The sequence below is a fragment of the Acipenser ruthenus genome, chromosome 9 (assembly GCF_902713425.1).
Source record: "Acipenser ruthenus chromosome 9, fAciRut3.2 maternal haplotype, whole genome shotgun sequence".
NCBI classification, from domain to species: Eukaryota; Metazoa; Chordata; class Actinopteri; order Acipenseriformes; family Acipenseridae; genus Acipenser; species Acipenser ruthenus.
In genome coordinates this window covers 41,578,125-41,700,013 of record NC_081197.1, presented here as the reverse complement: position 1 = coordinate 41,700,013, position 121,889 = coordinate 41,578,125, and the positions used below count along the sequence as shown (strand labels likewise).

General features: G+C 37.2%; 3 protein-coding genes across 5 annotated transcripts; 2 read left to right on the top strand and 1 right to left on the bottom strand.

Moving 5' to 3' along the window:
- Window positions 1–3,511: 3,511 nt before the first annotated feature.
- LOC117406382 (G-protein coupled receptor 183-like) lies at window positions 3,512–7,582 on the bottom strand. Its single transcript, XM_034010389.3, has 2 exons — window positions 7,497–7,582; window positions 3,512–5,664 (listed from the first exon to the last, which is right to left on the bottom strand). Exon 2 carries the CDS (start codon window positions 5,636–5,638, stop codon window positions 4,613–4,615), a length of 1,026 nt encoding a protein of 341 aa, XP_033866280.3. The 5' UTR covers window positions 5,639–5,664; window positions 7,497–7,582; the 3' UTR covers window positions 3,512–4,612.
- Window positions 7,583–20,271: 12,689 nt separating this feature from the next.
- LOC117405989 (transmembrane 9 superfamily member 2) lies at window positions 20,272–44,744 on the top strand. Its single transcript, XM_059029999.1, has 17 exons — window positions 20,272–20,658; window positions 23,070–23,137; window positions 24,218–24,311; window positions 24,434–24,561; window positions 27,188–27,317; window positions 29,784–29,908; window positions 30,510–30,624; window positions 31,875–31,954; window positions 32,048–32,156; window positions 32,999–33,131; window positions 34,358–34,477; window positions 35,667–35,724; window positions 36,728–36,887; window positions 38,030–38,181; window positions 41,578–41,689; window positions 42,025–42,196; window positions 44,033–44,744. The coding sequence occupies exons 1-17, from the start codon at window positions 20,500–20,502 to the stop codon at window positions 44,098–44,100; spliced, it is 1,983 nt and encodes a 660-aa protein (XP_058885982.1). The 5' UTR covers window positions 20,272–20,499; the 3' UTR covers window positions 44,101–44,744.
- Window positions 44,745–48,784: 4,040 nt separating this feature from the next.
- Window positions 48,785–118,328, top strand: clybl (citrate lyase beta like). Of its 3 annotated transcripts, none has more exons than XM_034923399.2 (8): window positions 48,785–48,916; window positions 81,777–81,984; window positions 105,531–105,719; window positions 112,297–112,398; window positions 113,327–113,420; window positions 113,919–114,086; window positions 117,066–117,190; window positions 118,148–118,328. In XM_034923399.2, the coding sequence occupies exons 1-8, from the start codon at window positions 48,897–48,899 to the stop codon at window positions 118,241–118,243; spliced, it is 1,002 nt and encodes a 333-aa protein (XP_034779290.2). In that variant the 5' UTR covers window positions 48,785–48,896; the 3' UTR covers window positions 118,244–118,328. The 3 variants fall into 3 exon arrangements, with proteins under 3 accessions (XP_034779290.2, XP_034779289.2, XP_058885981.1); XM_034923398.2 differs by lacking the exon at window positions 48,785–48,916 and adding an exon at window positions 49,522–49,631; XM_059029998.1 differs by lacking the exon at window positions 48,785–48,916 and adding an exon at window positions 62,734–62,798.
- Window positions 118,329–121,889: the final 3,561 nt, after the last annotated feature.

Genomic DNA, 121,889 nt, shown 5'->3' with positions numbered 1-121,889 from the left:
TATTGAGCGCCTTTCATACCAAGAGGTTCAAGGCGCTTCACACAGCAGTAATTACAAAAAAAATTGTAAAAAGAATAAGAATATAAGACAATGTAATATAAAAAGATAGGTAAAATAATATATATATATATATATATATATATATATATATATATATATATATATATATATATATATATATATATACACACACACACATAAATTCAGTAGGCTAAATTATAAAAAAGTCTTAAGCCTTGATTTAAAAATAGCCACTGTGGGTGAACTTCTAACATGGTTAGGCAGAGAATTCCACAGTTGCGGAGCCCGAACACAGAAAACAACCTCTCCTTTCCTTCTGAGCCTAACCCTTGGAACAGAGAGAAGGCCTGACTGAGGCTGACAGGGGGACAACAACTCAGACCAGTACACAGGTGCCAAACCATTCAGTGCTTTAAAGGTAAGCAAAAGGATTTTAAAATCAATTCTATATATTACTGGGAGCCAGTGCAAAGAAGCCAGAACTGGAGTTATAAGAGCTCTCTTTTTTGTATTGGTGAGGACCCTTGCAGCTGCATTTTGCACAAGCTGTAGTCGTGATACGGCTTGGCATCTAAGTCCAGCAAACAGAGCATTACAGTAGTCCAATCTCGAAGAAATTAAGGCATCGACTACTTTCTCTGCATCGGAAATAGACAGAAAAGATCTCATTTTGGCAATATTTCTGAGATGGTAGAAACAAACTTTTATAATCTTTTTGATGTGTGACTCAAAACTTAAAGTAGAGTAAAAAATAACACCCAAATTTCTCACTTCAGATTTCAAATTAGGAGTTAGGTAACCCAAGTTTATTTTTGACAGGTTAAGTTGTTGCTGAGCACCCACTATCAAAACCTTTATATACATTTTAATTCTGTCTCAATCCTAAAATTCTAGGGTGATGTAAAGCTTTTGGCCATAGCTGTGCATCAAATGAGTTCATTGTATTGAATAAGTTAATGCTTTTAGGTCAAGTCTACATTCCAGCACACAGGAACTGCATTTATTTAAAAAATGTAAAAACTCTAAACACATCTGTAGGGATGCTTCGGATTTATTTTAACATTTTAAGTAGCAAAACGTATGCAATTATTTTATTAATGGAATCAGAAACTTCAGATAATATTGGATACATACTGCATAGTATGTGATTATAACAATAAACTGACATCTCTGAAGTATTTCTTCTAGTTGTTTAAAATGTTACATTAAAAAAAAAGAACACACCACATTTTGACTTGTGATGAGTAGGCAGACGACAACAGCAATGTGGCATAGCTTTCCGTTATGCAATGGGATTTTATAAATATGTTACTGTGTACTTGCACATTCTTGTCATGCGATGCAAGCACAGTACTGATTGTGATTCGGAATGTGTGATGTGCTAGTCCCTCTTCATTCTCTATTTGTGAGAACTGAGACTGACAGCCATCACCGGCCAATTGCAACAGGTTCTGATTGATAGACTATGATCTGTGTACTTTTTTTGACATGGGACATTTACGTATATATATTTTTATACTGTGAAGATTTGTTGAAATAAGGTATGTTTAATGTGTTCATTATAGCACAGTCTAGCCTCATTCTCTTACTTACAGGATAAGAATAGTATTACCTTTATATTAAGATTGTTTGTTGGTTTTATGCACTTTTATCAGGTTGTATCGTGTTGTCACAGAAGCATGGTCCTGATTACAGCACAGCAAGGATCTGTCAAGCTGTTCTGTTTACAGCATGCACTGTTTGCTCCATTTCAGAAACTGGAAAAAATAAATGTTTACTATATCAGATTCACTGTTAGAGGTCTCAGTTTGGCAGAGCCAATATGGAAGTTGCAGTTTAAACTCAAAGCTCTACATCGGAGTAGTCTGTGATTTTGTACAGTGTCAAAAGCATCTCTCTATAAGTCCTCTTTTCCATAGCTAATGATAATAATAATGATTCATAAAACACTATCAAACATACAGTGCTCCTCCTTTATGATGCTGTAGCCAGGAGCCATAGTTAAGAGACTGTGCTGTTTGTGTTCGGCCTTATAACGAGAATACTAGTGTTAGTGTAATGGCATAATGGGGCAAATGGGAGCCATGACCGTACCGCCTTATAACCTGATCTGCAGTATAAAGAGATGCCTTATAAAGGGGAGCACTGTATTAGTTTGAAAATGTGCCATGTGTTGCTGTGTTAGAAAAAGCATTGAACATCAATTTTTAAAAAAAAAAGCCACACCATTTTGAACCAGACTATTATTGAATCTTCTACATGATCATGCTTAGCTTTCATGTTAAAGGACATGCTGTTTCTGAAACACTCTGGTATATCCCCGGATGGTCATAAAGGGCATAAACAGTTTATTGTAGATAAGATATCACTTCAGCTTTCCTTTGAACTCTATGTGAGAAGCCACAGTCTATATATTTCACAATTATTCATAATTACCTTAAACATTTCCAACTAATCACAATGAAAATTTGATTAGATTTTTTAAAATTTTGTTTGCTATCTGGGAAGCGCACGCAATTCTTGAAATGAAAACTCAAGCCATCATAACAATGTTGTAAAGTAAGGTTGGTTTATTTCTCAAAAATAATAATTTCAGTCCTCTTGATGTGAATTTCAATAAAAACAGTTTAATTCTGTGACAAAAAGGAAAAACCAATGAAACACAGTACGCATATACAGACTGAGCATACAGATCTTAAAGCAAAACAATACTGTACACATATACAGACTGTGCGTACAGATCTTAAAACAAAATAATACTGTAGGTTTACTCTTACAGGACTCTTTAGTGCCATCAAGTGAGTTTAGAGTCCCCTAGTACAGAAAATACAGTGTTTAAATAGAAGACAAAACCAGCCCCCCTCCTTAGCGTTGTCCAGCCCCTAGCCATATGGTATAAAAAAAGACAAAGGAATGTTGTAGGAGAGTGTGTAGATGTGGAGGAGAGAGAGAGAGAGAGAGAGAGAGAGAGAGAGAGAGAGAGAGAGAGAGAGAGAGAGAGAGAGAGAGACTAAGAAAGTAAGAAACAAAGAGAAAAGGAAGGAAAACACAGTGATAGCCATAGCTTTGGTGTTGTTTTTGGTTTCTAGGGTTTTGGTCAAACTTTTATTTTGTTTATTTGTGAATTATTATTAAATTGCAGTTTCTGAGTTTGAGTTTGCTATTCCTGACATTGACCAGCCTTGACCGCCTGCTACTTTACCACAGGACCCGGATACAAAATGAGGATTAGTACTTTCAGGCATTTCAACAGACAAGACGGACCAAATGCTGAAAATAATTGTCCATAGTTTTTTTTTTCAATGATTTATATTTTCGTAAAATGCTTTTACCCAGCTATAACTGAATTAAGCCCTTAGTCTCTTGGTATTAAAATGACTCAAACTATATAACACAACGATAATGTTGCGTTTCTTACTTTAAAATACTCAAATAGACAGAAACACCCAATGCTAAAAAAAAAAGGTTTATTTAAAACAAAACAATTACAAAGTGCCCTTTAGAAAAGGTTTCACATTTCATTAAAACAAGGACGGTACAATTTCAACACCTTACTTAATTGTATGAATATTTTATACAAAAGTATACTTTTGTATTAAAAAATACAACTGTAACGTGACTTATTACTATAAGACAAATTAAGGCAACATCATTTTACTGAAAAGTCAACCTCATTTTACTGTATTGTTATTAACTTTGCCATATTTCTAAATTGCACAGTGGTACAAGAACATTAATATCGAGATCAGTCACATAAATGCAATTATGTCTTTTTTTGTGTGATCTAAAAAAACAAAATGTAAACTACTAAATTCAGTCCAAATGACAAAATTCACTTTAAATTTGTATCTGAATCTTTAACATACAATTATTATTTACATTCGCTAATTCATGACTTATACACTAATGAACTGATAAGCTTAATAAATGTTCAAAAATCAGTTTCTCAAAAAACGTGAGCATGCATACAATACAGAAGCCAGAGTTACCAGCAGCCAGCAGTTTATAAGAGTGAATAGCCCACCCATCTTTCAAGATTTCTCTGATGTTATTATTCCTATGGAAAAGGTCAGATAACAAGATATATATAATCTCAGCAGCTCACAGAATGTAATTGCAGGCATGGAAGCATTAAATTGTGTTTTTATTTTACTTTTTGAAGAGCAAAAGATTTTAATCTCTTCAGTGAAACTTGTAGCCTATAGTTAATCTGTCTCGATCCTTAACATTAATTTAGTCACACCAGGTTCTTCCTTCATCCATTAATAAAATAGAAAAACTCCAAACAGCTTATTAAAGTACAGTAGGAAAAGTGATCTTAGAATTGTGCTTAGAAATCTAACTTTGTATCCATGTCTTATTTTAAATAGTAATTATTTTCAATTCCTCAGTTTGAAATTTAGATTTGATATAATATCCTGATGTCAGTTTTAAAAAAAAACTGTTAAAGGTTATTTTCATGGAAATTTGTCAAAATGTTCTTGAATAGTTCATCTTGAGTGCAGACATTGTTCAATCTGCAGAGTGATCCTGGGACTGGTAGGAGATAGATGACTTGCCAAAACCTGCATTAAGGCCAAAACATGCCAATTTAGCTAATGCTGCTGCTGTCAGAAGGTGTTTTTAATGAAAAAGTAGATGTGGAAATGTAGGTCTTGAACAAGCTCATGAGCTTTTGTTTGTAGCTATTCACAGCAAAAAAGTAGATAATTGGATCTAAGCAACAATTCATGTTCATGATGGACACTGTAACCTGAAGAGACATTTTGAAGGCTTTAAGTTCCTCACAGGTTGGCTGGTAATAAATCTTCCTGATCATGAACTGCATGATGTTTATGTGGTAGGGGCTGAAACACAGTACAAAGGTAATGAGGATGAGAAGTATGATGTTGGTGGCTCTTTTATTGCGGCCAGATCTGCTGGTTATTGGATTGTGTTTTGCAGAGTTGAACAGTTTCAGGTTGATTTTTGTGTAGCAGCACACAATGACCCCCAAAGGAATGCAGTAACTGATGGTGCAGGCGAGCAAAAGCAGGTAGGGCAGTTTTGGAGATGCTTCAAAGTTGAAGTATTCCATGCATGTTTCCTTGCCATCCACGGTTCTCACCATTTCCTTGAGGAGCAGAGGTGCTGTCTGACAAAACACCAAGAACCAAACAAGGCCACAGATTATCCTCACAACCTCAACTCTTCTAAGCTTTGTGAGATGATGGGGGTGGACCATCGCGAGATAGCGGTCAATGCTTATACAAGTCATTATTGCGATGCCTACATAGGTGTTTGTGTAAAATATGACAGTGGTAATCCTGCACATTAAATCACCAAAAGGCCAATCAAACTCCCTGATGTAGTAGGTTATTCTTCCAGGCAAGGCCAGAGCAAACAAGGTGTCTGAAACTGCTAGATTGATTAAGTAAAGGCTTGTCGAGTTGACCTTTTGCTGTTTTTGAAAGGTAATGTAAAGGACTAGTACATTTCCAAATATGCCAACAACAAACACAGCCAAGTAAAAAATTGGGAAAAGAAATTTGGCTGTGTTGCGGCAGATGTACACATCACAGTTGCTATCATTCGAGGTCCCATTATTCAAATCTTCATTTAGTTGCCTTGATTCCATGATTGCGTCTAAGACTTATGATGTCTCTATAAACAAAACAAAACTTGTTTAAATACATAAAACAAACATGTTGGAGCTGCTTTAATTCAAGTCTGTGTTTACAGTTAATGTTTATCTATGACCATAATCATAAATGGGTCTAGGTTATACATAGTACAACTTGGAGAGCCTGAAAACATTATAGCAACAAATATAGAGGTGCGTTATACATAGGGTTTGAAGTTTTAGGTTTTAACTGATAATAATCTAAAAAAAACACCCCCGAAGACCTAATTAAAAGATTTGTTTTTTATTTTTTTAAACCGATAAATGTGGGCTTTGGAAAAATGTTAAATAATGTCAGTCATTCACTATTATCTTTCTACATAAAGAAAACTGCTCTCAGAAGATATTGCAACTGACCACTCATCAATTTTGTGCGCTATGTAATCCGCGGAATTTGCTTAGCAACCACGAGCCCAAACAAACCAGCAAGATAGCGTTGCCAGTTAGTTTTTATGGCATTACAGTTTTATTGAGTGATGTACCGAAAAAAATATAAAACTGCTGTACAGTTATGCTTCTACTAATGTATATTAAAGTTTTTTCTTATGACAACAACTGCTTTATGTAAATGTAAATAACTTCTTATATGCTGAGCTTAATTATTACAGTATGCTATAGTCATACGATCGGGTGGGCAGAAAAAAAAAAAAAAACATGAAATGTAGTGTGATAGATATATGTTACCTCTCACAATTCTCGGATTCAAAATGCAATTCTGCATTGCCAGAAATCTCATGTGGACATCCTCACTTCAACACAGTAAGTTAATGTTTGTATAGGCCTATGTATTAGTGAAACGTACTGAAAATTGATGTGTTTAAGTGGTGTTTATTTATAATAACCGAAAATAAAAGATGTTGCCAAATAATAATAAAAACCAATACCACCCCCCCCCCAAACTGAACAAAAAAATAAAACCTGAAAAATTCAAGCTCTAATTACACAACACATAACAGCTTAAACTGCTTTTAATAAACATAATATACTGTTATAGATATGATAGTAGGCCATCACATTACTTTTTAAAGTATTAGACAGTTGATTTGGTAGTGTTTTATTTTAGTAGTATTTTGAAATTTGGATCTTTATCAATTGGTTGAGGTGGTCAAAACTACCCTGTCAATGTAACTGATTGTTAACATGTGTTAGGGACAGGTCCTTGGAAAAAAAAATAAGATACTCATGTCAGGACCAAATGAAGTCATACCACAATCATATTTAGTAATATGGTCATTCTAGAGATCACCTAATTGTACTCTAGACTTCTCCTCTGATTAAGCATGATGGTACGGATTCATTTCTGTACAATCCTCCAAATAGAAGGGCTTACACGTTCCCACTAAAACAACTATTAACTTGCATTTTGAGACACCACAGACCAAATCCATACAGTATCCTACAGTATTTATAGTATATAGTATAACTGATAATAATAAGATACAGTTTGCCTGAAATCCATCATAGGAAACAAAATAAGAAATGATATAAATAATATACATCATCCTCGTTTAGCTTCCATTGTCCACTTAATTATAATGAAAGTATCTCCTCTTATCACTCTCCTATAAGATAAGAAATCTTTCAAAACTCTACTTAATATAATGATTTTTATCTACTTCTATGCTGCCTTTCTATTCCAATAAACAATATATATAACCCGTCCAGGGTGTAGTCTCAACTTGCGCCCTGTGTATTCCGGGTTAAGCTCCGGCTCACCGTGACCCTGTAAAGGAGTAAGCGGTTAATGATAATGGATGGATGGATGGATGGATGGATATATGTATGTGAAAAAAAAGGTGATTTAAATACTCACAAACTCCTGCAAAGTATTAAGGCAGAAAGAAAAACTCCTTGGCAATGTAGGTCTGACTTCTCTCACCAAGTGACTTCACATCAAATGACTGCTGGCACTGTTGCTCTGCACATAGTGATGTATGTGTGTGGTTTGCTGAGTTTATCTAAAATCTAGCAAACACTCATCGTGCATGTTTCAGTACAATGCATTATATATATTTTGCAACTGTTTTAAGAACAACGGTAGAAAAATATAGACATTTTTAACATGGATCTATAATCCACATTTGAATAGTAAACTCGAAGAAAATGCTGTTGTACTGCGATTATTTTTACATACAATTACATTATTTTTTACACACAATTAATTTATTTTTACACATTATTTTTACATACAATTACCCATTTATACAGTTGGGTTTTTACTGGAGCAATCTAGGTAAAGTACCTTGCTCAAGGGTACAGCAGCAGTGTCCCCCACCTGGGATTGAACCCACGACCCTACTGTCAGAAGTCCAGAGCCCTAACCACTACTCCACACTGCTGCCCATGCAATATTTTATATTGATCACCCTAAAAATGCATAATCTCTGGAATGTAGAATCACTGCATATACAACATATTTTATTACAGTACAATAAAAGACGGTAAAATATGTTTTCAATTCAATTTGTGAATAAAATAAATTATTATTATTATTATTATTATTATTATTATTATTATTATTATTATTATTATTATTATTTTTTATTTTTTTTAATATTCATTTCAAAAACAATGTTTGTAAATTTGGGAACTACATTCACAGAAAATACCTTCAGCATCACTTCATAACTTGAATTTGATGTGTGCATAAATCATAGTCTAAATGATCTCTGATTGGAGATAACTGATTAAGAGTGCATTTTAGAACAATTTCGCACAGAACATTGCCTTCCAGTCCAGAAGGAGACTCCCTGGATTGAGGAGAAATCTCTGACAGATGTCAGAGATCAACCAAGACTGGGTGATGGGAGACATCGAACCCCCTAGCAACTGGAGGAGATGAAAAAACTTCAGGACACTTGGAAAAAGGGCTGTAACTTTGCCCTCATTATGCAGACGGAAAGTCTGCTTGTAGTATTCCAACAGTCTACTAAGGAAGAGTAAGTAGTTATTGTAAAAAGAAAAAAATACTCTTTACCTCTTTACCATAATTATCACAATTGATTAATTCATTGCTGGTGCTGTGGGGAGGGGAAGACACACAAAATTGTGTGTGTGTGTGTGTGTAAATATGGACTGGAGAGGAGGCACATAGTGGGAAACTATAGTTATCAACAAGGGACAGATAATGTAGCTATAGTTCTTCCCAAGGGGCCTATAGCTTCCCACTATGAGCCGAGGTCTGCATGCCATATTTGTTTTATGAATTAGTCAAGAAAGTAAGTGAGGCAAGGTTGTGTACCAAATATGATTTGGTATATTTTGTTTAAATATAGCTGTTACAGAACAAATAAATAAATATTGCAGCATAGAATTCTCGGAGGAGTCTGTTGAGTTTGTTAACGTCACAGTTATTTACATGTTCGAGTTGGATTTGTTTGAATCTTAGAAAGTCAGAAAACACTGAAAGTTATTATGACGATTTTAGCGTTTGCAGTATCTTTGTTTTGTAATATGATTTTGTCATTAATTTTCTGTAACGTCAGAAAATCGCTGTCCAACCAGATGTGGGTTTGTCCACCATTTTGCTTTGTTGCGTGTAAAGAGGATGGACGTTCATTGTGATGACTTCATTTGAGGGAGTTTGTAAAAAAGCTAGTGGCCAAAAGCAGCGTCACAGGGGCAATAGTTGGATCTATGTTTGGTCATATGATGAGGTTTTAACCAGTCACATGCTAAAATATAGATATGCTGCTTTGTTTTTGGTTTATACCAAAAAATTCCTGGGTTTTATATTAAGAAAATACAATACAGTATATTTGATATATGTGTTTATGTTAATAATTTAGTATGATATCTAGTTTCTGGTTTTGGGGTTTTATGTCTGACGAATGTACCTGCCTTTAAATATGTTTTTTGCCGACTCTATTATTTTTACTTAAAAGTGAAACGAGCCTATTAAAAAGACTTCTTTCTACTCCAGCGAATAACGTGCAGAATCAAATGAATTGCTCTGCATTTTAAGTAGTGATCTTATAATGCAAACACATAATTAATCATCGCAATTATTATTAATTATTTCATTTGATGAGTTTAGCAAGGGTGATGCCTTTGTTTTATGAAACAGGCGGTTTAGTGTTGTAGCCACAAATACCAAGCAACAAGGGTAAAGCTATCATTACTATGGTCTTATGAATGTATAGGTAGAAAAATATTTGAGCTTGTTTTGTCATTATCATTTTCCATGAATAAATTAAGAAACTGAGATGATTTAATGGCACTAATTACAACATTAAAGGAAGGCAGAGCGCTCAGAAATAAAAGCCGAAAACCAGTTTTATGCAATTAACCAGCAGATGCAATTATCAGTAACATATACAGTATAAAGCATTTAATGTATACATGATAACACCGTGTAACAATTTTTTTTTTTTTTTTGGTTCCTGGGTAGTATGTGTTATTTCCTAATTGCTTATGCCTCAAAAGTATAGAAAATGGACCCTTCCAAATGTCGGACTGGCAAGAATGCACCTGCTATCACGTATCCGGACCTTCCTTCATCCATCGCCCCGGTGCCACACTGCCATGAGCTCCCCGTACCCACTCCTCCGGAGAGAGAGCAGCCGTCTTTAGAAGAGAGCAGCAAGTCAGAGAGCGAGGAAGACGTTGTAGATCCAGATGACAATTTCAGAGGTGGAGCTGAGGAGAGAAACCCATACTACCCCAACCAAAAAGACCTCAACGACTTGATTAGAGATCTTGGTCTCACCAAGTCCAATGCCGAGCTTTTGACGTCTAGGCTCAAGCAATGGAACTTGTTGGATGAAAGTGTGCAAGTCGCAGATCAGAGGAAGCGTCACCAACCTTATTCCAGCTTCTTCACCCGTCAAGATGGGCTCTGCTTCTGCCACAATGTGACCAGTCTGTTCGAGGCAATCGGAATCGCCTGTAACCAGAATGAGTGGCGCCTCTTCACTGACAGCTCATCCAGGAGCTTCAAAGCCGTGCTGCTCCATGATGGTAACAAGTACCCGTCTCTTCCCCTGGCTCACTCGGGGCACCTCAAAGAGGATTACAACAGCATCAAGACCTTGCTGGACGCCTTGAAGTATGATGAGTACGGCTGGGAGGTCATAGGAGACTTCAAAATGGTGGCATTCCTGATGGGTCTCCAAGGCGGTTTTACCAAGTTTCCCTGCTATCTTTGCCTTTGGGACAGCAGGGACACCAAGGCGCACTACCACAGGCAGGACTGGCCACAGCGGACTGAGTTCTCTGTGGGGAGGAACAACGTCAAGTGGGAGCCACTGGTGGACCCCCGGAAGGTGCTGATGCCACCACTGCACATCAAATTGGGCCTTATGAAACAATTTGTCAGAGCTCTAGATAAGGAGTTGGCAGCCTTCAAGTACCTTCAAGACTTCTTCCCTAAGCTGTCTGAGGCAAAGGTCAAAGCCGGTGTCTTCGTCGGACCACAGATAAAGAAGATCCTGGAGTGCAATGAATTCCCCAAGAAGCTCACTAGTAAGGAGAAAGTGGCTTGGAACAGCTTTGTCGCAGTGGTTCGGGGCTTCCTGGGCAATCACAAGGCCGAAAACTATGTGGAGCTGGTTGAGACTCTGGTGAAGAACTACGGCACAATGGGCTGTAGGATGTCCCTCAAAGTCCATATCCTTGATGCTCATCTTGATAAATTCAAGGCGAACATGGGAGCGTACTCGGAGGAGCAAAGCAAGCGCTTCCACCAGGATATACTGGATTTTGAATGCCGCTACCAAGGACAGTATAACGAGAACATGATGGGAGACTACATTTGGGGGCTGATTCGTGAAAGTGATTTACAGTATAATCGTAAATCTTGAAAAACTACTCACTTCTAAATCTTTTGTAGTCATTTTTGTATTACTTTAGTATAAATACATGTTAATTGGATTCATATGTTGTTTTTTTCTGACTTTATGTGAACGAAAAGACACAAATTCGCCCGTTTTCTCATTGGAAATAGGTAAATTTCAAAATATCACTGTCCTGGTCACAAAAGCAAAGTTTGTGGGGAATAATAGCCATTTTCTATACTTGTGAGGCATAAGCAATTAGGAAATAACACTTACTACCCAGGAACAAAAATTGTGTTACATAGTGAATTGCATACAATTGTGAAGTACATTTATTTTGAAAATGTATGCTCCTTATTCTAGTTAAATGGAAATGTATAAAACTGTGAGGCACACAGGATAGGCAATTCACAGGAATCTACGGCATGTGCATTTTCATAAGAAATGTGCTTCACTTTAACAGGAATATGCCACTATCATGTATGCAATTAATTGGAATGCACTGTATTTATTAATTTATTGCATTTATATAGAGCTTTTTATACAAAAGTATTGCAAAGCACTGAACAGTACATAGCAGAAAAAAAGAACAAACCACAATACATGTGTATAGCATGTCACACATACCACTGCCACAATCAGACCATTTACATAACATTTAAATAACAGTATACACATAATACAAAAGCAGCAGTTTAAAGTTACATTAAAACCCACTAAGATAAGAAAGCCATTTTATAAAAGTATTCCAGAATTTAGGAGCTGTACAAGAAAAAGCCCCAGGAATAACCAGCAGTTTGGGAAGATACAGGGTCATATTGCCTTGATTTCATGATCCCATTACAAAAGGGTTTCCAAGCTCTCCATTGTAATTACATAGCTATTGTTTTTGTAAATCCAGAACATTAAACACTGAAACATAATATAAACAGTTGTGCTAAAAAAAGATTATACTTGTACTGTATTGCTTAACTTCACAACTAACCAGTGAAACTTCCTGTGAAATTATTGTTAAGGTGAAAAGATAACATGACAGACCAGTGTTTCTTCCAGCACGAGACAGACGCATTATAAATATGTGTGCTGGTGACAGAGAAAGAATGAATCTTGGTTATAAATTTCCCTCCCGACCTGTGAGGGCACTGTGTAAAGGGAACAGAGTGCCCTGGACTGGATGGCTTGACAATTAATTCCCAGGGTTAGGTGGAAGTCAGCCATCTAGATAGGGGGCGGAGCTCGTCATCGACCCAGAAGGGAAGCGATGTGACAACCACGGATTGGAGGAGAATCGGTTGCACTCGTTAACCAAGGGGGCGGGACTGACGATACATAAGGGTTAAGCTGAACCGGAAGGAGTACTGTGAATTACAGCAAGTGTTTTGTTTGTTTTGTCGTGTCTAAAAATCTACTTGTTTCTTATTATTAGATGGCGGAATCCGGAGCTGTCGCTTAAGGCCAGCATTAAACCCAGACAACACGGCACCATTGTACATGGATAAATTGTATTTCACCACGAGCTTTATAGCACTCACTCTGGACTTGTGAAAGTGTGTGTGTTCTACTGTGTTTATTATTTACAAACTGTGTCTTATTATTTTGAGACTGCAACCTTTTGTTTTGGAACAGTGCAATACACATTGCTGTGTATTGCCTGGGATTATTCTTTGTGGTCGCCAGACCAGGATTACAAAAATAAAACCTGTTTGGATCGTGAACTTTGTTGTCTGTCTTCTGTTTCATAATCACATCACCACTACACCTGCACACTGCAAACCACTTTGCCACAGTGCTATTTTAAACACTGACACACATTCAAATGTTGTTTATTCAGGTGTTTTGCAGTATTGCAGTCGTGGGTGTATTGGACCTGTGGCAAAGTGGTTAACTGTGTGGAGGTGAAGGTAATGCAGCAGTGATCAAGAAACAGACAGACAACGATCATCCAGGTGCAATGTTGTTTAATGGTTTGTAATCCAATTGCCTGATGGCATAACAACAGTAAATAATAAACAATGTTAACAGGCAATACAGATACAGCGGCGTGTGTTGCTCTGTTTAAATCCACTGTTGGTTCCCAAATAATAGACAGTCCCGTTCTTTTTCAACTAACACAGACACAAACACAGTCCACAGTGCATGCTCTAGTGCTCGTAGTGACAATACAGTTCTTCAGTGATTCAGTGATAAGTACAGTGATGTTGTCCGGGTTTAGTGCTGGCCTTTGGCGACAGCTCCGGATCGTGTTCAGCCGTCTAATAATAACAAACACTGATTGTTTAGACAGGACAGAACAAAACAAAATAAACACTCACGATAACAATTCCCACGTTCTCCTTCCAGTTCACCATTAACCAAACAAAGAACAGCTCACATCCCTACGTCCCCTTAAATACCGTCAACCATGAGTGCAACCACTCCTCCAATCCGCGGATGGCACATCGTTTCCCTTCCAGGTCGATGATTTAATGTACTGTAGTTCTGCTCCCTTTCTAGATGGCTGACTTCTTCCTAACCCTGGGAATGAACTGTCGGGCCATCAAGTCCAGGGTTCTCCCAGGGTGTTCCCTTTACACAGTGCTCTCGCTGGTCAGGAGGAAGATCTAACACCAAGAATCATTCGATCTCTGTCACAGACCCTATAGGGGTTATTCTCTATAGCTCAATCTACCTTGCTGGCCTGTACTATTTTGCTAGTAAAATCATGGGATGTTGTGACCGGACTCATCTGATTCTATACTATAACAGATGAAGTCAACAGAGTTATCACTGAACCATTCAGACTGATTGCAAACATCAAATAAAGATTTTTATTTTGATGCACTGCTTGCTGTTAAATACATTATTTCCTTGACTGTTTTCTTAAATCATAATGATGGAGGGGGAGACCACAGACAGTTTCCATTTTGCTTATCTTGTATTATGTTAATGATATTTGTTCTTTTTTCTGTCTTTGACATGATTCATTTTAAATAGATAACAATTGGGGTAGGCGTTGCCTTTTGTGTGGATCATTCCAGATAATATATTAAAATGAGATTTTTCCTATATCATTCAGAAAACAGTGTTCAGTGAATCACAGAGGCGGCTTTGTTAAACGATTTTCAGCAATGATATATATTATAAGAATTACTGTGTTATTCCACAAAGTAAACCCATGTGCATTTATATTATATCATTTCACATGCTCATGAACTTTAGACCTCACTTGAATGAGGAAGGCATGGGAAGTGTAGGAGTTTCCCAGGGAAGCTGTTTGTAGGAAGACAATCTGAGGTCTATGTTTGACTTTTCATTGTGATACTGTCATTTGTTTGGTGCAGCAGCTTGTTAGAATAAACGCTTAAGCTCTGAAGATTGATGGTTACTGTGAAATTATTAGTTCCTGTATGAAAAGCAGCAAAATGCAAGCATCACACAGTCAGTGATAAATGGTAATACAATTTGCACCTAATAAAACAAAGACAACTAGATGTTGCAAACTATCACAATTACCAGGTTCTTAGAATTCACTTCACAAAACGAATGTATTGCATGGAGTGTGGGTTATGTAGCACAGGTGATTTAAAATGTGTATTTGTATTTAGGCATGGGGATTGCACAATCACTTCCCGTACAGATTAAAAAAAAGATATGTTGGTGTGTGTGTGTGTGTGTGTGGAATAATGGGTGACAGGGAGGAAGTTATAATCCTCCCTGCAAAAACATGTGTGGATGTGGATGGAGCCGTGAATTGAATAAGTGATTGAATTATTAATTAAGGCTCCAGCCACAGGTGTATAAATAGGGTGATAACGGGTGATACGGGGTTGTGTGTTCAGAGGCGGAACGAGAGACGTGAGTCATGAGACAAGAGAGTCAATATTATTAGAAAGCAATTGCTATCCCTTCTGGTTTACACCGGCACAATACTTCTTTGGTTTCGTGTCTGTTTTGTATTTGTCTATTTATTTTGTCCAACGTGTCGTTTGTTTTCTGTTTTGTGAAAACTGTTTGTTTGTTTATTAAATCTGCGCACCAGAGCAATCCAACTCACCTCTCTATGTCCTGCATTTTCTGGCTGGTAGAGATCAAAGGTCACACTGCCTTGGGAATCTCAAGACAAGCTCAAGGCATGTAAAGCCAGGAAAAATAAGATTTAAAGAAAATATGGGAGCAAAGGAACCCCTGAATCACTCATTTAAATACAAAGGGAAATGTAAAAAAGCTACCACTGGAAGAAAGAGGGAATATGTAGGATTTAGATTTAGAAATAAAGTACTAAAAAACATAACCAATGTTTCGACTAAAAGTCTCAATGTCTTCAATGTAGGAGTATGTACAAACGGTAAAGTCATACTGTAACTGACAAGAACTTTTGCTTTCCCGTATCTGTTGCAATGAGAAATAGTAAGATCTTCATTTACTGTAGACCTTCCTAGGCCTTTTCTATGCTAAACCAAACAGGCACTGTTGATTATAATACCCCATTTTAATTGTTTCTGATCCTATGACAGTAACATCACACGAGCAAGATGGGCTGAATGGCCTCCTCTCGTTTGTAAACTTTCTTATGTTCTTATGTTCTTATTTAGAAGCATAGAATAGCAATAAAAAAAATAAGTCGTACTTAAAAATGGAAAGTGTTTCCTGTAATATAAAATCTGTGGTGTTATTTCCTGCATTAGTGCTGTTACACACCTTTAATATTTTGCAACCTGCAGGTTGACAAACTATTCAAAGGCTCCTTTCAGTTGTATTTCAAAATGTGTATACCATATATGTTGTAGAGATAGACTGTCATTTATAATTACTGGGCATTTGATATTTTTAACAAAAGTGTACTAGTCTCCAACAAGTATTTAGACAGATGAATGGCATTTGATTGTGAATGGCCAGTCTGTTTAACCCACAGTCACATCACTGAACAGATTTTTGTCTCCTTTTTAAATACTTGCAAAGGGTTTTAATGAGCAAACTGTGCCACAAGCGCAATGGTATCCCAAATATTATCAATTTACTACTAATACAGAACAACTGGGTGGGAAATAAAGTACCACTTAAATGTTGCACCTGTAACCACCATTGCAGAAATTCAATGTTTTTGTGGTAAAAATTCAGCAGCCATCACCGCATGATACATTTTAAATTAACAGTCATTAATACAACAACAACAACAACAATCTTGGACTTATATAACGCCTTTCAAAGCCGAAGCGGTCCTGAAGCAATTTACAAAAGAAACACCTCAAAAGAAAGACAGTTTATAAAAAGTAAACATGGGAGCATCAAAGCTGAAGGCCCTGTGATGGAGATAAACCAAGGTCAGAGGAGCAAAGAGACAAAGCAGGTGTGTATATGAGAACATACTTATATATGACTTCATAAATTACATTGTGTGGCAAAGTGGTGCGCAGTGCGCAGGTGCGGTGATGATGTGATTGTGAAACAGAAGACAGACAACAAAGTTCACGATCCAGACAGGTTTTTCCTTTTACAAGAACTCTAACTCCCAGAATCCATTGCAACTGTTCCTAACATTGGCTCCCTTTCTTTGTAACCAATCACTACTTTTCCTATAACTCAGAAGTTTGCAATGTTCATGTAGGATCCAAACTTTTTCTACACTAATTATGATGGAAATTGAACATTTCAACCATAAGATGTGTGCCTCACAACACTCACAATACTTTCACAGGATTTCTTCCGGTTCAGTTTAACCATAACAAAGGAACAGATCACCTTGCTACGTCCCCTTATATACAGTCAGTCCCGCCCCCTTGGTTAACGAGTGCAAACGTTTCTTCTCCAATCCGCGGTTGACACATCGCTTCCCTTCTGGGTCAATGATTTTGTGTACGGTAGCTCTGCCCCCTTTCTAGATGGCTGACTTCCACCTAACCCTGGGAATGAATTGTCAGGCCATCCAGTCCAGGGCATGCTGTTCCCTTTACACAGCGCCCTCACAGGTCGGGAAGGAGATTTATAATCAAGATTCATTCTTTCTCTGTCACACATGCACAAATTTCTCTGCCCAAATTTACCACCCTCAATTTGAGGAAAAAAGAAAACATCAAATAAATATGCATTCATAAAGATACAACCTCAATTACGCTGTTGTAACGTACAAAATTGACACGAAACAGTGTTGTTGTAGATTAACCATGGAGCTTGTTTATTGTGCTGTGTACTGATAATAGTTAAGACGTCGTCTCTGCCATACACATACACATCATAAAATTGAATTAAATTAAAATTAGCATAAAAATGATGGCATCATATATCTCATTAGAAACATATAAGATAACATTTAAAATTCAAGTTTATAAGTTAACCTCTTTCTCAGGTGTTTTTAAATGTATCTCAGTGGTAAAGATTACATCTTCAGCAGAGCATAAGGTATGAAATCAGATGTTGCTGTCACTCTTATATGTGGCAGTGTAATTTCCTGTTTGTTAAAAAAAGTTATATAATCCTTAACACTAAAGTTTAACAGTCAATTACTCACATTATCAGTCAATTACTGAGCTAAAAAAAATTGTAACTTATCACAGGCATGTAAAAAATCTGAATAATCAGTTTATGAGATAACTAAAGGTTAATGACTTAATTCTTGACAGATAAACTTTCAAAAGATTCCCCTCCTACTCCTTTCTAATAGAGAGCTGCACAGGCATTCTGACTTTATGCTGGTAAAGAAGACTTACATACTTATACAATGTATAAAGGTCTATCACAAGGCCTGACCATAGGACCAACCTACCACCAACCTAGAATGTATTAAAATTTATAATACAGTATAAGCAGAGAACTACTTATGATACAAGTAAAATATACTGAAGTTTGAACAAGTGTTATCTGTATTCTTACCAGCGAGTGCATATTTTTATTGTTCATCAACTCTTTAGCAGTCACAAATGTTCTGTCCCTTCAGTGAACAGTTTAATCATGTTTCCCTGTATTTATAACATGAATCATCTTATCCTGCACTAGAATAATATTTTAATTATGGCACCATACTGTATAGCAAAATATAAAAAACAAACTGGCAATTTTTTTAAATTACTATTTTTTATTATTTTATGCATTACTAACATTATAAAGCACACAGTTATGATAGTTTTTGTTTTTGGTACTTTTTAAAAACCGCTATATATTGCCAGTAATAATTTGTTGATATTATAAGGTATTTCATGTTGCAAAGTGCATATATGAAATTACAATCATCTATTGACATAAACCGTAACACCGGGGGTTCGTTTTCGCATCTGTCGTTCCACTGCACACATTCCCCAATGTTATTTACAGTTGTGCAGGTTTTAACTTAATGGAAAATTTGGCCCCAAACACAGGAGGTTTTGCGTTTCGACAGCTGCATCTAGTGGTGAATGTGTGAACTTCACTTCAGGTAATACCATAGTCATGATACATCAGAAAGTCAATTTAACTCTAACAAATTGTAAGAATATATTGCCAAATGCCTTATATAGATAAGATGCAGCTTTTGTATTACACAGAGCATGACGAATTGTATACCTTATTTAGTGAAACAAACTAGGTGGTGTAAATGCACTATGCTGTGCCATGGGGATTATTTGTTTTTGTTTAAAAAAACACGTTTATTTAGTTTCCATCACTTTTACTATCTTGCCTGCACTAAGGGAGAAAGTAGTTTTAGGCTTTTACTGTGCTCTGAAATATTAGGTATATTTAATGTTTAAACAGGTCTGCGAAATATCAGTGAAATCTTAATTATAACCTAAAATTATGTATTATGGTATTATGTATAACCAAATACCAGGTCCTCGGTATTTAGAAGATGGATTATTTCAGGGGATTTAGTTTATTTAGTTTTGTGCTAGGGAGAAGGTTCCTGGTGCGTAACCTCCCAGCGGGACTAGCGCATGGAGTTTGCTCGCTTTGTTTATAGTTGTTTTTTGACTGTTTTGTTTTGTATTTTTGTTATTATTATTTGTTTATTTAACAAACTTACAGAGACTAGGGTGTGGGAACTATGCATCAGCTGCAGAGTCACTTACAATTACGTCTCACCCGAAAGACGGAGCACAAGGAGGTTAAGTGACTTGCTCAGGGTCACACAATGAGTCAGTGGCTGAGGTGGGATTTGAACCGGGGACCTCCTGGTTACAAACCCTTTTTTAACCACTGAACCACACAGCCTTTTGTAATTATGTATGTGCTTCCACACTGGGATACCATTGCTGTTACCCTAGTGGCGGCCACCTATCACTGCACCTGCTGCGTGTAATTTAATAGAACTTGATGACTGAGTGGCGTTTCAATGGCAAACCCTGTGTCTCACTCATTTCCCAGCGGATACCCACACAGTAACATAACCTGATACACAGACCTTAGCATTCCTGGTATGTTTAACTTTTGAGTTTTTACTGTAAAATGTTTCAGGTTGGTTTTATAAGCAGACTACAAACTTCAAAAAACAAAACAACAACAAAAAAAATATTTTCAACCTAGGTAACATTTTATTAATGAAAACTTGCAGAAACAAAGACAGCTTTTTTTACACAACAACTCCTATTTTTGAAAATCAGTCGCAGAATTACTGTTCAAACTAAGAGCCTATGTCTAGAATCAAGAGACTGCTCAGAATGTATTTGTTTACCTATAATAGATATAATATATTTTATTGTGCGCTGAAATGTCTACAGTGAAATTCTTAATGATTTTTTTTGTTTGTTTTTATTTTCCCTATTACCCCAACTTGGTTTGAATTGTCGTCGTATATTATATATCAAAGAAAAAACACCTTAAAAATCAGTACTACATTCAATGTAACTCTAATTGCCGCTACTAACTACCCAGTATTCCGGAGGAAGCGCTCCTCCCCCTCCAGAGTCCCACAAACCCTTTCGGCACTGCCCAGCAGATGACGTGTCGGGATTGAGAAGTAGGATGCAGTAGGTAGCATATAAGCCGTCCAGCGTAATAACAGCGTTTATTTCTTAATAGTTACATTTTTAAAAATTTACATACATAGTGTTAGTCTAAATTTAACACAATTTGATTGAAAAACAACCCCACAAAAACATGTTTGTTTTTTGTGATGCCCGTTGCACCCTGAGGGTTTTTCTGCTGCTAACGAGCACCCTCCGCTCAGCTTCAACTTTCTATCTTCCGGGTTTAGCTCCTGTCAGTTTCTGCGAGAAAAATCAAGCTGGGAAAGACCAAGAAGTACAGGACTGCCGGGTAATTATCCTCGAATATGTTGGGGCCTACTCATAAAAATGTTGACCAAAGTGCTTTCATTATATATTGGTTTTTGTATCCTGATTATTGCAAGGCTCCGGGGCCCTGGCCCGGCTGTATTCATCATCCCAGTGTGAGTAACAAAGCATTGAAAGTCAAAACACCAGTATTACTATTAGTTTGTTTATCGTTCTTTTTTGTTCAAGTGTTAGGTGGTTCTGGTTATTCAATTTTAATATTAAAGGCCACTACCTATTGTGCAGAATTTTCCAGATGCGGCAGCTTGGCCAAATCCAAAACCTCATTCTCACTTGTGACGACTAACTAAACTGTTTACATTTTAAATCTGTTGGAACTACACTTGTATTACTGTAGTGTACTGTACCTTTCAACAGAAATATTCGGACCCACATAAAGAATACAGTAACGTACAGTATACGTGTAACCCTTATTCTGGGTCAAGATAGTGTTAATTGAATTGCCTTTTCAGGAATCCATGTCGGACATGCTTATCCAGTTACTACTTACTACTGCATATAACTCATGTGGATGGTTCTGGAGAACCAAAAGGTCACTAAACGTCACCAGTCATTTCTGGTTATAGTTTAACTCTGATAGATCACAATAAAATACAAGTGTGTTGACAGTGACACCTGTGAATTTAATCACACCCCGCTGCAGTTCAATGTTTGATTTCATGCTCCATTAATTTGGAGCACGGAGTTAAAAATTCGTTCATGTTTGGTAGATAACCTGAAAACATGGAAACGAGAGTTTTGGCTGACGGGAGAAGCCCTTAAATCTCCTGTACATCTCTACTGTGTTTTTTTTAATTTATTTTTTTACTTTGGGGAGTGCATTTTTACCCCCATTGTGCATACATCGTGTACCCATTGATGTAAAATTTGAGTAATGGGCCAGCTTTGAAAACAGTACAAGTTAACAAGACATGGTCTGTTTATTTTGTTTGCAGTTACATATGTTGTGGTTGATTCAAAGCTATAAGTGAGTTTGTATCAACATGTCTAGGTCACTGTACATAGAGATGTACAGGGGATTGAAGTACTTCTCCTGTCAGCCAGAACACTTGTGTCAATCCTTTACTGTAGTTCGAGCTACACGTTACATTAACATCAACAGGCCCCCTTTATTGCAATTATAACACGAACATTTAAGAAAAACAAAAAAAAAAAAAAACGGAAATATTACTGGTTAGCTAATTTGATATTTGCATTTGCATTAATGTTGTGGTCGTTTTGAACATCTTAATCCAGGTTCTCTTACAATATTAGTAAATTTATTACTAATAGTAATTCAATATATAGCTAATTTAAGCAGTGACCAAGCCAAGGATATGTGTTTTCATCCTTCTGGCTTAATTTGACCTTTTTTTGTCAGATGCATGCTTTAAACAAAGATTTAAAAAAACAAAAAGTGATAGTGAGAGGTGTAAAATCAGACAGGGATGTACTTAGTGGGGTACCAAGGGTCTGTACTTGGACCCGTACTGTTCATGATTTATATTAATGACCTCGACCAAGATACACATTGCAAGACTGTTATATTTGCAGATGATACCAAACCTAGTTAATTGGGCAAACGTGGCAAATAAATGCTTTGTTATGAAATGTAAAGTATTTATAGTGGCCGTAATAATCCAGGTTATAAGTATACAATTAACGGGATGGAAATAGGGGACGAGGACTTTGAAAAGGATCTTGGGGGTTATAGTGGAGTCATCATTAAAAGTATCTCGCCAATGCGATGAAGCAATTAAAAAGGCAAATATAACGTTAGGCTATATTGCAAAAAGTGTGGAATGCTAAGAATATACAATGCCCTAGTTAGACCCCACCTAGAATATTGTGTGCAGTTTTGGTCACCTCACTACAAAAAAAGGCTGATTGCACTCAAAGGTGCAGAGAAGGGAAACTAGGCTGATCCCAGGACTTAATGGCATGAGCTATGAAGACGGGTTTAAATAATTAAATCTTTTCAGCCTAGAAAAATTAAGGGATAGAGGGGACTTGATTTGAAGTCTATAAAATCATAAATAGTGTAAAGTTAACCCAAGACACTACCTTATTTTAGCATAAAGAGAACAAGAGGGCATACATGGAAACTGAGTAAATAGAAGTTTAGAAGAGACGGTAGGAAGCACTTTTTTACACAGTTATAAATGCACGGTATAGCCTACCAATTGCAGTTGAAGTAGTAGAATCTAAAACACTGGAAGCATTTAAAAAAATGATTAGATTTTGTGCTTTTATATTAGTCCCCACCCCCCACCCCGTAGGGGAAAATGGCATGCTAACAAGGGACAAGCCTTGATGGGCCAAATTGCCTTTTCTCATTCCCAAACTTTTCTTATCATCTTATGATATTAACATATTGTTTTTGTATCTTTTCAGTCTGAAATTGAGCTGTTTGTGAACAGACTGGATTCAGTGGAGTCTGTACTGCCCTATGAGTACACAGTGTAAGTACCTGTCCTTTTATGAAATATGGGAGGGATCAAATGCTTCAGGGTGCTTGGACACCTCTGTAGACAACAGTTTTATTCATGATTTTCCCTGGCAAGCACGTGTTGTCAGCACGGTTGTGATTGGTTAATCCACCGACGGTACCGTGTGGCAGCCAGAAAAAAAATCGCTCTGGATTTGATTTGAGCTGTACCGCTCAGCTGACCTGTCCAACACCATATGAAAGCAGTGGCAGCGATACAGGCAGCAAAATCCCTTGTGTGCTGCGCCACGCCACGCCTGTCTGTCCCGGGCTTAAGACTTCTTTTGTTTGACTTCGCTTTTAAATGCAATGTATATTTAACTTTGTTTTGGGGTGGCCTTGGTCATGAAATATGCTATATATGTAAGTGAACTGTTGTCATCTAAATTTAAAGCTCAGTGACATTTATTTATATATATTTATAATCTTTTGACCCTAATTGGGCCTAAATTGTTTAAACATTTTACTAGTATTTCTGAGTAGATTATTGGCTTATCCTGTATGTTTTACCTCTATACGTTATAACGGTACCTAATTACTTTTTTACGTTGCCTGGTTACCAGAAATTGGGAGCAATCAATAATGTGTAGAGTTTGAAATCTGCATTACCAAATTAAATTATAAAAGACCAGAAAAAAAGGTCTTCCACACAAGAGAATTGGTATTTTGGTACATATTGGCTGCCACAAGGGGTACCATATAAACAACTCTCCCTTGTTTTTAAGACAAGGGAAACTAGAATGCTAATGACAGGGTTACAAATAAAAATATACAAACATTTCCAGATAGCTTAGTTTATTAGAAGATACTAGTAAATACTTACATAAACAGAATAATGGTTATGATCGAAAAGGTTTTGGGAAATTGAAAGTGACGACCCAGCATGAAATGTGCGTGTAAAGTCACTTCTAAAAAAAAAAAGTGTCCTTTTTGTTTGTTGAAATAGGGGGGTGGGGGTGGAAGTGCTGAATTGAATGGAGTACAAAAATACATTGAATTCAACTGAGAATGGCTGGTGTATGACGTTAGTTTAATTTTGTTTTTGATTATCCAGGTTTGATTTCTGCGCGCAAAAGTCTGAGAAGCGTCCATCTGAAAATCTTGGGCAGGTTTTATTTGGGGAGAGAATTGAACCATCACCATATAAGGTTTGCATTATAAATTGTTTAAGTTTATAACAGCATGAAATAAGCACCATGCACATTTCTATTTGTGTTATGTTCAACATCTCTCTTTCTTCAATAGGTAACTTTTTTTTTTCCCCCTACAGTTTGAATTTAAAAAGGAAGAACAATGTAAACATGTTTGTACCAAAACATATGACACAAGAAAAACAGAAGAGAGGCAAAAATTAGAATTTTTAAAGAAGGGCATGCTTCTTAATTATCAGCATCATTGGTGAGTATTTTACTTTTTACTTTTAAACTAATACTTTTACATTTAAAAAAGTTAGGAGGTGGGGGGTCTTTTGAATGAATCTAAACTTTTAGTTACTTATTTTAAATCATGAAAAACAGTGGTGGTATTTACATGAAACTGTGTAATGACAATTTTACATCCTGTGAATATAAATGAAGCCTTGTTCTCAGGAACCACTTCATTATTTTTATTTTTCAAAATTTGGCTTGTCTAATGCAGGAAGTTTCTTATGACTGAGGGTGTTGTGTGTTGGTGACCGTGACATTGACCTCCTAACCTAATAGGACTGCCATATTGAGGTCATGTGACTTTATTATCTGGGGTATAGTGACAATGCTTTGAGTTATTGTCTTAATGTTTGTTACACAGTTGTTTTCTATGAGTTCCTCAATTAAAGTTCATTATGTTTAAACATTGAACCTTTTTGTAACAAAAAGGCTTCATGACAAGTCCTCTGTTAGAGCACTGTTACTTTTTTTTATGACTACAGCATTCACGTAGTTAAGATTACACATGTACAACATCTCTTTATATAGAAAAGACTTGAAATAAGTAATGAATTAATAACCTTACGCTCTGCACATCCTACTGTATACACACTACAGCTGACCTCTTGACCCTACTTACTTGACATATCTATGAAAATTGTTTAACCCTTTGCGGTCCATTTATTCAGAGCCTGTTAGGCGCGTCAGGTCCAATTTATTTTCACACGCTTTTTATTTTACACATGCTGTTTAAAAGTAATTTTTTATTCATAGTAAAACAGGTTTAAAAGGCACTGCATATCAACAGGACACTCGGTACTCCATCTCCAGCTCCGCCCCACCCCTTTTTCGCTGTATTTAACATATCTCTTCATAGTTGTGCATAATGATAAATCATCTGATCACTCGTTATATCACCAAACTCCTCAATAATGCTATCCAAGTCATTATTTTATTACTAGAACATCTCAAAAAGCTTGGCAAATGTCTGTGATATTCTTTGAACGCTGGATGCGGAAGCAGCTATGTTGTTTGTTTGTGTCCGTGTTATGTCTGTGGTGAAGGGACTATGTGTATTGCTCAGATCCGCCTCCCCCCTTTTTTTTTGGCTTCTACTGGTCTCACTCGGCCATTGACAGGTTTTCTCGGCTTCTTCCGGATAAAAAATGACTAGAGACCTGTGCTTGACGTCTTTTTGATGATGTCGGACAGGGTCCGACATCGGACCGGAAAGGAATAATTAAAGGTCCGACATAGGACCGCAAAGGGTTAACAAAGTGTTTAAAATCTAAACTATTGACATCCTCTAAAGGTTTAAAATCTAAACCTCTAGTCATATACAGTAAATGATAGACATGTTCAGATACTGCCTTTACAGTTGATACACAGCTGTGTTCTGCGTCCCATTACTGCTGTTGTCCAGTAAACATTAAACCTCTGACCATATCAATGATGCAAGGTTTTTTTCAAATACCCATTATATTTCATTTTAACACATTATTCCATCAGATGCAGTATGCCACAAAACACATACTTTATCTTTTTTTTAATGATACTAACACCTGTAATGGGTCTTTATATCCTAAACTACAATGTTAGTATTCATGTGATTAAATTGTTTGTGTAACAAGAATACAATACAAAAACAGTATCTGGCAATGTTTGACATAAGTGACATTGTGTAAGCAACATTTCAAGCTTTCTAACTTGTCTGCTCAAGAGGTTTATGGATCAACAGCCATTTAATTGTACCAATAATTTACCAATACATTATTTTGGTGACTATTCAGCAATTTGGGTATTCTTGTGTACAGTGATTTATTATTATTTGTTTATTTAGCAGACGCCTTTATCCAAGGCGACTTACAGAGACTAGGGTGCGTGAACTATGCATCAGCTGCAGAGTCACTTACAATTACGTCTCACCCGAAAGACGGAGCACAAGGAGGTTAAGTGACTTGCTTAGGGTCACACAATGAGTCTGTGGCTGAGGTGGGATTTGAACCGGGGACCTCCTGGTTACAAGCCCTTTTCTTTAACCACTGGACCACACAGCCTCCTTGATGAAGGCCTTATCCTTAAAGCATCAGCTCTAATGAAGTGAAATTCCTTCATGGTATATTTTTCAGATTGACATTGTCTGTCAAGATGAGATCTGAACTCTGCCTTGAGATAAAGCAGGTCTCCAGATCTCAATTTGTGCACAGCAGGGGGATGAGTGGTTGTTTTCCAGGGAAGCCGGAGCCAGCTGGCTTCCCACAGATTCCCACAACAAGTGCTGGCTGCTGGCCCTAGGAACTGGCTGGCTGTAAGCTTGCAGCTAATCTTGTGACAACCAAGGGTCACCTTATGAACTATACGTGAATCAGAAAAATATGTAGTTATTGCAAATGTGAGTATGATTCTTGATATTTAATATTAAACAGTTTTTGAAGTACAAAATAGGTCCAGATTATTATTATTCTTTTTTTTTTAATTTTTTTTATTTACATCTCTCCGTTGAGAATCAGTTGCCTCAGAATTTCTCCCAAACCAAACTACCTGCCAAGCAACATATCTGCACGTGGGTTGTCTCTCTCACCTTGGTAAAACTAATGTTAATTTCTCTGCTTTTGCAGGATTGTTGATAATATGCCAGTGACATGGTGCTATGATGTAGAAGATGGACAGAAGTTCTGCAATCCTGGTTTTCCTATTGGTTGTTACGTCACTGAGGATGGTCGTCCGAAAGATGCTTGTGTTGTCAATGTCAGTAATATTAAGATAATTTCAGACCCCTTTCTATTGCTACTTTCTATTATTGTTTTTAAAAGATGTGTCTTAATAACATGAGTTGATGTTTCCCCAGCTGGAAATGCATATCACCAGAAACATACAGAGGTGTGCCACACTTTATGTAGTTTTAAATATAGCTAGAGAACTGCTTATTCAGTGAAGATGAAACTTTGTTGGAACATTCTTTAGCAAAAGTTATTTATGGCTGGTTTTACATAACCTAACACTACCTTATCTACAGTAACATTAGATATTTCAAGATTAGTGCTAATCAGTCTTTGAAATCAGCTGTGACAGTATCAGAATCTGCCTAGATACCTGTCCCATCTCTCTAAGCATGTATGTCACCCTTACATTTTTACTTGTATCTAGAGAACCACTTCTCCAGTTGTGCTAAAACGCCTCTCTGTCCTTTCATCCATAGATAGATCATGTTTTTCCATATGGAGGATGTAGTTTATGGAGATCTGCTTTTTTATGATTCTGGTGGCTCCAATGTTTTATGGTGGGAGATGTATGTTACCAACATACTTGTTTCAACAGTATTTGTTCTCCTGAATATTAGTTTTTGTCATTTTAATAAACATCTATACAGCTATTACCAAAAGTTTGTATCACCTAGAATTTTAGGATTGAGACATTAAGTAAAAATAATAATAATAAAAAAACCCCCATATGAACATCATTTAGATCTTTTATTTAACATGTAATCAAAGAAACTACAACATGATAATGCAAAAGTCTACGGGCAGTCATAATTGTAGAAAAATAGTCTTCTGTATCGTATGAACGTTTTGGTTTTGACCCAACCGTATTCCAGATGCTGCAGAAGTAGTGAATCATCCCTGAGATGCTCTTCTTAGGGTCGGTATTATTGTCATTGCTTGCGCCCCGGCACCTCTTTCTTTACAAATTAAGCACTACGTGCATGTGTTAGGTCTTGTCAGTGTTTCAGATTGCATGAGAACAGTCTGTTGATTGACAGGTTTGAAACCTGCGCAATTTTATGCTGTGTGAAAGGGTATTTTACACACTCGTTAAAACGTTTCAGAGATGGCACAATAGCACTGTGTGAAAATGGTGTTGGACACGTTATTTAGGCTAATGCTCAAGTAGAGAGTAATAATAATAATTATTAATATTATTATTATTTTTATTTATTTATTTATTGGCAGATGCCCCTATCCAGATGACGTACAGTTGTTATAAAATATCACATTACAGAGCAATTATAAGATACAATTAAGTCAGTAGTAAATAGGAGCGAATTCAAATAAGAGAAAATAAAACAAATTATAGTAAATATTTGCTTATAAGAGTAAATTTCCTTTAAGAGCAAGTTCTGTTTTGGTAAGACTGATACTAGTGGTCTATTTTGGTGGACAGTAATGCATTACTTTTCAGTAGATATGTTGGTGTTAAGCTGAGAATGAATACAAACAAATAAGAATAAAGGCCCTATTCATAAAGCTGTATCCAATGAGAGTTCATTACAGAATGTTTTTCAAAGGTTTATTCTGATGAATTCAATAACATTTTATATTTATTAAACTGTTTCTAGAATCTACCCTAGGGTAGCTGATGAAGTTTCAGTACTGGAAATGTACTGGTCTGCTGTTTTGAGTAGAGTTATATTTTCTATATTACTTGAGTTGTCTGCAGTTGTAAAATTAGTTATCTTTATAACAGGTCTGCAGTGCTGAAATACATATGAACCCGTTTTATATCACCTCGCTTAATATCATACCCTGTTTATTATCAAGATTTTTCAAAAAACACTCTCCATGCACCGTAGTTCTTTTGAGAAATTACATCTCTTAATATCTCACAAACCCATTTATTGCCACGTTTTGTGCAGCCTGTCAAATGCTGTGTGGCTGGGCTTTAAGTAACCACAGGATGTAATTCATTTCTGACGCAACGAACAACCAATAATCATCTCTAAACTGACATCTTGTGCAGCCTGTCAAATGCTGCATGGGCGGTCTTAATGGGATACAGTTCAGTTACAAAACACCAACGTCTCCAAATTTCTTTAACAGCACACAAAAAACACCCAACACTTAATTGATAGCTCTCATTAGTCGACAATTCATGCCTTTTTTTAGATAATGACACAGACTGTTTCATTCCAGTTAATGATACAAAGCATTTGTCCTGTAGGAAACTATATCCATTTGTTTAAATGTAAAGAGCGACTGAATGTACAGTATTAAAACACTGCTCTTTAATTCACTGTTGGTTCTCTCTCTTTTTTTTTTTTTCTCTCTTGCACCCATAATGTGATGTCATAGGCAAACATGAAACCCGGTTTATATCATGACCCACTTTATATCACAAATTATGCTTACACAGCAATCATGATACAAAGCGGGTTCATCTGTAGTTAGAGATTTGTGAATAATTCAGAACTTGTGTTTTGTTTGTTTGTTTTTGCAGTCTGAATTTAATGACAAAGATACATTTTACATCTTCAACCATGTTGATATCACCATTTTTTACCACGTGGTAGAACACGAAGCAGCAGGTTCAAGACTGGTGGCTGCTAAAATGGAACCTAAAAGGTAATTAATGCTATTGCATGAAACTGGTATTAAATCTGGACATTTTGCTGGTATCTGTTAAATTAATCTGGCATCCAAGTTGAAAAAAATGAATTGTAATCCAACATGCACCTTTTAATTATTTAGAAAATATTACAGCTATTGAATTAAAAAGAAAGGACCAATTCATTGTATGATTAGTGTGGAAGAGTGATTTATGTTTATGCTTAATGTATATTAACTAGACTTTCAGCAGGCCTGTCTAATCTTACCATGTTTGCTTCAAAATAATTTGTGGCCAGGAGTAACAGGATGTAGATTTTAGTTCGACATCTGTTGTGCATGGACATGGCTTCCTATTTTTATAGTCCTCTAATCAGATGTATTCAGAGTTCAGCTGCAATGAAAGTGCATGACAAGAACATAAACTATCAGTATTTTAATTCAGATTCAAGAAGGAAGTTAAAACTTCTAAACTCTCTCTTTCTATCTCTCTCTCTCTCTCTAGATATATATCTAGATATATATCCTGAATAATGGGTGTTTATCTAATTTTCTTATTCAGTACAAAAATGAATAGGAATTGTCAGTATATTTCTAATCGTGTTTTCTTTTTTCATAGCTTTAAGCACACTCATATAGACAACCCTGATTGTTCAGGTGTTCCTATGGACTTAAGCAATAAATTTGCAGTTGGAGAAGTCAAAATTGCGTATACCTATTCTGTGTATTTTAAAGTAAGTAGAGTACATTTCTTGTCTTGTATAACATGTTTAAATATAACATTTCAAAACAGGGTGTCCTGTACTGTTTATTTGTGGTCACTGCCTAGAGGAGTTAGTCATGGTGATCCTATAGGAATTTTAGCTCGTTAAACATGAACCAAGAGACGCACGGAACTTTGGGGCAGTTAATTCATACTTACCAACACAGGTGGCAGGCAGTTTTCTAGTTAAAATAAATGTATAGCTAACAGGGATGTGCTTTTGGTAATTTTTTATGAATGTTTAAATGCTTTGCAATGTCAGCATTTAAACCATATCTACACACACACACACAGTTTTATATTACTTGCTGATACTGACAGCCCTGGTTAGTATTTTCTAAGCAAATAAACCCTAAATAAGCAAATAACGTTTAAACATCGCAAAGACTTAAAAAAAAAAAAAAAAACACACGTACACATCAAAGTATATATTATATGTTGTAATTAACGTTGCTAGTGAAGATATAACTATATTATTATTATGCCCTTATCCAGGGTGACTTACAATTGAGATGCTTGGTCTACCTGTTTGAAGTGTCTCTCAGAGGTCCTTTTACTTTAGTGCAGTAGTTCCAACTTACAAATAAAAATTGTACTAAATATAAACGGCCGTTCGGCCCAAAAGCTTACAGAGCAATTGCAAGTGAAAAAACCTTCCACCTATGGGAAGATCTAGGGGAATGGGGTCCACGAGTCTCTGGCAACTTTTTCTTCCTTTGAAAGTTTTGTATGAACAGCTGCAGCACGATTTTATTCAAGTTTACCAGCCTCGCTGTTATTGTTTTCATGGCACAGTATTGGGATAATCTTACATTGATTTAAAAACTGCTGCATTCACGATTCACATGCACTGTCCTCATAGGGGAGAATGTGATATTTGTCATGTGAACGGTTATATGTCTAGCATATTAAATGTTTTACCACTTCTTTGGAGTTTATACGTTTTAAACGTTTAAAATTCCCATCCCTAATAGCTAAATGTAAGTTTTATAAAGCAATATTTTAACTTGGGCAAATAGTTTTAGCTTTTTACCCATTTTCAGATTAATGAGATAAAACTTGCTTTTCAAATGCTTCACTTATTTTGTTCATACTTTTAGTATGTATAGTAGTAATAAGTATGAGTACTACCACAATCATATAATTATGCAATGAATACATTTTTTTCAAAGGATATTTATCTTATTTTGAATTAATTAAAACTATTTTGTGTTTCCTTAGGAAGATAAAAATATTCGTTGGGCATCAAGGTGGGATTACATTTTGGAGTCCATGCCTCACACCAACATTCAGTGGTTCAGGTAACAATTTGTGTGACTTAAAGAGAAATGTGTGTAGACTGTTGTAAAAAAATTGTTAACTTTCTGTTTACTGTTTATCCTACCTACAAACAGCATCATGAATTCCTTGGTGATAGTTCTGTTCCTTTCTGGTATGGTGGCCATGATCATGCTTAGGACTCTTCACAAGGATATCGCAAGATATAACCAGATGGACTCGATAGTAAGTGAAATTAAAAAATTAAAAATCCTGAACAAGATTCAGTATTTATATTGCTGTCTGTGTAAAAAAAAAAAAAAATATATATATATATATATATATATATATATATATATATATATATATATATATATATATATATATATATACTGTATATATATATATATATATATATACTGTATATAAAAAAAAAATTGGAAACAAAATCATTATTAAATTTGTGAAGGGTTCTTCTAAATAAAAATAGAAGGCATAAATGACACAGTATTTCACAAGACGTTTAATTGCAAATACACTGTTTTATCAGGATCTTGCTTTTTCACAATCCATACAAATTTGAAATGAATACAAAAGAAATCTATACATAACTTAGATACAAAATCAAGTCTACTTTTTCATTAAATTTATAGTTCACACAGAGGTGTAAATGTTTAATCTATTAAACACAGATTTACAGCCTAAATTAATATTTTACCATATAGCCTATATTCTAGGGAACTCTGTGATTATGGACCCGTTTGGCAGTTTTTTTTAAATTGTATTATTTTTATGTTCCATGTTTCTGGTGATACACGTTATTCAGATTACTGTCTAGTTTTTAAGGCCATTGTCATATCAGTATAATTAGAGCATTTAATTTTAGCTGTTTTATTTACATGGCACAGACTAATTATTTCAACAGCTCTCTGCCAAGCAAACGGACCGACAGTTAGCATTATTGGAGTTAGCCATTAAGCTGAAGGCTGACTGATATTTCAGGGCTGGTTGAGGTATTTGAAGTATATTAAAAGTAATTGGTTCCACAGCCACAGTGATATTTGGAAAATCTTTGTCCCATTTTCCAGGAGGATGCTCAAGAGGAATTTGGTTGGAAGCTTGTTCACGGGGATGTCTTCAGACCACCGAGGAAGGGAATGCTGCTGTCTGTTTTCCTCGGGTCCGGCACACAGATCTTCATTATGACATTTGTCACTCTGTGTACGTAACGTCCTCAGTCGTTTTGAGTCCTTGTTTTGTATTTTCCTAGGCTGAATGGTTGTTTAAAAATGAGTACTAGACAAATGTTTTAATATTGAAATACACTGAACATTAATTGTGTAGTGCAGGGTATCTGTTATTATAAAATATAATTTTGCATAGTTTGAGCTCAGCTTGGTTTTTCAGTCCTCTTACCAAACTGCACATGATGATCTCTTACACAATACACACTGGGCCCTATTTAGTAAATATTTGCGCAGGCGCTTCTGCTCGGCGATAGCGTACGAAAACGTGATTTAGAAATCGGGTCTCGTGTGGGCTAACGTAGTGGCATAAAATGTACCCTTAGTGCTACAGGCAAACTGTGATCTCCACATGTCTCCTTCCAGGTCAGCCTGAAGCAGTTGGCAGATGTCAGTGATTGTTTGTCTGAGGTAAAATTGCTGGATACATTGTGTGTCAGACTGGCTCATGACTTCTAAACATTTGGGGACGTCTCCTCCTCTCTCTCTCTCCTCTCTCTCTCTCTCTCTCTTTGTCTGGCCAAGTAGAACACACTCCATATTTCTTTTTATTTATCTTTTTCTCTCTTATCTCAGTCAGTTTGCCCACACGTGCGCCTGATTCTGGTGCGCTAACTGTCTGCAAAAGTGTTTTGCGATTGCCTTAGGGGTTTGCGAACGTTGCTAAATATCGCCCACTATGTAAACATATAAAATAGCACAGTGAATTGCAGTTTAAATAAAAAATACATATATATGTATATATGTATATATGTATGTGTGTGTGTATATATGTATATATGTATATGTGTGTGTATAATATATATATATATATATATATATATATATATATATATATATATATATATATATATATATATATATATAATGTGTGTACGTATGTATATGTATACGTGTATATATGTATGTGTGTATATGTAGAAATACTATACATATTTTATATTCTGATTTGAATATTCATAAAGCATAGGATTTTCTATGTGAATTCATGTATGTACATTGTATTTGAGCAGGTGCAGGAGAAATTATTTTAGGGTCTAGATATGTTTTAAACAGCTTGCTTCTCAAAACATGAGCAAAAACATTTTAGCAACTTTAGCTAGGTAATATGGTAAAGGATGTTGTGGTTTTTTTTTTTTTTTTTTTTTTAATGTGTTTTGTAATATTTACAAGGATGTTTGTATGTGTTTTTAAACCCTGCAGTTTTTGCATGCCTGGGATTCTTATCACCTGCTAACAGAGGAGCCCTGATGACATGCGCTATGGTTCTATGGGTTCTGCTGGGAACTCCAGCAGGTTATGTTGCTGCCAGATTCTACAAGTGTAAGTAGAGGTTATACATACTGACAAGGGCTCGGCTCATTAGTCAAATTATCATCAGCATCTGACAGCTGTACAGTAATGACTTCTGGTTCTGCTCTTAGCCACATTACTGTGTTGATTTAAGTAGTTAAACCAGGTTAAGACCACTTCTCTTAAATGCAACTTAAATAGTAATGCCTACTTAATTGTACTACATATTTAAAATGCAGTATAGCCAGTTAAGTATGTTATTAAATAATTGAAAATATCACTTCCATCTACTTGAGAAGTCACACTTTGAAACAGTTTCAGATGAGTCAATAGGTTCTTGCTCTGACTAGGTACCATAAATACTACTAAAGGGCTTGACATAAAACTGAAGTTCTCTGCCTTTATGAAGTACCTGCTCGCAATATTCTGATAACCAGAGATGACATGCACTCATACTAATGGTGTTTAAATAATAACACTTTTATGTGCTCTACTTATTAATGCTTAACGTCCTTAGATAACTTAATGGTTGCTGACGAGTAAGGGAAACCGCAATTTTTTTACAATATTCTTAAGAAATAATAAAAATAAAAAAAAATTCATAATTTCTATTTCGTACAAAAAAAATCATATTAAAGAAACTGTACAGCTCTGCTGTGTGTCTGCGTGTACTATTCGCCATGCACATAGTGCTGTGCAGTGATTGTCATGTGACGATATGCAATCTAGGTGGGAAATTAAAATACTTCACACTGTTAACAAAGGCTGAAAATGTGTCTGCAGCAGATCACATAGAGCAGTATCCAGCAGGAGTTTTACACAGTGATGGAGGTAAGCTCTTGTTCTGTCTATCCTGCAACATTACTGTAGATCACTACCAAAAGTCGTCTGTTGACAGGCATTTAGATTCACCGAAAAGAGAAAGGCGGAAATCCAGAGCAGTACTGCGACTGCTTTACTTGCAAAGGATCAAACGGTGACTTATTTTCCAAAAGTCCACTTATTACATTTTGACCTGACCAGACGTATGTTTTGCAATATTAACGGATACAAATTTGATAAATACATCTGGTCCAGTGTATTTAGACTGGACCTGTTTAAATTATTATTATTATTATTATTATTATTATTATTATTATTATTATTTATTTCTTAGCAGACGCCCTTATCCAGGGCGACTTACAATTTAACACAGTGTATCAACTTTCTTTTAAAACAGCCTTTGGTGGTGAAAAATGGAAAACAAATGTACTTCTAACAGCCTTCTTATGCCCTGGGTGAGTACATATTAAAACTAAAAGGACACTTGTCATTGAAATGTAGTGATATAAAGACACTCCCTATTACTTTAATTTCATATAAAAATGCACAGCTTTTAATTCCTATTGAATTTCAGCATAGTTTAAATGTGCTGTGTAAAGTATAAAACATGGTGATACTGACAGCCCTGGTTAGTATTTTCTAAGCAAATAAACCCTAAATAAGCAAATAACGTTTAAACATCGCAAAGACTTTAAAAACAAACAAACAAAAAAAAAAACACACATACACATCAAAGTATGTATTATATGTTGTAATTAAAGTTGCTAGTGAAGATATAACTTATTATTATTATTATTATTATTATTAGCAGATGCCCTTATCCAGGGTGACTTACAATTGTCACATTATTTTTACATACAATTACCCATTTGTACAGTTTGGGTTTTTACTGGAGCAATCTAGGTAAAGTACCTTGCTCAAGGGTACAGCAGCAGTGCCCCCCACCTGGGATTGAACCCACGACCCTCCGGTCAGGAGTCCAGAGCCCTAACAACTACTCCACACTGCTGCCCCTTTTTAGCTTTTAATGAATGTTTATACTCAAAAGGTGCTTTAGTGTTAATGTGCATTTGATGGTGCAGAATCAACAAATACATGGTTGCGCAACCTGTAATTTGTATAAACAATGCTAATAGATTTGTTTTTCACAAAATACATTTCTTTCTAATGTTCTCAATCTTCAAAATGAAAATCGTAGTCCTGTAGAAATTATAAGATAATAGGTTATTTTTCTAATAAATTATGCAAAAAAAATGCTATATTGGGAATCTGTGAGAATTCTTAACAAAATATTACCTTCATGAATTATTTAATTTTGGTTTAAACATTTATAAATCAAGAGCAAAGGATAGCATTTTAGGTGATTGATTCATAATTTGTAGTTCATTCGTTATTTCTTTGCTTGAATAAGTGTTCTGTGTGTTCATACTAAAACTGTTTTCTTTGTTTCATTTCTAGAATTGTTTTTGCTGATTTCTTTGTTATGAACCTCATTTTATGGGGAGAGGGTTCTTCTGCCGCAATTCCATTTGGCACTTTGGTTGCTATTTTGGCACTCTGGTTTTGCATATCCGTACCACTGACCTTCCTTGGTGCTTACTTTGGCTTTAAGAAGAATGTAAGTACCCTTATATTACTGTTTTAAAATAAATGCTGACACATTTGCTTATTCCATTTTAAGTAAGGCCCTGTGAAAATCGCAATTTCAAGGTCTGCGTGGAAATCGTGAAATTAGCCCAATACCGCTATTTTCACAATTCTTAAGAAATACAAATAATTTCATATTTTATTTGTATTTCACACCAAAAAAATCAAATTAACAAAACTGTACAGCTCTGCTATATGCCTGCGTGTAATATTCGCCATGCACACAGTGCTGTGCAGTGATTGTCGTGACACTATATGCAATCTAAGCGGGAAATTAAAATACTTCACACTGTTAACAAAGGCTGAAAATGTGTCTGCAGCAGATCACATAGAGCAGTATCCAGCAGGAGTTTTACACAGTGATGGAGGTAAGCTCTTGTTCTGTCTATCCTGTAACATTACTGTAGATCACTACCAAAAGTCGTCTGTTGACAGGCATTTAGATTCACCGAAAAGAGAAAGGCGGAAATCCAGAGCAGTACTGCGACTGCTTTACTTGCAAAGGATCAAACGGTGACTTATTTTCCAAAAGTCCACTTATTACATTTTGACCTGACCAGACGTTTGTTTGCACAAATATCCCTTTTGAAAAATTGGACAACCAAAAGTTACGGAAATTCTTCAGACAGAGTATCAAATGGTGGAGTGATTCCTTCATCAGCCCAGCTGAGACGTGAATACTTACCTAAAGTTGCTAAGTATCACAAGCAGGAGATTATGGAATTGGTAAAACATTCTGGTTGTTTGTCAGTGGTCACACTGACCAGTCGACAGATACACAAAATCAGTATGAGTTACACATTTTGTTTTGCAAGACCTAAATGGTGAACATGAACCTAACTTACTAGAACTGAAAGCTGTCCTTGCAGATACACTTTACCTACAGGCTATTAATTACAACACCATTTCACAAGCTATTGTAAAGTGCTTGAGTAACTTTGATGTTAATTTTCCGCGAAATACGATACTTTACCCGTGACAATGCGTGAATTTTAAAGAACATTTCCGCGATTTTCACAGGGCCTTAATTATAAGTAATACTTATTATATTTTTTGTGGTTTTAATGTTGGATTTGAATGTTACTCCTAATTTTTATTTTTATTTTTTTTAAGGCCATTGAGCATCCTGTTCGCACTAACCAGATACCTCGCCAAATTCCAGAGCAATCCTTCTACACTAAAGCGCTACCTGGAATCATCATGGGAGGAATTCTTCCTTTTGGATGCATCTTCATCCAGCTTTTCTTCATTCTCAACAGCATTTGGTCAGTTTACATGCATTATCACTCTCCTCTTCCATAGTTTAGTGCTTTTTTCATTCTTCTAAAACAATATTAATGCATAGACAGGGTTTGTATGCTAATCTGGAAAAATGCCAAACTGATTTCCAGGGCTTGAAAATGCTTGAAAAACCATGTCTCCGTGTGACAGGGTGCTTGTGTCACGTGTGGGTAGCCGCTGCTTAGGCAAGAGAAGGTGGAGTTGAAACGCTAGCATAGGTGTGCATGATTTATTAAACCACACAGAAAGTAAATAAACAAAGGAGTCATGTGACGTTACCAGCGATGGTAACGCACAGAGGGACACATACAGCAAGCTGTACAAAAGGCAAAATAACAGTACAAAAACTACAATTAAAAGGTGACACACAGGGGGAGCGCTAGCCTCATAAAACAAGACGTCCCGCTCCAGGAACCGGCTACACTACGTAACCCTCGCTATACATTACTTGGGATCACTATCCCCTAAACTAACCTACTTATGAGCCGGTATCCATATGACGACTCCTGCTTCTTCATAAGGCCTTGGCTGGGCACTGCCCTCACAAGCACCGCTTGCAGTTTCAGGGTTGCGTAGCTGTGGTACTTGCAGAGCGGACTCTCTCCTCCTGAGTATACTCAACTCCCCTCTGTAGCATGGTGTTGCAGTCGCCCACACTGATCCCCACCGGATGTTTTTATGCTGACGGACACTCAGTTGAGACCCGCCCACCTGCTGATTGAGGACCGCCACAGCAAATCACTCGCTGCCCTTCCCCTCAACCAAGCCTAGCAGGCAGCAAGTCTCAATTGAGCGCCTGTCTGTAAACAATCATTTTAAATCACACACATTAACTCCCACTTGTGCAGGTCAATCGCCCTGCCACACTCCATTATGAAAGTCTTGAAAGTCTGGAATGTCCTGATAACTCAAGCAATCCTATCCAGTCAGTGCACTGGTATATGTCACATGACTACAAAGGGTAAAATGGACACTACAACAGCCAAAATATACATTTATATTGAAGGCTATGATTGTTTAAACAAAGTTACAAACTGGAATTACAAGCTACTGTACTCTGCTCACCATGATTCACATTTTATTATCTTGTTAGCTTTATTAAATCGTTAACGTTCTTTCCCAACCCAGAAAAAAAAAAAATCAAATACAATAGTTATTATCACTGACTCTGATTTTTTTTTTTTTTTTTTTTTTTTTTAATGGCTTCTGTAGGCCCTATGGTGTGTGTGTATAAACATAGCATGTTAACATCGCTTTTTTCATTTCTTCAATGTGATTAATAAAATGTACCGGTAATTGTATTTTAAATGTATGGTGCTTGCTTGTAACTTACAGTACCGAGTGCAGCAACAGTCTCGGGTCCAAACCATCAGCCGAGTGTAGATGTACTATTTACATCCTCGCTATATGGCCTTCATTATACAATTAAATACTGATTTAAAAAAAAAACAAAAAAAAAAAACTCTTACCTGCTGCTGATGTTGGCTCGTACAGCTCAATGCAACCGGCACCACAAAGCACTTGTAATTCTACTTTTATTCACAATCTCATTGCTATTATTATTATTATTATTATTATTATTATTATTATTATTATTATTATTATTAGTAGTGGTAGTAGTGACATACTGTAATAAAGAAAATCAAAGAATAAAAACAGTACTAATATTAATAATTTAGCTAATGCCTTTATCCAAGTTGACTTCCTTAACTTACTCCAGCTGCTTATATTGTTCGTTTTGGATTGTCCTTTTACCATAGAGAGCAAAAGACTTAGTATTTGACTTGTATGTTTAATATACGACACTTGCACATTTTAATGTATAATGTGTGCACATTTGGTATTTCATTTTTGTTATTTTTCACCTCCCATACTGTTCAGCATTTAACAGAGGGTATAAAGAAGTTTGGATCAGAATCCAATATCATCCCTTACAAAAAAAGTAGTATACTACAAGTATACTTGTGCCAAAATGGTCTGGTTTTAGTATACCTTTGGTACCATTATCCTATCCTATTTTGAAACAAGTATACTTGCAGTATACAACGTTTTATATTCTCTTTGTAAATAATGCTACGTAGTTCTCAAATATTGGACATTTCTTAGATTGTATCTTCCTTCTCTTTTGCATACCTGGATTGTCTCTTGCTAGATATGCACCTCCAGATTCTGACAAGTACTTTTTGAAAACCAGGTGCAACTTCTGCTCTGGATCAAAAAGCTATAATGCTCTCCAGTTGCCCGCCTATGTGGATAACTATCAAAAAACTAGTAGAATCTAACTAAAACATAACGCACACTGTTTACGCCGCCCCGGTATTGGTTCTTAACACTACATTCCTCTGCATACTTCACATAGTAACAAGCCGTATACAGTAGGCTACTAACTGCCTTGGCGCAAGAAAAAGTAGATCACGTTCAAAGTCTGAAACACGCAATGGGTAACTTTTGATTTTTAGATTACGTTCAACGAAATATGTTTGAAAAATGTTTTTTTTTTTTTTTCTTCTACTGAAATGGTCAGTGTGATTGACTACTAAATACCTATTAACTATTGTATTACAAGTATATTTTTTGTTACGTGTAACATTTTACAAATGTACAAGTCTTACACAATTGTTACATTATACATTTTATTTACAGCTGCTAACTTAGCACTGTGTACAAATTATATACCGTGAAATATATTTGTTTGATACATTTTAATTTAGCATGTCCTTGGTAAACAACATTTTCCTAGTGTTACGCGACATCAGTTGTAATATAGTACTATTAGCAAAACATTATTTTATGTCATTGGTTGCAGTAGTTCTTATACGGTCTCATTTATTTACTGTGATCCAGTACCAGCTCGCACACCCTTTTCAGGAAGCCTGTATATTTCAGTTATTACAGTTTTAGTGGGATCTCCTGCTTTCATCTCAGCGACAGGGCCTGTGGTCCCATGTATGTTGCGCATTCACAGGAAATGCGCCAAATTTTAAAAACGAATCATAGATGCATTCCACGCACCCCTCTTCGTCATCCTCAGAAATATGTAAATAGTTGTGCGTTTACACTTTGAAAACTATGGTATATCTAATTCATATTGTTTTTCTTTATTATTATTATTTATTTCTTAGCAGACGCCCTTATCCAGGGCGACTTACAATTGTTACATTATTTTTACATACAATTACCCATTTATACAGTTGGGTTTTTACTGGAGCAATCTAGGTAAAGTACCTTGCTCAAGGGTACAACAGCAGTGTCCCCCACTGGGGATTGAACCCACAACCCTCCGGTCACACACTTTTCTGTTCTTGTGTAGCAGTCTACGTTATCAAGTTTTATACAGTGTACAGTTTAATCTTTTTTTTTTTTTTTAATCTGTGTTCCAGGTCCCATCAAATGTATTACATGTTTGGATTTTTATTCCTGGTCTTTATCATTCTTGTAATCACATGCTCTGAGGCCACAGTTCTGCTGTGTTACTTCCATCTTTGTGCAGAGGTAAGTTTAAAATCTATCTCGAATACAAGGCTGTACCAGTAATGCATTCATCAGTTGTAATATGCTTACAAGAATACTTTTCTTAAAAAGAGAAGGTTCATTTATGTTTTTTTTAAATTAATATAATATAGAAGATCAATTGTACCTCTTTGTAGTGTAATCCTAATAGAAAAAAAAAGTTAATTTTCAAAAATCTTTCAGCTTGTTGTTTTTTTTTTTAATCGATTCTTATTCTGGAGCAATATATGGAATGCATAGTATAGTATTTGTGCAAAAGTACTAGTTATCTATGTTACATTTGAATATACGTCTTACATTCACTTTTGTTCTTGCAGGACTATCACTGGCAGTGGCGTTCGTTCCTCACAAGTGGATTTACTGCTGTGTATTTCCTAGTATACGCAATACATTACTTCTTTTCTAAACTCCAAATTACAGGATTAGCCAGTACAATGTTATATCTTGGATATACATTGATAATGACTTTGATCTTCTTCCTTTTTACAGGTATGTGTGTTTTTTACTCCTCTTCCTAACATGCATGCATACATGTCACCTGTGATGGCATTCTAATCCCTGAAAACACAATTTCACAATCAAGTTCACTAGTTTTGCAATTACAGCCTTTTTCGCACACGATACATGGTCAGAACTGGGCACCACTGCCTCTTTAGGAAGTTCAGCAACATGATACAAGGACTGGGATGTACTTTTCATTTTAAGTAGGGTGTGTTTTGCTGCAGTAAGCCAAGATGAAAAGAATCAGTCTGGCTGTCAAAATCATGTGTGTTTTTTTTTATTTGTTTTGTATTTTTATATAACCTCCTTTTTAAAAGTAATTCTACAAAATTACAAATAACTATATATAAGGGATATATTTTCATTCCACACAGATGACCGTAATTAACCACAAATATGTTTTAGTATCTACTTGAACAGTACCTACACATTTAAATGTTTTATTTCTAGGTTGTCCAATATGTTATTCTTATTCATATCTTCCACAGCTACAGCTTGTTGTACATATTGTAGGATTCAGAGTGAGGTTGATTGGTTCACCTTGTTAGCGTTTTCTTTTTTTTTTTTTTAGTAATCCTGGGAGTATTAAAGATGACCTGTACAATTGGGTACCTTCACATCATTGTTAGCATTTTCACTACAGGACAAAAGTCAAGGGAGGGGTCAGAAACAAATGTATTGTGTACACACCAGATAATTAAATAGTGCTGCCTTATATGCATTATTATAATCTATTGCTGTGACCCAGGAATTAGATAACTTTTAGTTATATTAACTATTGAAAAGTGTTACACAGACACCAAATGACACAATTCCAGTATGTAATGGGGGGAGGGGGAGGGGGAGGGGGGCAATCACTGCTATTAATGCATTTTCCTACCAAGCTAAGATACCTGAGCGTCTCTATATACCAAGAAAACATCTGAATTTTCTGAGCTTAACCGAACAAGTGACCCTGTCGCATGCAATATATGTCTTGAGGCACGGATCCACTATTGCACAAAGGCAGTGATACACTGTATGTCAAAAAGAGGCCAGAAACGAAAAGTCCACAATTCCTGTATCAAAAAATACTTTGCCAGTGCTTCCTCATCTGTTAAAAACAGAGTGATTTTGAAAGTTTGCATCGGAGGGTTTTTGACGGTGCCCTGCTGCTATGTCAGAGCAGCACATGCTGTAGGCACTGGCATCCCTATTGCATTCCAGGTCATTGGTCAGACACAGCAGGGAGACTGCCGCAAGCTTCATGACAAATCTCTGATTCACAGCTGGGTCTGTAACAAGGTATCATGGTAAATGAGTCGGTAAAACATCACTGGTTTGAAGAGCGTGAAAAATTGTCATGATATCGTTTGTAATTCCTAATCTGAATTACTGGTTAGCTTGTCTCAGTATGAAGGTTTATTACATTATTGTGCACTTTTTAATGATATTCTAATGGACTGAAATGCTGCTAAAATAGGAAAGCTGTAATTAATTATTTTCGGCTTTAGGTGTTGTATCATTGATATATGATAATCCATGACATTGACTACAGTTAAACCATTGTGCTCTTCCATATTTTAGAGGTTTGGGCAGTAATAGACCCATGGATATTTTTTCATCTGTCTACTGTGCTCTATTTTTAATTTGTTTGCAAAGGTTTGAATAGAGATTAAGACTCTACTGTAATTATATATATATATATATATATATATTACAGTAGAGTCTTAATCCTCAATATTTAGCTAAATTTACAAGTGATCACAGACTCCACTCTCAAACATACCATGTGGTTTCTATTTCATTTTTATAATTGTTTTTTTTGTGTGTGTGTTTTCACAGGAACTATTGGTTTTGTTGCATGCTTCTGGTTTGTGACCAAAATATACAGTGTGGTGAAAGTGGACTAGATGACCACAAGAGACTTTTTCTGCAACTTGGGATCCTGTTTGCTGAAGAACATGGTGTACACTACAAAAAGTCTGAGGTTTCAATTTTAAAACAAACAGACAATACAAAATAACCTTTGGAAATCTCTCAAATGAGAATATAAATTTGGTTTGTGAATTAGTTTTACTTTAGAAATGTAGTAAACTCAGATCATCTTAATATTTCTTAAATTACTAACTGAGATGCAGTCAACAAGAAGATACATTTGTAAATATTGGTATTTACCTTTTGCTATTATGGAATTTATTTACAGTATTTCTGGGTTGCTGTTGCAATGCTTAGCTAACATCTATCAGTGAAACTTACTGTAAGGTAAACATTGTAAATAACATTTTCTAGCATTAATGGAAGGGGTATGATGTGTGTGAAGGAAACCTCAAATCTCAGGTTAGGGAGGTCTAAAATGTATACAACGTTTAATTGCATCTGTGTTTTTTGTTCTTGTATAGGTAATGGCTTTGTCTAAATTGTTAAGCATTTCATCTTTGTGTATATGGTTCCAATGATGTTTCTTTGTCTTTCCATTCTTTGTGCCTCTGGGTACAGGTATGTTGATTTGTAAATTTATTATAATAAACATTGCACAAATGATCAAAACTTTCAACTATAGTGTGTTTCAGATTTCTTTATTGTGGTGATTGGAATGTATTCAAATATTGTAGCCTGATTTTATTGAAGAAGTAAAGTGTAGTTCCAACAGTGGTCAGTAGAGTCTTCTACTAATCCTGCACAACAGTGATTTTATTTTATTTATTTTTTTTGGGGGGGGGGGGGGGGGTTACAGTTTACCAAGATGAAAATGTAACTTAACAGGACAAGGAAAGAACACAAAGCTGACCATTTAATAAATATACATTTTTGTGTTTATTTGTATGTAAAGAATCTGCACAGCTTAAAAAAAAAAAAGTTTTGAATGCCACCATTTCACAACAAATACAGTGGCATTTGTTTGATTGAATTAACGTGACTTGTAATGTGCCCATGTGCCATCACCTTTTCCTTTTACTGATGAGATTAATTTGGTTCAGATAAAAAAAAAAAAAAAAAAGTTGAATAGGGAGACAAGTGAGTCTTACTATAAATACTATGAGTTTCCTGTGTCAAATGAGTCTTACTATGAGTTTCATGTGTCAAATGAGTCTTACTATGAATACTATGAGTTTCATGTGTCAAATGAGTCTTACTATGAATACTATGAGTTTCATGTGTCAAATGAGTCTTACTATGAATACTATGAGTTTCATGTGTCAAATGAGTCTTACTATGAATACTATGAGTTTCCTGTGTCAAATGAGTCTTACTATGAATAGTATGAGTTTCATGTGTCAAATGAGTCTTACTATGAATAGTATGAGTTTCATGTGTCAAATGAGTCTTACTATGAATACTATGAGTTTCATGTGTCAAATGAGTCTTACTATGAATACTATGAGTTTCATGTGTCAAATGAGTCTTACTATGAGTTTCCTGTGTCAAATGAGTCTTACTATGAATAGTATGAGTTTCCTATGTCAAATGCATGTTCTTGTCCACACCAGTTTGGACCTATTCATTTCAGACACATTTACTACAATGCTATTTAACCTTTAACCCCCTCATAGCCCCTTATAACTACTCTAATAATGTAAAATGGAATAACAATTCGAAACTTTGTTTTGTGTGTCTCTTTATTTAATAACTTGTTTTAAATTAGCTTAATGATAGTTTCACACTTTTTTCATAAAATAAACAGTCTACTCCAGTTGAGCATTGAAGTGCTCATGCTGTGCTACTTTTACTCGTGTATTGCTGGCCATGGGGAAACTCCTATACCAACCAGTCTTGCATTACATTTGTCAAATTTGTCATCCATTTCTGTTAGTTTCAAAGCAGCACGTGGCTCTGACCACACTTTTGATTCAAATGATTTAAAAACCTGCACTAACCCCATACTTTAGTACTTAAGGAAGACCTTGAAGTTATATTCACAAGTTATCATAAAACAAACAGAACAGAAACAGTTACCAGATTAAAGTATTCAGTCTGCTGAACAAAATGATTGCTTTTATATTTGATCTGTATATATTTTTAAACTAATTTCAGAATACTGCAGGGTGCACAATCTTATGGAATAGGGGATTGTTCTGACGGGGACTGGTGCTAACGATGCTTTAAAATCTCCCTCCTCTTTATTGAGCTTGGAATCTTAGTTCTTCACTTGTTGTTTTTGTTTATTTTTTTCGTGTTAATTCAGAATATATGAAAAAATTTCAAATTCAAAACTACAGATAAATTTATTTGGTGGTGGCTACCTCTAATCAAGTTGAGTGCGTTTCTCACACTCTGTCATACACATATTATAAATTATTAAATCTAAATAAAATTAAATTTAAAAAAATGACCAAACCCTGATATTAACATTCTTTCTCTGTTTATGTAGAAACTGGTTCAAATGTTTAGAGTGTTTTGTCATTCTGAGTGCAAAATCTGCACTTGCAGAGAAATTATAAGTGTAGATGCAGCTAATAGGTTCCAGTGATGTTACAATGTAGGTCACGTGGCCCGATTGCATGTAGATTATGGGAGTTTGAACGAACACATTTCGTGGCTGATATAAGGATACATGCAAAGTGATTTGCGACTGCAAAACACCCATATTGTGGCCAAAATTTGTGTTTTTCATGTGCAAACCGTGACTAGCGGCCACTAAAAATGTGGCCTGGTTGACTGTCCTGGTAACACTGACAGCATTGACTTTCTCTACTATAGAAAACCATATAGCCGCTTCGATAGCATAATTGATGTTGGCTGAAGCTTTTCCAAATAACTTTATTTCATGCTGAGTGACATCAGCCGTAAAGACTCTCAGCTCCGCTGAAAACTTTTCTTTTCTGTGTGCCAAGAGGACATGTTTTTTGTTTGGTTTGATTTTCGTGCTCCACAAATCTCATACAGCGCTTACTGCTCTCTGTACCTCTAACTCACCTCTGGGCTGAAAGTGCGGCCGCTAAATACCCCGATGCACATGCGGCGCTCATTGTGATCCTCATTATCATGATTGCAGATCATTAATTGTGCATGTTGAGTAATTTGCATTGCTCTTAAGCTTACATAGGCCACAGTGCAAAATAATTGCCTGGCTGCTAGGCAATTTGGATTTTGCAGCCGCAATTGTTTGCACTACTCCTATCCTTACATTAGCCCCTAAGTGATTAGGTAACAGGAAGCAGCAATAAACCTAATAGGAGCATGAAATCCTGGACAAGTTCCACAGGGATGCAGAGTAAACATCCAGAGCACACACGCACACTGACTGGGGATGGTGCTGAACCACCTCAGCAACTAAGGTGACATTTCAAAACCCTGCTGGCTTAATCATAGCAAATAATGTTACTTACACTTATATTCATGACTAGTGTTGATGGTAGTAATATTAAATCACCAGTGATGTAAGACCAGATCTCCTGTAGTGCTTCATTCACCTATATAGCAGGCTCAAGTTTGTGCCTCAGCTGCCCTTAGCCCCCAGTTGTCAATTGCTGATGACCTCGGATGACTTGCCCTAGAGGACCTGGTTGGCAACACTATGAAGTGCATTATTAAAAGAAATAAAGATTTGTAAACCTAGCATCTCTTGGGCTGTCAAATTCTGTGGAAACCAGGTAAATGACTGCTAAATAATAATAATAATAATAATAATAATAATAATAATAATAATAATAATAATAATAAATACGTCCTGCATTGTACTTTTAAAGCTACAATACCATATAAATTAAACAAACTTGGTTAGCAAAAGTAATAGTTGGAAAAGTGTTAACGTTGATTAACTGGCCGCTTTATATAGAAAGAAGCTTAAATAGTATAGTATAATACATATAATACATATTTTTTAAATGCATTTGATATGTGTACATTGATACAAATCTACATAACAAAGGTGCTTTCAAAAGTTTAAAAAGGAAACATATTTTACAAAAAAGCAGTATTTAACTCCATCTTGGGGATCTGATAGGAATTTGTAATAATAATAATAATAATAATAATAATAATAATAATAATACTCCCAACAGATCTTTATGCAATTATACAGCGCAGTAGTATACAGTGTTATTATTCTCTCTCTCTCTCTCTCTCTCTCTCTCTCTCTCTCTCTCTCTCTCTCTCTCTCTCTCTCTCTCTCTCTCTCTCTCTCTCGATGAATTGAGAATATATAACCATGAATAACAGATGGGTCCAGAGGAGTGTTGATAATAACAGCAATACAATGAGAGAGAGAGAAAAAAAATCTGATTTAATACAAACTGTTAGAAAGTCCCCTTTACTATGAAATGGTAAAATACGTAACGTGGTTGTTGTAAATCTGTGTTGGGGTTTTAAAGACTGTAAATTAAATTCAACTCTTATATGTTACCTTTATTCACTTTGTTTACTAACTGTTGATGTCTGTGTTAAGGTGCTTTCCCATGAGTTAGGGAGCTTCTCTTCGGTTCTTGTTACATGACATAGATATATGTAATCCAGGCTAGATCGCTCAGGGTCTTTAAAAAAACGAACTGTCAGCACTAGTGATTTCCCAGGTTGGAAACAGGTGTCCTTTAGTTCTGCTGGCAATGCACAGTTGGTGCTGGCACGTACTAATATAAAGACGCTTTGGCAGATCTAGCCTACATTACATATCGTGCATATTGCTGCAGATTCGTGCAGGTCTGCGAGTCTACGACAGAGCAGATATAAAAACTAACAGGGATACAAACAACAAAGGAGTTCTGAAAAAATGTACTCTGGCAGTGGACGGTAATTACGGAAACAACTGGTTGACTATATTGACTTGAAACGATGTTCATTGCATGTTGTGTTGATGGAATACTGTTCCTTGTTATAATAATAGTGATTAATTTTTCTGTGTTCGAAAATGACCATTTAAACAGGAATGTTAATTTATAAGATACATGATTTTTAATTAGATCTACTGATAATTAAAAAAAAATGCTGGCGAGTGTTAGCAACCGTTTAATTTAGAAATAAAGAAGAAAACCCTGTGCGAAGACACTTTTACATGAGTTTAATTTTGAGTAGATTAAATATACTGACATATGGTGCAAATATCCATATTTAAACCCCTTTTTATGTTTGCATAACATACGAACAACACAACTCCAGAACGTGATAAACAAAATAGATGAAAGGCAGGGTTAAACTATGTGTTCAACGGCTATGCTTGACGCTGGAATACAGAGAGCCCAAAAGCGTTTGATGGCGCGGCGCATTTCAAAGCCAAAAGTGTCGCAGACAGACAACTCATCCGCAATGATCCAAAACGCACCCTGTGGCTTTAAGATCTTCTCCGGGCTTCACGTCCTACTTTACTTTCTGGCCCATCATCCAATTAGAATCTTTGACGCACCTTTCGGGAACGTCACATTGTCCAATAGCTGATCACAGATGAAAAGACACGTGAGAAGATGGCGCTAGTGTCCATGAGCAGAGTGTTGTGGAGACAAGCAGCGCTGTAAGTTTGAATTTCTTAGCTGTGTAATGTCTTACAACAGAATTGTTTAAATTGTTGGTCTCAGTAAATATATTCCTCTCCCTGCACACGTTCTCAGTGTAAACGCTTTAGTGGATAGACAAACTAGGTTGCACAAGTCTCCTCATTATAACTGTATTTGACATTGATTGGAATGTGGTTGTTTATAAACAGGTATGCGTTGTGCACAGGTCTTTAATTATAACAAGAAGGTTAACGTGTTAGTATTGTAAACAGCCTTTGTTCAATTCACGCAACATAGTTAATTTTAACTATTTAAGAGTACTGCTGGAAGGGAAAGTACGCTAGCAGTAGCCTCCTATTGAGACAGAATTTGCAGTCGGTATTAATGGCCCAGTGAACTCTGCAAGGAATTGTTTAACTCCATTTATTTTTCACTCTTTTACTTTTGACCAGTTTTCTGTTCCAATCAGTTTTTGAAGCAGGCCTATTTACACCAATGTCTGCAAAAGCCAGATCCATCAGCCCACCTCTGCATGTATTAGAATCTAAAGTTAGAGACAAAAGTTCTGTTCAATTAAATTTAACTAGGGACATTTAATAAGAGGTGAGTCTGCCAAATTACTTCACTCCCTCCTTCAGGCACCCTGTAACACCAGTAAGGGTGGTAGGCAGTGTTTTGATTGCCCTCGTGACAACATTATGTATCACAACATACACATACATAGCTGATTTGACTGTACAGGATTTATTGTTTCCTGTTATATGCATTATGAACCTTCCAGACAGTGGGTGTAATTCCAGCAAAAAATTAGATTACAGTACCTATTAGACAGATCCCAATTTCTTATTTAGAATAATCTAAAAGCAACTTAATATAGTTGCAAAGTAATAGCAACTTCAAATGAACTGGCAGCAGTAGGGCATTAAAATCCATTGATACATACAGGGCGATTAGAAAGTAAGTTTACCACATCAATGCACCATATCTCATGTGGTAAACATATTTTCTAATCACCCTGTAAATTGCAGCAATAATTCAGGAGAGAAAAAAAAAATCGATTGTGTTGTTGGAACAGACACATTTTAGCAAATCAACAGTTAATTATGTCGACCTGCTTGGTACAGTTCTCTTCCTCAATTTCCCCAGTACTGTACATTGTTAGTTTTGTACATCTGTACCTAATTTATTAGAGAAACTTAATGAGAAACTTCAAACAGTTTAAATGTCAATTACTAAGAAAGCAGGGTTTTAAAGTTCCAGTAATCTGTCCATATTGGTCATCGCAACATGGTCCCAGATGGATTTAATTCAAGCCATCTGATTTTCCAGAGGTGCAATTATGAAGGTCTTGCTAATCATCAGTGTGAAGTAACTGTCACGCCATGCTGGAGTCTATTTGGTGTGCAGCTGAGGTGGGTGAATGCTACATGTAGGTGTTTATCACTGTATTAAGGCCCAGGCATAATGCAAATATATTAAAACGCAACAAATGTTGCCAATTAGCTAGGTGAACATTCTGTACATTTTGAGTTAAATAAAATGGGGGGGAAAAATCCCTTATACATTAAGTTTTTAGATAAATGGGTTTCTATGACAAGCTTATCATTATCATACATATAAAAGTAATTTCTTTATGAAGATTAAAGGAAGGTAGAGCGAATGTGCTGCTTCAAGTTAAGCACAGTCATTGCCTTGAGAATGTTAAAAAAAACATATTGATCTTAGCTGTAGCCTTTGATTATATAAAGTATTGGAAAAATTGATATGAAAAAAAGAAGACAAGCTTGAACAGACTATGTGTGCTGGCTTTCAGTTATCCTTAACAAAAGCTTCAATTGTAAACGTAGAAATTCCTCTTTGTTAACTAACGCTAGAGCTTCCAGTTTGCAGCAGGCTGCATTATGTCAGAAACACCATCATGTCAGAGATACAACAGCATCCAAAAGGAAAAACTGACTGCTGTTATGAAGTCGACAAGTGATGAAAGTAGCCCTGAGGTTGCCAATTAGAAAGCCAAGGCCTGGAACTGATAAGTTAATGGGCAGTTTCCTATTTTCAGGCCTGCTAAAGCTTTACAGCACAGGTTATAAAAATCAGAAGTCTAATCTATTTTTATAACATTTCCAATTAAGAACAATCGCATAAGCTATTGCTGACATTTGCCAGTTAAGGTTAAACATGTAACAGTAGCATTTTAAATTAATCATAGACAAATTTCCTATAACTGGGGCCTATAGAAATTCACTACAGAATTTGCACGAACTGACTAACCTGCAGTTCAGTTATATACTACTGGCTAATTAAAGCATTACCTAATAAAGGGGGACAATTGTGGCCATTGATAGTTAGTGCAGGCTTCTAGCTTCTTGAATCCTAATATTTACCTCTTTACCTCTTTTTAATATAACTACCCCATCCCACTTCTTTACACTAAAGGCTTATTCCATAAAGTTTATTGGAAAAAATAATTTCAGGCAAATTCGGGTTCCGGTTGTTGGGTTCTGTTCATCAACGTGTCGGTTTTGAGTTTTCGTGTTGTTTTTTTTCTGTCCATTTTTTTTAAACAGAACCCAAAAAGTAGAAGTGTTACATATATTTTTTTCTTGTTCTAAAACTGAGGTTTGGTAAGCCTTTTCTTGTTAATGAATGAATTTGCTCGCTGTCTCTCTGTAAAAATAAACAAATGGTAATAATAATAATTTGAATGACGTTTTCTCAGAAGAAAAAAGAGGAGAGGGTATAGTTAGCTTCTATATCCATATAGCCTACAAACCAGCAACCTAGCCAAACTGTATTGCTTATCTGTGAAAATGTCTGTTTAGAACAACCTACGTTTAAAATATATATATTTTTTAAAATGGGACACAATTTTATAATTTATGAATAGGTCTAACTTATATTTTTCAAATGAGAAGTGTAGCCAAGTGTCAGAAAGTGGTATGCATACCAAAATGTGACCTGTGTAATGTCATAGCATGAGTGTAATAACATGCTTACCAGTTTTTAATGTGTCTTTGCATCCATTCCAATCCAGTGGTGTGCTGGTGCAAAGCTGCGCTTTGGTAGTTCAAACAATATTCCCACCTATACGTGTTTTATAACAGCTTTAAAATGTCTGAAATAATTTCAAATTTCTATTGTTGTTTTGATTTGGGCAACTATGTTTGACCTGCGTGGGATCTGTTTTCAGTTTGCAGAGGGGACTGGGTTTTCTTCCCTCAATCCTACTTGGAGGATAATTATATTTATCATATGATATTATCATGTTATTTAGCAGACGCTTTTATCCAAAGCGACTTACAGAGACTAGGGGGTGAACTGTGCATCAACAACTGCTGCTGCAGAGTCACTTACAGCAGGACCTCTACATCTCATCCGAAGGACGGATATCTGCAGTTCTAAATGGTAAATTCACCTTTATATAATTATCATTATGTATGATAGATTGATGTAATAAGTATTATAAACCAAAATTGTGTGTGTTTGATTGGTGTTTTTTTTATATCCCCAAAAGTAACCGATTTTGATAATAATAATAACTGGAAAAACACCCCTGGACCAAATAAAAAATAACCCTCCAAAAATTCTAGGCCTTCATTTGAAAACTGTATAATTCTTTGTTGTCAGAAAAGGTACTGGGTCTGGGATCTGGTGCAAATGACCCTTGATAAGCACCTGGTTGTTGTTTGCTGTGCTGGTTAGTGTAATCTTTGCTGCCATGATGTTGGGGGCAGATAGTATGTCTTTTTTTGCCTTGTTAATCAAGGTCTCCCTGATGATAGATCTCAAGAGTTGATAATGTTAATTGGATTAACTGTGATATGAAACCACTGGTTTTCAATTTCTTGTAGGTGTAAGTAGACATTTCAAATGTAAAGTGCTTGAAATGTCTGTGCACAGAACAACCCATTTTAATTAACTGCAGGAAATGCAGTCCACCTGTCATATTTGAAATATAAAATTATTTTTCAATGCAGAACATCATTTGGAAGCCAAACCACTTGAAATATTATGCAGGGACTAAAGCATATATGATCATAAATTATTTGAGTTGGGATGCTTTTTTTTTTTTAACTAAAAAGAAAGAAAAAAAAAATTAAGTCTTCTAGTTACATTCCTCTAATTCAAGCCAATGTTACAGCCAATTTTAACATTGCTTTCTATTCTACCTGTCTGTTGTAGATGCAAAAAAGACTTGCTAAGGAATAGCTTTTTATTTATTATTATTAATAAACCAATATGTAACTTGAAGAAAGTGTTTATATAAAACAAATGTGTAAATAAATTAGGATTTTACCTGATGTTGACCTTCCAAAGCTAGTCTTTCAGAATCTGTTACAGAGCATTAACTTAACACATGTTGCAGAGGTAAAACAAAGCTGTGGTAACAGGACTCGGTGCCAGCTGAGTAAACTAAGATGGCCGGGTGGTAGTCAGGGCTGTACTTGTCTAGGAAACCTTGAAGATACATAAGGCTAGCAGATGGAAATTCATGTTTCGAATCCCGTCAGAAGAAGAAATGATCCAAACAAGTACATCTACTACAGTGTTAAAACCTTTGATCAGCAGCACATCTTGGATAATGCTTGGCCTTTGAAAGATAGCACATGGACTTGCATCTGTATAAACATACCATGCAGGAATGTGTGAACAATAAAATAGGAGTCATCTGCAGAGTTGCTATGAAGCTGCTTCTCTTTTGTTCAAGCTGATGTATACCGATCTTTATTAAGCCATGGAAAATGGCAAGCAAATTGGAACAAAAAGTAAACCACAAATATTGTAGAAAAGCATTTGATTGAATGGTGGAGGTGTGTTTATGGTTTTGCTGGTTTTGTAATGCATCGGGAATTTAGAAAGCTTTTATTGAACATTAAAAACAAGACCGTGTAACTTGCAGTAAAGTTTTTAATAGTATTGATTTTAACAAAGGCGAGCTGTGAAACATTAGAAACTGTGGTACAGTTTATTATAGGAGAAGTAGCACAGGAATTGCAAGAATATATACATTTATAATAATGATATATTAAATGACTAGTGTGAACTAACCAAGAGGAAGTGTGGCAGCTAAAATAAGTGAGTTTATATTTAGGTCATATTACATTCAAAGAATATGTACAATTTATTGCATCGGAGAAGTATGCATTTGTTGTCGCATGTGAGCCTTCAGTATTCTGTAAAATGAGAGAATAAAGGTTACATGACAGTGACGCAAGGGGCACGTGTAGTAGCAAGCAGGGAGCAAGTGATAAACTGGCTTTTTTTTGGTTTGTTTTACTTAAATCTTTTCAGTTCTAAGTGTCTGAACTTGCTATATTTCATTTTTTTGTGTAAATAAACAAACTGCTAATCTGTATAACTGTTATTATTAATAATAATAATAATAATAATAATAATAATAATAATAATAATAATAATAATTATTACACAATAACATGTGGATTCTCTTAAGGAATGTCAGGATTGAATCGGGTGGAGGCGGATAGCATTTGAACTATAGGTATAAAGTACTTTACTTGCAGTTCAATGTAAAACCTCATGGTGTCAGTGTTAGCAGTGTTTTTATTTTGAGACAAGAGAATTGTTTATAAGGGGGTCCTGGCAAGACAACATGGACAACCGCAGTAACAAGAAATCCCAAGTACATTGTATTGCAGACACAATTAAAACATATTACACCAGCAGAGAACATGTACAATATAATAACACACGGCTACATGAGAATGTGTTTCAATTTAACCATATTAACTTCCTTGTTGTATTGCTTGCTAATATACATTTAATTACATTAACATTTCAAGTTTTACATAGTTACAATGTGTTTTACAAATAATGTGTGTTTTTAAGGCCACATTTTTCAATTTTAAATAGAGATACCTGTACAAATCATAACACTTGTAGAATACTTTATTTTGGGGTTATGAAATACTACTAGTACTGTATCAGTGTTTTAATTCAAGTTCTGCATACATGCATTTGGTAGAATTGTTGCTGTCCCCTGCAATATGCTGTCTAGCCATTCTTAACTAAGGCACAGCAGATGGCTGCACTGTACCAGTTTAATCAGACCCAGTGGAAGTACAACCAAACATTTACAGTAAAAAAAACAACAGAGCTGGTCTGTTTGAATTGCAGCGATTAGGATATAATTTAGTACCACTAACATAAACTTAATTTGTTAAGGTAATTGACTGAGTCTATTTCAGTGTAAGTTGTGATTAAATAAAGGACCAATGTAGATGTTTATTGAAAACAGCCACAGCTCCCTCAGTTACCTGAGGATGTTATGATTATTATTATTAAATAAGATCTATTTTATTATACCGCTTATATGACTAGAAATACTCCTTTGCATTTTGTCACACTGGTAGAGCAATGTGCTAACAGCCCTTTAATGAGGCTGATTTGTAACCTTTGACCTAGTCAGTGGAGGGGGGTGGATTAACCATTTGGGTTTTGCTAATTGGAAACAATGGAAAGGCTGTGAATTATATTAATAAGTGAACCGCGCTTCATATATCTTGTGTGTATTATAATGGTTCATGTAATTTCATACAAAATACTGTCAAGTAAAATACATGCATACTATATGTAGTGTATAAAGAGGAATTGTCTTTGCTATACTGGAATTAAAAAAAAAAAAAAAAAAAAGATTTAAGTACTCTGAAATAGGGTGCAGCTGCCACTATTTTATTAACTAAAACCAACACCAAGATTGCTAGTTCATATATTAAAAAGAGAATAACATTGCTAATTGGGTTATTTGTATTACATGTGATATAGAAATATAATAAAATGCTTAAAATCGGTCATAAAAATTAAATATTAAAAGAACATAGGCAATAACAGAATTTTAATAATCCCAACATATTTTCCCCCAGTGCTGAAGATGTAAATCTCTGTTGAAACCCCTGAGGTGCAGCCCAGCATACTGTATGGGACGGCTTCTTCTTTGTGCCTGTGAGGGTTACTGAAGGCCAGTGGTGTTACATTAGATTCATTAGGAATTGGAAATGAGGATACCACATCTTGCAGCAGTGTAATCAGTAGGGGGGCTTTCCTCATTGATGGTGCTACAGGAGCTGTTGCCTAAATCTCTGTGTATGAGGTGGGGACAGTTTATGCTAAACCGAGGTATAGCAGTCCGTGGCTGTTTTTTTGTGTTTTTTTTCTTATATAGTGTTCTTTACATTAGTATAATGTTGGTGTTTCAGCTGTTTGTGGAGTAAAGATGAAACTGTTGCAATACCATTTCATTGTTTTGACAACTAAATGTTTTTGAGATTCCAGTCCTACAGCATTTTCCTTGTTCCTTTAATGAAGTGCTGTAAGGGCCCCTCTACACATTCCTGCTTCTTGAGGTTGGTTCTCTCATAACTTTCTTTACTCTCTGTTCTCCAAATTGACGTTGCTACCACTGCTGGTTATGAGTCCCGGGCTTCTGACTGCCTTGTTCCTGTGAACAAATTTGAAGACGAATAGAACATAAAACTTGTACCGTTTTGTACAGTACTGCAAAACCTCCATCAATCATTAATTAAAGCTAACTGTTCATTTGAATAAACAGAACTCCTCTGAATGTGGTTGGCTATGTGGGCACTGCCTGTTTGTTTGATGGTTTATTTGTTTATTGTTTCCAGGTGGTTGCCCAAAACCTCACGTTTTTTTGTTAAACTTGCTGTTTTTTCCTGTTTCCTCTAATAATGTGTGAATTAATTCAAATAACAGTTGTAACCCAGATCATCCTACAAGCCCTGTGCTGCCATAGTAATAATAAAAAAAAAAAAAAAAAAAACACTTATTGCCACAATTTGTATTACCATCTGCACCATTAATTCTGTGTGTAAATCCTCTCTTATGTCGCAATATTTTGTGTTCTAACTTGTGCAGGACTTCTATGCTACCAAAACATTTTCTAAATAAAGTAGCAGCACATAAATGTAGTTTCCCCTGACAGCAGCTGTATTACACATAGCTGTTTCTTTATGGAAAGGAGAGACTATGGCAGCATAAGAAAACAGAAATACTTTCTATACAGCGTACCACGATTTATTTACACTATACCATCTACTGCCTGAAATAAAACCGCTGAGATCTAATATACAGCTGTCCTGTGCAAGCTTTTGAATATTATTTTATTATTTCAACTCACAAAATCAGGGGAAGTGGTGATGATCTACTTTACTATAGTTAATCAAAGTACAAACTTTAAAGGTAATTCATTTATTTATTTTTTTCTTTTTTGGTCCTAGTTAACCGGTATTCTGATACTGAATCATTAAAAATTAACAGTCAATACAGGATTAGGAGAAGTCAGGGGTTGTTAATATAAATGAAGGGTTGAATAGCTTAGTCATCGGATATGGTAAGAACAAGCCTCTAATCAAAGCTTTGCGCTATATTAAACCTTCCCCTTCTTAAGAGATCTTTTCTTTAGTGGCACTGAGTGAGTGATTACTTGGGCATTCCATGTCCCTTAATCTCATTTCTAATAGTGACTTAACCTGGGGCTGTAATGAGTGAATCATCACCTCATCTGTTTGGGGTCTGTTAGGCTTTAACTTAGACCAGAACTCTTTCAATGTTTTGCACAGACATAACATTCTTACTTTCCCATAAAACAAGACATGCATTTGCCAAAAGCAAGCAATAAAATACAAAATATAAAACCAACATATTTTTTTTTTTATATATATATAGGAATTGTCCCCAATGCAAATAATAAAAAAAGTCACATTGGATCTATTAGTTAAAACAGCTTAGATGAAATCATTCTTAATCATAGGTTCATTACTGCATATTTAAGGAGCAGTGAACATGTTCATGTCTAGCTGTAGGATGGTAAAGGGCTGAGCTGGATTTGATTTTAGGTTGTCTGTTTTGCTGCGCTGTGGTCTTCTTGTGAAGCTGCCTAGTCGTTTCTAGAATTTGGCTGTACTGAATCACATTTTTGGTTGTTGTTTATAGCAGCTCATCTTTGGAGTCAGCATGGGGTGAGGGAGTATCAGTGAAAAGGGCTGTCGGATTTTTTGCAATGGACATTTTTCTCTCTTTTTTTTTTTTTTTTTTTATAACCCTGCTGTTCTCATTATTGAGATTACCTTTTTGGAACTAAATCATATGAAGCAATCTCAATTTAGCAAGGTCTGATTTTTTTTTTTATACCATATTTTGAATTTACCATAAATATTCTAGTGGCTTTGGATCTTTAATTTCCAGACGTGGTCTCGGTTTAACAGCCCCTAACACCAAAATTGTTTGTAACAAGATCAATCTCACCTGGATAATCCTTTACAAATCTTTAAATGAAAGGGGCATTTGTTTAGTGCCCCCATACTGTGGCCAGTACCACTTCTTACAGCACCTGGCGTTCCCTGAAGGCATCCCACATGTACTGTCCAAAGCAAACCACAATTAGCTTGAGACCTAACAAGATCCCTCTACAAGATGGTATAGCTGTAGGTGTACTGTAGGATAATTGATTCCTTGGTTTCATGAGGATAAAATAAAACAAGAAGGTACTCTATAGAAATTACTCAAAATAAGTATTGACTAAAATATTTGAGCTAAAATAATCTATTTTTACACTTGAAACCTGTATGTAATCGTGTATACTTACTTACATTTCATAAATATTATGTATTATTTTATAATAGAACCCCTGAGATGTCATTTGTAAGGGGTGCATTGTTTGGATTCTGTTTACTGTGAATGATGTTGTATACTGCCCTGTTATTTTGATCTGTTTAGGACGATCTTGGAAACTTGGAAAATGCATTGTTTCTCTCATTTGCAAGCAGTCTTATGTCAAAGTGCGTGTGTGTCATTTAGAGATGCCTCATTTAATGCACTATAGTTTTTTTTAAACAGACACATTAAACTTCTAGAATTGTCCCTTTTTCTTTTTGAGTTAGATTTTTTAAATAGCTGTCACAGCATCTGCTTAAGGATTGGCTTCTTCCCAAAACAGGTTGAAAAACATTGGATCAGTTAACACAAAAAAAAGAACACCTTTCCGATGATATAAGCAAAACGGTGTAGATTTTTAATTTCCTAAAGCCTCTTGACATTTTTAATTGGGCATTCGGGTGTAATAAAGGAACTTCCGCCATGTGATGGATGAATTATTTTCCTATTGGGTTAAAGGCTGAGGTCCCAACATGTTTCCATTGTGCAGCAAAGCTAACAGCAGTACAGATGCTAATAATAACCTGTGTATTGAAAACATTCCAGGCATAATTTTTTAGATTTTAAATGAATTATCTTAATATTTGGGGAGTGTATTAAAAATAGTGTTTTAATAAAATAATTTCTGTTGACCTGAAATAGAAACATGGATATCTGTAATGACTAGTGGATCACCTGCTTTTTAGCCATGGATGGCTGCCTTTATGGTCAACATTACAATTTATTTTTAGCTTGTCTGTGTTAGACAGTGATTGGTGTGGCTGCATACTGTAGTAATAGCTGTAAACATGACACTTTATCCAGTTACAGATGTATTTTTTCATTATTTTATTCATTCCCTTTGCTAAAATAAGCCACAAGCAAAATATCTGAAGATCTGCAAAAACAAACCCAGAAATACACTGAGCTTATCTTTATCACGTCTGTTTTGCTTTTGATACATTTGCTTTCAAGTTTAGCCCTGAAATAACAATTACAAAAAAAAAAAAAAAGGAATCTTCAGAAAATCTGATTTTGTTGTTGTTCTAGAATGAGCTCACCTGCAGAACCATACCAAAAGAACATAAAAATATATTTAAAATAAATTATAACATATTACGGCATTGGTACAGATAGCATGATTCAAAATAAACATATTCAAATGCAGTTTAAAATGATGGTGTTCTCCTTTGGAAAAAAGAAGGCTAAATATAAATTGGATCTTGCAGTTTTAAATTCAGCCAGCTGTGCAATTCCTATCAGGTAAAAATAATAATATTACAAACTTATTACAAATAATACACTTTGTAGTTTTTTCAACATGTATAGTTTCCGTTCACAAAACAGGTAGGCAAATTATAGTAAATAAATCTAGCCCCATGTGTCATGGCTGCGTGTGTGCTTGTTTGCTTGTTTCCTGATGGCAGGCTTGAAGCTCAAGATTTAACTGTCTTTTTCTAAATTAGTTGTTTTTTATAATGTTTTTTTTTTCCCTCATTGATACCAGCGTGATAAATATTATGTCTTGTTTTCCAACACTGCTGGACTCTTAAATGAGAATGTTTAATTAATACAGGAAACATAGATGCTCTTCTGGGAAAATTAGGTTTAGATCAAACAGCCTGTATAAAGAATTTTCATCTAATCTAATTAACACCTATTAGCTGCTGTAGACGGATTGTGCACCGATTTAGCTTTCCCGGGACCACAAAGCGAATTATTTTAACACTTTTGTAAGTGTCCTTAATAGGGAAGTATTTAGCAAAATCAGTCCCAGCTGCTAAGTCTAATCATAAATTAATGGCTTGCGTATATATTTTTGCATTTTTTCATCAGGTCACTTCCCATGTTAAATTTGCTATTTCCTCATCTTCTTTCTATTGTTTTATTAGCCTCCTGGAAAGCCTTTCATTTAATATATGTAGGTAATACTGTGTACCTGCTTAGTCAAGGTTTCAGTGTGAAGCACACTAAACAGGTTTGATAGATGTATCAAAATCTCATGTGGTACGGCTTGCCTTTTTAAAAAGCTACTAGGTCAGTTGAATGTGAAACAGTGTTAATGGTGCCAAAGCATATGCTTGAAAAGTAACCTTTTTTCTGTGCTTTTTAGAGCTGATGTAAATTGGGTCTCTAATGTTTTCTAGGTTCCTGTGTTGATGTGCTACAGCCTGGGAGTCTAAACCTTTGGTATCCATCTGAGCCACCCTAAATGAAGCTGTCCGGAATCAGGATAGGTGTTTGTCATAGCAGGTCTACGAAGCCTGGATCTGTACTCTGGCATTCAAAACTTTTTAACAGCTGCATTATATACAGTACATTAAACACTGTTTGTGTGCTAGGTGTTTGTTTAGCTTTGTGATCCTTACCCATCTTGGAGAGTAACACCCTTGACTTCATCTGCCAGACTGAAAGCCAGTGGGTTAAAGTGAGATCAAACACAAGCAGCCAAGACTGAACACAGTTAAAAGAATGTGTTGAAATTGATAAACCGTCAGTGTTACTATTACACACTGTTTTCTTTTTGTAAACTTTCAGAAAATATAACATAAATGGGTAAGTTACCAGTACAAAAATAGAGCTACATTTGGCAGAATGTTAAAGCGTTTTTTAGCAGTAAGTTTTTAAGCAGGAACAAGCTGTGGACTACTATTAACTTCACCCTTGACAGCTGAGCAAGGTGTATGTGTGTGTGTGGGGGGGGGGTTAAACCACAAGTATTTTTTATTTCCTTCATGTTTCATTTGATATACTACAGTATGATGTTGCCCCAGTGTTGAAAGTAACAGTTTTTTTTTTTTTTTTTGCCTTTGGTAGTGCAAACCCAGATAGAAAATACCCTCAAGGCCAAAAAGACCATATGCACAATGTTGCAGGTTTTTATTATGCACCAGCAAAGCCACGCCACAGCAGGGTTTATCTAAACATGAAAATTAATTCAGAGTTAAATGCTTCTATTTATGGAGAGTGGAGAAATCAAGGAAAAGGGAAAGGAAAGAAAATCAAATGGACAGGAAGAACCTGGCTTTGAATCACAACTCTGCATTTGTCCAAATCTCTTCACTAACTAGAATACTATGCTTGGAATGGTTTGATGGAGGAAATACAAAAGTAATTATATATATAAAAAAAGCATGGTTTAATTTTGAAGTCTTTGCAGACATGTGTTCTGAGGAGTGTTTACTCCAAAGAAGACTAATATATTCTGTAAACAAACTGTCTTTCTTTATCCAGGGAAGTCAAGTGTTTGGATGTTGATAAAAATGCAAATGAAGGTAATATAGTATATGTTAATGTGTGGCAGTAATGCCTTATTGATTGTCTTCTCTCCTGGATGGGGTTGTTTTGCGCTTTGGATATTGGCTATTGAATTAGCATTGTGGTGACCTGTTAAAAATACAGTTCTTTACTTCTAGTGAACTTTACGATTGAAGTACTTGATCGTGACTTAGTCTCGGAGCATTGCAAATGGAATTGCCCCCTGATGATCTGGAATGCACCCAGCTGGCTTTTAAAAGGTGATAATTAGAAAATACAGGATACAGGGATAGTCAGAATGAGGACTTCTAGTTATATTTAACCACTGAATGCTTAATATTGAGATACTTACAAAAAAAGAAAAAAAAATAGAATTGTGTTTTCAGTTTTGGCACAATACTTACTCCTTCAAATGTTTACTTTTGACAAACCACTCCTTATTCAGTCATTAGCAGCGAGGCTTTTGGCACGTTCACTGTACCTCAATGTGATATATCCCATAATTACAGCTGCTTAGATTTTCTTTTGTCTGATTCTTGCCTAAATGAACACGCAGACATGTCTTGCTGTACTGCAACTTGCATATTTTAATTAAGCTCCTGTTGCAGATAGAGAAAAAAGCATTCCAGCTGACATTAAGTATATATAATGTGTCTTCCAGGGCATGCATTACTACTTGTACTTATTTATAGAATTTATAGAATTAATGTTAAGAAAAGAATGCTTGGGTCCCCAGTGAAGGCACAGTAGTGTGGAGGGAGACGGGAGACATGAAATTAGGAGCTCATTGGTTCAAATCCCAGTTGTGTTGAGTAGCCAATCTTGGCTGGGCACCCTTGCATTCTCCTTTGTGTGCTTTCTACCCCCTCAGGATATGGAGGAAAATCTGGGCTTGTCTTGCCTGAGTAATATATGGTATTGCAGTAACAGTGTACCCAAAAACATTCGTTAAATTAAACTTTTACATTAAAAATGAAATAACTTGACAAAGATGTCAGTTGTTCAGTATATACATTAAATTGCTGTATTTAGTGTTTATTTATTTTTATTTTTTTTAATTTAGTCATCACCAATGTTTTTTTTTTTTCACCCCAGTTTTCTTCCCAATTTGGAATGCCCAATTGTTATTTGTATCCCGGTTCACCGCTGCAACCCACTGGCGACTCTGGAAACGGAGGCTGGAACACGCGTCCTGCGAAATGTGTTCTTGCCAATCCGTCATTTTTCACACTGCAGATCCACAGCGAGGCCACCAGACCTATAGTTCCGGAAGACAACACAGATCTGATGGCTCCACTGCAGAACTGCAGGCGCCCTATTGGCGCGCGGTGAACCGTGGATTCCCCTGCTGACCTAAGCCCTCCCTACCTGGGCGGCGCTTGGCCAAGGAAACCGGTCGCCGCCCCCAAGGAACCCCCGGTCACGGTCGGCAGTGACATAGCCTGGATTCGAACCTGCGATCTCCAGGCTATAGGGCACATTCTGCACTCCACGCGGAGCACCTTTACTGGATGCGCCACTCGGGAGCCCCGTATTTAGTGTTTTAATTTAATTTATGCAGATTTTATTAATAAATAATACTACAAAAAAACATTTGAATCTATTTAAATTAGCTTTTTTATTAATCTTTACTTGATTTAAAGTCCCAATAACATGTAAACCATTCATCAGGTGTTGGAAATGACTGAATTCAAGGTATGTCTCACCAGTCAAAGCTTTCCATATTCTAGGCTGCCTTCATTTGGCATTACTTATGAGCCGGATTGAGTGATTTGGCTCCGGGTCTCTAGAATGCTCCTGCAGAAACCTTGAGGAGTGTTCATCGTGTTTCTGTCATTAGTTATGATAATTTAGCCCTTTCCTGTTTTTTTTAGTTTTTTTTTCTCCTTATACAAATTATTTGCAGTACAGTAAGGAAAACGCTGTTGTGATTTCAATCCAGTAATGTGCTGTTAGTCTCCCATGTAACTTTGAATCTTCTTATCACATTACAGTATGTACAGCTCAATTTATCTTCTCTCAACTTCACATCATTGTAAAAATTATACAAGCACAAAATAATCCTGAAATCTAGCATTTCACAAATCAACAAGCAGTGACTTATTACAAAAATATAATTATTTTGCTACTGTAAATATAAAATATTACTTCTTTATTACTGAAACATATATAGTCCTTTTAATTATTTTTTTTTCAAAAAGTTATACTGATATGGGCTTGAAATAGTAACCACAGGATAATAAGGGATAACTACTAAATAGTAAATACTGGATAAAATAAAAAATTAAAAAATATGTGTATATGTATATATATATGTGTGTGTGTATATATGCAATATATTAGTTGTTCTGTCTACCTACTTGAAGCCAGACATACATATGTTTCCATCAATCATAGGTAGGATAACCCTTAATATTTAATTACTGTATGCACACATTTGCTTATGATAAAATGTACTGTATAATGATGACAGATAGGTTGTTTTATTGTTTTGCCCTTTCTCTGGCAGGTTCCATTTTCCATGTTCTGGAAGGGGGCAAGCCTTAATCAGTTTAGGAAGGGGAACTAAATATATAACCTGTGGCTGATGATGTGTTGTTGATACGCCAGAAGCTGACAGTCTGACCCCCACTCAACACACACACTTTAGTAACAGCCTGGTCTCTGAAACTGGCTTTGGGTCTCTGCCTTTTTCTTCCTTCCTGTCCTTTACATCCTGCAGGAGGGGTTCCCCTTTGCTTTTCCTGACTGGAGGGGAGTGGAGGCTTCAGCCTGCCACCTAGCAACTCGCTGACGGGTCTCTTGGGTGCCTTGTTCCCTTTATTCCCACTCTTGTTAGCCAGATAAGCAGGCCTTGCCTGGCAAGCCTACATCAGCCACTTCCTACCCTGCTGCTGCTGCCGCTGCCACAGGGCTGTTGAGGCCTCAGGATTGATGCTTCGTTATTTTTTTCCTCTCCCCCCCCCCCCCCCCCCAAGTTTTTGCTTTATGCCTTCCTTCCTAAAGTTATTCTCAAAATGGCGGTGGGGGGATGCATAAATAAGACCGTGCTTGTGAAAGGCCGGCACTGTCAGTATGTGCCGTTGGTACTTCAGGTGTGGGACTCCCTGGTCCACTTGTATTCAGGCTATAAGCAAGGGCTTTAACTTGCCAGATAGCAACCCATAATGAGGGCTTTTGAAAGCTGACAGAGTGTGGTAGTGTTTGTTTGTTTTGTTTTTTTTATTTATATATTTATTGCTTCAGTATCATAGTGAAGGAGGACAGGGTTGTACTTTGAACTACTTACAGAAACATTCTTTCATATGATTCTTTGACCCCTCACAGAAGCAAACATACCAGTTTTAATGTCGATTTTAAAAGATGCTATGAAGCCGGTATTCTCCAGGTGCTTCTGTTGAGAAATGCAGCCACCTGGTAATTTAGTAAATTTATTAGCCAGGGGCTATAAAACAAACATGGTTGATTTATTTATTTACTCCAACATACAGGATTCGATTTTTAGTTAGTAAGGGAAGGGCTTTGATTTGTTTTAGGAATGTTAAGGAGCCACAGCTCTTTCCTAATTGATAAAAAAAAAAGCCCAAGTAACTAATCCTAGCAGAGGAATGCAATTTTAGGAGATGCAGCACTACTGCACTTATTAAAACCACCAATAATTTATTCCTGTACTGCAAAACTCATAGTGTCCTTGTAAAACACTGTTAAAGTATGCTCTGGCTTTTACAAAGGCAAGTGATGTATTGAAAAGCCTTAAGCTAAGCCCCTATTAATATGATGTATGTAGCTTAGAGCTGGGTAATAAATGTGTCTGCCCTTTCTGGAACCAGGTTGTAAATTCAGTACATATTGAAATAGTTACTAAGCATGTTTGTCTAACATCAACATAATTGTAGTAGCAGTAGCACTAGTAAAAATAATAAATAATCAACTAGGACCTTTATATTGCCACATTTATAACTTTGTTTACCAAATCAGGCAATCTGAGCAGTTATGAGTAAAGGGTCTGTTAAAGTCTCTATGTAAGCCCCAGTATTTTATTGACGAGGGTTTCCTAAATGGGGAGCGCGCAGATTGAAATATAAAGAATACAATGGAAATCGAGATCAGTACAGCATCCAAAGACCTGAAGGTACAGCTTGGGATGCTTGCACTGATACCATACCAGGTACTGTAGCAAAGATAGCTGAGGTCCAACTTCAGATTCAAATCACTTCAGATCAGCTGTGATGAAAACCAGGTTCTGAACAGATTGTAACTAGAGACGATTGTCTTTAGATGCCCCAGCAAACACTTCCATCAGTCTTCTCTGAAATGTAATTTATTATTAAAAACATATATAGATTTGTAGATGTGACAATGCAGCGTAGGGTTACACTCACCTCAACATGGAAGGCTAATGGTGTTTTAAATTGAAATGGTAGTACTTAGTAGTATTGTTGTTGTCATTGTTGATCCTTCCATCGTTTTCTCCGGAGGTGGGCGGGAATAGTTCCTGTACTGTCAGTACCCACCCATGCCTGGGCAGGAGGAAGCACCCTGGAGTGTACGGACTAAACCTGCCTAAGCCAGTATTAATTAAGGGATCTCATCTCTAAAGAGACTTCAGGGCGCAGAGGACTCCGGGGCTCACTCTGAGACGCTCTCATTTATAGCATGGTACATACTGTCTTCCACTTTGGCTTTTGTTATAATGGGCAGAATAAAAGGCCCTTGAGTGAAATTGTATTTTGGGATGGAGGTATAAAGGAAAGGCCATTCTTGACCATTTTAAAGGGGCCTTTTTAAAAAAATAAAAAAAATTCAGCACTTTGTTTAAACCATTATACCACTTGCCTTTATGCATTTCATTAAATAAGACTTGTTCATTTTGGCTATGGTTGGAACCTACACTGATTTAGATTCATCCTTTTTCTCAGGAAGAGATGCACTTGAAAAGAGAGTTTTCAAGTTATTTTGCAGCTGTTATAGCACAGGAAGAAGACAGGTCCCATTATATTGTTTCCCTAAAGAGAAGCCTCTTTAGGGAAACAAGGTGAAATATCAATCTGATTTGAAAGGCAGATTCATAAATGATAGGATTTCAAGCATTTTTCTTTTTTTTTAATATATATTTTATTATGTGATGTAGTACTATATATTAGGGGGCTGTGTTCTGTTTTGGTCATGTGGGAGTATCTATCATCTTTAATGGGACATTTATCCTGTCAGTAATGAAAGCTAAGTACTGTTGTTTCCTTCATGGACTTCCAGGTTCAGAGAGCATTAAACGGCCTCTCGTATTTGGCAGCAGTGTTTCTTCCTCGAGTTAAATTCAGTGTAAATGACAGGGCTCCTTCTTTGAGACCTGAAGCCCTTAACATTAATGAATGTGACTTATTAAAGGCCGTTGTACTGATCTGTCCAAAGGGTAAAGCTAGGTTCTCAGTGCACCAATGAACCCATTGTAAAAATAGCTATGATTAAAGTGAACAGAATGTATCCCTCCCTCCCAGTACTTGTGTTCCCTAAAGCCCATGTAACACTTGCTCAACTGGTAAGGGCTATTTTTAAGACATTACCTCTACGATCTTAGTGGTTGCTGAATGTTTGACTTTTGACGCTTTCTATATTTAACCCACTTTACTGTAGTGTTGCCAGTCCTGCAGCATCTGAGTAGCTGCTGAAGTAGAGTTCCTTGAACTACAGGGAAGCTGCTGTTTCCACACATGCTCCCCAAAAAGACACATAAAGATACATAAATAGGAGCTGTAAGAATATAGAGACTTAACAATAAGGTTGTTATGAAACAACCGGTATTTATAATGGTCATTTTTCAAAGCCATGAGTCAGGGACTGCTCTCAATTATGGCCTTTTTGTTTTTTAGTGCTCTGAAATGTAGTTTATCATGGGGGGCCTTGGGGCAGCTATTAGTACATCTGAAAACAAACCCAACTGCCCTACTGCCAGCTTCTTGTGAACTGTCTATCATTCAGGGGTCCTTAGAAAACCTGGATTAAGCACATTATGTACTGCACAAGGAATAGACACCAGGAAAGCAGGCATTGGAGTGGAGAGAACAAGGCTATATAGCCTAAACCGTGTAGACAGTTTGGGAGTATATAGGTAGAGGATCAAGATTTGTCAAGGCAACGACTAAGTATGAGGCTAAAGATTTAAGAATATCTTAACGTGATATTGCACCGTAAGCCTGGATCTGTTTTGCCATTTCAGTAACTTTTACCCTGTTTAGTTCTAAAAAATTGGATCACAGATCCAGATCACACTGGACACACTAGACTTTCCATACAACGTTGTTAAGCTATATAATCTAGTTACATTTTTTAAATGAGGGACGGACTCAGTGGTAAACAGTTTTATAGTAGAATAAATCATCGTCCACACCAGAGGCCAGGTGGAGGGAATTGAAGCTCTGTCCTCTGTTTTGGTTTCGCCATTAGTCCACAGTGAGTGTGAAACTGTGCTTACCATTGCATTAAGCCCTGGCCCCGCCTGGGATTTGAACTCTAGCTGCTGATGAGGCAGGTGGGTCACTTCCCATGGTGGTACGACATGTGCAGGCCAGAGCTTCAGAAAGACCAATCCTTCCAGGGGGAATGGAGGGCTGGCGAGTTGAATTTGATACTCCGGGCATTAACAGACATGGGAAGAACAGGTTCTGTAAAGAAATCAAACCACTTTTGTTTATTTTTAAACTGTGACTAGAACAGAGGGCATTTTGTTTCAGTTGTCTTTCTTGGTCACTTTAGGTGGTCCTGTAGTGGGGTAGTCATTTGAATATTTATTCATACCCTGGGTAGTTGAGATACTGTACTGTGTAAATAGTTAATTGCTGCTTATATATATCGACTTTGGCTGCATATTCATGGATAAACAATTGAGAACAGTGCAAGATTTGGAGAACTCACATTTCTTATACATATGTCGGTACAAGCTAGGTGCAACACTGATATTTCACTCTTATTTTTGCATTGCATCCATAATTGCAATCTACAGTTGTGTAGAAAAGAGAAGCCTTGGGATTTAAAAGTGACCTGCTATTTCTATAAATAATAAATGTTTAAACTGATTTAAGCTAAGTATTTTGCTTGAATTAGAGTAAATGTCCAAATGGGAATTGTGGTTTGAGCTGCCTATAGTACTATGCATCACCACTAGAGGACACACTCAACTAACCAGCAAAAAAAAAAAAAAAAAAAAAAATCTGCTGGGGGGAAAAAAAGTATTAATACAAAAAAAAAGTTTTACAAATATAAAAATAAATTTACGACAGTTCAATCTGTGCCTACAATATATCCACTGTTTCAGTTTGTAGGTTGTTCAGACCGCTTCATCTGGTTGTTAGATCTTTAGACTGGGAGCCAGACAGTGGTTTGGTTTTTAATCTTTTTTGATTGTACATAAACCTTTTATCATTTCTTGTGCCTGTACTACAAATCTGTCTTTTTTTAAATATATATAAATCAGTTGTTTCTTTTATTTTTTTTTAATTTAATGGTTAAATTATCAAAGCCTAATGGAAATTTTCTTTAAAAATAATTAAACCAGTGATGAAATTTCTCAAACCAGCTTTCCACTGTGCGCTCTAACCAGTATCTTCCTCTAACCAGTAGAATCAGAACTTCTGTTGGCTGAACCTGGTTGTGTTAACTGAAATAGTTTACCTATACAGCAAAGCAAATTCTCTCAATATGTTCGGCATAGGTTGAGACTGCCCCCTTGCTTTGTTGACCCTAGATGGTCTTCAACGGACTGCTACCTGTGGTGCTGGGAGACTGTAAATCATTTGCTGTCAATACCGTGCAAAAATGGCAGGACCCACACACAGGATAATAGATACCTAATGCATACCTAAGAAGCTATAAGGAATTTCCTGTCATTCATGTACTGCAAGGCTGTCCCTTTCCCTTTGGAGAGTCTCCTAGCTTAACTTAATTAAATCTCTGTGTCAAAATCTCCTGGAAGGGATCAACAGTGGCTGACCTTTATATGTCCCTTGAGCAGCAATTGTTGCATGTGAACATTAGCACGTAGTAGGTGTGTAATACATTATGATCAGCCAGTACTGTCTGACATTCTGGTAAGGTTTTATTCTGTGGGGTTTTTTTTTGTTTGTTTTTCTTTGTTTTTGTGATCTGGCTTTTTTCTTTGATGTTTGAAATTACTTGCTCACCCTTGTGTTGTGTTAGATTCCTTGTTTAGGAACACAATAAAATAGGTGCATTTTAATTGGGTTCCTCATCAGCCCCCAGAATTGTAAAGATGACTCAGTATTTATCCAGGAAAGCTGTGTTAGTAGTTGTGTTGCTCAGCAAATGCAGTGATTGAGAATGCGTGAGTCAGATGTCTACAGAACAACAAGGAAACAAATAATCACAATTCTGTCTTCTAGGGTTCTTTTATATCATTCTGCTTCAAAGAATCAGACTTGTTGTTTATACTTTGATAAATGAATCATTTATAATGCAATTGCTCGTTCATTCCAGTCTGATTTAAAACAATTATATGGGGTTTACCCCCCCCCAAAAAAATAAATAAATAAATAAATAAATAAATAAAATAAAAATAATTACAAGCCAACTGTTTTAAAATGTTATTTATTTTTTCACTTGAAGAACATTAAACAATGTTGCTGCACAGACATCCTGGGTCTGGTGATCAGTGGTGCTTATGATATTTTAGTTTTGAGTTCTATACAAACCTATAGCACTTTGAAATTGGAGGGAGGTTTGTTACTACTTTATTTAGAACATGCTGGTTTCACCGATTAGCACTACTCTTGGAATAGCTAGAGTTGCTTTAGGAAAGGTGATCCATGAATAAAGCTAACTTGACAATTTCAGGATATTAGGAATAGTCATTAAATTCAGATTTGACTTTTCTTCCAGGTGAACGCCTGGAGAATTATGTAATTATGTTGCTTTAAGACCCTGTTCACACTTGCGTTTTGAGGCGGCTCAGGGCCGACTTTTCTCATATGTGAACGCTCCAAAAAAGAAAAGGCAGCCCATGGCCGGCTCTGATTTAGGCCACCGTTTTGATGTGGCCCAGGGCCTGCAATCCAGGACCAGGGCCGGCCTTTACATATATATGAACGCAAAGCAGACATAGGACTGGCCTTTTGTATCACATGGCCAATGTGGTTATAGTTCAGTGGACACTCTCATGCTCCCACGTGCACGAAAGGTAAATAGAAAGCTGAATGCTGTGCTGGGCAAGACGGCAGTGGAGCAATATCGAATGGTAATTATTTCTACATCGTACAACTTTAATTATAAAAATATTAAAGTAAAAAAAGAAATCTAGAGCATTAACGTTCAGGTTGTTTCTGTCACATTATATGAGCTGCAGTGCATTCATAATTATGCTTAATTTGTCACAATTACATTTTCTTTTATTATTTAGCAGACGCCTTTATCCAAGGCGACTTACAGAGACTAGGGTGTGTGAACTGTGCATCAGCTGCAGAGTCACTTACAAATACGTCTCACCCGAAAGACGGAGCACAAGGAGGTTAAGTGACTTGCTCAGGTTCACACAATGAGTCAGTGGCTGAGGTGGGATTTGAACCGGGTAGACCCTACCTCCTGGTTACCAGCCCTTTTCTTTAACCTCTGGACCACACAGCCTCCCTATGAATTTTCTTCCTGTTATTTAGTAACTAAGTGATAAATATAAAAACTGCAGGATTGTCAATCTCAATAATGATCAATAATGGTGCTGGCGACTTGGCATATTCAGCCACCATTGTTTATTTTGCATGCAATGATATACATAGCTACAGAAGTGTGCGTCTTTACATTAAAATGCAGATCATTTATTTTAGCTGCTTGCTTTCACACGCACACAAAATACTGTTCTCGTCAATACATATTAAGATTGTTAATGCACGATGGGGCTTCCGAGTGGCGCATCCAGTAAAAGGCGCTCCTCGTGGAGTGCAGGATGCGCTCTATAGTCTGGACGTCGTGAGTTCGAGTCCTACACCATGTGACGGTGAGACCCTCACTGTAATATTTAAATGCCTGTTCTTGTGATTATTGTTGTTAATGTTATTCTACTGGTGCTAGAGCAGTGGTTTATTATGTATCGTGCATGTTGTTGAGCAAAGATGGGGTTGCAGACCTAAGTATGGGGTGTGAAGGGGTCTAATATACTGTAGGCCTATATCTCACCATGATATCAGAACTTAGAGAATCATATCACAGTACAGTATGTTTCTTCCCAATTCTGAAATGTCCATATGTTAAAAACTATTGGTCAGATAAAAAAAAAAAACGGGAGTCATTTTCTATCACTCTGCCAATCACACCACATGTCAAAACCCAGAGATTACTTTTTGAAAGTCTCTTATTTTAGCACAGAAGTGTAAATACAACTGTGCATATTTATTGGCCATCTGTCTCTGGCAGTGTTTAGTGTTGCAAACTGTTAGCCTAAATAATTGCAGTGTAAATACAGTTTTGTTGGCCGAAATAATTGCAGTGTAAATGCAGTTTTGTTGCTCAGCAGTTGTTGTTTTTGGTTTCTTTTTTTTCTCTATAAAAGCTTCCCATGGAGAAGATATTTTCTTAGCATTTTTATCCCTCTTTCACTTTGTTGTCTTGGTATGGGCAAGCAAATATGGTTTAATTAAGATTTTATAAATAATTAATGCTAAGTATCATTAAACGCTTGACTCCATATCGTGAGCATGATGACAAGGAGGAAGGCATTATCCGTGGTAAAAGCTGGGCACAGTCTTGTACTCTGTGAAGTGCCTCATTAGCACTCAGCTAGTATTTGTTTTCAGTTGGTTAACCTAGCCTTAAACGCAGTAACTTCTGCATAGTGGGCCGGAAGGCCTTTATGAAAGTAAAGTAAGCTTGAAGTGTAGGCCGCCAAATACAGCCTTTCAGAGAATTGCCTTAACAAAATCAGGAGAACGCAACACCTCTGTGGCTTGATTTAGAGCACCGAAGATAATGAAGCTATTTAAGCCTCTTATTTGCTGTTTTACAACTTGTTTTATGAAGGTGAATTGACAAGCAGCTCCCATAATAGTTCCTGTCAGTTTAACGGACAGCATTACCAAGAGAAAAGGACCAAAGAAATGCAGAGCGCAGGAGACTCGGCAGTTCCTTTATTTGAATTGCTTGTCTTTGATGACGTTATAGCTGCAGGCTATCATTTTACATTTTATGTTAGCTACCTTTGTCAGGGAGTCATTATTGATGCTGAACTCTGTTTTAATTACCACTTCTCAGCTAATCAATTACAGCATTTATCCATTAATCAGGCATACTGGCAGGTTTAATAATAGCCCTTTCGTTTAATCTGAGCTGCTGGTGAGGTTTAAAACAAGTGTTGAACATTCAGCAGATTATTGCGTTACAGTATTCTTCACTGTCGGTTTGTGCCTGGAGAGGGTAGTCAGTAATCTGCAAAACTCTTGGCTGCAGACTTGCAGAAAGCGTTATGATCCAAACCTGTTAAATGTCGACAAACAAAAAATGCTCCTGGGAATATATTTTTTTTTCAACACTTATGGAAAGAGCCTGATAAGTACACTTGTCAGCATTTTGAAGTCCCCATCTCTCAGTGGGTCTCTGCTGACTGAATTAAAATTCAGTTTTCCTTTGAGGTGGCATGATATTACTGTAAATTAATTATTCAGAGTGATTTAAAATTAGGAGCACACACAGCTTCCTGTACTTCATGAAATACATTTTCAGTAGAAGCAAAGTATGAGAAATGGGGGGTGAGCTTTTAGTGTAATAATGCCTAGCAGTTAAGACAATTATTTCTGTTAAATTATTCACAATAAACAAACATTTGAAGTGGTGTTAAAAGTCAATAAATAAAGCAGGATATAATGGATGTTGATAGATCTATCTGTAAATCAAGTATGGTATTGAAGACTGACACTGTATAATTAAAACTGTGACTATCTTAAGTATAAAGCCTGTAACAGAATAGAAATGTATCACAGGGGAGTGTTAATGTTGGTTGGCTGAGAAACGGAGGCAGTATAAATCTGCTGAACTAATCTGTGCTCGAGGTCCAGAACTTTGAAGCACGGGGGGGTGGCGGGGGCGGGGGGTTGCACAGTCCTCAGATGAGGCGATTTTACCAGATCTGTTTTCAGTGATCTGTTTACAACAGCAGAGCTGACAAGTAATTGTTTCTTGTCAGGTTTGGAGAAGAAGAGAGACACTTTTTCTGTAGATTTTTCAATTCTTCAGCATGTCACTTGGCTGTGTGTGCTATTGTCTGAGGCCCTTTTCTCTTTGCCTTTCTGCCGCATCGAGTTGTGTCATTCCCTCATGATCAGCACTTTTGTTGCCTTTGTTTTTTGCTGCACCTCAGAAGTCCATCTTTTCTTTTATCTCTTTCCCATTCATGCATAAGGGAACAGTTGTGCTCTGTTGTGGGGATGTTCCACTGGATTTCAAACAGTGGGGTTTCTTTTTATTCTCTTCAAAGTGGTACAATAGGCCTCGAAGGGAATGAATGTCTCTTGCAGAATGCACACTCTTAATATGCCCCGTTATTTTGTTTTCTTGAAGTCAATAAAAATGCTAAGTTAAAAGCTAACCCCCTGCCCTTCCCACACCCAACACTTGTTTCACCTTTTTGAAGATGTTTTTGTCTTAAGAAAAAATAAAAGAAATAACAATCAATTGTCCTGATCTTCTCTGAAATCTTCCCTAAACAGCATCCCAGAAGTTTGATCTTCTGTAGAGCATGTGATACAGCAATTAAAATATAAATTGTGATGTGGTGCTTGTCAACAATATTATTATTATTATTATTAGTATTATTTATTTCTTAGCAGATGCCCTTATCCAGGGCGACTTACAATCGTAAGCAAATACATTTCAAGTGTTACAATACAAGTAATACAATAAGAGCAAGAAATACAATAACTTTTGTTCAAGCAATAACAATACATTGCTAAGAACCTACTGTATTAAAGAAGACTTTTTTCCAGCTTTATTCATGTGTCTCAGCTGATCTGCTTAGAGCAGAGTTTTTTTTTTTTTTTTTTTTTTTAAAACAGGGTAGGCCTAAAAACCATTGAATCTGATTGTAAACCAAAGTGATACTGTGTTATAGGCTGAAGGTATAAAGGCCCAGTCAGTAACTCCTAGCTATTTTGTAAAATGTAAATGTGTTGTTAAAATGCCTTGACGTAAAAAGAATGATAGCTTACAGGTAGATGTATCGGGGACTGACGATAGCTAGTGTTGCTTTGAGCCCATTTTGTAGATTAAGCTGCAAAATCCTCATTAATGAGGGAGAGTGTAGGAAAGTGGAACAACTAGTGCTTGTGTAGTTCTCAAGATGGGTTGAGGGTCACTTGCCACTGATTTATCCTGTTTAGGCAAGGATTGGATCAGTCAGTGAAGCTGTTGAGCAAAAGCAGTTTGATTAGTTCCCTCGCCCCTCCTTTGTGTGCTGGATCATTTCAGTAATTTTTTGGGTCCACGCTTGAGTATTCAGACCCAGGGCTTAAAAGGAACTGGTACTTCATGCTGAGAATTAGCTTTCATTGGGATTGTTTTTCTCTCTTTGTTTAGCCGGGGGGAGTACCAGACAAAAAGTTAATTATTGATGACTTTTGACTGTGTCTTCAGTTTTAAGGATTTCTTGATTTCTTGCTTTACTTATTTATTTGATGTGCTTTGTATTTTTTATTGTTAAATTTATTGTTTTGTATTTTTTTTTTCAATTGGTAGACTATTGCACTGGTAAAGTAAGAGAAACTACAGACATGTTAACTTTACCAGAAGGATCACTTTAAAAAAAAAAAAAAAATCATATACAACCACAGGTTCATTTAGAAAAGTGAGAGAAATAAATATATATTTTTTAATATTTCAGATTATTAATTGTCCTTTTTATTAGATTTGATTTGGCTTTGTGGTTCTTGGACCTTTATACTAGATTAAAACTAGATATTTTTGCCCCATGGCATTATGATGCCAATAACTGTAAACACTGCATTCAGTCACATGACAGACAGGACTGTCTCTGAAAGGTTGTTGGAAACAAAGGAGGTGGAGATCATTTTTAGTCTCTTCCAACTGGGACCACTAAATGTACAGCCTTAGCATAATTTGAAACAGTTGCATCGAACTGCTTAAGATATTAACAATGTTAAATCCAGTAACAGAATGTACTACTGCGATTGTTTTACAGCAGTTAGTAATATATATGTGCTGCCCTATATTATTATAAACCGTTGTGTAGGCATACTGTATAAATGTTATGTGCTAGGTGATTGTTAAACTATAAAAACATAATTGGTTCATGGCAGGAAAATCTTTAACAGATGTTCAGAAGTTTCATGGCTCTGAGGTACTCAATGTATTAATTCTACATATCTGAAATATTGCCATAGATGGCAAGAGGTGTACATTGAGAGCAACGTTTTTAATTACTATGGTTCCATTCAATTCAGAGGGTGTGGCAGAGTGGGCTGTAAATCTGAGCTAGAACTTGGGCTATCCTGGGTGACACTGTACAGCAATAGTAATATCAATAGTAATAACAATAGTCATAACCATATTAATAATAATAAAAATAAAAATAATAGTAATAATAATAATAATAATACATGAATACTTCTTTAATCTTAACTTTTTTGTTTTCCACCAGTGAACCAAGATTCTGCATACTTTTAAATTAGTCCCTTGGCATTGTATTATGTAGCTAGAAAAAAAAATAAATCAAAAAAACTAGTACCAGTTTTTTGGTTTCATTTGCTGTCAGCTGCTGATTAAAAACTCCCATGATGACAATTTGACTTTCCAGCAATTTGTTGCGGCAGAAAATGAAAACCCTTCCCTGACTGGGCGGCTACAGTTCATGCAGTACATGCTATACATGTACAATGCTGTGGTGTGCGTGTCCTGGGGTGTGCCTGCCTCTGGGGGCATGAGCTTTGAAAACGTTCTCTTTTAGTCCTCTCGCCCCTTTTGCCACAAAGGCTTCATTTGGCGACCACCTACCTGTGCTTATATATTTATATATATATATATATAAATAAAAAATTAAACAGGATGCATTTTATCAGCATCTAATAAATGATATTAACCCATGCTCAAAATTCAGTTCCGTCTTTGGAGAAGTTTCTACATGCAGACTGATACAAGGGAATGCTTTAGAGCTGTACAATACAAAAGTTACTGTGTCTTTTTAAACACTTTTTGCTGCTGTTCTAGCTTGTTTGCAATAAGACATTACTTTATTTTCCCATTGTGTGCAGACAGTATACAGTATTCTGTGTTATGATGTGTAGGTCTAGAAAGGTTTTTCTTTATCTCCTTGTGGACTGCATAGGTACCCAGACCCCATTCAAACTACTCAGGGGCCGCCTCAGGGCTGTCGCATATTTAGGTCTGCAACAATGTTCACATTTGTGGTTTAAGGCGCCTTTGTGTATTCACATATGTATCTTATTAATATACTGTTTTCAATGCAGCACAGTAGCAATTTTATCGTATACATTACAAAAAAGAAAAAACATATATTATTGACTATTTTGACTTAGTTATGGTGTGTAACAGGGTGATGGTCCAAGCTCAACCCCACCCACAATCAAATTATTTTCTCAAGAACAGTGAAGTATTTAGAATGTGGGAAACAGCAATTTGCTAGGGTTCACAGGTATAAATATTTATTTTCATAATGGATACTTCACTAATATTGCAAATGACTAACAGGTTGTACATAAAAGGACTGACATTCACAAGACTGACACCTAATACTACTAAAGACACAGCATTAAATAATAAATTAATTAATTATTCAATAACCGGTTACACCTAGAATCATTTTATACAAAAATACAAACTATTATTTAACATTCATTGCATTTACAATAAACAGTCATATAATTTACATTACATGCGTTTTTTCTCAGTTATACGTATTCTATGCAAGTTACAAGCTTACCGGTGCCATTAACCAATAAAACAAACAAACTTTTTTTTTTTTTTTTTTACTTCAAATCTTACAAATAGTTCCCTGTTGTAAGTAAGTAAGTAAGTATTAGTTCAACTCAGAGTGTCTTCGTTATCCGGATGGCTATTGTAAAATAGAGCTGCAGCGTTCTCCAGCCAGATTGTCGTGAGACGCTGGTGTTGAGCACAGAAAAGAATCCAAAGTTTGCTGTTGTTTACGTTTCCTTTTGTTCGATTTATGTTTTGCGCTTCCCATATGTTCTAGAATCACTTGTCTATGAGTGTAATCTACAGCCTTGCTGCATGAAGTACAAAACCGCACGTTACCATCGGCATGAAATTCATCCTTGCCAAACTCATTGATCTGATCTTTAGGGGTGTTATTGTTTTCAGCATCTTTGAACAGCTTTATACTGAATGAAGTCTCATTCAGCACTGAACTTGAATACCGGAAGCAGTTTTATTAGACAGGATATGTTTACATAAATGTAAAGCAAAGTTGCCTTTGTTAATGTTTATATATGGTACGTGTATTGCTTTGGTTATTATCAAACAAACAAAAAAAGCCTTGCATGTTTTTTGCCTGTCCCCAAATGTAAAACAAAAAAATCTCTGACATCATAGAAAAGCCGTGTTTTTCTGTGTTATCATACAAAATCAATTTGGTAATGTTATACGAAAAGGCGGCCCTAAGTCTGCTTTGCGTTCATATATATATGTAAAGGTCCTGGATTGAAGGACACATTGAAACGTGGCTTAAAAAAAGGCGGCTCTGAAGCAGCCCTGGGCCACCTTAAATCGCAAATCTGAATGGGGACCAAGTAAAATCTATCGGAAGTCTGCAGACTGTAAAACCCTGAAAGGGCTGTAATGAATGTGTGTTAGGCACATTTCAGAACTGGGAGCGCCTTCTTTTGTGTTACAGTATCTCATTGCCTTCAAATGCAACTGTGGGAGGCAAACCATCCCTTAGTGTCCGATAGCTACCAGGCTACTGGGTTTTGAACGCCCCTCTGTGTTACCCTGTTTCATTCAATGAAGAGGACTGCAATACCCATGTTGATATGAGAAACCTTTTCTCTATATTTTTTCTGTAATTAATTAAATGTTATTAATATATATACTTTAATTGCTCTCTTCTGCTCATCCACTTGCTGTGAACTACTTTGTAAACCCCCCTCTTACATCATAATTTGTTTGCCTTTCAAGTGGCTACTTAAAATGTCTTTTTAACATCCACCCTGCAGCAGCTTTCATTGAATGTAGAATCTCTTTTTGCGAGCCTCTTTTTTGTCTTTCCAGTTTTGCTGTTTGCTTTTTTTTTTGTTTCCCCATCAATATGGGTGCTGTAGGTTTTTGTCCCTCAAGTGGCTGCAGGTACCTCCTCCTTTTTCTGTTTCACAATCCACACCAAGGTTTTTGCATATTCCTCCCCCTTCCCCTTGTGAGATATTGTTACTGACCAAATTTAAACACTCCAGCGTTTAGAATCCCCACAGAGCCACTTTATGTACTTGGACCTGCAAAGTGCCCTAAGCAATAACTACCTGAATTGCTTTTAATTACACAATGTAGGTGCATCATCTTAGTTCAGATTCTGCTTGATTGATACTGGAAGGCAATTGTAAGCGTGGATGACAGGATTAAGTGGCTACTGAAGTGACTGTAGCTTCTTGTGAGAACAAAGGCAGGCAGGAAGGAGAATACTTTACCCCCTCTATTAGTGAGCAGTTCTATCTTTTTTTCTTTTTTCTTTCACAGCTCACAGCGTACATAAATACAATCAACAAACATTATCCCTTAGTTAAATTGAAATGCACATGCAGGCGAGAACTGTACTTGACTGTAATTAGACATATTTGATCCCAGCTATTTTGGCCATTCATTAGCGCTAATTGTTTGAGAGCCCGGCCTACAGAACAAATAATTAAAATGTGAGTACCATAACTGTGGTTATGAGCATGTGTGATAAAATGCATGCTCAGCAGCTGTACCAATAAAAGTGTTTGGAAGACTGCTTTCATTAGGCAAATGCTTAGTGTGAACAAGAGTTTTTGGCTCTGTTGTGAGCTGTTTGTACAAGCTTGGCTGGTGTTTACAACAAACGGCTTCCATCGTCCCGTGTTAATTAGAGAAAAGTATTATGCAGATTTGTTGTGTTGCTCAAACTTTAATTGTTTTCTGAATTATCTTTCCCCCCATTCCTTTCTCATACTTGTGCCTACCTCCTTAATAGATTTATTCAGCTGGGGGTGCTAAGCCTTTCAAAATTGGGATGAGTAGTGAACAATTGTTTCTGATCTGTCCGTGATAAACCATTGAAAAGTGCTGGTCAACATTGCACATCTAGCTGAATGAGAAGCTGAAAGGAAAACAAACTTTGTAAGTGAGAGTTGTGTGGGAGTTTCTGTCATTGCTGTTACAAAGTTTGTTTTAGTACTTGTCAGTGTTTTGTAATACATCTTGTTTGAATGATTTCAAAGCAGGGTTCCTGCAATAGATTTTACTTTGCTTGACTTGACATGTGTGCCGGTGTGCTGTATATGTGTGGGTGTGTGTGCTTTAGAAATATTGCATTTACTAAAGCTTAATGATCAGTCCAGGTTGTTCCACATTCCACGTATTTCTTAAATTCATAGTTTAATAACTCTGCAATCTCCTCATATCTGTTTTTATTAATGTAAAAAATTGTGTTTTAAACCACATTTACTTTGCCAAGTGATCTAAAAAAAAAAAAAAAAAAATTAAAATGTGTGAATACTTTTAAATATGATACTTTAGCTTAAGAAGAGTACCTACACATGTAAGAACGTGTGAAGTAAAAGTACCAGCACTTCTCATAAAACCAATGTTTAACTTTAAAGTTACAAATATTAGACTTTTGTCCATATTTACTTTAAAAGACAACACAAGCGAACTGTAAACACATGCAATGTGGATCTTTCCTTTGTAAATTCAGTTCAGCTGTTCGCTTTCAGGTCATGCTTAATCTGCATGAGAAGTGATGTAGATTTGTTAAAACTTATGTAAACTTTGCACTCCTATGACAAAGCAGAACAAATGTGGGTTTATTAGAGTTTCAATAAAATGGAAATGTTTTTCAACAGCATTTGGAAAACAGGAAATTGCTTATAATCCAAAATTTCCAGCATACATTCCTTATTAGGTTATTATCTCTTTAACCAGGTAGAAAATGTCGGGAGTAAAGCAAACACAATAACATGTTTTTATTTATTTTCAGTATGTGTATTTTTATACAGAGCTTGTGTTTGTTCATGTTGTTCCAGAGGCCGTGTTTCATGGTCAGTGTGGGTGCACGGACAGGAGCTGGATGGCCAACACCGTTTCCAGCACACTCTTCCCTCCAAGTACATACCGAGGCGGGCTGTCCTGTACGTACCTGGAAATGATGAAAGAAAACTGCGCAAGCTGGCCTCTTTAAATGTGGACTGCGCGGTGCTCGACTGTGAAGACGGAGTGGCACTGAGCAAAAAGGTAGTGCCTGCTGTTGGTTTGTACATTGTGTAGTTTGTTCACCAGGGGGTAGGGTAGGCCGGGACATCTTTCACCTGTGTTTGCCAGAACATTCCTTGGCTAATGGGCTACGGACATTTCAATATTCTCTTCTGCAACCCAGTAGACAGTCCATCTAAATCCTGAGAGTGCATCTGAAAGAATGTACTGAGTAGTATGTGTCTTATTGGGTTCAGCTGTGCAGAAAGCATATCATATTTAATAAATCTGTGGACAAAGGGGTGCTGCATAAGTTGCACAAAGAAGAATTGGTCTAATTTCTTTCTGAAAAATGAAAAATAAGGTAATTTTTCTGCTGTATAGCCTGAATCAAGACCGTTTACAGTACAGCTGTGAAAGGTCAGGCTCATTTAAAATCATTTTTTACTTACTTTCTGTTTATTACAATGAAGGGCCTGTGTTTCTATATTCCGCTAACTCCATACTTGCTACTCAACCATTCTCTGCCAGTTATGTCCCTGTTGTAAACACAATAAACATGAAACGGATATAAATGGATATATTTTACTATTCCTTAGAATGCACACTATCTGCACATAAAAAAAAACAAAAAAATCAGTAGTAATAGTATTCAGTTAAATAAGGATGCAAATATTATGGAAAATTAAGTCAGTTTTAAAACTTTAACTAACCTACCAGGAAATATCAAACTAGCCTAAATGCAGTTCAGTTCCCTTGCTTTTCATGTTTTGTTTATTATTGGTTGCAAAGTAACGTTCACATATTGAAATGCAGTTTTTATGTAATGTAATCTAATTATCTGCTGGGAACTTCAGAATACAGTTGCTTTAAAAAAAAGAATTCACAATGACACAAAATCAGAAATACTAATTTTAAAATCAGTCACATTTATTAAAAGGGTAGGCACTGTTGCTGCCATGTGTCAGGATTGACGTTATTGAAATGCTGCTGTATTTGAATAACATTAAATAAACAAACAAACAACAGAACCTTTCTTCTGCTTGGAAAATGAAAGGCCGAATCAGCTGCTGTCACTGCTCCTTCCCTGAATCGCTTCATGTCACAGCACTGCCTCACCCTGTGGATTGATGAGCCTGGAGATTCATTGGAGAAGGCTAGTGGCATTCTTAAAAACAAAACACAAATGTCAGTCATTCTGTTGTTTGGAGGCAGGTATCATATTTAAAAGCCAGAAAAGACTGATGTGACAGGATGCGTGAGTGCTGTTAAACTGCTTACTGAAGCTCTAGGCCATGGTGGCGTGACAAGTCAAGCAGAATGCCATTAATACAGAGATCATGTGTTTTTCTTTTTTTCTTTATTTTTAAATGTAATAAAATGAAGACTAGCACACACCAACAAGAGTTAGCTAAAGCACAGTTCTAATCCGTTTTCTCTTTTCCTTTCCTTTTTTTTATTTTCGTATAATATGCCCTATAGTCTCCTACTTAGTTGTCGCATTCCTCCTTGAAGCTTTGCGTTTTCAGTCTGTCTCATCCTTTCCAGTAGAAGAATAGATGCTGGACTAATCCCTGGAAGTTTGGAACTAATGAACTAACTGCTGAGCTGCCGCCACGGAGCTTGGTCCCAAACTATACTGTACTTCACACTCGATTTATTCTCCAGATGGCAGGACTGCGCAGTCCCGCCGCGAGGGACCACCTCTTCCACTGGAGTGTGAAAGTGGACGGATGTTGTTTTCTTTGCCGATTTGATAATTCAGAGCTAGGAACTTGCGAGGGCGATTAGTTATTAGCTTTAGTGGATGCCAATTGTAGGGACTGCACACAAATCATTTCCCCAACCCCCCCCCTCATCTTTTTTTGGCCTTTTAATTCCGTTGTGTGCACGCCTCTGTGATGGGTGATTTTAGCCTTGCTTCTGTGTCATCAGAGCGCCTCTCTCCTCCAGGTGGTAGTAGTGGCTGGTAGCTGAAATCATAATGTGCCTTTGCTTTCACGTCGGCTCACAGCTGTACGTGTATGGGAACACAATAACAAGTTTATTAGCAACTGGCCTCACAGTGCACCTTGATGGCCTCAGGAAGCAGTTGAAATTGAATCTTCCCCTCCCCACCCCCACCCCCCCAACACCCCATGCAGCACAGGCCTGGTGATTCATTTCAAGGAGATGTACTACACTACTCTTTTTGAGGAGTGATGCAGTGTAAATAAATTCTCATCCTGGTGTTTCCTTTGATACTGGTCAGAGGATACTCTCCTCGAGTCTTCTTTATATGTACTCCATGATATTTATGGAATCCACTGTGCAATAATTAAACAGTATACCTTGCTTTTTAGGAAATATATTTCTCACAGTACAATAAGGAGTTTATGACCAGACAGTACTGTGAATAATGTATGTATTTATTTGTTTTAAACATATCCTATAGTCATATAAAAACCCACACCTAATCACTGTAATCAATAAATACATTATTTTCAATTTACTCAACATATTCTAGACAGAAAACTCAAAATAAGCAGCAATCTATGTCAGGAGGTGACAAAACATAATGTAACATTTATGGACGGACAGCTTGGGAGAGACTATACAAGGCCCCATTTGCTGGTATCCTAGTGCCTCAATAATATTCCTTTTTAGGGGAGTAAGGAAACAGTGTTAGTGCTTTTTGGGCTATACAATATCTTTGTTTTCACGTATGTCCTGGTGGTGGCAGCAGATGTATGCAACAGAGGATAAAATAAATACATAAAATGAACCCTCAAATCAAAGTGATCCCACTGAATAAACACAGGGAAAACTGTTCAGAAAACAGTTTGTAAGCATTTGTAAATGGGGGAAGAAATCCATTAGGTATTTCTATTAATACATTCATGGGTAATATATATGTCTCTCGCTTAAAAATACGTATTTTGTGTCATTAACAATTTGCTTCCATTGCCATAGTGATTCCTTATACATTATTTGTAGTCTAATGATGTAATTTCTTGTTTAACAAGGCGAGCGATACCACTTTTTTAGATACTCTGTTTAGAAACTGCGGGGGGAGAATGAGATTGAGCACTTTCACATCTTCACGTAAATGAACTGTAGCACTGATTTGAAGGGTTGCTATGTCAGTATTGGGACTGCTGCTGCCTCTTTGTCCCTGGGTTAGTTCAATAGAAATCATCTGCATAATAGGAAGTACATTAATTAATAACAACATTGCTGCATTTTGTTAACATGCAGAACAAATCTAAACCTTTACGTTTTTTTTTTTTGTATACAGAGCAGTGTATAATTCATATTCACTTCCAGTTTGTATTAATTTAAGTAAGATCATTTCAGTACAGTGAAAAGTCTTTGGGTAAGCGTTAGTGTATAAGACAGACTGAAGAGCAAATGTTCTTTCTGAGATTAGTCAAATATATTGCAGCACCGCTCCTGTCCCCGGGAATCTCGTTGTAACACCCCGTAGTTCCAGTCTATAGAGTGAAGAGGTTGAAAAGCAGTCTGTAGGGAAAAACAGCATCTGTATCATTAGATACAACAGAGCCTTTGAAGTTGCCTGCATTTGTTTTTTGATAAAATTATTTTTTTGTTGTTGTTATTGAACCGAGCCTCTTATTATGTTTTCTTCTTGTTTTATTTTAATTTTAAAAAGCAAATCAGAGTTTTTTAATGCTGGAGCTGCCGGTACATTTATTTGTGAAGTCGCTATGATCCCACCAACCCATTGGACCACTCATAGGAAAAGTGTGTGATTTGAAATTCTTTCATTGTCTGAGGGTTTTACATGCCTTTAGGTGACAATGGGCTAGATTCTCAAAACAATTTACTTAGCATGATATTTTCACAAACTCACCAAATAAAGTTACCGAACAAGAACAAAAAAACTTCAGATATGTGATGCTGGGGCTTGTGGGTAGCCTTGAGTTGTTTCTTATTTGTTTTAGAATAATAAATGGTGTTTTTTTCCTCCATCAGACAAAAATAATGCTAATGACGATTTGGAATAAATGGCTTGGAGTATGTAGCCCAATATGAGGACTGAGCTCACCTATTCACAAATGTGCAGAAACATTAAAGACTTAAATTCTAGATGGCTGTGGTCAAATCTTAGCATCACATGCATTGTCACATTAGAAAATGTCATATGAAGGGAAGAGGTTTGTGACTTTTTTCAGCAGAGAACTGTGTTAAAATAGCAGAGATTATCCTAAATTTTATACAAAAAAAAGGCATGGTCTCTGTGAAACTGCTCAGTTTAATGTTAGGGAAGGGAACAAAAACGAAGATGACTAGCACTTGTTTTATTTTTAAGCCTTTGTATTACAAACAATGACAAATCTTGAACCTGAAAGGCCTGCTGTTTTCTGCTCCTGTGCTCTTCAAGTAGGTAACTATGAACATGACAGCTATGTTCCTGCCATGCTCAAGAAACCCTCTCTTGTTACTTGTATGAAATGGGGCCGATCCTTTCCGGTCTGCAGTGTCCTCTCATTCTGCATCAGCTCTTCTGGGTCAAGCTCCCCTGTGCTTGCTGCATGCCACATCTCTCCTGGCCAACTATCTCTTCTCCCTATAGACATAGCTTTGTATTCCCCAACCATATCCCTACCCGTAGTTTCCGGATCTTTACATTTTGTGTGGCTATAGGTATCGGCCTAAATGGTGATGACAATATTCTTACCCACCTATTCTGGGATCAAGAAGGTCAAATACTTAGCAGTGCCTTTATCTTACTGATATATTTGCAATGTTCCTTGGTGGTTTTGGTGTATTTAAGTAACTCTAAATGTTCTGTTCTGCTTGCACATGCCTGGTATAGAAGGAAGGTCTGTCATCACAGCTATCTGAAAAGAACCTGAAAACAAAAGTGGTTTGTAGTGCACAGGTGTTGAGGTCATGCAGTGGTTAGAAACAATAGTCCAACAACAGTTCAATGGTGAAAATGAAGCTTTAATTGCTTCAAATAATAATAGTGACTGTACACAACGATGTGTAAAGTCAGTAAAACCACAGGGTTCAGTCCCAAAATAATAATACACACGCTTTCAAGCACCTACGCGTCCACCAGTCCAACAGTGAGTGCTCTGGGCGCAAGTGGTGTTGTAAATACGTAAACAGTGAATACAATGGTTCAGTGATAGTCAGAGTTTGATGCTGGCTTAATAGCGACAGCTTCCAGATTTTAGCTGTCTACAATGACAAATAACAACAGTTAATCAGACAGACGAGACTAAACACTAAACACTCACGGTTTCGCCTTACTCCTCCAGGTCGTATCGTAACCATAACAGAGGAACAGATCGCTTGGCCACATCCCCCAATATACCTTCAGTCCCGCCCCCTTCGGATCATGTCTCCTCCAATCCGTGACTGACACATCGCCTACCGTATTAGGGCGATGACTTCTGGCATTGTGGCTCCATCCCCTTCCTGGATAGCCCACTTCCAACTGACACTGGAATGAACCATCAAACCATCCATCCCGGGGCACACTGTTCCTGTTACACAGCGCCCTCGCAGGTCGGGAGGGAGATTGCTGACTCGGATTCATTCGCTGTCTGTCACACACATAACAAATATTTCTTCTGACTAATATTTTCCTTTAATGATTTATTTTAACTAAACAAAAGATATATGTTGGGTGTTTTTTAAATTATTTTTTATTGGTAAAACTTTTTATAGGACAAGAGCCTTCTTCAGTGTACTGAAACGTTTCACTATTTGACTTATAATTCTGACTGAGCATTTTCTAGTATGTGTATCTGGGCACAAACCTTGTGGACCCTGAACATCTTAACCAAAGTGCAAAAGGTTTAGTCCAGTAAACAGTGCTACATTCCATTTCCTTCTCTCATCCACAGAAGTACATCACCTAACATAACATGACTTGTTACATATGCATTTTATATTTCTGGACATAAAGGATACATAGAGACAGTTAAATTGGAGGCAGTCATTCTTGATGCGTGCTTGAAAATGTTTTTGTGGGCTAATTTTGAACTTGTTTACTTGCCAAACTAAGCATTCCTACTGTAGAAATGAGGCAGTGGTAGCAGAAGGAAGGGTTCTCTGAAATTATTATTATTATTGATTTCTTAGCAGACGCCCTTATCCAGGGCGACTTACAATTACAAGATGTCACATTATTTTTTACATACAATTACCCATTTATACAGTTGGGTTTTTACTGGAGCAATCTAGGTAAAGTGCCTTGCTCAAGGGTACAGCAGCAGTGTCCCCCACCTGGGATTGAACCCACGACCCTCTGGTCAAGAGTCCAGAGCCCTAACCACTACTCCACACTGCTGCCCATACTTTCAAGGCAGGCCAACGTCACAAAACGCTGGGCCCAAGAGCAAAGAAAGCAAGTTCTTCTAGGCTCATTATCAAATGACAGGCACTTCTTTTTTTGCACCTAGGGGGTTCTGGTTGATGCTCGTGGTAGAGAACAGCACAGATTGTGTAATGGTCATGGAATGTTTTCACAGGGAGGCTGCTGGAGCCCTGCTGAAAAATTACAAGGATCATAAAAAAGGAAGACGTGTACAATAACACAAAGGAATACTCACAAACATGCCATTCTTTCCGTCTGCAGATAATATTTCAGACAAGTTGGGTTTTATGAAACACTTGAGAGTTTAATTGAGTAAACCGCAGTAGGCATTTAAATATAGCCATCCTTTACTTCTTCCATAAAAGCCAAGAATAAAGATAACAGGACTTGTAAAGCATTCCATACATAATCACCATACCATGTATATTTGACTGTGTGTGCATGTGCGTATGTATGTGTAAGAGCGTGTTTTTTAAAAAGGCACTTGCCAGCCAAGTTGTCTCTACACTACTGACGTGGGCACAGTAGTCGACACCTATTTGTGTTACTGCATTAATTTGACGCTTGCTGTAGCCAACATTCCTCTCAAGGAGGATTCCATTGCAGTAGTAACATTTAAATATATACAGTAATCCGTCCAATATCGGACTGCAGTGGGACCAGAGTAAGGGCGGATATGTAAAAAGGCAGAGAAATGAATCCTGTTTTAAATACCATTATACACAGCTGTAACAATTACTATATTCACACAATTATTGTTTTGAGATTCAGCTTTTATTAGGGCACTCCCCTAAATCCCTTGTTTAGAAAGATACAGGGTATTAATGCTTGTGACAGGGTAGCCGTCTGCCGTGTGGGTGCGTGCATTCGCTGCTGAGTGACAGGCAGGAGATCAAGATGGAGGCTGAAGTTGATATGCCCTGCAGGCAAACATGATTTATTTACATATCAACATACTGAACAGCTCATGTGACACTACCAGCAATGGCAGCGCACGAGCACACGGAGCACAAAAACTTTGGTAGGATCTACGATATCTGAACTAATCTTCTCCGTTCAATAATAAACTAACGTTGCTGAAGAGGTTGATCATGGCGGATAAACGGTTAGGCTGGATATGTGACGGGCGGATATGCGACGTATTACTGTGTTACAGTCACCCAGGCTTTTAAGCAAATTACAGCAAAAAGAAAATTAATTTGGTTGACTGCCTAAAAATTCTACAAATTCCCCGTTTTCTCTATATACAGTATCTAGTCTATATCTAAACAGTTACAATGCTGTAAAATGCTGTCGTCTTTACACAATGCAGCTTGTGTGCTAGACAAGCAAACTAACCACTCCTGCCAGTACTTCACTACTAACTGCAGCTGATTTTAAACACAGCCGGTTGCAAAATTAGGTCGTACCAGAAAAACAGATGAGTCATACGTTACATCTGCAAATAAAAAACAAAAACTTATTAGGAACTGCCACGGCAAGCCAGAAGATACCACAAAATGTATTTGAAAAGCACATATGCAGTATACTCATCACTTTCTCAATAAGTTAACAGAGTGATAACCAGGTAAATGACCCTTTATACTAGTAAACTGGGATCACAAGTACAACTCTGGTATTCAGTGCCTGTGTACCAGTGACCTTTTTCTATACTCATCACATGACTTCACAGTTTTAAAGAATTAAAAAAAAAAATTGGGTTCATGAAGTGCATTTTTTTGTTTGTTTTTAGTAGCATTAATACCCTGTGCAACTAAACCTGCTAGATAATTGTGTTGTGTTTAGTGGCCCCTGCAAACATCATTCAGAATATTTAATTTAAGCAATAAAAAAACATTATTGCAGGTTTGTGGATAGCAAGAGGGATTGTGGGGCGAAACTTTGAATTGTTTTGCTGTCCTCCAATTGCAGGTAATGTACAGACACAGGTGTTCATTTATTCATTTGAAATTAATATCTGTTATCTTTGCTGCTACTGGAACCTGTTTGCAGCAACTATGCTTATGATATTTGCAGAGTGACAGTGACAAAACATTGGAGACATTTAAACTACAACATCCTGAATAAACAGATCAAATAAGCGAATATCAGCTTTTCTTCTGTTTTTTTCTGTTTAGATCTTATGACTTGTTTATAAGTGTCCGGTGGCTAATCACATTGAGAGTGCGTACACCCTCAACATGATTAGATGAAGCCCCCAAACACTTATTAACATGCATTAGTATGTGTTAATATTCATGTCATGAAGGTAATTTTGGATGTAAGACAATTTGATATAGGACACTAATTCCACTGAGGGAACTTTATACTACTTCATAAGATCCCAGAGATGGAATTAAAGTCTTTAATGGTTCCTTTCATTTGTTAAATGTGTAATGTATTCTGTTTTATCTTTTAAAATGGTTTTATTTCTGGGGAAGGCCTGCTGCTTTATTTGAAAACCATTGAATCATGTGTGTCATCCCAGCAGTCATCTTGACTGAGAGACCAAAAGGCCAATCAGAAGAGTTTCTTTTAATTTCAGCATCCTGCTGTGGGTATCGCTTGGATCAGAAATCAATAGTTTAGACTTTATGCACTTGCAATCCAGTTAGCTTGTAGTGTTTGCTAAACAGAGAGCTTTAGGTATGTTTTTACGTTGATTTTGCACTTGATTAAGTTTTTAACAGAACAACCTGAAAAAATGTTGACATTTTCAAACAAAACGCATTCAATACCCCACCTTTTTCAAAAGTAATAAAAGTAATGTATAGTTTGCTTCTTGTGGATGGTAAAATACAAATGAAAGGAAAAGGGAAAAACTATAATAATTTAATTTATATGTATATACCAGTAGCTATGTGGCGAAATATCTACAGTATAATCCTTATACTGATATTGAAGTATTGTTGTTGTGGTCACGATGGCATCTCTTTGTAAGGCTTTAATTATGACTGGGCTCTAGAAAACAAGTTCATGCAGCATTGCTGTCGCCACAGTGTGCTGTACATGAAGCTTTATATTGTGCCGCTTGTGGCAATTGCAGGAAGAGCATCAGTTTGTCTGCAGAAAGCATGCAGTCTGCTGGTTCTCACTGTTATTTTTTTACTGCCCCTTGCGAAGTCCCTCAAAACCGGTACTGTAGAGGTGTGTACAATGCAATGTCATATAGTAATGATCACCATGCGTTTCTGAATTCTGTCTCCTACTAAGCGGCATGTGTTAACCTTTCAAGAAAGTGTGATTCCCTGGCTGAAGGTGATTTTATTCAGCTTTCATTAACCTTTCGGCTTCCTTATTATTCTCCTGTAACTGTGGCGAGCCATCATTCGATTCTAAACTTGCACTAATTATCAGCAGTCCAGACCCCTGTAAATCGGTTGTGCCGCAGAGCTGTCTCAGACTGGTTTTAGAGGCCTGTTTGTGATCTGACCTGACAACTGTAAGCTACTGTTTCCTCACGCTGTTTAACTCTGACCACATTTCTAAACCTTCACGTTTCTTCTCAGGTAGTGTTTACATCCATCTGTTTTGAATCTGCTGTTGTGTGCTGCTGTCTCCCTGATAGGCATTTGACTGAATGTTTACTTTGATTTTTTCAAACTTACTGCCTTCCTGTTACAATACTTTAATTTGTACGTTGGCTGGATTTGTGTTCAGTATGCTAGTGCAGGCTTACATTACCGGCACAAAAGGCATTTGCTTGGATAGCCCTTTATTATTTAAGTGCATCTTTGTGCAGTAAGTTCTGGACTTGAGAGAGGAAGGTCCCACCTCAGTCACTGTCTGATAGTGTAATCCTAGGCACCAGTCATGTCTCTTTCTTGTGCCTAAGTGCAGTATTGTACAGCTATAAAACAAAATGCTTCTTAACAGAAACGTGATGTTACTTTGGGCTGTTCTTTGTAGCTTATCTTATTACTGCAAGAACCTAGTACATAACTTAATCACTGCATCGAACATCCCATATTAGGGAATGACATTTAAATAAAAGTTTAAATATACAATGTAGCTGTGTGTGTGTATGTATATATGTATGTATGTGTGTGTGTAAAATCAAAAGGTAATGTAGGTACAAACATATATATACATAGAGAGAGAGAGAGTCCACTTTCAACTGGAAGTATGCACTCGCTCAATCATGCCTGCAATGCAACCAGATAGGCGCTCCTACATAAGCAGCGTGCTGGTCATGGGGAAGGCAAAATTACTGTACCAACAATTCAGAAAGGTGAGGCAGATTTCAAAGCAAGTATGAGCAATTTTAGGAGTAGTGGTTAGGGCTCTGGACTCTTGAACGGAGGGTCGTGGGTTCAATTCCAGGTGGGAGACACTGCTGCTGTACCCTTGAGCAAGGTACTTTACCTAAATTGCTCCAGTAAAAACACAACTGTATAAATGGGTAATTGTATGAAAAAAATAAACAAATAATTTGTAAAAAATAATGTAATTGTATGTAAAAATAATGTGATATCTTGTAACAATTGTAAGTCGCCCTGGATAAGGGCGTCTGCTGTGAAATAAATAATAATAATAATTGCGTTTAAAAACAAGCACAATGTTAACCCTGGTTCCCTTTCAAGTCGAAAATAACCATCAAGGTATGGGACATTGCCGTCAAGCAGTAGGGATTGGCTGAGCTTTATGTCAAAACTGCCGATAGGCCTCCGCGCAAGCTGCCGTGTAAGCCCGCCCCCCTGGGAGCTTACTATACGCAACGCGCAGAGAGTCATTTCCTCTTTTGCCTTCAGCCTCAGTAGCGGTATGACTTAGCGCTGTTAACTGATTGTACTCAATAAGCTTAGGATTGAGAAGCTGGTTCATCCCCTTCTCCGAGTTTATTTCAGTTATACTCTTCGGAGTAATTATTATTATTATTATTGTTTTTACATTATATATTTCCTTCACGCTTTGCTTCGGCATCGCGTTTCTTCGTGGTCTCCCCGTCTTTCCTCTGTTTATTAGTATTATTGTTTTTTTGGGGTTTTGTACTATATTGTGTGTATATATATATTGTTTATATATATTGTATTATTTGTTTAGGACGCGTGTTGCGTTGGCCTTAGGCCACGCGCATATCTGCAGCCTCGGTCTCGCTTAGGCTAGACCGTGTGTGTGTGTGTAGTCTGCTCTGCAGTCTTCCTTCCCCACCGCGGCGCGTTCTACCCACCACGTGGTAAGTGTATACTACAGTCCCCTCTCTTACACATTTATATATTCTGTATATTGCTGCAGCGTCCAAACACACACAAAAAAAAAAAAAATTCCCATTCATTATACAGAGGAAGATAACCACTAACGTGCAAAATCCCCAGCACCATCAGGTAAGTATTGCACAGCATCAGACACTGTACCAGCACTTAGCGTCTCCGCTTTGCAGGTCAACTGACGAGAAGGCGTCTGTGCTAGCGTTCCACGCTCGGTACTTGCACTTCGGCGCTTTTGGTGTCAGCGCTTCTGCGTTTGGTGCAGCGCTTCGGCGCTTTGTGCAGCGCTTCTGCGCTTGGTGCTTAGTGCTTCTGCACTTGGGGCACAGTGCTCGACGCTCAGTGCACGTTCCATCGACGCTCGGTGCTCGACGCTTCGGTGCTTGACGCTTCGGTGCTCGGCGCTCTGTGCTTGACGCTTCGGTGCTCGACACTTCAGCGCTTCGACGCTCGGTGCTCGACGCACGCACCCTCGGTGCTCGACGCCTGGTGCTCGACGCTCGACGCGTTGGTGCTTGACGCATCGACGCTCTACGCACGCACTTCGGTGCTCGACGCACGCACCTCGGCGCTTGACGCGGCGGCGCTCGACGCACGCACTTCAGGTGCTCGACGCTCGGTGCTCGACGCACGCACTTCGGTACTCAACGCTTCGGCACTCACCATGCATGGGGCGAGCGAAGCTGGGTTACCGTCCTTCCCACCAGTGGGCGCTGCGTTCGCCGCGTTGGTAAAGGCGCCAACATTATCGGGGCTGGCTAAGGACCCCTCCTGCCCTAACAGGCAGTGTAGGATTACGGAGGCCCACCTAATAAAGGGGTACGCCGCGGCTACAGAGGCAGTTAGGCTGCCTAACGTGGCCAGCCTCCTGACGGTCTACCAGGCGGTGCTTTTCCGTGATCTGCCTGAGTGCCCATCTGTTGCCCTTAGGACCGAGCTGGGTGCAATTGCGCAGCTATTGGTTAAGCTGGCTCAATTGAATGCGCGAGCACAGGGCAGGAGCATTGCTTCTCTTGTGGTGGCAAGAAGGCAGCTCTGGCTCTCGCAGGCGAGGGTACAGGAGCCTGATAAGGCCTCATTGCTAGATGCTCCGATATCACCGGGGCACACGTTTGGCCCAGCGGTTGAGGAGATGCTGCAACGCTCCGTCAAGGCGCGTGAGGCGTCACAGCAGTTGGCAAAAATGTGGCCAAGCAAACCCTTCCAGTCCTCAGCTCTGAATGTGGAAATACAGGCATTGCTCAAGAAGCATGCCATTCAACTAGTAGACCCTGCTCCGACCGACCAGGGGTTCTACTCCAAGTACTTCCTAGTGCCAAAAAAGGACAGCGGGTTCCGCCCTATTTTAGATCTGCGAGTACTGAACAAATACCTACGGGTGTTGTCGTTCAAGATGCTTACGCACAGGCACATTGTCCAGTCTGTCCGGCAGGGCGACTGGTTTACCATCGTAGACCTGACAGATGCGTACTTTCACGTTCCCATCTGTCCGGGTCACAGGAAGTATCTACGATTCGCATTTCAGAGCAGGGTCTACAAGTTTTGTGTCCTGCCATTCGGCCTGTCTCTAGCTCCTCGAACCTTTTCGAAGTGTATGGATGCCATTTTAGCTCCCTTGCGGGCTCAAGGCATCCGACTGCTGAACTATCTGGACGACTGGCTCGTCTGCGCGCAGTCAAAGGAGCAGTTGGCACAGCACACAGTGATGGTTACAGACCATCTTCAGCGGCTAGGTCTGAAGGTCAATTCAGAAAAGAGCCGCCTCGTGCCGAGCGAACAGACCGAATTCTTGGGTCGCATCTGGACTGTCCATGGAAGCGACCCTGTCGACACGAAGAGTAGCCAACCCTATTCAGGTTGAGAGAAACAGTCAGCATGGAGCTGTGTCAGCGCATGCTGGGGCTGATGACTGCCGCCTCGCAAGCCCTTCCTTTGGGCTTACTACACCAGAGCTCTGCAGGCCTGGTTCAATGCCTTCACATTGCATCCGCGGAGAGACAAACACCGCAGGTTGAGGGTATCCCGAACCTGCTGGGAAGCACTGCGCTGGTGGAAAGTTCCGTCGAACATCAGCCAGGGCGTACGCTTGGGTCCCATCTTCCGAAGGGAGGTTATTACGACCGACGCTTCCAACCAGGGTTGGGGAGCAGTCTGGAACGGGTCGGGGACTCGTGGAGTGTGGTCAGGACCCTGGAGGTCGGCCTACATCAATGCTCTGGAACTCAGAGCGGTGGACCTCGCCCTTCGGCACTTCTTGCCAGTGCTTCTAGGCAAGCACATGTTAGTGCGGTCAGACAACACCACGGTAGTGGCGTATATCAACCGCCAGGGCGGCTTGCGGTCCCCCGGTCTTCACCAGATGGTAACACGGCTGTTGCTTTGGGCACAACCGCATTTAGCCTCTCTGCGTGCGGTTCACCTACCGGGCAGAGTCAATTACGCAGCGGATCTCCTGTCCAGAGGAGGTCCTCTTGCAGGCGAATGGCGTCTTCACCCTCGGGTGGTAGAGCGCATTTGGGAATGGTTCGGCACAGCGCAAGTCGATCTCTTCGCTTCGCGAGAGACCACGCACTGTCCCCTATGGTTCTCGGTGAAGGACCTCGACAGCCCCCTAGGAGTCGATGCACTGGCTCACGAATGGCCGCCAGGGCTCCTGTATGCATTTCCACCGATTCCGATGCTCCCCGCCTTCTTGGAGAAGGTCAGGGTAGAGCAAGCGACAGTGATTCTGATTGCTCCTCGGTGGCCTTGGAGAATATGGTTCCCGAGTCTGGTGCAGTTGTTGCACGGTCGCCCGAGGGAGCTCCCTCTGCGAGCGGACCTGTTGTCCCAAGCCCAAGGAGGGCTGTGGCACCCAAACCCCAAACTCATGTAGTTATGGGCTTGGCCCCTGAGCAGGAGCGCCTGTCAGCCTTAGGGCTTTCGATGGCGGTTATATCGACCATTCAGAGTGCGAGAGCGCCCTCTACTAGGTCGCAGTATGCGTATAAGTGGCAATTGTTTCAAAGTTGGTGTCTGGCTGAGGGCCATGACCTGGTCTCCTGCCCTATGGCAGTGATATTACAGTTTCTGCAGAAGCTGCTAGATGAGGGGAAATCTCCCTCTACACTTAGTGTATTTAGCCGCCATTTCGGCGTGCCATGTACGCATTGACGGGTTATCACCTGGTTGCCATTTTCTGGCATCTCAGTTCCTGAAAGGCGCAAGACGCTTGCGGCCTCCAAGGATGACCAGTTTACCGTCATGGAGCCTTGATGTGGTGCTAGAAGCCCTTACCAAGGCACAGTTCGAGCCTCTCCACGGTATCAACAAAATGCGTGGGCGAGTTACATGCACTTTCGGTGCATTCATCATGTACTCGTTTCGCAGGAGACGGTTCTAAGGTCTCCAAGCGTCCAAATCCGGCCTTTTTACCCAAGGTCATATCCCCGTTTCATATGAACCAACCAGTCGAGTTGATGGTGTTCCATCCTCCTCCTTTTTCTTCCCCAGAGGAAGAGCGGTTACACATGCTCTGCCCTGTGCGGGCATTGAGGTGTTATATTGACCGCACAAGGACTGTGCGGCAAACAGAACAGCTGTTCATATGCCATGGTTCTAAGACTTTGGGTCAGCCGTTGTCTAAGCAACGCCTTTCCCATTGGATAGTGGATGCTATTAAGTTAGCATATGATTCTATGGGCCTTCCGCCACCAGGGCAGTTGAAGGCACATTCCACTAGGGGTATGGCAACATCCTGGGCCCTCTTTAGAGGGGTGCCGGTGTCTGACATTTGCGCTGCAGCCAGTTGAGTTACACCGCATACTTTTACGAGGTTCTACCGGTTGAATGTACTGGAATCCTCCGTCATTTGGAGCATCTGTGTTACACTCTATGACGCCTCAGGTTGCGGACGTATAGTGGTTGACAATATGGTGTGACTATTCCACCTTAGGACAGGTGTCATTGCGAGCATAGACGCAGTTGCGTTATGACGTAAGTCTGTCATACTGCCGAGAATCCTCCCTCGCGACGGCTTGGGTACACTGTTCCCATACCTTGATGGTTATTTTCGACTTGAAAGGGAACGATAGGTTGTGGATGCAACCCCAGTTCCCTGAAAGAGAAAATAACCATCAAGCCGCGAGGTCGCTCTGGAAGCCTTCACGGCCTGAAGGGCAAAAGAGGAAGTGACTCTCCGCGCGTTGCGTATAGTAAGCTCCCAGGGGGGCGGGCTTACACGGCAGCTTGCGCGGAGGCCTATCGGCAGCTTTGACATAAAGCTCAGCCAATCCCTACTGCCTGACGGCAATGTCCCATACCTTGATGGTTATTTTCTCTTTCAGGGAACCGGGGTTGCATCCGCAACCTATCGTTTTCCTGGATGTTTAAATCTGTGTTTTTGCTACAGTTACGATTTCAATTTAGCCTTTTTCCATTTATAGTACCGTTTTAAAGACTTTATTATTATTTGTTTAGCAGACAACAATAAGAGTAACAATAAGAGTATTGCATTACTGTGCTGTATCCTTGTATTATTCTTCAGGTTCAGGTTGAGGGTACACATATATAACATATATATTAGTGTGTGTTGAGTTAAAGAACTTTGTATATTTCTAAAATTAACTCTTTCAATAGATCTGTATATTTCTTGAGAGCTGTTGGGGACTGTGCAGCACACATTTTCCAGATGTCTGCATGTTCACGTTTCTGTAGCCTGCTTGGTAGTTGGATAGTTTACAGCATGTAGCCTGCCTGTATTTCTGTAAAAGTTTTTTTTTACGGGATCCTAAGTAATACCTTGACTTGAACCTGTTGAGATCTTGATGGTGTGCTGTCATATTTGTAGATATCGTTCGCAAATTCTTGATCTGGCTTTACGAACATATCATACTGTATACACATACTGTACATCAACAAGTAATAAAATGTACTGCATCCCCATATTGTCCTTAATACTTGTTGGATGGGAGTTTAAATGTCCACCAGACATGTTTTTATTTTAAATAAATTGGCTTTGCCTGAGGGTCATCTGATTTTTGAAGATACATACTTTTTTTTTTTTTTTTTTTTTTTTACAAAGAATTAGGTAAAAGGTTTGTAAAGCTAATTAAACCTTTACACTCCCACTCTATAACACATTTGTTGAGGGCGCAGGAGACCTGTGTTTTTGCATGTGATAGTGAGAAGTGTGCTGTAATGAAGGATCTTTTTAAGGGGTTTCATGCAGTTTTGCTTCTTTATTAGAGGTGACTTATTTCAAAGACATTCACATTAATCAAAGAAAGAGGCTTTAGATTTCCCTTCATTTTTGGACAATGTAAAATCTATGAAGAATCTGTAAATACTGCTTCACTTCAGTAACTTACACCGATAATGCTTCTGCTTGCTACAAAACAAGGATCAGAACAGGATATGCAGGAATTAATTTACTGTGCTTGTAGGGTGAACCTTGTGTTTAAGCAAACAGGTAAGCATCAGTTGCCATACATCTTCTGGATTGGCATTACATTATCAGACTTGTGCAATGCTGTGGTATGTTGTCGCCTTGGACAGAAGTTGTTCCCTCTTTTATTTCATCTGGAGAATCCCTTATAAAAGTTTCACATAGTAAAAGTACAGCAAAGTGTAATGAAGCCTAGTGAAAGCATGCCAAAGCATAGGTAATCACTGTAAAGAGGTATGGCAATGCAAAAGAACAAAAAAAATAATGAAAGCATAACATTTCAGGTTAAAGCACGTGCAGGTTGAAAGTGTGCATGTGTTTGAAAAGGTTTCTGCAAATTATACCAGAAAATATTGTGTACAAAATAGCATTATATTGAAGGTGCAGCAGAAATGTTTGTCTAATTGTAATTTCCTAATGGCATATCACATTCCTATAATATAAAAATATAAGTCTGCAAGGACACTCAATATTTATTTCCTATGGGACAACAAACAAATAAATGTGATTCATTTTAACCTGGGTTTATTTTACACCTGAGGTTTTTGTAAGTACAAGAGCCTTTGCTGGTAATTGCAGGTGATTATTTTGTGATGTGAAATTGATATCCCTTATGAAATATAAAACAAAACAAAAAGTGCATTTAGAAAATATTTGTGTTTATTTAAGTAAACATACATATATTTTTGGACAGAATGATGTATAAACAACGCACCATGTGAAAATAGAAGATGTTTGAAATGAGCTCTTAATTGGCCAGGAACATTGTTATTTGAACTAAACTTCAAATATAAGTGTTGTCTGACTTGACTTTGGTCTATGCAGAAACTTTTCAAGGAAGCCTCTGCTCCAATACGGGTTCTTTTGGCCATGTTTTGCGAGTCCTCCCATTCGTCAATCTTAACACTCCCATTTGACTCTGTGAATCCTTCCAGGGTTTTCCTCATGGGTGATTTATTAAACCACTTATTAACATTACTACATAGACTAAACATTAGGTTTATACATGCAAGTATGAAAAGTGAGTCCATTTTTAAATTTGCTGCAGTTTATTGTAGGTCATTAAAAACACCCATGAAAACCTGAACAAAAAAAGAAATGTTCTGTAATGCTGCTTGTTGTTTATGAATCGCCCTGCTTAATAAAACTCTTCCAAACCAGTCGTATCATTACAGCACACTGTAGCATTGCTTCTCCATCCCTATTTTCACTGTGCTGTAATGAAAAGGCATGTGCCTTCAACTGGAATATTTAACTTGCATTAAATGAAGGAGAATTTTAAATACAACATAATAATTAAGCAGTAGTGCCCGTCGATGCACTACCACGTTGTAGTTGACCTCGTAATGGAGTTGTGTCCCGTGCCGAAGGCGAAGTTACTTACATTAGAAAACGATTGTGTCATCAGCCAATCAGCTTCCAGCTATAGTGGGCATTAATACACAGTAGATGCCCGCTGGTACGTCCCTGCATTACCGGTGAATCAAACTTAAAATCAATCTGCGCAAGTGCCTGCTTTTTCATTTTGACTTTCTGTATTGCACGCCTTCGGCTCGGGACGCATAGCTCCAGTCACGGTCAGCTACCACACGGTAGCGCCTTCATCGACGGGCACTATCGCTTAAGTGGAACATCCAGGCCTCTTCTCTTACTGTCTCAGTAGATCATTTTCAGTTCCAGTTCAAAACATAAAAAGCAGTGTACGCTTTCTATCTACTAAAGGTACTTCTTATTGTTTGTGTATTTAGCAGACACCTTTATCCAAGGTGACATACAGTGTCTTAACCACTGCTATCTTTTAAACAAAATGCATAGTAACTTGATTCAGAGGGGGATTTATGCAGCAATATGGTGTTGCCTTCAAGTAGGAAATGTAACCATTACTGTATGGGTATTTACCTCCTAAAGACCCAAAACTTGAGTATTGTATACCAAAGCTGTTCTCCGAGCCAGTGACACAGTCATGGCCCGCCCCCGAGGGCACAAAAAGGCTGCACTCACAGAACTCGGCGCCATTTTTCCTGACCTGAGAGCCTTGTTCAGATAAGTACATTGTTGCTTCCATCTGTGATATTTACAGTCAGCACTTGGATATCTGTTACCCAGGTACACGTCAGTTGCATTTACCGCCCTTGTATTGAGAATAAAGTCAAGCACTTACCCGTCACACGCGATTTTCAACTCCGTCACCGGTTTTCTGGTACAAAGCCCATCTCTTCAGTGTTACAATGTACTTGTTTAACTGTTTGTTTTCTTTTTTTTTATTTTCTGGCATGGCAAATCAGTCTGTCTTTATTATTGTGCAGCTGCACAGCATTTCCTCCAAAAACAAAGAGAACAAGAAAAGCTACGGTAATGTAAAAGTTAATCATTAAACAGTTTGACACTGTGATGTATTTTTTTAAAATCCGTGATCTTTAGTTGCTTTTGCGCATTTTCATTTGCAAGTGAACTGTGACATTAAGGCCTTATCGAGCACTATATTCTGCAATTTTGAATATTGACTTTGAATACTGTTTTAATTCTGGAAACTGGTGTTATTTTTTATTTTTAAATCTAAAGCTAAATTGCCTTTTAAGTTTTACGCAGTTCTGTGCATGGGTAACATTTTGATTTCATTTTGCTGTTGGATCGTTTAGTGGGGAATTCTACATAATGCTACAGTAAGTACAGGATTTAAAAGTATGTACTGTATTACAGTCCACGTGTCGTCTATTTTGGCAAGTGATATTTTCAAAATCATATCATTCTGAATTAAAATAATACTACTGTTGAAAATATAGTACTGTACCAACAGAACCAACTACAGTACATCTAAATGGAAGCCTACTTATTTTAGTGAGTCCTTTCAGCTATGTATTTTCTGACATTATATCTTTGTGTTCCTTTTTTTGTGTTTTGTTTTACAGTTGTGTTATTCCCCCAACTTGTGCGCTAACAAATTTCAATGAAAAAATCAATGAAAGACCCCTCTGGATGAAAAAACAAAACTATCAGGAGGACTGTCTTTAAATAGTAAAACATTCGACACGGATTGCTGTAAATATCCTGCCTTGACCTTGCTTAATCTGAATGATCTACTATCATCATGATCCATCTCTTGTTTTATGTCAGATATAAGAAAAAAATAAGAAAAAGAAAACGCCAACAGTGCCAAAGAAAAAAGAAATACACGCTACAATATATTTCTCCCTGTACAGTTCCTCAAACCCAAGTCATATTTTTTATTTCCTTACGAAATGTGTGTGTGCAGGGCAGGGGGTTGTTTGGGTGGTAGAGGGCAGGTTACAATGTGCTCACCTACATACACATCAAATCAGGTGAAATAATCAGATATGCATCACACTCGTTTAACCGTCACTGAAGTCAAAATTTTATAGCATCGGATATGCGAGTGCTGACTGTATTGTGTTTTTACACAAATTATATGTGATCGTAAACTGATCGTTCTAATAGTTTTTACTAATTACACATATTGTGTAATTAGCCAGCTGCTCAAGTTGCTTATTCCCAGGGATCCAGCAACATAAGTCGGCTGACTTTGTGCCCTCTCCCCAGGCTGCATAGCTCAGGATATTATTTCTCGTTTTTGCGTTTTTAGCATAATTGTTATATTACAGTGTTTGTTGGAAATGTTTTTTCTTTTTTTTTTTTTTTTTTTTTTTTTTTGCAGATACTACGTGCAGGCCTGTCTGCAACGTGGTGCTCAGCACACATGCAGCAAGAGCAGCTGTTGGGCTCAGCATCACTGCGCAGGACCAAGATACACCTACTCACAGCGGTGCCAGCGTCGTTCCCGGCCCGTACCCGTAGTGACCCAGTGCTAGTCACCAGACCAGTACTGACCTGGTTCTGGCCCGATACCATACAGTATCGACCCTGTGCTATTTACTGCAGTTCAAGCATGGTGCCCCTCCTTTTTGGGGCGTGACTACATCAGTCACGGACCCACAGGACCGCAGTGGTGTCTCTGCTGCAAAAACAGGCTATTTGCATTATAGACTCCCTCCAGTTGGTTCTACTCCAGGTACTTACTAGTGCCCAAGCGGGATGAAGGCCTCAGAACGATCCTCTACCTCAGAAAGGTCAAACCTGTATCTGAGCCAAAGGAGGTTCAAAATGTTGACGATGCAACAGCTGTTGCAGTCAATTAGGCCAGGCAACTGGTTGACCATGCTGGACCTCAAAGACGCCTGTTTCCACATCCCCATAAAATCAGCGCAGAGGAAGTACTTGCGGTTCACCTTTCAGGGAACAGCGTACAAGTTCTGTGTCTTGCCATTTGGCCTCTCCCTAGCTCCCCGTGCCTTCTCAAAGTGCATGGAAGCTATCCTTGCCCCATTGAGACTCAAAGGTATCAGAGTGCTCAATTATCTGGACGACTGGCTCATTTGTGCCCAGTCTCCAGCACAGGCCCACATGGAACTGGTCATCGGCCACCTTCAATTGGGCCTTACGATGAATCATGCAAAGAGCCAGCTCACGCCTTCCCAGACAGCCTCCTGTCTAGGAGTGCTTGAACGCCGGTGCCATGCTGGCCACTGTCTGTTGGAACCTCCCTTAGCAGGGTCTCCACATCAATGTTTTGGAACTGAAAGGTAGTTTACCTGGCTTTGCAAAATTTGCAGGAGGTTCAAGGGAGACATGTGCTTGTCCGTATAGACGACACAACAGTGGTGGCTTACATCAACCACCAGGACAGCCTCAGTTTGCACAGTCTCCATCATGCAAGCTTTTGCTTTGGCCACACGAGAACCTCCTCTTACTGCGGGCAATATATCTGCCCGGGGTGACAAACTGGGCGGCGGACCTCCTGTCATGGATAGTCCCCAGCAGCTCAGTAAAATGACTAAGCACCCTGACATGGTGAGTCTCATTTGGGAGATGTTTGGGAGAGCAGAGGTAGATCTCTTTGCCTCCTAGGAATCAACCCACTGTCCCCTCTGGTTCTCCATAAGAGGAGGCGGGGATCCGCTGGCAATAGATGCTTTGGCACACCAGTGGCCAAGGCAACTGTTATACGCCTTCCCACTGCTCCTGCTGTGTCTGCTATGGGGCGAAGTCCCATGGTCAAGCCCTGTCTAAGCAGCGGATGTCCAAATGGATAGCAGACACGGTCAGGACTGCCTATGAGCTGGCCAACTTGCCCCCTTCAGAAAAGCTCACTGCCCATTCCACCAGGGGCATGGCAACTTTGTGGGCTTTATTCCAGGGTGCAACTGTCAAGGACATATGCAATGCGGCAATGTAGGCTACTCCACATACCTTTGCTAGGTTCTACAGGCTGAATGTCGCGGATCCTCAAAACCCTGGTTTTAGAACTAGTGTTAGCTAACACAGGCATAGAGCTGAGCTTCTCTCTCAATTTTTCACCCTTGCTACTTGTTACTGGGGTTCCGTATGGTAAAGCACAGGGCAGCCTTTTGGCTTAGCCTTGTAGCATTCCAGTCATTCTGCAATCTTGCCCTTGCGATGGCTTTGGTACACTCACCCATATGGTAATGGTTACATTTCGTACTTTATTATTTTATTATTTATTTCTTAGCAGATGCCCTTACTCAGGGCGACTTACAGTTGTATACAAAAAATACATATCAAGAATTACAGTACAATTAAGAGCAAGATACAAAATACAATGACTTCAGTCCTAATAAAACAAAACACAGTACGATTTGATATCGGGGCAGTTCAAGAGCAGATTGAAAGGGAACATTCAGTTATTATAATAACCCTGGTTCCCTGAAATAGAAATGTAACCATTAACCTTCAGTGTAGCTGTGTCTGTGATTGCAGCAGGCTTGAAGGAAATATTATGCTGAGGTCTGTGAGCGTAGTCTTTTTGTGCCCTCGGGAGCAGGCCATGACTGCATCACTGGCTCGTAGAGCAGCTTTGGTATACAATACCCATATGGTAATAGTTACATTTCTATCTCAGGGAACCAGGGTTATGATAATACCCTAACGTTTTGAAGGTAAACTACATATTCTCTAACGACACGGTACAAGTAATGGACTAATGAAAAGCAGCAGATAATAATTACTGGACATGTGAATGGAAATTTCAGTACAATCATGATTGTGTTTAAAACAAAAGGTTTACACTTTAAGGTTCTGTTGATAAGCATATATAAACGTGTCATTTAAATGTGTTTAGATTAATAACAAGGTAAAACACTTTATTACAGTATATTCTTTTAATAACACTAGCAGAAAGCTCCATGCAGTTTAATAGTGTTATAATGCAATATGGTTTCTTTAAAACCTTTGTTACGTGATTTATAACTCTATATTGCTATAGCATGTTGTTTTATTTTTTTATATCCATGGTTTATAACATCCTATACAACACGTATATATGAATCCATTATTCATAATTGTGATAGATCCTTAAGATTTAAGATATTAACATTAAATATTGTAAAGTCCCATTATTAAAAATACTAATATATTCAATGAAGAAGTTTTTTAGTGTTTAAGAATACGTAGTTTTGCTGTTGAGGAAGCATGTACTGTCACTAAGTCAACACTAGTATCTGTGAAAACACTATTACAGTGTACAAAAAGTTCTGATTATTTATGTCTTTTATAAAATACAATATGGATCCAATTTGCAATTTTTTTTATTTATTACATTTTTTTAAAGGCAGAAGCAAGAACCACAATTCCGAAAATGCTGCAGGCGCTGAATCTGGGCCGCACAGAAAAATGTGTTCGGGTCAACTCTGTGTCCAGCGGTCTTGCAGAACTGGACCTGGAGGCAGTGCTGCAGTCAGAGGTATTGCCTCCAGCTCTGATGCTACCCAAGGTTGAGAACACTGAAGAGGTCAAATGGGTGAGTAGTGTTAAATTTAGCATGATGCTTGATTTTATTGAAATTCGTGTTAGCTGCAACAAGAGTAACGGGGTGCTTAACCATTTTACTGCCTGCAACCTGAGAACTGATTTCAGAATTGCTATCTAAATGGAATCCAAGAATAGGAGAGAGGTGTAATGGTTGCCCCACTGCAGGAGAGAATTAAGGAGAGAGTAATATGCACATTCGAGTTTGTTTACTGGTGTGTATCACGTATACCGTTTTCACACTGGCATTTCAGAGCGGTGTTGAGTTCACACTGAAGCAGGACTCACAATCTGTATTGTTCACACTTACCTTAATGTGAGTGCGACTGACTGCACATTCATTTCAATGTTGTCCCACATTAAACAAACTAAGCCGCGTTAAATAAACTTCCTTTTTTGATTGCACATTGCCATACATGAAAAGATGTGCTTTACACATGCACAGATCAAAGAACTGAACTGCAGAGTCAACTCCAGCTTTTGTGTGTACACGGAAGAAAAACTAAACTGCATCAAATCTGGGAGCAAAACTGCATTAACTGCTCCCGGATTGATGTAACACAATTTTTGTTCCTGGGTAGTAAGTGTTATTTCCTAATTGCTTATGCCTCAAACATACAGAAAATGGCTATTATTCCCCACAAACTTTGCTTTTGTGACCAGGACAGTGATATTTTGAAATTTACCTATTTCCAATGAGAAAACGGGCGAATTTGTGTCTTTTCGTTCACATAAAGTCAGAAAAAAACAACATATGAATCCAAATTAACATGTATTTATACTAAAGTAATACAAAAATGACTACAAAAGATTTAGAAGTGAGTAGTTTTTCGAGATTTACGATTATACTGTAAATCACTTTCACGAATCAGCCCCCAAATGTAGTCTCCCATCATGTTCTCGTTATACTGTCCTTGGTAGCGGCGTTCAAAGTCCAGTATATCCTGGTGGAAGCGCTCGCCTTGCTCCTTCGAGTACGCTCCCATGTTCTCCTTGAATTGATCAAGATGAGCATCAAGGATATGGACTTTGAGGGACATCCTACAGCCCATTGTGCCGTAGTTCTTCACCAGAGTCTCAACCAGCTCCACATAGTTTTCGGCTTTGTGATTGCCCAGGAAGCCCCGAACCACTGCGACAAAGCTGTTCCAAGCCACTTTCTCCTTACTAGTGAGCTTCTTGGGGAATTCATTGCACTCCAGGATCTTCTTTATCTGTGGTCCGACGAAGACACCAGCTTTGACCTTTGCCTCAGACAGCTTAGGTAAGAAGTCTTGAAGGTACTTGAAGGCTGCCGACTCCTTATCTAGAGCTCTGACAAATTGTTTCATAAGGCCCAATTTGATGTGCAGTGGTGGAATCAGCACCTTCCGGGGGTCCACCAGTGGCTCCCACTTGACGTTGTTCCTCCCCACAGAGAACTCGGTCCGCTGTGGCCAGTCCCGCCTGTGGTAGTGCGCCTTGGTGTCCCTGCTGTCCCAAAGGCAAAGATAGCAGGGAAACTTGGTAAAACCGCCTTGGAGACCCATCAGGAATGCCACCATTTTGAAGTCTCCTATGACCTTAATGCCATCTCAGAAAAATACAGATATGTATCCACTTAGGCAGCTGGAACTAAACTGAACTGGTGGGCTTAAGGCCCCTGTATTTATACTACTATTTATATTACTGGAAAGTTCTAGAAAGTTCTAGAAGTTACTCCAAGTTTACTCAGCACTGAATCTATCTGGAATGTTCTGGAAAATAGGTGAATTTCAAAATATCACTGTCGTGGTCACAAAAGCAAAGTTTGTGGGGAATAATAGCCATTTTCTATACTTTTGAGGCGTAAGCAATTAGGAAATAACACTTACTACCCAGGAACCAAAAAAAAAAAAAAAAATGTTACACGGTGTTACCAGATTCAACTCCTGGATTACTTTTGCTCCACTGTGAAAACAGCAGAAAATGTAGCATGGAATTCCCATTAAATGCTAATTGTAACAAACCTCATTGATTTAGCTGAAAAGTATACAAATGTTCATCATTTTGAAAGTATTTGCTCTTTATGTTTTTGCTGAAAGGCATCAATATATTTAAGGCCCTTTACTTTAGTTTAATCCACAGATATTTGTCAGTGCACGTAAAAAAAAGAAAAGAAACTCCAGAAATTGGTGCAAATAATAATTTTTCAAGTTTTCAAGGTAAATATTTGGAGCCAGAAGGAAAGACTGCATGCTTGAGCGGATAATTGTTATAGTAAAAATATTTTAAAATGTGAAAATAATGGTATTTCACTATTTAACTGTATGGTACTAAAGTACACAATGTCAATCATCAATATACTTTATGTATTAAATGTTTTATTAAGTAAATTTATTGGAAGAAATGGGGGAAAAAAATTCAGAGAGAGAGCGAGAGCGAGAGCGCTAGTGGTCAGTGTTCATGACAAGCTGCACTTCAAGGAGAATTGTAATTTCAATAAGTGTGGTTTCAATAAAAGTTTAAGTTCAGTAAAAGGTAAATGAATGTATTCAGTGTTCACCCTTCATAGTGAACTAAAGATGAATATTAAAATGTAAGTAAGGGCATGCCTCTTAACTTTAAAGGCTGGAAGAAGTTTTGATGCTTGTGGCTACTTGAGGCAACCAGCAGGAAGTTTTCAACTACTGTTCTTAATTAGCGCAAATATTATTTTCCTGGACAGTACTCAATTTCGTCTCTCTTTAATTGCAGACAGGTGTGTTTTTGTTTCAAGACAACTTTTTTTTTCTTTTTTAAAAAGACAGTAAAATCCTAAAATGAAAACCGGGGATATGCCTAATCACAAACTGGCCCTTGTTAGGCTGACCTTTTTAATTAAGCAAACACTTTATGCATGTATATCTCAATGTGTGTTTATGTACCTAATTGATCATATTTGACACTGAGATTCAACAAAAACTACATAGTATATAGCATTATTTTCTGGAATAGAAGTATGCTGTGCTGGATATATAGTAATATCACAACAAATAGTACGATGCCACTACTAGACATAAGCTTAAGCTTACATATCAGATCACTGGGAATAACAAATGAATAATATAAAATAAATAGTCAAACACCTTTAATATCATATCAAAGACACGGAGCAAAAATTATAAAAAAATAAATGGAGTTGACTTTATCAGGAGCACCAAATACTGGCAAAATGAGCTAAAATTAAAACACAAAATTAATACAAGTTTTTATTTTATATTTTGTGTGTGAACCATCAGAAGAAAAACATGGAAATGTATTTTCTCCATTCCAACGCTTAAAGTGCAGTTCATGTTAGAAGTGAGGAATATTGTTTTATGCCACTGTACACAGTGTTCTTAAACATGAATTTCATACATCCAGCCAGTGAACATTTTACATGGAGTGACATGAGTTACACATGTTAGAATTCATACCCTCAGCAGGGCATGTCAGATTGTGAACAGGGAAGAAATTATGTTGCACTTACCTAACACAGGCACTGGCTTCGGCAGTTTGCAATTTAAAGCCGTAAAGCAACTGGAGCCCCATTCCTGCTGATACCACCCCCCACCTTCCAAGAAAAAATAATTATAGGGAAAATATACACAGTGTAGATTAATCCCCTTTTTGTTTCAAATGCAGCATGTTTTATTTTTCCTTGGGCACTTTTAATGAAAGCCATTATCTCCCCAGCAAAAGACAGTTGCTAGATCCATATAAGAGTTGATTTAATAAAAAATAATACAAAAAAAATACAAAAATAACATATTGCTCACAAACACAGTGTTTGAAAAATAATGTGTAAGGAGTTGAAGGGATAGAAACAATTTATTATTAACCTTCTTTTTTCTTAAAGTGTTTACTGATATTAGAAGACAAAAGGTTCAGTAAAGATCGATGTGTGTTGTTTTTTTTTTCTCCCCCCCTGTTGGCTCTTCCAACCCTCCCCCCGTTCTCTTTTCCCTGTCTTTCACTTACTTGTCTATCCCGAGCGGTTTGCGATTTGGGAATGCTGTCTTATCCCTTGATTGTAACTGGTGCTGTAAATCCTACTGCTGTTTATTTTCCTTCTTTTTTTTATTTATATTAGGAATGAAACCTAGAGGCCCATTTGTAACTAAAAGATGGGCTTACTTGTTTCCTTTTGTGTGAGAAGCTCTTGCTTTCCTATTGTCCCTTCTCTGGGTACTTGTTTGACTGACATGGCTTATTGGACTATAACAAGCGTAACTCTCCCTCCTTTGTTGGGAGACAATTCTCCCACAAATCCTGAACAGTGGGCATTCTTGCCAACACACTATTGGGTGTGCATTGGGATTGAAAGAATTGCTGAGGCCTGCTACTTCATCCCCTCCCCAGTTTCTTTCTCCCTCTTTTTTTCTTCTGTGAAGTGAACACTTCAGCAGGCCGGAAACATTTAATCTTCTTTTGATGAAAATTAATTGAAACTTGTCCACTTGCCGCCTTCGTGTTTGTTCTTGTAGTATCAATTTTTTTTAGTCCTTACCTGCCCTCTTGTCATCTTACACAGAGCTGGGCATATGACTTTCAAATGGAGAGGGTTACTCGCAGACACAGAGTAATTGACAGCTTCAGAATGTGGACCCTTTAATAATGTTTCAATGGAGACAAGAAGGTACTCTCCATTAAGGACGTGTTTTACACTGTAATAATGTGAGCATACTGTGTTTTCTAGACAGACAATAGAAAATAAACATTTAATTAAAGCTGCAGTGATCTGTAAAGACTGACCAGTAAAGATGTAATTGTTTATCACTCAAAAGCATCTGGTAGTTCTCTCAATCTGTGGACCTTTGAAGAGTTCACATTGTTCAGCTTCCTTGTACACTGTCATATCATCTAGGTACTTGCTAAAACCAAAGTCATTGCATTTTATCTTGCTCTTAATTGAATTAATACTTGTACTGTGATTCTTGAAATGAATTTTGGTTTACAACTGTAAGTCGACCTGGATAAGGGCGTCTGCTAAGAAGTAAATAATAATAATTACGTACTGTAGCAGCTGAAATAAGTTAACGAAAAATAAACCTGGCGACTGTCAAATAAGCTGTCTTCTTTTAAAAAGGAGTTTTCTTTCTAATAGTAAGAATATTATGCTAAGCCTTTAGCATTCGTTTTTATGTTGCCATAGCAGCATTACTCCTGCAGGGTTGTGACCTCTGATTACAGTACAAAGCTTATTGGGTCTTGAAAACTCCTTTGTAGATGAAAAGTCTTTGATGGTTTATATTTATGCAAATCTCTTAGATATGATTTATCCAACTGAGATTGAATGGAGAGATGATTAAAATTCCCTTTAAAAAAAAAAAAAAATCCTTCAATGAACAAATATTCTTTGTGTGGGACATTTTTGTCATTATTTACAAAAATAGCTTTTACTTACCTGTGGTTATTTTTTATCTGTCCAGAATCCCCCCCCCCCCCCCTCCCCCTCTTGTTTATGAAAACATGGAAAAAATAAATAACAAATTTGTAGTCTCTCTTTTTTTGTACTTGCTTTGAAAGGAAATATCTGAGCAAGGGAGCTTTTGTGTGTTTCCAGATGATAGATTTGGGAATCTGGGCTACCCCACTGGCAGCCCAAAGCTAGCTGTGAACTGGTCTCTTGGAAAAAAAATGGAATGCTTTGGTCTTCAAAGAATAAACTTTGTTTTAAAGCCTTCTTAGGTAAGCTAAAATATTAAGGGAATCATACAGAATAAAAGGTCTAAGTAGTGCCATGTTAAACTTAGTGTCTACTGTTCTCACACAGGCCACACTATCCTTCCTAAGTGGAAAAGTAAACTACAGTATACCACAGTAAACTAAGAAGCAGATGGATTACGGAATTCAGATATTTCTTTTTTCCTTTTTCTTTTTTTTCTTTTTCATAAATAGGCAGCAAACGAATTTGTTTATTGATTTATTGTATGTTTCTTGTATAAGTTCTTTAGTGCGTACAGGTGCAGACAAATAACATAATATGCAAACTATTTTTAAATATTCAGATACAGTGTATTTGTTAATCATACTGTATTTATGATGTCAAGAAACATTTTGTATAAGGCGTGTTGCACACAGATTTTGATGATTTACATTGAAAAAGTGGAGGACATCATTTTAATCTTAATTCCTAATTCAATTAACTGGTTGGAAAAAAGCATTTTCAGAAGATATAAATGTGTGAAATAAGTTGATGTGGAGAATTTTTTTTATATATTAATGACTAACAGTGATGTCCAAATCACATCAAAAATGTTTGAAGGTGTGAATTTATATTTATCTTAATGTCTTTTTTCCCTGGAAATAGTTGACTGAATCGGGCCCTTTGTCAACCAAAAACTGACCAATGCTTTGTAATACTGACAGCAACAGCATAATTTAAAAGTATGTTCAGAACCATGGCTTCATTCTGAGTTCATAATAATAAAAATGTAACTGTATTTGGATGAATCATCCAATATAACAGGAGTACATGTACTGTAGGCCCAAAACGTATTGCTGCATCCTGCGTTTGGCTGGTCAAGCCATTTTGCCGATTTGTAATATTTATTTCTGTATCAGATTTTGATATATTCTCTTTTCAGTTTGTAGATAAATGCACACACTTTTTGAAAGGAAGGACCCTGACAGAACCCTTGAGGTTAATCACATTTGTGGAAACTGCAGTGGGATTGCTCAATTTTAGGGTAAGCAAATAATAAACTGTTTAATACAAATTACATAGTTGGTTGCATTTACGTTTTACAAGATCGACACTGATGACCCAAAATGAAATAATTGAACCTATACTGTATATTGACTCTTTCCTCTTGTATTATTGCTTGAAAGAAGGGGGGGGGGGGGGGGTCACAAACAAAGTAGCGTATTTATTTTATAGCTGGTCTTGTTTCTAACCTTGTATTCCCTAAAGAAATACAAACCCAAAAATGTCCATGGATTTATTTTAAATACATATGTTTATAAGTAAACTTCTAAAGGTGTGTGAAAACAGGGGTTTTTTTTTGTGTTTTGCGATGAAAATGTATAAAATAAATAAATAAAGGGGAAACTATCAGTCTCCATTTTGTATTGTTTGTTTTGTTGTTCTGAGGAGCCATGACAGGAAAATATCACTGTGTCACAGCAAGAACTGAAATTCATTTGGAAACTTGACAAAAGCAAGACAAATTCCAGCTGCTCCATTGCTGACACAATGCCATATCAGATTCCAAACTTTCTGCACAAAGAGTTTTTACAACACTGCCACAGTGATCCCCCACAAACCCCTGTTCATTTAAAGCAGAAGAAACAGGACTAACTTAGGCAGCATTCAGTGAATACTATGAAAAGGGTAATGATACCGTTTATTTCCGCCTCTAGAGTATAAAAGAAAATAAACTTCACTCATCCATTTCTTTTTTCATTCATAATGATGTGCTGCACGTACAGTATAAACAAATCGTTCATGCATACTCTATGTAGGAAGTTGAAGACCCAATATTTTCAGTCAAAGAATGTATGTCTCTAACAAACTCGACATGGATAGTGACAGTGTGCCAGTCTGTGTTTTCTTCCAATGCGCTATTTTTTTTCAATGCTTCTTCAACTTACTGGTTTCATTTATTTAACTTGCAGACTGTTTGTGAAGAAATTCGACTGCTTGGACCGAAAACTGGCCTTCATCATGATGGGGTTGTGTTTGGATCTGATGATTTCTGTGCCAGCATAGGTTACTTTTATCATACTTATATTCTATACCTGATTGCGTGCATATCTATTTGATACAATTTCTCTCTCTCTCTCTCTCTCTGTCTCTCTCTCTCTCTCTCTCTCTCTCTCTCTCTGTCTCTCTCTCTCTCTCTCTCTCTCTCTCTCTCTCTCTCTCTCTCTCTCTCTCTCTCTCTCTCTCTCTCAGAAAATGATTGGCTTTTGAAAAAGGGGTTAATAGCTATGACTTAGAGTTAGAAAACAGTTCAATCCAAAATGATCTTAGATTGCCTATTCTATAGTAAAGAATAGCAAAAAAACAATAAATACATCTTGAATAAAGCTTAAAGATAAAACAACAAAATAAAGTAATGATTGTATGCATTTTCTTTCGTAAGAGTGTAGTCTTTCAATACATATAGGTATCATTTTTAATAGCTAAATGTGTAATGGTACATGCTGAAGACATTATCTAACTTTACATATATATTATTTTATTTATTTTTTATTTTTTTTACAGGTGCATCAAGAACCAAAGAAGCTCATGAGCTGCTGTATGCTAGACAAAAAGTTGTTGTCACAGCCAAAGCCTTTGGCCTCCAAGCCATAGACCTTGTTTACATCGACTACCAGGATGAGGAGGGTCTTCGCAGGCAGTCGAGGGAGGGCGCCCTCATGGGTTTTACAGGTACTGTCTTCATACTGCATTTCACATTGTTTTGTCAGCTTACACGTACAATTTATTGGTTCAAGGTGGCAGCACCCAGCAATGTTTGCACAGAAGGTTGCCTCTACTAAAATCAGTACTGATTTTAGGAGGTGATGTGAAATGTTCTCTCATTTTAACAAAAGAATATGTAACAAAATACCATGTGTGTGTATATTTGGGGTGGAAGAGGGTTGGATTATTGACAATGTGTTGCTGCCATCCACAAGTGAGAAATAATGGCAACTGATTGGCCTTTGTTGTTTTAGGCAGCCAAATAGATTTTAGCCTGGCAAAACAAAGTTGTCAGCCATATAGTAAAGTGCCCGAAGGTTGTTACCAAGTAATACATATTAGGGTATAATTGTAATTGTGAGACAAAATATTGTTTGTGCATATGGAGCTTCAAGTCTGGAAACTCATCACATCTCTCAGCCGAATCCCTGCTGAAGAGGCAAAAAAAGATTTAAACTGACACGCTTCGGGTATAGAGGTCAGACCACTAGGCTATTTGTGTCAAACCATCAAACTGCCTGTAATAATAAAACCTTAAGATTTGTATAGTGCAGTATTGTTATCAAAACAGACATACAGTTTGAGGTTCTCCAAAATAAATACTCGAGCGATTTAAAACCCAACTTAAATGGAGTAAAAGGAAATGCTATGTTCTCTAGTGTTAATTGGACAGGTGGTGTTTATTGTATGATTAACACACTTTGTTCCAGGATTATAGGAATGAGAGATGCAGAGAAGAAGAGGAAGTGCTATGCCATAGGGGGCCTTTGCTTCCAACACCATCCCCACCCCCCTAAAATAAATAATGATAAACTCCTAAAAATACATTAAAATGACTATCAATTGAAAAAGTATTCCACGCAGTGCATTCAAATACACTTCTTGAAAGCCTATTTTAAAATATTACGAACACTATTTTTGGATTGGCACAGCAAAAAAAAAATTTGAAAAAATTCACTGCAACAAAATTGATGACAATCTCTCCATATCAATATGCAGCCGACGCATCATTTCCAATAATATCTGCATTTTATTTTTAGTCATCTGTAAAATATTTGTCAAGGGTTATCAAATTAAATCAGCAGAATAACGTACTTTACTTTGAGTTTGAGACCGGGTTGTATTTTTCTACGACTGTGTTATGATAATAGAATAGGACACATTTTGGCTGATGAGAGTTTACATGAAGAATTTGTTATAATTTTAAATATTAAAAAAAAAAAAAATACAGTAAATCATTAAACAATGTAAAGATTTCTGTTAATAATTAAATCTTTTTTGGGAGGAACTTGGGGTGATGTGAAAGAGTATAAATGATTCTATTATATAAAAACAGTGGTGAATTGCTTTCAAGAGTTGGGACTGTACAGTGCAAATAAATAAACACAGAAATAGAGTAAAAAAATAACATTGTTTTCTGATTCAGTCATAATTGCAGTTATCTAACCCACTTTATGCTGAATTTAAAGGAAATTGGTTTGATTGGTGTTGCTGATGGAACAGTTCAGTGTTATGTGTTCTGGAGTACATCAACTATGCTGAAATTGAGAAGGCATCCAGATCAATTTGGAGAAAATATATTCTAAAAATTTAATTAAAAATAAGTGACCAAAGTGTATGCATATATAAGTATATATTATTTTTCAGTTGCACAATAAGTCTGTTCGATGAAACCACATCCACAGCTGACTTAATCATTAACGGTAAAGCTTAAGCAACATATATATTACTATTTTTATTTTCTTCTGTTGAAGAGAAGAAAAAAAAATGACAGTCTTACATTTACTTACGGGACATGACAGGTATTGATCTCAAACAAGGTCGATCAAACGGTACTGTAAAAACAGGATTTCACGGTCATACATTATAATGGCTTCCAATTCTTCACCCTTATGGTTGTTGATTAAAACAGGCCGCTCAGCTATTTAATAATTGCTGCATTTCAGCGTGACATCTATATCTGTTTTACAATGGTTTGACTGTAGCTGCAACCACTAATGTGTTTTAACCTTCAGCAAGACAATCCTCATAACAGTTTGGATTAAAATGTAACTGACCGTTGAAGTGGCGTACTAGTGACGAATCTCAGCTTGAAAATCAGGTTGACACCCGTGAGAAAATATGATTCATAGTGTCCTTTCTTCCTGCTGTTTCCCTACAATTCTTAAACTACTACTTTTAAGAATAATCTAAATATTTAGTGTACAACTTCTACCTCTAAATGACACTCTTATTAAACTGAAACTTGAGTTTCATTTGAGCTGCATTGACTCAATAAAGAAGATCTCCCTATGAAAAGATTTTCAAATCTGCTTTGACAAATAACACAATGTTGTGGATAATGATCAATTTTAATGATACACTATAAAAATACATTTTGACAATATATAAAAAGAGGCACACATGCATTAAAAATAAACGGTTGACATATTTTTTATTACATTTTACCAGCAATCTAAACATATGCTGGGGAATATAATTTAATGTGGTTCAATTTGAACAAGTTTAAAGTCAACACAATTGTGTAATGTATTTTCTAAATTATTTCCAATTACCAACATCATATTTTGAAAAAAAACCCTTTGTTTTATTTTTTTTTATTGTGTTATATATCACTGTTAAGAATAAACTCTTATGTAATTTTTATATGTTAGTCATTCTGTTAAATCAGGCATTTACCCAAAAGACAAAAACATCTCAAGTTTTTGTCAGTTACACTGGAGAGACACAAAGAATATAACCATTATTGGACACTTGTTTTTTTGTCTCCTTCCTGTGTACAATCAAATTTGTACTGAATGCGAAACAGAATGTGGTCATTTTAGAAGAATGCTAAATATATATATATTTATAAATATGGTCACAATATGTACAAACAATGTAAGTGAATTGTAATGCAGATGTAAATGACTGCAACGTAATATGTATTGTGCTGATCTGTTTCAGGTAAACAGGTTATTCATCCCAACCAAATCAAGATTGTGCAAGAAGAATATTTTCCAAGCTCAGAGAAGGTGAAATGGGCTCAAGATCTGATCTCTGCTTTTGATGAACATCAGAAATTAGGAAAGGTAAAGCTTAATCAGATGCTATTCAATTACAAAATCCCTTTGCTGAAATTGATTTACAGTGTTGTCAATTAAGTTTTTTTTTTCACTTAACTTTGTTAGGAGTTAAATATTTACACTAGATTATGAATACAAAGAGGTACGATGCAGCAGGATTCACAACTGGGGACAAAGGAAGTCGTGGTTGCTTTTAAGTAAATACAAATATCAACGTCCAAAAAAAAACCCAGCAGTTTAATGTTCAGAGATTTTGTAGATGGAAAAGCAAATTAGGTGTAGGATATTATTTTTCCTAATTTAGTGCATCATTGAATCTTGTGTTTTGTGCTCTGTGGGCTATTACTCTTTAGATGGTGCAGTGGTGATGCAGATTGCAGTGGTGATGCACAATCTGTCTCCACCTTGCTGCCAGAAATTTGTATATTAGGTATGGCCTGGAGGAAGAATTGTAGCGATCGCAGTATTGTCACTTCATTATCTTAAAGGTTACCACGAAAAGCACCTCTTTCGTCTTGCTAATGACTAAAATTAAAAAATAAAATACAAGTATGTATGTGTATAAATAAGCCAGTGAATTGTGCTTCTGTAAAATTTTGTTTAACATGACAGGATTAAATTGTGGCATGGAATTTAGGAATATATTACTGTATTTTATTGATATATTATTGACTTATATAGCTATAGTCATACATTTACAACTGAGTAGGGAATTCAATTATTGTAGCAATAAAAAAAAAACATAACTATAGATGGGTTGAAATAGTAAATTCCCTCCAATATATAGAGTTTTAATTATTTTCACAGAGGGGTGTTGGGGGAAGAAATCAGCTGTTCAGTTTTAGAATTAGCGTTCTTAAAAGCATACCAATCATTTCACCAAGTGTTATATTTATTCCTCAAAAAATCCTCCAACACTTTAAAACAGTTTTAATTTGTAATTGTTTATTTTTTTTCTTCCAGGGTGCATTTAGTTTTCATGGAAGTATGATCGACATGCCTTCACTAAAGCAGGCACAAAACATTGTTACCCTCGCCGCAGCAATCCAAGACAAATGATCCGCAGAGGATGTGCTCATCCCAAATATACTGTAAATGCCAACATCTTTGCATAGGTAAAATTAATAAAAGTTTTAAAAAGAGATTGTTTTGAAAAACAAAATGCTGCAGTGGATTTGTACTAATCAAGTTCTGAAAACAAAGCCCATTGTTTCTGTGTCTATGTATCAGTATTGCAATTCCAGTAATCTGGACCTTTTATCACACATGGAATAGCAAAATGAAGTAAACGCAGGGTTTTAATTGTAATTTTAGTTTTTATATACAAATGAGCAGCCTAACGTTTTTCCCCCAGACCCTCTGTGTAAGAATTGCATCCTGCCACTCGTAGGTCAGATGTGTGGGTCCACAGTTCCAGAGGTCCAGTCAGCTTGGAGTAAGGGTAAATAAACACAACAACCAGCCGTTGTTCTGCTATTCAGCTGGCGCTCCTACACCAAAGGGCTAAAGGGTTTTTGAGCTGCGCTAGATCAAAGTTGTGGTTGCCAGAGAACTTCAATGAGTTCTCTTAAACCAACAATCTGAGATTTTGTTTCAGTCCCTCAGTAAATCACAGCCCTTTGTGCACTTACTATGAGCCACTGTTCTTGGTGAAATGGGAATGAATACTTTTAAACTGGGCATCAACCCTCCCATGACCTGCACAGCAGCAATGCTACTGCACTTACACAAACACCACAGGGAAGGCTGTTTTGGTTATTTTCAGTATGTAAATATACAACAATTCCCAAAGTGTTTTTTTGGTTTGTTTTGTTATGCCCTGTTGCCTGCCTTTTGAATATGTTAAAAAGGATATACATATATGTTCCTGTAAAAAAAAAAGAGAGAGAAATAAAAGATGTATACACCAGTTACCCACTACTACATAATGAAATATCATCAAGTGTTACATTGCATCACAGTTAAGTTACATTTCCAGTTACTGTTGTAAATGCTTGAGTTACCATTCAAATATAAAACCATAAAACCAGGACCGACAACATCAAGGACATCAATCCGCTGTTGAACAAATAACGCCCAGTTTGACAATTTTGATATTAGTGATATTTTTTATGAATTATTATTAAATTGATTCATGTTTGTGAGAAAACAACCTTTTTAGTATTCAAGGGTCATCAAAAAAAATGAACGTCCAGAAAAAAAATTTTTATCTCACGATAGATGAGTAAAAATAGTTTTCGCAGTAAAACGGACGACAGTAAGATTTGATGTTCCGTGATGAATTGTTTCTGCATGAAGCATTCTGTTACTTCTGCCAAGCTAATGCCAGACAACAAGATACAGCGCACTGCTGTGCTCAGCCAAAGGCCTAACAATAAGATGACTTTCTGGCACTTGGCCACAGTTTCCACTTTTTTTTGTTTACTTGTTTTTCTATTTTTTAATATTTGTTTTGCTTAATGTAAAGTGCCACCTGCTTTAATTTCTTCCAGTTTGAAGGAGCTTGACTAGAGCTCTGCTCACTGTCTCATCAGCGAAGTAGATGCTTCATCTAAGCTGACCCAGAACGACTTTTTAATTTTTAGTTTGTGAGAAGCCCACTGTTAGGTCTATCACACAAACCTGTGCTCTGGTTTTACAGTAAATTGTGCCTCATCTAGCCCTGTCTGTTGTAAAGCTTTTAAAATGCAAATAGTGCTGTTGCATACTCCATCTTTGTCACCCTGCACAGTAAATAATGTAGAACAGGTGTTAATTCACAAGACTAAGCATAACACCAGTATATGAAGTAATTCATACTTTTTGTTCAGTATTTTATGATTGATCAGACAATGTAATAGATAATCATATTTAAAATCAAAGCGCTGATACTTGACTGACATTATTTAGGCATCAGTTCACTTGCCTTAATGATTTCATGATGTCATCTAGGCTGAATTTAAAGGAATGTGGCTCCTTCCAACTAATTCTGTATAATATTACATGACACTTCTAGTATGTATCCAACTTGACATAATCTTCTCAACCAGCCTAGCAGATTTAAATACATTTTACTGGGGATCCCTTAGAGAGTAAATTACAATTAACACTATTAAAATCGTACAAAAACTGATGAGACTCAATTACTTTGAAAATGATCTAGGAATACAATTTCCTTGAGTGCTACCCTGGTTGTTTCATTAGATTAGTTTAATAAATCATCAGGTACAATACAGTGCGTAATATATGTATGCAAAACACTGTCCTAGGAAAATTAAAATGAAATGTTTTGCATAATTTTTTCATTAATCTCAATAGGACCCGTGTGGTAGAGATTGTTTTATTCCTTAATTTCCCGCCTGGGGGTTCTCCAAATAATGTCTTCATTGTTTTACTAGTGTGCTAATGACAATCTGTGACAACCTCATTTTAACAGAGGATTATTTCAGTGCAATAAAATGTATCGTTTAAATTAAAGGCAAGGGGCGTCTGGAGCAATTGACTCGTTTGGGAAAGAAGATATAACCGCAATCATAAAATTCAAGCAGGCAGCATTTATACTTATTAGTATAGTTTTAAAAAGAATCCTGGTTTAGTGCACCTCTGAAACAATAGAACACGATTCTGCATAGCTTTAGGTCTAAGAGGCCAATTTTCAGGAATGCTGTATAATATTGTAATTAAACAAGATAACGGAAGCAATAAAATAGCATACACTGCAATCAGTTTTGTACTTTTAAATCATTTTAAATCAAAGTTGACCCTCTAGAACATTTTACAATGTTAAAAATAACATGTGGTGTTTGTGCTGCACCCTTTGCTTAGTTTATCCCAACGTGTATTTATTTGACCTTGTTTTACTCATTTCATGATATCTATTTTTGCAGCAAAGGTTATAATAAACGGACATTTCTACAAATATGGAGATAAGTCATCTGCTTCACGCTTTATAAACATTTCCATATCAGAATAAAGCTTGGACTAATTCACATCAGTTTCTATATGTTTACATGGGTGTTCCTGTTAGAATTTGGGTTATGTGCAATGTGTTTCGCATATCCGCATGTTTGGAATGGTTAGTTGTTATAAGTAACAGATTCGTGTATTTTATACAGAGGTCATATCGGAATCTTTTGTTCTGACCGACAAGTTTAATGTTCAACTTACACTGAATACTTTTACAGGTTTTTTTTATTATTATTATTTATTAATTTATTTATTTATGTGTTTATTTTTATAAATGTATGTCGACTAGTGTCTGGTATTAGATGAAAAATGCTCATCTCACTACTAAAAATGGGACGGGGGTGGGGAGGGATAATCCAAATATCTATCGCAAGTTAGTGACGTTTTTTGTACAGGATAAAACACGTTCTATATACAAATGCAGTGTTACTTTGATTGATGCGGCGAAAACAAACATCGCGTATTATTAACCAACATTCATTTGTATTTTCTGTAAATTAGAATTAACATAAACCTTCAAAAGAACCGGCATAAAATAAGTAGTCCCGTTTGTTTCTCCTTATGAAGAGAATGTATTTTTTTTTTAAGTTTAGGCCAGAAAGTCTGAGTATTTTTCTTTTCTTTTTTTCTATAGTAAGGCAATTCACGAAACAAACGGATTATGCGCTTACCAGTGGGATCGTGTGCATGTTAATGCTAGTGGAGTGCACCTAATGGGGTTGTAATTGCAGAGCTCGTGGTCAAGATTCCAGACCTGTCT

Excerpts from the sequence above, each read along its gene's own strand:
- clybl (XM_059029998.1), top strand. The coding sequence starts at position 62,749 with ATGGAATTGCCCCCTGATGATCTGGAATGCACCCAGCTGGCTTTTAAA. Across the intron at positions 62,799-81,776 it reads ACCCAGCTGGCTTTTAAAAG|AGGCCGTGTTTCATGGTCAG; the intron begins GTGATAATTAGA and ends ATGTTGTTCCAG. Across the intron at positions 112,399-113,326 it reads TGGGATTGCTCAATTTTAGG|ACTGTTTGTGAAGAAATTCG; the intron begins GTAAGCAAATAA and ends TTTAACTTGCAG.
- LOC117406382 (XM_034010389.3), bottom strand. The coding sequence starts at position 5,638 with ATGGAATCAAGGCAACTAAATGAAGATTTGAATAATGGGACCTCGAAT.
- LOC117405989 (XM_059029999.1), top strand. The coding sequence starts at position 20,500 with ATGTTTGTTTTTTGTGATGCCCGTTGCACCCTGAGGGTTTTTCTGCTG. Across the intron at positions 24,312-24,433 it reads TTGAACCATCACCATATAAG|TTTGAATTTAAAAAGGAAGA; the intron begins GTTTGCATTATA and ends TTCCCCCTACAG. Across the intron at positions 35,725-36,727 it reads ACAGCCTTCTTATGCCCTGG|AATTGTTTTTGCTGATTTCT; the intron begins GTGAGTACATAT and ends TTTCATTTCTAG.